The sequence below is a fragment of the Centruroides vittatus genome, unplaced genomic scaffold (assembly GCF_030686945.1).
Source record: "Centruroides vittatus isolate TY-2023 unplaced genomic scaffold, ASM3068694v2 scaffold_944, whole genome shotgun sequence".
Lineage (NCBI taxonomy): Eukaryota > Metazoa > Arthropoda > Arachnida > Scorpiones > Buthidae > Centruroides > Centruroides vittatus.
The window spans coordinates 1,066,192-1,172,714 of NW_027122722.1; the positions used below are offsets into that span (position 1 = coordinate 1,066,192).

At 29.4% G+C, this 106,523-nt stretch overlaps 1 protein-coding gene across 1 annotated transcript; it reads left to right on the forward strand.

Annotated features, from left to right (window-relative positions):
* Nucleotides 1–3,320: 3,320 nt before the first annotated feature.
* LOC136990487 (thyrotropin-releasing hormone receptor-like) lies at nucleotides 3,321–94,188 on the forward strand. The gene is made up of 3 exons (XM_067288872.1): nucleotides 3,321–3,385; nucleotides 76,780–77,807; nucleotides 93,177–94,188. Exons 2-3 carry the CDS (start codon nucleotides 76,965–76,967, stop codon nucleotides 93,516–93,518), a joined length of 1,185 nt encoding a protein of 394 aa, XP_067144973.1. The 5' UTR covers nucleotides 3,321–3,385; nucleotides 76,780–76,964; the 3' UTR covers nucleotides 93,519–94,188.
* Nucleotides 94,189–106,523: the final 12,335 nt, after the last annotated feature.

Here is a 106,523-nt window from a genome sequence, read left to right on the forward strand (position 1 = left end):
CCTTGATTAAAACTGCTTTAAATGACCGAATTATTCGTTATTAATTGGCAATTAATGGATATAACTAAGTACGAAATTAATAACCGAATCAGAGAAAAATGAATTATAATTATTAACCCGGAAGCAGGCCAAATGCCGAAATTTATCAGATCGGTAATGCGGGGTTCGTAAAGGTTAAATCAATCTTCATCTTTATATCGATAATTATTAACAAATTAATTTGAGCTAAAGTAAGAAAACAGTGGAATAATTCCTACTTCCCATATTTAAACACGAATAAAGTAGATCTACAGAGCAGGATTCATACAGCAAAAGAAAATTAAATTCTCGAATTTCTTTAAACTTTTAATTAAAAATTTCATAATTTTAGTTTTTTTTATCAACAGGAAATTTTTAAAAAGTTCAAAATTATGGCAGCGAATAAAGACGAAGCAATTTATTTATTACGCGCGTAATACTTTATAACAAATGTTAGATTTAATCAAATAGAAGACAAAAGAAAAATCTGGAGAGTCGAGAAGCCAAGCGTATAAGTCAATATTTTATTTATTTATTTTTTCTGTTTTTGACAGTTATAGTTAAAGTAGATTCCTTCATTACACCGTTACATCGTATAATTTCGTAGCGGTGAAATAAAACAGATGTTTTCCAACTTTGTGTTTTTACTGGAAACGTTATGTGAGTACACGAATCTATTTGTTACCAGAGAACAGCTGGCAGTTATCCCTCATAACTTAAACTAATCCCGTACGCGCCGGATTTAAAGTTTTGCACTTTATAAAATTCTACACGTTTCCAGAAACCAACCGAGCGTATCAATATTCATTCTAAACCGAATGACGTAGCTTATTACCTCATTCGCTATTCGCTGGATATTATGCAAATTAGCCGAACACCCAATCACTCGTTAGTGATAATGCTCCATCTGTAGATCGAGAATTATCACTAGCGAACTTTTTACGAAAGTTTGTTTATTTCGGGTGACTTCCTCTAATGACAAAGTTTATGTTCATCGTTAAACACTTAATTATGGCAAAGAAGCGTTTTATGAGGTAGAACATTAAATTACTTCGACCAAATTGTACGGAACATTCGATCGAGTTATTCGAAACCCGTTAAAAAGTACGAACCGGCATTTAAAGTTAATCTCGAAAAGTAGGTCATACCAATATTTCAGTCCCTTACTCGTATATAAGATGCAAATTATTGCAATAATGCGCATCAATAACTCACTTACACCGTATAAGGATGGCTTTATCGATCCGAAATTCTCAGAAAATTCCGGGAAACGTACGAACAAATCGTATGTTATAGCTGCATCCGTGTGCTTAATTATGCCAGTTTAACTGCATTCAAAGGATTTAATTTCGTAGACATCATCGTAAATTAACAATAACGATATTTACTAACCGAATACTTCTCTTCGTTTTATCCTTTAATCCTATTGGGACTCAATATCCGAATTGGTACCGCCGTTGCCAGCTAGACCAGCAATTGTCCTACTTGTCGGATAAAAGAGTTTTTACCTATTTGCCCAGCCATTGATGTAACCGAAAAATGATATTTGGTCTACCCGTCACCGTATTCGAAATGACCTTTTAAATAACCGAGACGAAAAAGTTCGTAGTTTTTTATTTTGTAAAAAATAAAACAGACGGTTAAGCAATAAAATGAGCTGAATAACCTACAGAAATAATACATCTTCGTTATTCTTTATTCTCTACACAATATAAAAGAGGCTGTTTCGTTCGTTTCAGCAATTAATGGTAAGAATCTGTGAGATTTTATTGATATATACAAAGGATCCCCAACGGGTCGATGTAGAGCCCCTCGGGGTCAATGTAACTCGAAGGGCCAATTCAGTAGCACGCTATAGCCTCATGGAGCCAGGCAAATTTGAATTAGGGGCCCCGTGTACAGTTGTTGACTTCTGCCTTTTGGTGGGGCCCCAGACAATTCCCCTTTTTGCCCATAAGATAACATGCCACTGAGTCCACTGAAGGTCGATGGAAAAATCAAATCCAGTACTAGTACTTTTCCGAGAATTTCACATAATTTTCAAATACAGTAAGAATAATAATAATCACGTAGGAAATTCATTAACTGATTTAATAATTTACTTGATATATTACGCAAAATCTTGGGAAATTATAAACATTTTAAGGGGTCGATTGAAACGAATATTTTCTATATGGGGGTCAAATGAAAGAAGAAAATTGGGAACCCCGATATATACAGTGATTTCTTGGTATAATGAATAATTCAATTGGTCTTTTAATATTTTTTACATATACAACGAACTCGATTTATGATTTGTCTCAGTCTTTCGAGAGTTCATTGTATCGCCTTCAATTTTATAAATGACTTCTTAACGATATAAATATTCGATAAATCATTATGAAAAACATTAATAAACATAAATAAAGTAACTAAGAAGCTTAAAGAGCACCATAAACCAAAAGTCAGAAGGAAATCGTTTAAAGAATATAATGTAACAGAAAATCTACAGCTTACATTTAAAATTATTTCTCACCGTCGATAAGTCTAGAAGACAAATAGTCCATTTTAAAATGATTAAATATATTGCAAACAAGATATCAAACAAAATATATAAATAACTCATTATAACTAATGCGCTTAATGGGACACGTTAACCAATGCTATAGTCCCGCTTTATATTGACAATAATAAACTACTGTATATCGTCGTCCCCCTGCAACGGTTACGTGAATTTACGCTAAACTTTGTGGCATAATTAGCAGTAAAGCGTTAAAAATGAGAGAGGAGCAATACCGAGAAATTAGCATTTGCACTTAACTAACAATCGGTAAACGAAGTAATGAATCATTAGCGGATGCTTGCAAATCGCCAAGAACCTTTCATCTACAATTCAAAGCATTCGACCAGACATCAAAGAATTTCACTCTTCTTCTCCTTTCCTACTATCTTAACAGAGAAAGCGAACTCCAACAAAATCGATTGTAATCTAACAGGGATTGACTCGCTCTCTACCATCCTCAAAACGTTCAAAAATTACACTTTCCACCTTCGAATTCGAACGAATGTAATCAAATTTAACGAGATTGTCAAGAATTAGCATCGACTCTAATCTCGTTCCAGTTGGTATATGTCGGAAAGTATAGAAGGGGGCATATGGATCTTTAAAGAAAGAACTTCCGACGTCACGAATGTTAGAAAGTATTTTAGTTGTAAACGTAATGTTTCTATAAAAGAAAACAGTTTATACTTCTGTGACGTCATCAGGCGTTAACCAATCAGCCAGAGGTTTTATCGGAGCCGTGCAGTCATGAACATCAGTCCGGCCATTACATAGAAGCTGGGCCCGAGCGAACGAGGAGACTGCTTCTCAAATTCTCTCTCTACTGTAAGTACTTTTCACTTTTAGCAACATTCTCTAATATACGGGAAAAGTAATGCATTTTTTTCTTTTCGCGAAACACTTTAAAGAGCGTTTTACTAAAGTTTCTTCGCCAAAGTCTCTGGTATATCCACCGAATTCGACTTAAACGTATTTATAACGTTCAAAACATTTAAAATGTTAAACATGATATCTCCTTGTTTACTTCCACAGCTGGAAATGTTATTAATTTGAACTAAGTTCTTCCGCGAATTAATAGCGATAACGAGTTTCAGAAAAAGAAAAATTGGATTGAAATTGAATTTTCTGATTTGCATCATTACGTTTGATGAATTTAACTTAAGCGCAGAATTTCCTACTGGACTATCATAAACAGATATCAAAGTATATAAACTTATTTCGGCAAGGAAAACGAGTTAATCTTTTACGTCACGGTTATTGTTTTCCTACATCGCATCGATAATTGATACTCACGACAGGACGAAGCGTAGGAAGAATGGAAAATAGCATTCAGTAAAAGCTACGTTATATAACAGGATATTAACTTTAGGGAATTGCAAATTCCCAGTAGCTGATATCTAGTTATAGAACAGGGATCGAATTCTCAAGTTGTTGATAGAAAAGGGATCGAATTCACCAGTTCCTTTAATAGGTTCCGCAGCTACTACACTCGGTCAGAGATTCTGTTTTGCATGTCGCAAAAACGAATTGAAGTGGGAATCATGCTACTATCAAGGCTTCTTAATCCTACAGGAGAGGTAGAAAATGATGAAAATATTTTTTAAAAAATACACAAGTGTTGCCAGTTAGGAAAATAATTTTCAGTCTTGACTAAATTTGTCGAAACTGAAAATTACCCGATTCTTTATCCAGTTGTAAAATTGAAGGATAAAAATCATCATTGCCTAAGAATTTCTTCCAGAAAAAATATGAAAATGGAATTTTTATACTCGATATTTTTTTTTAATTCGTAAAAAAAAAACAGATTTTAACTATGGCAACATTTCTAATTTAAGTAAAATGTTCTTACGTAATTTTATTTAATAATTCCTATTTAAATTTAATATAATTGACTCCACAATAACAATAATCGCTCGCCATTATTATTATTATAGTAGCATCAACACGATAATGTTATTAGTTAAATAAGAATCCCTCAAATTGGGTTTGGAGCTTCCTGCAAAGCATCTTATATTAATTTTATTGCATAATTAACAGCTTAGACAAATTTCTAGAGTATCAAAGGAAAGTTGTTTTAGATATATTTTATAGGTAATAAAGGTTATTTTTCTCCAACAACGTCGTCGTCGTCGTCATGTTTTAATGGTTATTCGTTATGGTAATTACGCCTTAACTTTAAATCTTTAATTAATTCGTCCATTAAAACTTTATTGTTAGATAAGCAAAGACTTCGACATATATTTTTGCAGACCGAAGTCAAAAGTTGTCTATGGTCAACATTTTATTCTTAAATTACGAAGCGGGACGATGTATAGAGACTACAACACAATGCATTATTTTAGGGATTAAAAGTAATATTCTGTAGTAACGAAATGAATTAAGATGTCGAATATCAATCATGTTGTCCTCTGGGATTAGTTCTTAATGAATTTATTATATTTTTACAAACATGGCGCGGGAGTAATCCTATGCTCGAATATCGCCATACATAATTAAATTTAGCCAATTATCCGAGATGAATAACGTTAATTGTACTCGATTAAATTTGTAAAGGAAGTGGTCCTACGTGTACAGTTTCGAATTTAAAATGGCGGCATCGGCGGGGATTAAGAGTTTAAGTAGATTAACACCTGCAGAACTTTCCAGCGATTTATAAAATTCTCAAAAAATTATGATCCAATCGATTTGTAATAATGATTTTATGCCAAAATTTAAACTGAATACAGCAAATTTCGTTAGGATCCCTCGCCTATCAAATATCACATTCATTATTCTACCAGCGAATCGTTGTTTATTTTGATCTTATAGACGTTACAGAACGAAACTTTATGGATTAATTTTGCATGCCACAATTAACTTTACTACAAATTAATTAAAATGTTGCAAAGCTCGTAAACCGTGTAAAAGCAACAAATATGTTCGCACCACTTTATAAATTACAGGCCCAAATTTGATTTTCTACGAATAACATTCTTTAGATTTTTCGGAAGAAATTCGCTCGTCGCATCTTATTCCTAAACGAGAAAACTTCTCGAATTACTCCTAACTTATTCTTGTAAATCGAAAATATTTTCTTTTAATGTAAAATTAACTGTTACGATTGTTATTGAACTCTTAAAAGATTGAGTGAGACGAATCTTCCACTCGAAAACATTATGTGCATCGCGTTACGTCTCATATATAACAAAAGGTTTTGATATATAATAGCTTTAAACAATCCATTATAAAGTTTCGGCTTTCATCGCTGTGAGTTAAGGACCGTCGAGAAGTTTTTTTTCTTTTTGCCATTTTACTAGTGGAGCTTACAAACTGCTCTTTTAAGATGTGCTAAAAGTCAAGAATTGCACGTAACTAGACATATTCGCTCGGAAATGGGGGCAAATTACATTATGCAAAATAGTCTTGATGGATTATTAAGATTTTAACTACGTTGGTTGTCTGTCTTTATTATATCAATGCCGGACACGAAGCGTGTAATGTGTTGCAGTTAATTACGTCTCTTGGTAACGTTCTCCTACCAAGAGACTTTATTTTCCTGTGGTTTGTGTCGAGGGATTTTACGTATCGATTCCGATTAGGGCTTTGAGTCTGGTAGAAGCTCTTATTCTTCCAGAAGATTATCTTCTTGTGTCGCTTCCAATATCTTTACTTCTGAAGATTAAGGGCACTGAATCTCATACAGATCTTCTATCTAAAGCCTTCGTTAATAAAATATATAATGAAATTTTTACTATTCAAGACATTATTCTCCCAGTTTGATTATTTTCTATTTTAATTAGTTTAAGTTTAAATTAATAAATATTAGTTAAAAATAACGCGTAAAATTTTTAATTTTCCATCTGAAAGCCACAAAAATAACGTTAAAGGTTAAATTGTCCTCGCACTCAGTTTGAAGACTTTATATTAAATAGATTTTTATTTTAAAAAAAAACCTTCATTTTTTTAAAAATATGAGATAATTTATCATTAACAATCCAGAGGTTTTTTTTTTCAGTACAGAAATGAAATTCATGAGCTACAGTAAATGGGCTATTCTTTGACAATCAGCAACAGATGTCGAGAAACAAATTATTGTTTACAAAATAAAAAATAAAAATTAAATTGATTTTCTCTTTCAAAGCAATCGAATTAAATACACTTCATTTGGAAGTTGATAAAAAAGAAACAGATAAAAATCGTCCTTTAAAAGGTTAACGGCATCGTATTTCGTTCTATTTCCTGCGACGTATTCAGATTGTTTCAGATTAACCCTCAGAAAAAATAAATAATAATTTAAAAAAATAAAGGTTAAGAGGTTATTATCGTGTGAAAAAAGTGTCAAGAAGTAGAGATTGATCGAGTAATTTTCTTATTTTAAAAGTTTTTAAAATGAAAATCCGGAAAGAATGCGTTAAGATAAAAGATAAGTTGATGGATAGGCCTGTTGTCTGTGTCTTTACACCTCTTTACCCAGACTGTATAGAATTCTGTTCGTTACTTTAATATTTCTGCTTGGTATAAAACGTCTGGAAAGAGTTGAAACTTAAAAAGTAAAAGTTTGTTCTAACATTAAATTCTACTTATTCTTGACGATAATGAAAAAAACATTCGATATCAGGCGAATGAATTGATAGTAAGCAATTTTCAAGTTGAAGAGGAAGAGCGTGTAATCAAAAGCGAAATTGAGTTTGTGGTAGTGACAGTAATATAATCCACCTTCTAAATCCGTTATAAGACAGATGTGTGGCTAAACCCAGCATGTATATTTGGTGTAGGCGCAAAAAATACACAAAAGGGATTTTTGCTCTTAAGTCAAATCGCAAATTTCCTCTCTGCTCCACGTGGATGTAGCTTATATCATCGAGACGATGTAACGGATGTATCGATCCCGATTTCTTTTATTGTTTGTCAATATTCGACAGATGTCCAGTAATGTTGCTTCACCAGAGAAAATAACAGAAGGACTTCGACTTTATTAACCGAAAACTTCTTCCAACCAATCGGATATAAAGTTTTATCTTCCGTTATTCGGAGCACGTCACACAGATCAAAATAAAAAAGTGCTATACCAAAATATTAGCATAATCGTAATTTTAATATGGATATAAATATAATTTTCTGCGGAAGAGAATCGTTTTGAAAGAAAAAAAAACACGAATAAAATTTAAAAAATGGCAAATGGAGTGAAAATAAATACAGAATATAAAAAAATAAATCGCATATAAACTGAATAGAAGAAAACCAAACGATGAGCTTACAGAGTCGTAAAAATATAGAGAAATGACAACAAATATGCATATATAAAAATTCGAGTAGAAGATAAATGATAGAATGATAAAATAAGTAAAGAAAAAGAAAAAAAACAAAACACAATGATCTACATTACGACATAATAAATTGTATTTTTATTATAACTTCAAAACAGATGGCGTGTACTTAGGATGCGAACAAACAATCGGCAAGTAGTAATGCAAATTTTAAACAACCAAACTAAACAAATCTTTTGAAAATTCACAAATTAGAATTGATGGAGATTTCCTTCTGTGATTGAACTTTTTTCGAGCGAGTAAAAAAAAAGAAGAAGAAGAAAAAAGTTAACAATGAGAGTATCCCATAGACAAACGAGACGATATAACAAGCATCTTTTACTAATAAAAAATGGAAAAGTACTATCAAAATAGAGCGGTTGCTTCGGATATCGATTCCTCCTCGCATTTAAAATCCGAATTGAAACGACAATGGAAGCAGAATGTATAGAGAGATCGACCGCATTCTTCCGCTATTCTGACGAAAACAATCAGGTAACAGCAACTTTCAGACAAAACCTCTAAAGGAAATTTGAAGAGGAACACTTCTTAATCCAATAAGGGAAGATACAATAAATAGTATAAAGTACAAAAGTTTCTCATCCCCGATAACGTATTACTCATATATAATTTATAAATCATACCTCTATATAAATTACCTAATTTATGCCCTCCATCAAAAATTAATTAGTCGCAATTTTTTTGCCACTTTTAAATTAATTTTAGTAAATTTATCGCTTTAAATTTTTTTAGTGTTCGACGAATTTAATTATTTTTAAAATTCTCCTCATTAATCGATAAATTAATAAGGTAGAATAATTTTTCCAACCTCTTCCGAATTTGATTTTTATTTAATAAACATTCGATTTTTCTTTTGAATTTTCGTACGGAGCATTAGAAATAATCTTGATTTCTAATAAAATTTATCGTCCAAAAAACAAAAAAATAAGATAAAAAATTTTTTATTCGAATAATAAAATAATTTGAATCAAGTAGTACAAACGACACGCATAATAAACAAAGCTATAAATAAGAAATTGGATCTTTGTTATGTAGCATAGTTGTTAATTCTTGAAGAAAATGGAAAGAGGTGGAGAGAGTTTCTTTCGCTGATTTAAGATGAGATGAAAAGAATTTGAACATTATTTTATTCTTTTCTCCATAATTCGATTTACATCTCCCCTTTTTACGTGTCGTCGTCTCGAGATAATGTCGATATAAAAATTGCTCGGGAGTTTAATAGAAGGTTAGAAGACTCGGTGGAGAACGGTGTTATGAGATCTGGACGTGTTTATTTGGATATGCAGCTACGGAAGTGGCACCATTTTTTTTTTTTTTTTTTTTTTTTTTTGGCATCGATCGAATGTGTACCGGGTCAATATTCGCGGTTACATTAAGGATTTCGTACCTATTTCTAACCAACTTTCATTACAGATCTCAATTTACAAATAAAAAATGTTTGTTTATAGTAAACCATTGTATAACATTTATATATGATAAATGTGGAATCACTGCGTTAATTAAGTTAATCCAAATTTAGTGTACTCCACTTTTACTTTTATAATTAGCCGAGCGCGTAGCCGTTGGAGTAAATAAATACTCTAGTTTATTAAAAACTACAAGCGTGTACTGTCCTAATTATTTTGATGGAAAATACAAATTTAATTAAATTGAGCATTAGCTATTCTAGAAGTACAAGGAGGAGTTAATAATTTTCCCACTGAAAAAAAAAAAAAAAAAAAAAAATTTCTTACAGGATTATTCGAGGTTATCTCCGAAAGATTACTTCGACTTTACATAGCTTTTACATATAGATTTATAACGCTATTTGTTCTAAAGCTTTCATTCTCCGAAATGCTCTTGAATGGTAGAACGGGGAATACAGAAGAGTGACAAAAACCACTCGAAGAGATTCAGATTTCGCGGAGAGTAAACACACAATATCGTATAAACGAAGAAAGAAGTTCGAGAATAAAAAAAAAAATATTAAAAAACAAAGAAGCATATTCTATAAATATTGGAAAGAATCCAAAAATATATTGGAAAAGTGCAACCAAAATCGTGAAATCTGATTCTGAGTGCGAATTGCTTTCTCTTTTATTTATCCAATATTTTTTTCCTTCTGTCAAATCCTTTCACCTCTCTTTTATTTTTTACCAAACCAAATTATGTTTTTCAGCCATTAGAGTCTTTATTTATTTCTGTGCATATAATTTTTGTTTAAAATTAAATAATTTTGTGATAAATTTCGGATACGAAATTAATTTATATGCTGATGCGCTCGATGATAAATATCATAAAACCGCCTCTGGTGGCAAAACTGGAAATTAATATTTCAGTTTTAAAGCACACGTGGCGATATTCACTTAAAGTTTACATTCTAACTGTAAACTTTAAAAACTATTATTTATTTTATTCTATAAAATAGTAAAATAATTATTATTTCTTCGACAAATACGTTCGCTCTTATATTTTTAAATAATTTATTAAATAAAAATCAAAAACTCATTAGCGGAAATAATTTTTAATAGTTTCATATCATACTCCCACGCTCCAACCTGATGGATCTGGAGGAAATAACCGTCTTTGAGAAAATAAATTGCCAATAATAATACGTGTTATGTAAACTTTGATTAATTTCGGGTGAATTTTTTGCTGAAATATTAATATATTTTAACTTTAGAATGACAGAATATAATTAAAACATCGCCCAAAACCTTTCATCCAACGCGACAAATTAATTAATTAAACTACTTTAATAACAAAGAACCAATTATAATTAATTTTTCGCTAATAACGTATTATCGAGTAAACACGTAATTAATAAAGCATATACAATTATTCTTTCGGGAATTCGTGACGTTGCTTATTCTAATTTATTTTGTCTTTGTTTTTACAATAATTTCTTATAAATAAATCTCGGGTAATTAATAAATTATGACCACAAACAGCCGAGGAATTTCGTATATTATAGTAAATGTGATTTAAGTTGTCATTATTGTCAATCTTCATTTCTCTGGCAGCACTTTCCTTGGCTCTCGATAACCGAGCCACTCCAGAAATCGTGCTGTAGGTCGAAACTTAATTTATAAAATTCTAAATCTAATCCAAAATCCACTTTGTCAACATCTATTCTACTATTCTGAAGAAAGTTACTTTCGAATAAAAACGCTATAGGGCTACTGTCGATATTACTTTTGGGAAGTACTGCCTAACGATATGGTCGTTGACGTGTTTCTCCTTTCAAACAGAAATAAAAAATGATACTTTATTTAATTTTTAATTAATTTTAATTTAATAAACTTTTATTCTAAACTAGTTTTATTTTTAAAATATAAATACAAAATTATTTTGAGCTTAGATTATTCATCAAAAATCATCTAAATAATGGAAGAGTGAGGATAAGCAAATCTTCACCTTTCATTCCAATCATTCAAAGGCAATCTAAAAGTTTGCCTTTGAATGTCCTGAAATTTTAATTTCTCTATAGTTCTTTCTTATTTTTATTATCTTTCAGTTCAAATTCCACGACCAACGTCTTAAATTTATAGGCTTTTTATTGCTTTCTGCAACTTTTTTGCGTGGTTTACTTCTCACGCTTTGCCCTCAAAAATAGTTTTGTAATAATAAAAATCAATCTTGTACGGCTCTAAACTGACGAATCCAGTGACAAATACAAATTTCCTCATTATCTGATTCTCTTCTCATGCGACTCCCTCAAAGAAAGACTATAAACGTGACCTCATTCCACTTTTTATAGTTATAAAATCATTGCTGTTGAATCGAGCCATTTAAGTAAGAAAATCTATCTTTTTTGCAATAAACCTTGCCACAATCGTCGGTACTATTGTAGTTGTAAGCTGACTTTCTCCACAGATCTTTCCAGTCTGTGTGGCATGGCTTGACCCATATAGATTTGAGAAGTTTATCCACCTGGAAAATATTTATTACCCAACAAACCACTGTTCGAAATACGCTACTGCAAGAAAAAGACGATATTTAAATATTTTTCCACTAAGAGAAACCTATAAATATTGTTACGATTCAGACAAGAGAAGAAAAAACTCAATTAAAGAATGGAAACAAACAGAACTGGTCAAAATAAATAACCAAGCAAGATAAATAGTAGCAGTGACTCATAGACTTGCTGAAGTTTGAGACAGACAGTTGAAAGACTATTAATCATTTTACTTCACTAAAAACAATAAAAATGGCTAAGAATACCATAAAACCTTGAAAATTTAACAGACTTTTAGCTAGATCCTAAATTCTGTTGCTCTATTACTATGTTTTTTCTTTTTTTTTTTTTTTACCTCGTAACAGAGTAAAAGCCAGCAACGAGTTGCATATGTTTCCAGGCAAAAATATTTAAAATTGTGTGTGGCGCCATCTGTTATAAAATGTTTTTAAGTAAAAATCTTGTATTATTAATTATTATAAAATGGAAAAAGGCTTAATTTTGAGAGTGTAGATCAGTTTTTATAAAAAATTGTAAATGCTAATAACGAGCAAAATTTTCATTAAATCCGACCCCACTCGAGTTACGATACGACTCCTTATATCTCCCTAGCCCCTCGACCTTTAACCACCAAAATTTAATAACATCGGTTTCCCTAATAGACAAACCTCCTGGCAAAATTTGAGAAAATTTCGACAAAAGGCGCACGAGTTATTAAGCTTCAAAATGGGTAATCAAACTCGTGCCCCCCACATACACACACCCACACATAGGCCACAGAAAAAAACCCCAAATAGTTTTGCATTTCTTTACGTTTCGAGATACCGAGTCCAAAAATGCAAAAAATCTCCGGGTTCATTTTTTGACCGATCGCCATACTGCCGGGAAAGTAATTTGCTGTTCAGACTTAATAGTATAAATCCATACAAAATCCGGATTATAGTTTTGACGTAGACCGAGTTTTAATCTATCGTTTTTGCAGAAATGCCTTACTAAGAACTCTTCTTACGTTCCATAATTCATGGAGCATGTTATGAATGTTTCAGACGCATTAAACTGATTACTATCAATAATGATAGGGATCACGTAACTTATTTACTTTATATTAATCCTGTCACTCAAGTGACAGGATAGATTTATCAGAATTCTTGTCAGTTGATTATTAAAGTTACGGAATTCGAATCGGGACCAAAATGTAATCCATCATTTTTAATTTTTAAAAGAATAAAGATTGAGTAAATTAAGCTTATATAATATCATTTAGCGTTTTTAAATTAGGGTTTTAATCGCTATGTACTTCATTAAATATTAAATAAACCCAAGAAGTTCTTGGACATACTTAATCGGGTTTCGAGTGGGAGGAAGAAAATTTAAAAAATTTTTTTAAAAGTGTATCGAGTGTAGGAATAAAGTCACGCTTTCGACATTACCACAAATTTTTTTCTCCTATTTTGCATTCTTTTTAGCAAAGGAAATTTTTGTCAGGCATCTGTTTTTCCAGATAAAGTCTGTCCATCTGACAACAGTGATTTATCATCCACACATCAGCCGTGATTTATCATCATCGACTCAATAAATCTGCGTTAGAAAAATTGCAACACGTCCGCACTTCGACTTTTATAAATGTTTTTGGAATATCTTAAAAGGCTCTCTTCTCTCTTTAATAATCCAAATATCATACAGTTCGCTCTTTTACAATTTTTTTTTATTTTTTATTTTTTTTAAAGATAACGTATCTTTTACATTTTTGCATTTTAAACTGAACGTTGAATTTCGTATTCGATTTATCATTCGCCAGCTAAAGAAACGGTTTCGTAATCAATCACATGACCCATTAGTTAAGTGTCAGTCAACTGACTGGTTACAATTAGTTTTCTCCTAGTCGGAATTTCGACTATTTTACTATTGTGAAACCAATTCTCGACCTTTTCTTGTTTTAATAATAATAATAAAATTCTGATAGTAAAACGAATTTCAGTTGAATTTTTACAATATTTCTCACAATTTATATTGAATATTTCTCAACTTTCTGGATTTTTAAAGGTGTATTAAAGACTATTATACAAGTTACTATTACTATTTATCACTTAAATATCCATAAATATTTTGTCTACGCGATTTTTGCCCGTGTCCTACTAACCTGTAGGAAATTTTCAGTGTGATATGTTATAAGGTAGAGAATCAGACAAGCCGACAGAGACTCGCGATTACATTTTGTGGAATCGTCGAAGTGACAAATTGAAGACGAAGTTCGACATTAAAAGTTTAAATGACTTCGAATGCGTTAATGTTGTTGTAACAATTCTAAGAGAATAGTCATGTTAGAGAATTCGCGTTAATGTTCTTAGATTGCGGTTAAATTAGGCGAAATATGGCAAAGTAGAAGTGGAAGAAAATTGCGTGTAAACGATTCTCGACCTCCATCATTCTCATTTAAACACGTTTAACACGATTAATATGTATTAATGTGTCGTTTCCGAGCCGTCTTAAGGCAAATGTCAAACCTAACAAAAAAATAAGACATTTTACAAATATTGACAAAGCCTAAAATTTTGCTGGACTTTGAAAAATATTTATTTACTACAACTTTTCTGTATTAATTTATCTTTCTTAACCAATTTCTTTCCTTATATAAACACGGTTTTTTGTTTTTTGATATCTTACTTATCAGTTAATTTCCCCTAAAAAAGTTTTTATTCGACAATCTTCTAGATTAAATCTTCTTAAATAATTAACTATAAAATTACATTTTATAGTTAATTATTAACGAAGATTAATCTGTGAAAGTTTGTAACCCAGTCTTTTTACATAAGAATGTAAAGGAAAAATAATATTTTCGCGTTAAGATAGGAGATAAACGCCTTCATTCGTTTTTATCAGATAATTTTATGAAATTTCTCGTAGTGTTCACTAATTATATGTTTCTAAAGTAGCTTAATTTTATATTTTCATTTCTCAATTGTCAACACACGCAGAGAAGCAAAGGATGGATCTATATATAAATGGAAAGAAAAATTAAATCAACCAAAATGTACAAAAAATAAACACTCATTTACAATTTTCATTCTGATTAAACAACAACAAAATAAGAAAGTAATTATATGTTTTACATTTACCATAAGAATATTTCAATATGTAAACGTACGTGTAAATGCTCTGAATGGAACAATTTATTGGAAAATATTTAGTTAAAAATACAGTGTGCCAGAATATTGTTTATGAACTTTCTTCTTTGTTGATTTTAAATCCATGATTTTACTTACTGGGTTTATATATTATGAAAAAATATGGAGAAGTTTCCAAAATGATACCGCTTAAGATTTATTTAAATGTCTTACTCGAAACACAATGTCTTTATTTTTCACTCATCAATTAGTTCATATATTCACCACTAGATATTACTTACATTCGGTGATAACAAAACAATCAGTGATCAGCACGTATTATGCAACTGTCCCCAATTATAATGTAAGGAAATACAATATACTGACACCATTTCAACATTTAAAATTGTTTATAATTTAATTGTGCATGACTCACATTTTCGAGTAAATGTTACAAAAATGTTTATTAAGAAGTCTTTTGAGATTGTTGTATTTATCTCTTCGGTTGCCTGCCTTTAAATCTTTGTAACAATGTTTTTTTTTAATTAAAAAAAAACGCTTTTACTATCTTAATGTTAAAATTTTGTACGGCACCATCTGTTAACAGACGTTATTAAAAATAACTTATATTGTTAATTATTATAAAAAAGTAAGAAAGACTTAATTATGAGGGTAGAGGCGAGTTTTTAAAAGTATTGTAAATGCCAATAACCAGCAAAATTTTCATCAAGTCCGACTCACTGGAGATACGATACGTAACCCTCCTCGACCTTTAACCACCTTAACTGAGTAGCATCGATGCCCCCTTATATACGAGTTACCGTGCCAAATTTCGTTTTCTAGTGTTTTCCTCACCCTAAGATATGAAACGAAATAGATTTATCTCACGCACACGAAAAATTTTTCCTATTTTTCACTTTTTTTGGGTTCAAGGGGTTTGAAAACGTGAAGATTTTCAAAAACCCGGAGGGTCAAATCTGACACGGTTCCAATACTTTCCCGTGTTCTATATATATACTGTAAGAGCCAAGAAAGTAAAAGTAGATGGTTTCAAACTAAAATAGTGTTTCAATTTGTACTTAACGAAGTATGCACACATTATTTGAGACCCCCATATAAGAACTACTCACGTATTTTGAATTTATGTTCATTATATCGATCAACTCGTCCGCCTATGACGAGTCGAACTTTTCCATCACAAATTTAATTTAACCACTAACCACAAGTACGGTTGATTAATAATTATAATGACATCCGAAATATAAAAATATTTCAGTATTTAAAGCGTAATAAAGAATATAACAGAAATTAAATCGTAATTTTGATACATAAGGATAGATTTATTGCTTTGCACCATTTTATTGATTAAAAAAAATTATTTAAAACTTAAATATAAAATAAATGAAAAACAGTAGTAAGATATAGATAACATTTTTATTATTTAATATTTTTTAATATTTGACAATGTGATAAACTATACTTAAAACTTATAGATTTGATTCAAATTGCCGTATAAAAATAATTAGGAGCAAAGTAACGTATGCAAATCTTGTCAAATTTTCCGTTATATGTTAAGGATATAGTCGAAAAATCAATGTTTGTATACCGTATTCACTCGCATATAAGACAAGATTTTATTCATTTATCACAGTTTCAAATTCCTAGGTCGCGAGCGAAAGATTCTTTGCCTTTTTGCAGATAATTTTTTAACCGTGTAACCGCATTTTTTACCCTCTTGTATTTAAAAACGTAAGTATTTTATCTGGGTCGTTTGAATCGTTCTTATATATTGTCAGGAGTGAAGACGAATAGCAACAGGAATAGGAAAGCTTTGGAATTCAATTCCGATTTGAAATACCAAAATCACACGGGAGCCCGATATGTTTTAATCCAATCCCACGTGAAAACAGATGATTATTCGGAAATCAAAATTCGGAGAAACTCATAAGTGTAATCGACGGAGAGTGGACTGGACTGTTAAGAATTGGCAAAAAAAGGTTTCCGATTGTCCGTCCAACTTTACATGAACAAATTATATTGTCGATTTTACAAGATTTTTCCTTAAAGTTTAAAATGACAGTAATTTTTGCGGGACAATGTGTGCATTTACGTACATTTGATATTTTACTTGTGATTAAACGAAAGAAAAATAGAATTGTATTAATAAATCTAATTTTCTTTATTTTGATCTTTGAACTCACACCTCGTACTATATGCGAGATCTTTTTATATGCGTGTAAATACGGTATTTAATCACCGATTGATTACAAAACAGACCATTGTATTCAATAATATTTGATAACATTTCGAGAAAGTTTCTAAAATTCTCAGTCGAGCAAGTCTCTTCGTTCAGTCTCTCGACGTTATTCATCTGCGCTTCACAGTCAAACACATAAATAGGACACTAATTACAATTAGAACCTATTTATACGCTTACCGCAAAGCTCCTATTGACGTCATTTAATTAAGTTAAATCACTATGCCTATTAGTCAAAACAAAGTTGAATTTGGGGATTTTTCGCTGACGATTATTACTTCTTTATATATATATATATATATATAAGAAAGAATAAATCGATGGTAGAGAAAAGCAACAAAAAGAGAGGAAATATTAAGAAAAACTTAGAATGAAATCGTGGAAAATCTTACGCTGAGGGTCGTAATCGAAGTGACAAAAATTATACAAAAGAATTCTCTCTCTAGATAATTGAATAAATTCTGTGTGCAAAATGATGCAAGAACACGGCCTGAGGCGTATTATGATTATTATTAAAATTGTTATCGTTTCCAATACAGTGAATTCCAAATGAAACCAATCCAATATCCTTCGTCGAGCATCCTTTGATTAAAGTTATCTGTTTCTGTATCGTTTCTTCCGGATGACGAACCAACAATTGACAAACAAACGGTTTTACTTTTCCTCAAAATTTCGTTTCGAGAGAACTTAGACTTTTGATAAAGTTGAAAATTCATCCATAATATAAAAAATGATCAGAGTTTGTGTTGCTTTAGACAGAGGCATAAATGTTTTTTCCACATTACAATAATGTGAGAAAAAAACGTAATAATAATAAGTTAAAGAATAATTCCTTCTTTCTTTTTTATGTATCGGTGAACACGAGGATCAACAATAAGTGATCAGTGAAGTGAATGCTTCATTAAAACAATATATAAATCTAACGGATAGATTTTTCTCCTTATTTTCTCATAATCGCAATATATTTAGTTTTTTTCAGCATCGGCAAAAAATATGATTAGTGAATTGTCTATTTTTTCCCCTCATTTTAATTTTGTCATATTTTGATGAAATGTTGATTTTCAGAATTTCCAGTACGTTATCGTTCGTGGGTTTCTTTGTAAGAAAGTTTAGAATCTGTTATGAAATTTACTTAAATATAAACGTAAAAATTAAAAAGTATCTCGACAGATTCTGAAATTTCAATCCACCGATTGCATCCAATTGATGACTATTTTCGGATGAAAACAATCAAGAAATTTTTCAAAAAGTGGGCGAAACCTCCTCTAATTAATATAACATCATATCATTGTTGTTTCTATTATTTAAACTTTTGATACATAATTTTTATACGGAAAATCGAAAATGAAACCACAGTTTTTAATGCCGAAATATAACAGTGTACAGTACCTGTACATTTAAATACCATAGAATTCGGGCACAATTAAAGTAATTATTTCAAATTTCGTTTCTTCCTACTTTATTTTTTTAGCTTTCGTTTTTCAACCGTTACTATCTCGATATAACGCCCTCCCATTTAACGCCACCCTCGTAAAAAGCCAAATAAATATTAGAGAATCGTTCGGTACAGTACGTCCGAATCACTAAATACAGGATTTTCATTACAAATGACATTGAAAGCTACGTAGTTTGGTAGACCTCCTTAGTTCTCATTCTGAGGTACAATATTTGGATTTAGCACCACACTCGATTTGGCGCTGATTTCAAAGGAGCTAAATCGAGGTTTGCATGTATTTTCGAAATGTTTTCTCTCGCTCTCTTCTTTTAATACTTTTCTTTAAATCCGATCGAATATTATATTATGATTCCATTTCCTTATTAATAATTTAGACTACTTAAACAGGTGTTAAGATATCGAATTACCCTCTTTTCGTATATCTTAAATCCTTCTTACGACTATTTCAGTAATTTAATGCACACAAAAAATGTTTATTAGGATTTTCCTTCATTACGAAAATCACAAAGAAAAATTGTTGTTGTCTGATCAATATTCGATTATCTTCGTAACAGTATGGAGATAATCGAATATTGATCAGACAAGTTATCTACACATTCCGTCTCCTCAATCTGTGCATTCTCTTTTATTATAACAGTTGTTTTAAGTGAAAATTCATACATTTTCGAAATTATCTAATTCCAATGCCAAGTCATGACTTTTCATTTACGTCGATCCTATTAAAAATTATCTGAATTATCCTAATTACGGAACTTGTTGCCTTATTTTTACTTAAATCCTGATTTATATTTTTACAAATCATTTATAAATATGACTTTTTAACTTTTCACTCTTTCCGTCCTGCGGACACTAAAAGAGCCTTTTAATCATACCATACCTGTCGTGGGTTCCGCTAGGCCCACAATAGAGACATCCTAATGGCGTGGGAAGGGGTCCATCCAGGATTCGAACCCGGACCCTCCCAGACCCATCAGCCTACCTCTTTAGGAGTTAATGCGATAATGAGTTCTAACAAATCCATTTTGTATACATTTGAATTGTTCCAGACTTTCTTAAATATTCAAACTTCCGTTTAAAGCCAACATTTGTCTGTCTCTGAAACTGGCACTGAATAAAGTATAGAGATGAAATGATGTGTCTTAAAAAATAACTATACTGCACTACATCTGGTAATGCGGTCTACACACAAATTTGACTTTTAGCGTTTGGAAGTCACGTGGTTCGACTCCCTTTTTAACGCAAAATCGTGCGTTTAATAATTTTTATCTATCGAAAAATTCTCTATTTAACGTTTACGAGTAGATCCGTTGACGAGTACACACTGCTTCACACGGATAAACATTTACAAGAACGCTATATCGCGGTTCGAATGTATTTCATTTTATTTTATCAAATTATCCAAAAACTTTTACAATGTCGGACATTAATATAAGAAATTCGAATAAATAGCCTTATTAAAAGTAAAATATGGATATATTATTCATGATAACATTAAATATATTTAAAATTACTGTTGGTATATTTACTTCTATATGCACGGTAACTCGTAAATACTCCAACACGTCCCAAAACATTTTTGAAATAATCTTTTCGCTTTATTAAAAAATATCAAACGTTTGCAGTACTTTTTTGTTTCGGGAAAGCAAATTTTCCTATATTACACGTACCGTACATAAATTGTAGGATATTATTTCGCAATATAAAACAATTGCCTAGCAGTATTTCTACAGTGATTCTTATACGAAATTCATGATAATTTTTGCAAATATTTTATTCGATAGGGCGCAGGCATTTTTAAGATACGAAACTTTCGATACAAAACACAAACTGCGAAAAATTTTTAAGGAGTTTAAGCGCACAGAAAACCCCGAAAAAAGAAATAAAAATAATAACGCAATGTATTATTGGAAAAATGATTTTATGCAGATGGAGTCGAGTTTATGTATCCAATGCTAAAGCACTCTTTTTTTTAGAGCATAGCGACTGGTATAGGCGATATAGGAACAAAGTACGAAGATACGCATCATTTATATCTGTCAGTAGGTGCGATAGTCAGCACAGTTTCTTCGATATCGTCACGTCCGTTATGTTATCATTAGCAAAAAGCAATTTGCTCCGCAGAGCAGATCGAAAGTCGATGTAAGCAGAGATGTTTCTGCAGCGATTACTCAAAATAATTCCACTTCTTTAACTTCCAGCCGAATTAAGTGGATGCATTTATTTACACTATACGATTCTGCCATCGCTCCTTTAAAAATTTCTGTTTGTCGACGAGGTAATTCATTCAAGGTAATGCCTTTTTCTTTTCCTTCCCGGGGTTGATAAATGTTGGCGTAATTCAGATGGGTCAGATTAAAGTATTTGAGTGGAACGAATCATCCAAGATCAAAGTTAAGTATTATTACTCGCGGAAGATTTGTCATCTACAAACAGAATTAAGCTACAGAAAAAAATGAGTCTTTACACTTAAAACAGTTTGAAATACTTGGAATGAAGTCGTACAAACGGAAGCGCTAACAGAAACATCTTCGCCGACATCGATTTTGTACAAAAAAAAATCCAAAAACAGAAAAATAAATTAAGTTTTTCGTTCCGAAAAAAATAAAAAAGAATTTAAAGACAGCTCTTCAGAAACAAAACATCATTCGGTAAGCTTTGAAAGTAAAAGGAAAAAAATTATAATTAACTGAGGTAAAAAGCTCACTCGTTGGTTTAATTTCGATAATAAAATTATGCAAAAGAAGTATCGAATATAGAAATATCCAAGCAAAATTTTTGTGCACCTTTCTGGTACTTAATCCTTTCTTAATGTACTTAACGAATATTTTAAAGGCCAACCTCAAATTATTCATTAAGCCATCGAATACATTAAATTTTTCGAAGTTAAAATTTTTATAAGGAAATTTATTCGAAAAAACATCCCACAAGACGAGAAAAACGGAAAAGACTGAAATTCGATAAATCTTAGTTTCAATTACTAATGCATAAAAATTTAAATGAAAGTTACCAAGAAATTCTTTGATTTATTAAATCCCTTCATTTAAAACGTCGATAAAATCATAAAATCTCTAAATATTATTTTAATTACAGAAACAAATTCCAAAAAAAGTAAAGGGTCAGTTACTATCAAATTCCTTTTACAGTCGGGAAAACAATAATTAGAAAAAGAATATTTATAATTATATCCAATTAAAACGAGCGTAAAAGCTGACATAAAGGAAAAGCGTTACAATTTTTTTTTTATCGGTTTTACATAATTTTTCATTCAAACAAACGTATGAATTTCACACTACTCTGGTATTAAAAGTCGCGTAACCGTGAGACGACGTCATTGTTTCTCTTAATGTATTTTTTATCACGAGTAATAAATAACTACAGAAGTATTTAGTTGAATGCTCCACTTTGTAGTCGCGTAATTTATTTTTGAAAACAGAAATGACTTTTTCCTAATACAATTTCGGGTGATTTCCGTCCGGTCGTCTTTATCAAAAAATTTTGCACGGTTAGCGCTTTCTACGGCTGATGCAATTACGGGGTTTATCGGCATTACTACTCGGTAATGATAGAATTTCGTACAGTGATATAATTTTAAATTATTTTCTCAACGCGCTTACATCATTTTCTCATTGTAAATTCCGTCTTACGACGTAATTTTCGGGTAATTCTTTTTTCGAATCTGTAACTGCAACACCTTAAAAACGAGTATAAAATTTATTCAAATTCTTATGTGAAAAAGGTAAATCAATCTTAAGAATTTCTATAAATTTTATTAAAAACATAGGGCTGTTATGACTATAAATATCCGAGAAAAAGATAAAAATCTGCACGTATGTGTCATAAAATAATTCGAAAATAAACGTTAAAAAATTGTTCTAAACTTACATTAACTACGTTAGTTCCTGGTAGATTAAATTGAAAATTCTTTTATATAATATCATCGACTCAACGTGTAGGCCTAGCCTTTGAAAAATTCTTTAACAATAATACATTGTAAAAATCCTTTTATAATAATACATCTCGAAAATTTCTTGTTATTATAATTCGTATCGATCTATACAAAGATATAATCGGTTTTCATACCTCTGTATAAAATCTACTTTTTTAATATAACTATATATTGGACGTGATTACTTTCGGACATAAAATATTTTAAAAAATCGTAATGCATAGAACATAGCACTTTATATTCATTATATTGTGAAAACTTGATAAATAATGCAACAATTGTCCTACACGATACAGAAAGATACCACGTGGAGCAAATATCACACTAACTATAAAATAAACAACACTGTAGATTATTCACGAACGATATCAAAATATAATCACACTAAAAAAACACATAATTTAGAATTATAGAGCTAAATAAAATGCGACCTTTATGATAAATTAAGTATAGAGTTCACGTTCTATTGGTTAATCAATTAATCAATGTCAATTCACTAGCATCCAATTATTGGACGTGAAATTTTTTAATACGCCGTGTTTAAATACGATCACAAGTTTGGGAAATGAAAGTTAATTTAAGCGTAACAATACAAAATAAGTAGCAGTTTCTATTGTAATTAAAATATAGAGAAATAGAATACCGTATTTTACGGACTATAAGACGCATTTTAATTTTTAAGCAACTTTTTTTAAAAAAATACCTATAAGACGCACCCTGAATTTTGGAGGCAATTTTTCGAAGAAAAAAGTGCGTCTTATAGTCCGTAAAATACGGTAATATGAAATAAAATTACTCGTATGTTCTCTCGATAGCCTGGGGGATAAATTTGGAATGTCAAGTGGATCCGAAAAGAGAAATGCATTATTTGTTGGTTAATATGAAAACATCAGGAAACGTTCTTTTTGTGTCTTTATGACAGTTTTCTGTTACGAAATAGGATTTTATAAAAATGAAAACGTTGCGCCTTCTTCACAATAACCCGTTACATTTCTCGTAAAAAATAAAGGATATTGCGATTTAAGATTGTGTGATTTTTTATTTTCTTTTATGTAAATTTAATATTTCTTTAATACGACGGGAAAAAATTCCGTATTGTTATTAACTTTCTTATCGAACTTTATATTAAATTTTTCAAAGATTTTGAAAAAAGAATGCGAAAGTACATAAGTTATCGCGAGGAATTTAATCAGTACGGTAAATATTATGAGTGACACCGGCAAAGTTGCTAATTATTCTCGGTAAACTGAATAAATGTTTTTCCCCTTCTGGGCGTTTTATGAAATATGCATACATTTGCTTTTATAGCAAAACTTAATTTGAATAAATTTCTTGTTTTTCTTTGTTGGTTTCCTCTTGGAGGGTTACCGAAGCGTTTCTGATAGATTACGTGCATACTTTATCTAAATAGCAAATGTTAACCCGTGTAGCATTTAAACAAAGGGGAAAAATACAACGTGGAAATGCTCTAGTAGTAAATCATTAATAGATAATAATGTCTCTTGATACCTAAAAGAGATTAGCTAAAGTACAGTATCTATTGGCGCTAAATCCAGCAAATTGAAGTAGGCCTATCTCAAACAAGGTGCCTAGTAAGTGACACTCCCGACACATTGGTTTTGCTATTTGCGTGACTCTAGACTACCCAGAACGAGGTTTACACATAAGTTTGAGTCTTAGATTCTTATAATGTACTTCGCAGTAATTCACAGATAGAGTTCTCTATTTAATACTTATGGGCGATGTCTGTTCGTATGTATGATACATGCTATATCGAGAGTTGTTTATAGTTATTCCGAACGTCAAAACAAGAATGAATTACGATTATCTTTTATAATCTAATTTCGAATATATTTTAAAATTTCGATAAATAGTTATAATTTAATAGTTTAAAATGTGTAAAAATAGTTTAAAAATTTAAGAAACAAACACTAGATAAAGTCTTCACATTTCGTCCACGTTGTACTGTACTGTACATCCCAGGAATTGAATAGTTCTACGGCAGAGTCGCTTTTTATGAAGTCCAGTCATCCGCCTGAATACGTAAAAATTTTTTTAAAAATTACCCTAGGCGACGGCACAATCACAAAGAGAATGTTTTTAAAAGTGGCCGTCGTCGAGGGTAAATTTTTTAAAATTTTACATATTCAGGCGGATGAGTGGACTTCATAAAAAAGTCGACTCCCCCGTAGATCTATTCAATTCCTGAGATGTACAGTACAACATGGACAAAATGTGAAGACACTTTATTCATGTAATGTTTTTGTTTATTCTCGCTCTAATTATTATATTTTTAAAGAATTTTTTCACAATTTCCACTATATATATGCAAATACTATTCCTTCCAATGAAAATCAGCCATCAACTTTTGTATATTTAGTTGAGTTTACCAAAGAAATCATATTTGCAATTAATAATTTTGGAAATTAGTTTAAACAAATCAGGCAATACGTGCTGAAATACAGGATGTAAACAAAAAAAATTCACCAGGCTAATTCAGCCTGGTGCAATGTTTTCGTCTACCTCTCTATAAAGCGTAAGATTTGTGAAAATGATAAAAGTAGATACAGACATCGAAATCTGTCAACTATTCAAGTCAAATGAAAATCAAAGTTAATAATACGTGTACTCTACTATTTTTCTTTCATATAAGTCACGCGAGAAAAAAAACTGAATGTAAGTGGCTAGGTTCGATAATATCATTAGTGAAAGATTGAGTTTATCCTCCAATTAGGGAATATTTCCCACAGAGAACGTAAGCACTACAACGAAAAAAATTTGGAAAAAGAAAAGGATTACGAATATCATCAAAGGAAGAAATAATTTAAATTACAATTACTCGAACATTTTTCATCCTCCGAATCTTCAACTGTATCTGTAGTAATAACGATGCACACTGCACTCTATTTAAATTCTACTTTGTTTTTTTTGGTTTTTTTTTCATAAATTTTCAAATTAATGTTCGGTTTATAATCATAAAACCCGATTTACCATTTACAGATCTGAAAAAAATATCATTTGTTCGAAAATTTTGAATTTTTTAAACGTAATTATATATAACAGTATAATTATTTCATCACCCGCAATTAGATTTATTGTTGGCAGTTGAATAGTTAATAACCATATTCGAGAATCGTATCGAGTATTATACTCATTGTAAGATAAAAATAAATATCCAAAATTAAAACTTGTTTTCTGCATAAAAATTACATTTTTTCTTCTCCTGCATATAGTTAATTAGAGATTTGCAATCTGATAATTTATTAAATGCTTCAGAATTTTTTTTCTAATTTTTATTATTTATTTCAGTTGTAACTAGCTAGGAATCACTAGAACAGCTCACAGTTTACCCAACAACTCTCATATTTACCCAATACAGATTGTGCATAAATAATATAAAAGTTAATTTTACAATAACTTATATTTATAAATTTCCTTACACAAATTTGAATCTAAAAATATTTATTTTGTTTCATTATTCTATACACAATTATATTTAAAGTAATACACTTAAAACATTCTTTCTCATCATTAGTGAAAGCGTAATTAAATAGAATAAAGTGCATTTAACTGTCTAATTAGATTTCTCTTCTTCTTCAAGAATTAAGCTTTTCTTGTATTTTAATTATAATTTTTTCAATAAATATATTCTTTTTCACTTTTTTGAAGACCATTTATTTATTTTTATACCAAAAGTGAATATATTCGTGAATTCTCGATGCATTGTTAACATATTTGAAAGTTTATTTATAATAATTTTTTTATTTATTTACCCAAGTAAAGTTACCTTTACTTCTACAGATTATGAATTAATAGCGAGGTTGAGGCCGAAGTTTTAAACGCGGAAACGTGTACGTCGGACGTTCAGCGTCGCTTTCCTGTAAGCCTAGAAGTTTGACATTGGTGTTTGAAAAGTCAGTGGAATCGTGCTCGACATTCCGAACGCCATTGTCAAACTTCTAGACTTATAGGAAAGCGGCGCTGAACGTCCACGTTCAGCGTACACGTTTTCACGTTTAAAACTTCGGCCTCAACCTCGCTAATAGTGTAAAGGATTAAACTGATGAGTAAGAGAAGGCAACACGTGGGTAATCTGCAAAGCGAAGTGCCTTTTTTGGAGGACTTTCTATGGGAAACTGGCCCCTATTAAGTGTTATACACTTGAAGAACTCCACGTGGTTATACGTCACCGGTATACTGGACCTCTTTTGATACCGAAAACAAAACCATGGTTTTAAGAGGAATGAAGAAAGTCAGAATATACTACCAACTCTCGAGAAATTCGTAACCACGAGAAAGCACTGTATTACAATACAAAATAAACCAGCAACTTTCCCGGCAACATTTAAAATTTTGATAGCGCCATCTATTATCATATTTTATTTTCAAAACTTTTTATATTTTTAACTATTATAAAATGGCAAAAGGCTTAATTTTCACGGCAGATGGGCTTTATATAAAATTGTAAATGCTAATAACAAGTATAATCGTCATTAAGTCCGACCCTACTGGAGATACACACCAAAATTTAATTGCATCGATTCGATAATACACAAACCTCCCTGCAAAATTTCAGAAAATTTCGACAAAAGGCACAGGAGTTATTAAGCTTCAAAGAGGTGAAGTAGTGTAAACGGGATTAGAGAGGATTTGTGTATGGATAGAGAGATGGAGAGGGTTCGTGCAGATCGTCAGACGCCATAAACAGAATATAGATAGATAGAGGGTGAACAAAATCGTGCCCCCCTCACACGTAATAACATCCATACATACTAAAATTTCCCCCGAATTTGTTTGTATTTCTCGACGTTTCAAGGTATTCTAAGCCCAAAAATGTAAAAATCTGGGGGACCATTTTTTGACCAATGGCCATACTTTCCCTCTGTTATATAGAACAGCCGGGAAAGTAAAAATGCACGGTCGATACAAAACGAAATTATCAGAATTAATTTACTGTTTCATCATAACCAGTGGTCATGCCTCTATAATAAAACAGGAAAATAAACGTATTAACTTCACGTAAAAATGATCATCTTGCGGAATATGTTTAATAGGAATTATACGAATTTTGTACGGTTCTATATCGCAAGTATTACTGTATTAATGAATTTTTCCGCTTAGCATAGTTTTTTGCTGCCTGTGCATAAATTACGACTATAAATATTTATAGATTTCGAGATAATTGCTATTTAAAACTACGTATAAACAAAATGTTAATATCCAGTAAGTTCGACACTAAGTGCATTTATGTAACTTATTACTTGAAGAGAGTTTAACACTTGATTTTGCATAGTTTCTCAGGCTACATAGTTTCAATAAAAGGCAGGTAAATATAATTGCAATGAAACCAATGAATCAATAACCATAATATACTAAATATAAAAAATAAAGCAATGTAATGACATTTATAGATATTACTTCTAATATTGTTTTTCTCCTTGAGTAATTCTTGCGGCATGTAGTATCTTGTTATCTTTTTCCCGATATCTATTTCATAATTCATTATTCGGCAGGTTTTTCTTGAGTTTATCGGAATCATCCATATAATGTGTCGAAAACATTCAGTAGTTCGTGTAAACCAAACAAACTATCGTACAACTACAGTACAGTACATACTGCACATTCATATTACTATGTACTGTACAGTATATACAATACATAGTAATATGAATGCGCATATTTCAACACAAGTATTTAAAAAAATCTTCATTTATTTATTTATTTTAAAGTATTTCATATTTGCAGCTTTGCAAGTTGGAGCTCTTTTTCAATCATCTGGATACTTTATGAAAATAAAATCATTTATTTTGATATTTTCCCAAAAATGAAATTCTCAATTGCTAATTTTCTGGAAGGATCCTTGTCAAGGTCTGCGTCAATACCTTCTGTTTTAACGTTGTCGGCGATTCCATTAATTATACAACTGATTAGAGCCGGTGCGATTGTTGAATGTTTATCTAGAGAAATATTCGAGTGACGTGAGAATGCCTCAAGCTGACAACATTAGCTGTCTCCCATTCACAAGGGTTTGCAAGATCATAACATTCCCTTTCGGGTAAATGACTGCTAACGGATTAATCATTGATTAGAACTGCTTTATTTAAAATTTGGCCTTTAATCGCGTTTTATTCTTTACCGTTCTAAATTTTAAAGCATCGATTGACTAGTCGACTGTCCGGAGAATATGTAAAGTCTAAAAGTTTTCCAGTGATTATTTTGAAAATTCGCTAAACCGAACAGTGTTTAAAATCGAAATCGAGCTACTATTGGTTGTTTTGAAAAAATATATAACCAATAAGTTTACATCTCGAGAGATGTCTTCCAGTATATATCACATAAAATTGAAAATAAAAATATTTAAATGAAAGTTTTTCGTTATCGAAATATCCACGTTGGCGAAACTTCGATTTGACTTTTCGATATAACTTCGATTCGAAAATTTCAAGATATTTTCATAATAATTGCTTTTTTCAAAGCACTATTCCGATCGAGTTGGGTATTGTACTGGTATTTTTATACATTACAAGTATAGATATTTATACAGCCGTATAAATCACCATTGCAAGTATCACAGAATACCTTCGTATAGGTAGGCATTATTCTTGACAAAGACAGATAAATACGTATAATTGTTACCGCAGCGATCGAGATCACCACCGTGTAGGCATTTATCAGTTAATAACAGAATGAGGCTTGGTAAGAAAAAATAATACTAATAAATTAATCAGAAAATGCTCCGAGATTTATATACTTTCCAAGAAAATAAGTTAAAATTAATTTTAATGAACAACACAGTACAATATTTATCTATACATTATAACAATTATCTGCACAATCAAAGCTTGTTATATATACTGCACATTATTTAAAATAAGCAATTAGAAATTGTATTATAAACAAAATTAAGTAATTTTAACAGTAAAATTAAAATACAGATATGGAAATGACTCTTCCAAATAATTATATTCCCTGCAAATCATATAATATTTATGTTTAAATCAAAACTTTTAATTATTTACACTTAAATTTGTGTGTAATAGACTTATCATAAAAATAAGTGTTAGACTGGAAATTTGTTTACTCTCACTCCTCGGAGATAGTGTCGTTAACGGTAACGTAACATAAATATTAATCAAAATTTATATAAATGCTTAGTGTCTTCTGAATTTAGATAAATTATTAAAATTCCAAAGTCGTAGAAACCAAGAGGAATTTTGATTGTTTTCCAAGTTACATTTCTCACATTTAATTGTTACATTAAACATAGATCTATCAATCACGAAAATGTGAAGCGAAAATAGAAAAGTATACCATAATATTTTACTGGTTTATAGTTTAAATCGACTCAAATCCCAAAAAATTAGTGTAGATTTTTCAGTCTGTAGATTCGATATGCTAAGAAATTATTGTAAAAAGTTACTGATTATTTATTAATTATACAGAAAATAAATTTGTTGATATGTCATATTTTTTTCCATTCCTTTCCAGATAGCACAATACGGTACAATTCAATCAGCCAAATTCTAGTATAAGTGGACCCTATTAATTAATCTGATTGGCTGCAAGAGTAGGGATTGAGATGCCATAAGAGATTTCTAAATTGATTTAATTAGTTATCACCTAATTATTAAGCAGAACAAGTTTATTGATGATTCCGATCAGAATAAGGAATATTCGAATTTGGACGTTTACATATTTTATCATTAATTACAGAGACTTAGATAATACGAACTTGATTTTATTTTATACAATACATTAGAAGAATAAAGAGAAATTTTGAAAGTAAGAAACAAAATAACTTATTTTAATATAATTTAAAAATTTTTAAAGAAAATAATGCAAAATCCGAGTGTTGACCTTTAATAGTTTCGAATGTCAATGCAGTTCAGTTTTCATGTCTTGTCGAAGGCCGTTGCGTGTGCACATCACAATATTCACTTTAGTCTAACAATTTTCATTTGTCTTTTAAGAATGGCAAGAATACTGCTAGACGATACTTCTGCATACATATATATAAAGAATAAAATACTTAATAACACTTAAACACTTAAATCTGAGTTTAATATTACTTAATAGACAAATATCTATTCAAATTTCGTGAAAAATATGCCAATGCCGTATTATAAATGCATGGTGTAAAATTTTTATAGGCTAATTAAAAATACAGCAAGATATCTTTCTGATTTTCTAAGTTACTGTAAAAACTTTCAGATTAAAGAAGACTTTTATTCTCATTTTATACAGAAATATAGCCATATAAAAAGATTTAAAAAACGAGACTATATAAATGAAGTTTTGTATGTTATAAGTAAGATAAGTAAAAATTGTTTAATGCTCTTCGAAAGAATCGAGGGAAAAGGAAAATAAAGAGTGTATATATATATATATAATGCAGAAGAAAAAAAAACGAGATGTGAGAAAAGAAAGTATTACGTTCCAAGTCGATCCAGCAAAGAAAATAAGCTTAGACAAAAATACATTCTTTCTTTAGTTAAGTGTTTCATCTAAACAAACATTTTATTCTGACAGAATACAATGTTTATTTAAAAGAAACTAGAGATAAGATAGAAAAGTTATGTGGAATATTTCATTTTAGCACCGGAATTCTGAAAATTAAATAATTTTCTATTTTATTTGCTTTCGCGTCATACTTTTACGAAAGATATCCCTGACTGAATACATTTTAAATATTCGACTTTAGTACATTTGAGAAAAATACGCCAAAATGTATTTTTTACTTTTATTTTTAATACAATCTACAATTAAATTTACTATTCATTGATAACCTGATGTATGGAACCAGTACATCACCATCTTAAATTGCTTTAAAAACGCCGAAATTATTCCATTTTGTCCTTCAAATATTGTTCTAATCTACATGTTAGTACGGTCACACCACGTGTTAATGGGCATTAATAAATCATTCATTCGTGAAGCGCGAATACTTATTACATGGTGCGTGCCACTTAAAGAACTCGATTCCTTATCGCCGTCCCGTGAATAAGAATTCACTTTAATCACGTGACAATTATTGGAATCTCGATGACGATAAGCATAAGCCAATTTAAATTTGGCCAAGCATGACTGGAAGGTGGAAGTTTGATAAATTTGATAATTATTATGTTGACTATGACAACTTTACTACGATATTGTAAATTTAATAACAGTAGTTAAATATCGAATTTCATCGATCCACAATTACGTGAAGATGGGTACGTAGAACGAAAGAGAAATTTTATGATATCTACGATTTAGGTTCTAGAAAACCTTTCATAATTTCTTAATGCGTAAGAATTCAAAGGAGTTTTGTGTTGGCGATATCTTAGGAAAACGCTGTTACAATATATGAAAAAATCAATTAAAATTCTGCGAAATACGAAACCGTAAATCTCGTAAAAAATTAATCGAAGTTTAGAGTAATTTTTACTGTTGAAAATTAATTACAAAAAATAATTACAAAAAATTACAAAATAATTATAAATTACAATTAATAATTACAAAAAATATATATAAAAAGTTTTCATTAAATGTAAAACTTAAAGGTCAAGGTTGTTAAACTTAAAATTCATGGAAAAATATAACTTATGTATCATATTTTTACAATAAATATTTAAAAAATATATTTATAATTTTTCATGAATAAAAATAATATTAATTGCACAGTTAATCAGTAAATGTTGCTAAATATATTCAGAAAATAAACATAAAAATTTCAGTTGTGTAAATTAAAATTGTTAATAAAGATAAATTTATATTTTACTGATCATTTAAAAATTTAAAATGGAAACTTCTGTATAATTTACTGTACTTACTTTTAATTTACTATAATTTACTGTAATTTGTATTTAATTTACTATACTGTGTTTACAATAATTTGTTCAGGTTTAATTTATTTCTAAAATAATTTACCATTGTAATTTACCACATTTGTACTTATCTATATGAATTACGTAATGATAAGTACAATAAATCCTTTACAACTCTTAAGAGTCCTCTGAACTAGAGTATATTTATATTTAAATTTAAAATTAAATTTTAAAAAATTATAAGCTAGTTTATGGTTACAAAAATTCGTGAAGTTCAATAAATTAATTAATTTTGTATTAAATAACCGAAAAACATAATTATGCAAATTATATAGATGCAAACATGTACTATATTGCTATCTCCTAAATTGAATAACAACTTAAGTTTAATTTTGAATTTCAAACATTGCGTAGGAAGGAAGAAATATTATTGATATATTTATTTTTATTCGAAATTTAAAAATCCTAATCATTTAAAAATTTAAAAAAAATTCTTTTGAGACATTGTTTGAAAATTTTACTGAGTATGAGGTTCATATTTTGAAAATATTGATCCAAACCATTTGGTGACTTCTTTTTGGCAAAGATTTCTAAAAAATGACTGAAAGCCTTCTTCTTGATAAAAGTATATTATATAATATTCTTCTTTTCCATTATATAAGTATCCATATAATGAACGTATGAATTTATCATACATAGTGCTTATAATATACTCACTATGTATGAAAACTTTTAGTAATTATAAATTTATTCTGATAACGATGACTTCTTTGGCATATATTACAGTTTATAATCCTGGTTATGTTGTTGCTTTTCAGTACTAGAATTGCTAACTTTCTTATAGAAAAAAGAAGGACATATATAACAAGTTATAAATACTTGTTGATTAATTATAAATTATAAAACAATAAATAGGGTTTAAAATTCAATGTTAGAATTATTATTAACTGTTTCACGCCACCCTAATCTGATTAATAGCAGTGTCTTTCCTTTCTGTTACTGTAGTGAGAGATAAAGATGACGTTTCGACAATTTATTTTTTATTGTAATCTGCCGTTAATTCCACATAATTAAACAAAAACAAATAATTAAAACTGTACTCGAAAAGACGGGAGGACAATACAGTTAAAAAAGGACTGTTTTCCATTTAACCGTATTTTAGTAATTAATGGAGTACTTGTCTGTATTACTATATTCCATGAGGATTTCTAGGTGGAAATTGTATAGAATCGACGATTACTGTGGAAATTTGTAATAATTCATTACATGAATTATTACAAATTTCGATCATTATTATTTTCTATTTTTTTTTAAATAATTATAAAGCGCCATGAAATTTAAACTGCGTAAGACTAAAACTATCAAAAACTGCATGAATTTTATGTACTCACGTGTCTTCACGATATGGTTCACATACAATTCGGAATAACCGCCATTTTTTATATCCCAATATCGAACCGTCGGTAAGTTACAGTCGTCGTCAAGATGTCATTAATTACGCGCAGCGCCTCCTTAATATTTTTTACATTTTTTAAAATAATAACAAAAAACATTATAATAATTTAAATTTGTATTATCAATAAATTCTCGAGTTATTTTGAATAAATTGTAATTTAGAAAATATTAATATGCTGTAAGGTATTGAAAATTCAGATAGAAATATAATTGTACAGTACATATAAATCGCTGTAATTAGATACTTAAGAAATTAATTATCTACAATGTAAGCTAAGAGAATCTATTATGTAAGATTTAAACACTCAATATTCTTTCCTCTTAAGAAAACTATTAAAAGTTTTCGACATTCTTGCTTTGGCAAATTCTCGGAATAAACTTTGAAACCCTTAGAAGAGTTCGAGTGTTTATTGCAGGTATCACAGCTGTGCAGATTAAATTGCAAATGAAGTAATATTCGTTTTAATCATACTTTTACATGCACGAATTGCTTCGGAATTAAAAATTTTACAGACGAAATGTTTCATTGTTATTGTAAAATCAGCAGCAGTTTTCTTTCGTGTTAGGTATATTCTTGTTTTGTAAAAAAAAAATCAAATTATCACTCCTAAAATTTGACTCGATTTTCCTGCAATGATGCGCCGAATAATGAAAATTTTTTTTAAAGTTTATAAAATTCTTTTACACATAATTCAATTCTAATTTGTAGAAACTGCAGAATTTTAATTTGAAATAATAGTTAAGTAAGTCGAAAGTCTTATATCGTGGAATAATCTCAAAGTTTAAACAGAAGAAAAGCTTATAGAATCGAAGAAAATGCGTAGAATTTTAGTAAAATGCGCCAATATAACTTCTTCCTTTACTCTGTTGAATATATGACAGCCGAGTAATAAAGGCCTTATGTTGCCACGCAACCGAGGATGGATTCGATGTTTTCGTGTTCGGAACACTTCTAGTAATCATAAGTAGCTGAGAGATGTCGAAAATGCCAATTCGAAAATCGAAAAATCATTGATAATGGATCTATATTCGATCGGTATGAAGTTCATATGAAGTTTTTTAGAAAGTATAATAGAAATGCCAATTAAAATTCATGGAAAAAATATATATAGGAATTGGCTTTATAGACATTTTACTTCATCCAAGAGGGAAAAATTTAATAAAATTTCGGGCACTTTTTCGAAACTTTTAATAATGTAGTGTGTCGGAATTAAACAACCGCCGGTGAAAGTCGATATCAAATAGCAAATATTCGTGATTAAAATTGTTATGCAGGAATTTTATACTTTAATTGGACACCTCGTTAATTTGGGATATAGAGAAAGACAGATAGAAAGAGATCAGTAAAATAATCAGCCTGCACGCCAATCTACATAACAGCTAAATTATAAAGTTAGAACTTTCATTCGTTTACACGTTATTTATGCCAAAAACGAGCCATTATTAATATTTTACTTTTTAAGATTTTTTTTTATCATGTCAACATATAAATAAGGCTGGCCGACTCGAGATAAAATTTTATCAATGGATAGTAAAAGTGAAAGCTGTCAAACGGGTGATAAGAGATAGAAGTTGTATTTGACATCCATCAAGTCAAATTGGCTTTCAGATTTATTTCTTTGCTTTTACTTATCGAAGCTTCGAATTGTTATCAAGATGGGAAGAAGAAAGAACGTCTAAACTCTGCACTACTAATGGTGCAAAATACGATTGTTTAGGTCGAAATTGGTTTTGCAAAGCGGCTTTCGTTGTTTTTTTAATGTCTAAATGTATTTTTATATATTTTTAAAGTACTTATAACTTTTAATAATTATCAATGTTAATCATAAACAATAATTCAAGATATTTTTCAAATATAGTTGTAAAGATTTGTGAACATTTATAGCAGTGGTTCTTAATATTTTCCGCTGTTTGCATCTCCTAAATTTTTAAAATGAACTCTCGAACTCCCCTTGAAATTTCGTTTTTTTTTTCTTTTTTTAAATTATTTAACAAAGTAGAGTCGTCCCATTCTCTCAGGTTGTTTTACTTTTACTTTAGATATAGTCTAATGCAATTAAGAAAGAAAATTTATCTGAACCTATTCGTCATCATTTAAGTTGCATTTTAGTGCAAAACTTAGTTTTAACGAAAACATGAAAAAATATATAAAAAGTTCAATAAAAGAAGTTTTGTCCATTTTGCAAAGTACTGAAAATCGCACACTCCCAGTTAAGAATCATTGTTTATTAGCATTTATGGAATCAAACTTATTAATAATATACAGCAGAAACCTGCAAATAATGGTAATTATAAATATTCTACCATGGTAATTATTAATTTCTACCTAATTTAAAAATCCTATAATTTTATGATCCCACATAATAATAACAATAAACAAAATTTGATATAGGTAATTATAACTGCTATAAAATTATAATTAATAATAGTGACTGTGTAGTAAATGTTATACATAACCGATAGTAGTTACAAACTCTATCAGTGCTATATCCTTCATTAATTGCAGATAATAATCACGCAGAGGATCCACAATAGAATTATCGATAATATCAATATATTAATCACAGATGCCAAAATAAATGGAAATAATTCCTCCTGTGGATATTTTAATTTTTAATTTTTTGTTCCGTCATCGGCTGCTTGTGATAGAAGTTGTATTTTTGTAAATAATTCAATTTATAAATTTTATATTTTTATAAATTGGCAAACTTCATTGACAAATGTCGTACAGTACGTTCCAAATTCAACATAATCATCTCGGTTGTTGAGATTGTTCAAATCAATTTAATTCTTAATAACCGTCATGTAAATTTGATTAAAATTCAAGTAGTTACGCTTTGCCATGCTTCTGCATTCTACTCATCTCCATGGACTTCAATTAAGATTCCGAAAGCGCACTTCAAAATTGGGCTGCCTGGGGTGAAGTAGGTGCGAGCTGCGAATTGAGTTGCTAGCATTTCTCTCAAAGTGAAGCTTGTGTACCAAATGATTATATCTCGTTCGATTTACCTAAGTTCACAAATAAAGTACTTAGATTTTTAATGATTTGGAAAGTTTTATAGAGTAATGAATCCCTTTACGTAACAGTTAAATCCTTGTTTAATTTATTAATTTTCTTATACTTTTAATAATAAAAGTTCATAAAAAATATATTTAGAAAATTTAAGAGTTTAGTAGAATTCAATAACATATATTTGTTTTTTAGTGTGTCGATGTCAATCTGACAGTATGTTTATTTTCAACTTTTTAAATGTAAATAAAGGAAACTTTTAGCCTAAAAATTCAATTTTAATTTTAATTAATCAAATACACATTTATTTATTTAATTATAAGATATATTATCCTTTACTAAGTAAGAAAAGAGAGACGAAAACGTGAGTACTGTTAATTAATATTTTTAAAGTTTAAAAGCATACAATCAAGTTTATGTGTGAATTTTATGGAGCTGTTGCATGGTATAATTGTTAATTTACGTCGGTTCTCTATACTTTTAAGCGAGTTAATTTACATAAAATGACACCATTATCTTAAATTTCATTGACTCGGAATTAATGCAATAATAAAAAAGAAACAACTGTCACGCGTCGATAACGAAGTAAACACATCGTGCAAGATCTCTTTTAAACTGTCAATATTTTAAAAAGGAAATAACAGAAATTCCCATTCGCAGTCTTCTTTTACAATCATTTCTAAACTTCAATTCAATTAAAGAAGAAGAGAATCCAATTTTCTCGGTTTCCGAAGTGATCTACCTTTGGATATTCTCGTCACGTTATTGCCACTAGTAGACACGCCTTCGACGCTAAGAATGGGAAAGGCTCTATAGGGCAAATACGCCCATTATTCTTAATTACAACTTCATACTTTTCCAGAATATTACAGAAAATTGACCACTTTATTTTTATTCGATTAGGCCGTTACATCAAAGAGTCTAGAAATTACCCACCATATTACATAAACGAGTGTTTGTTAATCGAATTAAGCTTTTTATTGCTCCATTCGTTTCATTAACAATATCTCCTATTTTAACGAAAAGAAAGAAGAAACTGTTCTGGTAAGCAGAAAGAACAATTCGTGACACTTTAATTGATACTTTTCGTTTAATCTTTAATATTTTTGGTAAACAAATATATGGAGATTGTTAAAGACCAGTCGGTTGAATTTTAATTAATGTTATTTAAAATAGCCAGTTATCCATTAATAGAGATCGTAACCGTGTTTAGAGGTGGGTATTTTAGACCACCCATTTACAGGGGGGTGGTTTAGATTCTTATACAAAGAGCCTACCGACTTTATTACATCTCTGTAGACAGTCAATCGTTAATGTAATTTCTCAGCTCTTGGGGCATATTTTAGTTCAAATTTGATAAAATCTTTAAAAACAATATGCTTTGTAATCATCGTTACTGTATAATTGTCACAGTTAATGTCTAATTACGTAAAATAACTTTCAATTTTGATAGTGTGCTACTTGATCTTTCGAACCGATTTACATTTTCTACAACAATTAACTTGTAAACACGTAAGAATTTTGAAAGAAAAATAAAATAGAATATAAAAATATATAGAAACCACATAATATATAGACGGAAGAAAAGTATTTTTTAATTTTATAAATGATCTTCGATGAAAAATTAATGTAGGAATTTCCGTCAAGGTTAACCAAGACAAAAGTAATAAAGAATGGAAGAAAATGACGTTTAGAAATTGCTTCGAATGCATTTGATATCATTTTTATGTATGTAATAAATATCGAGAGTGCATTTTAATCTTCGTAGACGAATAATATATCAAAGTCCAGGCAGTGGAAGCGGCTACAGGAATATACTGCATCACTCACGTACTGTCCCCGAACTGCTGTCGGAATACACAACAGTGAATTATATTCGAGACTCGAATATGTTTGAATATACCGAGCTCTCAACACGCTTTCAGTTTCTGAACTGATTGATATATGAACCTGCCCAAACTCGAAATAGGTCTATTCTACTATTGTTCAGAACAGGGATTCTTAACCATTTTTTGTTCCATGTACTCCTTTTCCAGTCAGGTGAAGGTCACGAACTCCTCGGAATAATGTTTTTAAATGCATAAAATAAAATTACAAAAATAACCAATTAACAATTACACAAAATTTCGAAGTACTAACGAGCGTAAGCGATTTTTCCACAAGTGCAACAACTGTAATGTAATATGAAAACGTCTATGGCTTCTGTTATTGAAGCAGATCTAGCTAACACTACAGTAATTTATAGCATAATATCATAATTTCGTAAGTGAAATGATGCCTAGTTAGGAGTAGAGGATAGTGAAAATTAAGATAATAAGTTGATTTTTTACTTTTCCAAGCCTATTGACCTCGAAAATTTTCTACGCACCCTGATTAAGAACCTGTTTAGACAGTATCATAACTTCGAACGTTTGATTAATTCAATAATTGAGATAGAAGGTCGATTAATTTCGTTCTTCAACAAACTTTACTTCTCTAAAATATCCTCCGAAAAAACTTTCTTTAGAAGTGAAATCGAAAGCGAAATAACTCCGTAAATCTTTCAGAAAGTTTAGTTCTATTATGAGTTACTGAAATTGCATAAAATAAACGACTTCAGTTTATTTTCTGAAGTGATAACCATTTTAAAATATCCAAGCAATTTCCTATATCAGCATCATCCAAGTAAATGTATTTTGGATAATGGTTCGATTATGATAAGTTGTGGTTCAATCTGTTTTTGAAGCTAAATTATATCGAGTTTAGAAAATGGCTACGTTTATCCCCAGATCAGTATCGATGGGTTCATCCTTTTTTTCTTTTTTTTTTTCTTTGATAAAGACGATTCTCCAGAGATGAGATAAAAATATTATTTCAATCCTTCTCGACATCTCTACCGTATCACGTCTTTAAAATCATCATCCGAGAAATGGATCGATGTAACTTTTTTATTATAAAGTTAAACAAATATCTGTCCATTATTTTCACTTCTAGTTTTCTTTTTCACTTCCCTTTACCTGCAATTAATTGTCGAGAAAGTGTGAAAAGTACACATATAATTACTATAATATCTACAATGTTTTAATATTTTTTATATGAAAATATAAAATTATTTGTAATTTTTATAAGGTATTTTATTAGCAGATTTTCTAATCTACAGATAAATACTATAATTAACGCATTATCAAAAATATATTACGTATACAGTCGAACCTCCGAACAACGGCCAATGACGAGACATGAAAAATGGCCGTTCGTATGTACTGTACGGTATTTTGTTTGTTCGTAAAACTTCTCAAAATCATGGCCACTGTTTACAGGTTTTCGCTGTTGGGAGGTGTCCGTTATTGGAGGTTCGACCGTATTTAAATTGTCCATAGCAATTTAAGCTTAGAAAAACGATATTATAAACAGTAATTTGCATAAGAATTCACCATATATGAAGTACAAAATAATATGTTCTTTTATTCATTTCTCAATTCTGTGTAGAGTTTATAAATTTGCGACGTGTTTACTCGCTTGTCAGATAAAGAAACATTAAATCAAATATAGTTTTTTGAGGAGTTTATGGATTATTTCGTGTCTTTTACTCTAAAATATATCATTTTACAAGCGTGAGAGCTATTGTCATTTTTTGTAAAAATATTATTTTATTTCTATTGAATATATTTAAGAAATTGTATATAATAGAATAAAATGTTAAAAATAGAAATATACGTTTAGAATACTTTAGTAGTTAGAATGATTTTATGTCTGATATGTTTAAAAGACGAATAGAAATTTGTATTATTGAAAAAGAATTTTATTCATTACTCATACTGGCAAATCTTGATTTTCTCGTGTTGAATAGAAAGTCGATTTTCATTGCATATAATAGGTGATATTTCATATTTTTTAAGAATAAATTTATTGTATTTTTCACTGAAATAACTTTATCTTTTTCAAGTTAACATTGACCTGATTTTGTTTCTTAGAATTCAGATAACAAATCGGACAATCAAAAACATTGCAAACACACAAAAAAGCACGCAAACACACCCACACGTTTTCAATTCTTGGCAATTATCACTATAGAAGAACGTATTTTTACATTTTGCATTTTTACTTTGGTGTTAAACCATATATTAATTTTTATCGCTATCCTTTAACCATTCTCTTTGTTTATAACAGTATCAAACAATTAATTACCTATTTACATACTTTAAAAAATATTTTAAAATATTATTAAAATATTCAATTTTTAAAGAAAAGTAAAAGTTATTCACCTTCTCTTCGCTTTAGTTTCCGTTAATGAAAATTCAATAGGTTCACATACGGAACTCACATAAAATACAAAGATTAGAATTTTAAATTCTTGGTATATATTTATATAAACTCTAAATTTATTGAAAAGTTTTCCATTCGAATATTTTATGTAGGAAAAATACAAATTACAAATTTGCATTTTTTTTTTCAACTTATAAAATTTTTAAAATTAAAATTACACTGGAAAATTCGTGTTTTCATTATTTAGGTATTTATTTCTTCGTAGGAAGAAGTGAAGTATCTGAAAAATTTTGGTAAAAAAATGTAAATTTATTTATTATTTTAGATTTATTTTTAGTTCAAGTCATATATTTGTTTATGGTGATTTATCTGATCTTTGTAGCATCTCGGGTTTCCATAGGAAACAGCAAAACTTTGTATGAACTTTTTACATTTTCTCAACATTCTTTTCTTCTTCAGATTGAAGAAGAAATATTACTTGATATTTCAGCTCTTATTGCAGCTTTTTCTACAGACTCGATTTTAAAATAAATTAAAATTATTTTAATACGTAGGCCTATAGCCTACATTTAAATAAATAGCGAAAATTTCTTGAAAAATTTTTATTTTATCTTTTCAGAATATTAATCAATAATTTAGATAAATTTATTTAAAATGTGTATTTAAACCACAAAACTTAAATGAAGATAATTAGGAAAAATTATGGGAAAATATCCGAAAACGAAGGGAACTTTTTTGAGTCCACTTGTCGTGTAATAGATCACTTTAAAAGAATTTATTTAGAATTTGTTTCAAAGTTTCAGACTTTGAACGACTATTTTTTAAAAAGTGACACGGATATTCTTTAGTTACATTAAATTTTAAAAAACTGATTGAAGAAACCATGATGTTACACTGATTGGATTGGCTTGATGAGTAAGGAAACGCAACACATGGGCGATCTGTCAAGGAGGGGTGCCTTTTGGGAGAACTTTCCACGGGAATCGGTCGTTATTTAAGTGTTATACACGCGAAGAAAACATGAAAAACTTCACGCGGGCAGCCTGTTGGTCACGCTCGAACTTACCACCAAACTACTAATGTTCAGTGGTTTTATCGAATGGGAGATGGTACATTGAATTGAACATGAAACCATAATTAAAACCTGAAATTAGGATAAATTGAAATTTTTAAAATAAAAATAAACGCAATTGTATGATGTGTTGCATACCAAAGAATTTACCCCCTTTTGGGGACCTGTGCTTTAAGTTTGCCATCTGTTCCATAAGTGGTCCACTGCAATTTTAAAGTTTTGTTTATGTGATTTAACAAATGGAAATAGGTGTATTTTCGTTTCCACCTGCTTTTCTAAACTGTTTCATTTAAAATCTCTCAACGAGAAACATCAGAAACATTTGGCAAGAGCATCACATTTACGAGGTCTCAAAAATTGTTAAAAATTATGTATTCCATTGTATTTCTTTATTGGTTTTTTGCAAAATTTTATTTAAAAATTGTAATACAATTTTTTTAACATTATTTTTTGTTTTTAATATACTAGAAGCTACAAAACGATAATTGGCTCGAGTTTTCCTCGAACTTTCTCAGGCCATGATTTTATTATGTTACAAACTGTTTTAATGTGGCTTATGTGACAAGTATTCAACATATTCGCTTTTTATGCACACAACAGATTTTCGTGCAAAGACAAATTGCTATGTCGGTAAGAAGTTTACACTTAATTTTGCTCTTTTACAATCTTACGTTTATTGCATTTATGCGTGGTGTAGATCGAATCTGATGTTGAGAAAATCAATCGAATTATATTCAACAGCAATTTTCCAAGTTTTGAATTTTGAAATATTTAATAAAAACTCTATGTAACTTTAGTCATTTTTCTCAAATGCATTCCAAATAATATTATTTGGAAATTCGAACTTCTGGGGAATTCGTCGATAACAACAACAAAAAAGTCTTTTTGACGTTTGTAATTTTCTGTAGGTTTAAATGCAATTTTAAGTTTATAAACGAATTTCAACTTTGTTATTGCAGAAAAGACAAAAGTACTAGATATAACGTTTGTTTTCTCTTAAAGTTTGCCAAAAGAATAATAAATTTTTAAAATATTTTTATTCCTATCACTAGATAATATTCTTATCAATCATTTAAAAAATTACAGTAATTTATTTATGGACTAATGCCAGATACTTCTTTGTATAAAGAAACTTTGGCGTTGAATAAACCACCAAACTTCCATTTTACGTCACTATTTATTTTCCCTGAAATTGGAAATAAATCGGATGTAGCGCTAAATTGAAATACCTTAAACAATAAGCATTATGTATAATAACGGGGTTTATTCGCGAGTTTCAGTTTGAGGGTTTAAAACTCACGTAATTTGAAATAACGATGTCATTTGTAATGTAAAATCGTACATTTTAGTTAGTTATCAACACTGAAGGTTCTCTCTTTAATATTCATTCACGTTTATTCTTCGGCTCTTTACGGAGCGGCGTTATATCGAAGTGTGGCTGTATCCCTTAACGCTGAATGCATTATTTTTTTGCTAACATTGTAGAAAAAACGTAATAAACCAATGTTGAAAAAGGAAGTCAAAGATGAATTTTCTTTTATTGTTCCAATTTAATCTGCCCATAATAAGATCTTTATTGTGCTAGAGTAACCGTATGATTTCTATAAAAGTTAGTTAACCCAAACTTCAATTTTCACTTCTGTATTAAATTCCTTGCTTTCGGGGTTATCAAAGTTTTAGTAGAGTAAACGGATCTGAAAGTATTACTAGTCGCACTAAACAGAACTCGATCGTAACTCTAGACATGTCAGAAAATACTTTTATCATTCTGTTGACGATTAAAATTCCTAATATGTGATAGCATTATTAGATTTAACAGGATCTATAAATTTATATGTGAGTCTTTTCCAAGTTCTCTACGTACGAATGTATGCGTTGAGAGGTTATTTTAATTTTCGAATATGTGTAAATAAATGAATTTTTGATGAAGTTTCATTATTTGGTTCATTTTAATAAAAGGAATTCATAGTAAAATGTTGCTGGTTGGTGTTTACCACAATTTAACACAGAGCTGATTTTATCTCTATTTTATGTATTTACTTGTTAAACAAACATAGGCCTATTTCTTTTTTTTTTAAAATATAAAATCAAATTTAAACAGCAACTTCTTTATTCGAGTCACCTTGTACATAATTTATAGAGAGGGCAAGTGTATTGCCTTTATTATATTACTTACAGAAAAAGTAACCTACGTGACATTCATTTTCAGTCGCGATTCTGTCGATCGGGATTTAATTTGTTAGTTAATTAGAATATATAAATTTTCTGTCGACTAGATGTTGGCCTTCTAGTTTAATTTTTTTTAAATAACTCAGCTGTAAAAGTCACATTTAACCGTACCATTAAATGAGATAAGATGTAAGGAAGAAATTAGAAGATCTCGAGGAGATCGTTCTTGTTCATGCAGAAAAAAATAGAAAAAATCACATTCATTTAATACGCAAGTAAATAAAAAATAACTATAATAAGTGCATAAAATGTATGATTTCATGATGCTTTAATGTGATGAAGTTTCGTGTAATCTCCTACATTTTAATGGCTATCATATGATTTCTGAGATTTGTTGTTGTCTTATAGATTATGCTGTTTATGGCAATATTGAAATGGCATAACTAAATTTATTTATTTAATTTTTAAACTTAAAAACAGAGAATTACTTTTGCAGGAGAACAAATATTCTGACATTTTTTTTACTTTTATAATGACAGAGAAAAAAAATGCACTTCTTGTTTGCAGTTCTTTTACAAAATGTTAAACACGCATGATTTTAACCATTTTCAGTCAATCGAAAGGCTTCATAATTAGATGATCAAAGTTTCATCGAGTATGTCGACATATCAATTATATATTTTCTAATTAAATCGAAGACGATAAATGGAAAAAAATTCTTTTCGATTCTGCAATCGAAATGAATGTTAACGATAAACAAACTTTCCATCTCGATAGTCTATTTATATTAAATAATAATAAATAACACACTTTATCCAAATAGCAATGCAACGCTTAAAATAAAGTTCATGAATATTTTTCTAAAAAGATATTTCTGCTTGACGCAAAGGTACTTAGAAAATTGAAGTTATTCGACGAAGAAGAAATCCTTAGAGATGATAGAAGTGAATCTAATCCAACATATACGTAATGCCTTTGGGAGGCAAATAACATCATCTTCTTCCAATGATTTCTGGATCCGAAACAGAATTTCTCTAGGATATTCACTCTTGATGACGACTTCGTATCCATCATTTTGGAAATGCGAGAAACATTATCATTGACAACAATCATACTCCTATTCCCTTATTATAGTCTAAGTACACACGTTTGTTAATATTTTATCGCTGTAGTCATCTATAACGGTTTACACTTTCCATTTTTATGTTGATGAGTCATATTTTTACATAAATTATTTACATAATTGTACGTAAATATTATTACGCGATTAAAAAAAGTACTCAAATATTTTTAGTGTCGATTTATGTAATTTATTTATCAGTCGTTTAATATATCAAATCGATAGTTACTATACTAAAGTAATGAATAATCTCTCGTCTACACACTTATTATATTTTTGTTGGAAAAATAAAAACAATTGAAACAATAGCATCTTATATATACTAACTTTTTAGAATATGTTTTCGTAGAATAAAAATTCCAGATGAATGTAAACTCTATAACCTACTCTATTTAACAAAATACTAGTAATAGTTAATCATATTTTTAACTAATAATATTTAATCTTAACGATTATTGGATAAGATGTACTTTTCTTAACGACTATTGGTCGAAAATGTAATTATCTTAATGACTGTTGGCTGCAAAATACGGTATTATTAATGAATATTGGCAAAAATGTAGTTTTCAAACGGCCATAAAAGAACAATTAAATTTATTCAAAAAATTTAACGCGTAAAAAGAACAATTAAATTTATTCAAAAAAGTTTTTAGTTAATAGTAGAAAATCAAATTATAAAAATATCGAAAATTGAAACAGTCATATTAAATATTTAGTATCACAAACTTAAAAAAATAAATATATATAATTGTATTATAAAATACAATAGAAAATTCTGTAAATTGAATAGAAAAATTCTAAAAATAAACTGAATATTGAATTACAACAATAGTCTTTGAAAGAAGGAGGAAATTAAATTTAGATCGAAAGTATATCTGCAAATTAATAAAGTCTGCAAAGATCAATAAAATTAAAGCGAAACTTAGCATTTTCACTCTTTTAACTGACATTTAGGCAACTTTATTTAGTCAACACTTCACGATGCTCTCTATCTTGACACGTATTGATAGAAACGTCGCTTGTGTCCAAATCATAACAGCAATCATATTTCTCTGAAAACAATTGAAACCATAATTATATTTTGTCATTTTATTCAATTTATGTTGACAAGTTTACTTCGAATCACTAAAAATATCAATTAAACTTGTTACAATTTCTTTTTGCTTCTGCCTTTTTAATAAACTCGAGAAATTTTCCTATTAGAAATAATTTATTTCAGTTTTTTATCAACAATGTTACGAGATTTTAATTCAATTGAAAATTGAAACAAATTTCTGATTGAATGAAAAATTATTCTCTGAATATTTTGCCTGTTTGTTGGAAATAAAAAGACAATTATTTATTTATTTATTTAAGTGTATTATTTTATTTCAGGTTTTTTAATACGAAAAATTTAAGTTCAAATATATTAACTTAAATTATCGATTAAATATGAATTTATGTAATTAATTTAAGTATAAAATTCTATAATTTTATGAGAGGAAATTATGACACTGGAAATACAAGTAGTTAAAGGGATGTTTCCACGTTCAATAGACTGGTAATAGCTTTATAAATTCTTTACATAAAGTTATAGAATAAAAATTTGGTATTAAGTGTGAAGAAAAATATATACAGTACTATTGTATGCGACTATCAATTGAATGCGAATATAAATGTATTCCATTCCCACACGTGGCAAATGCATGTTAACACGTCTCATGTGTGCCCATGCATAAGAAGTATACTCATTCTGATGTCTGTTTTGTATGGAGACTTTTGAATTGCCCAATATAAAATTTAACTCGGTACAGTTTTTTCTTATAACTAAATTTTATTTGATAAAGTGCGTGTGTTAATCCAGATGCATTGTCTTGTGTCGATACGAAAGTGCAACGGTGTGACAATTTCTTTTGACAATTTTTAAATCATACTCAGCAAACCATTAACATTTCTTATATTATTATCCAAAATTACATTAGTTAATAGTCAGATTTATACATTTTTAATAAATCGTAATATTCAGCATTCTGGTTTCATAACTAAAGTATGAGATCTTTATTTATTATGAAACACGAGGCAAATCGTCTAGGGATTTAACATCGACAAAGGATGCTTAATCCGCTCAAAGTTTATTAATAATTATTAAGTCAATCGTTTGAATTATAAAGATCGGCTTTAAAGTAATTTCAATTTTCCTCCAGGAAATACATAAATATAAATTATCGCCAACATCATTTCGTAGATCTTATAAATCATTAAAACAATTACATTTAAAACCAATTTCCTTTCAAGAAGTGAAAACTTTATCAAAGTATTATAAGTATTAACTATATCAGCGATACTCGAATTAATTAAGTAGGATTAGAAGATTTCCTAAGGGCTAAGTAAGTAAGGTATATCAATTTTCTAATCTGATATGAAATTGGAAAGAGGCAAAATAATGAATTTTACACTTAATTCCGCTTTAAAGACTGAAAATAAATCTCTAGAAGGGTGACAGATTCGTTAAATTTTCTCGGAAGGAAGCGAACCACCGGTCATTTATTAAGTTTTAACGAAGTGCGCTTCCTAACAGTAACGTCGGTCGTATCGGTTATTTCCCCCTTCTATCTAATACCCCGGGCTATAAATTCGCTTTAAAATAATAAATTAAAAAAATTACTACTTCTATGTATTATAATTATAGTATTAAGAAGTTTTGTAAAATAGCCCGAGGTCGTGCAAAGAATAATGAAGGTATTAAGTAAGGATAGTTGGAATTCCTAACGGACTTCATTAAAGTTCTTTTCCTTCTGTGATGTCTTCTGGATTTTCACATTTTTTGCTGCTTCTTGTAGAAAATTACAAATGAATTTTATTTTCTGCTTCGGTTCTGATAGCAATTTTCATTAGAAACATGCGAAAATATCTTACTTTTCTATTTTATATACAAACATCTATTAAATCGGTAAAACATATAATATATCTTTTTTTTAAAAAAAAATTCCTAAATATAATAATATTTTAACTATTTAGGTTTAAATAATTACACAAAAGTCATTATAAGAGGATACCGACATAAGTGAGAACGAAGATGATGATGAACACGACCGAATGAATTAACCAACAAGCCAATGGAAAAAGTGCCATCTCTTACGTAGGCAAAGGCACGCACGTTAAATTAATTAATAGCATATTCAGTACGTCCGTATGTCTGTCTCTGTCATTTTTAACAAAAAGAAACGTGTTATTTCCTCCTTTCTTATTTCATTTAAACATTTTGAATGGTCTGTATGTGTGAGTGTAGTGTAGTGTAGTGTATAGAGCAAAGTTTTATAAAATATTATTACATTTCTCTTATAAGAATCCTTGAGTAGATTGTTATCGATTTAGAAACAGATGGAGAAATGATTAATAAGAAACGACACGGCATTCGTTTGAAATTATTAAATTCCTGATCTTTCCAATTTCCTGTGTATACTTATGGAAAATTTGAATTTGTCTTCGTTTAATATTTAAAAAATAAATAAAAAATTTAATGATAAATCCGTTAAAAACAATCATTTCGAATTCTATTTATTTCTTCTAATTATTTACGGTCGAAAGAGATGGAAATAAATACGATTTTCTCGTTACGAAGACCGGTGGATACATAATTTACATAAATAGAAGTAATACAATTTTAAAAGTCACGACTCTCTCCGTAATAAATTAATTCGATTATACCAAGAGGTGAAGAGAATTCTTTACATAAAAATCCTTCATGCGGGTATTTTTTACAGTATTTTTTCGCCTAATTAATAACGTGTAGAACGGTGTATTTTAACACTCGCTCGTCGTCATGTACAAGCAGGAGGGCGAGTGAAGAGCTTAAAATTACACCCATACAAAGCCGAACAATAAACTTGATGATGGTTTTCCAAAGGAGAGTTTTCACGAGATGACGGCCTGTCTGAAAGAAGAAAATGCTGTTGATGCTCTTCATTCTTAGCAACTCCTATATCTTCTTCCATGATACTCGGTCGCTGTCAACTGTCTTATTTCCTTCGTCGTGGGGCGTGAGAGCACGTCCAATACTTAACGTGACCTTCAGAGTTTGGCAAGTACAAACCCATTTTTGAAAGGCATTAAAGAAAAAAATCCTAAAAAATGAGCTAAGATCAATCGTTTTCTCATTGGTTAACATAGATTCTGCAGACTGAAATAGAACAGAAAAACGCAAAAAAAAAAAAGAAAAACGAACGTTTCTAGTTTTCTTTTGCGTAAAACAACGACTGGAAGTATAAATAAACGACCCCGGATGTAAAAAAAAACCTTCAAAATTTTAATGATAAATAGTAAAATATGATAAATGATGCGAATTTATAAAATTAGACGTCACAATTTGAGATTTTATCGATCAATTCTAGCTTCTTTTAGGACAACCGAAATCATTTTAAAGAGCAGAAAGTCAGGTTATAAAATTGTCCGAAGACTTCTTTTAATCTCTACTGGAGCGTGTAATTTGAAGAATTCGAATAAAATAAATTCTGAGAACTTCATTCACGCTTAAGTGGAGAAAACTGAAGTAATTCGTACTTTACTGTCGGCAATTATCGAATATTTATCGACTTATAGAAAGGTAAAATTAAAATTTATAGAATTGCGATATTAAAATTTACGTGAAAAAATGTAAAATTCAAATTTTATAATCGATATTTACAGCAGAATCCAAAAAGTTTTTGGAAAATATTAGAAATACGCCAGAAAATCCGATAATTTGGGTAAAGTTTTCTAACGATATCAATCCATTTGTGTTGGATATTAAAGAATTTTTAAACTCCCGCAGTTATGTGTTAAAAGCAGCAAATTTTATACTAAAAAATATTTAAATTATCATGTTTATAAAGTAAAATTTCTTTATTTATGTTTACCATAGGTATTCCCTTGACAATATGATGTATGGAAGACCGGGACTGATTTCGGCTTAGTATTTTTTTTTTTTTTTTCAATTTCCTCACTGTATCTAAAATATTGGAATTTTCAGCAATGAATCTGTATATCTTCGGACATATATCATATTTTTTCCGATGAAATGTCTTTATATTATTAACCTAAAAATTTGAATATTTGGAACGCTTTCAAACGTAACAATTTGCTCCACAGTGGGGTAAATCGTTACAGACTGAAGACTACTTTTACACCAAATTGTTTATAAAAATTTAGACCTAGAGAAAATAATAAGGGAGGAAAAACACTGTATTGTTGGAATGCCATGAAATTGACTTTATGCATATCTGCAGATGTTCTGAGAGATCATTTGCAGATCTTTCTTTCCTTAACATCCTTTGCTGTTTTCTCTGCTGCTTCATCTGTTAAACTTTTATGAGTTTTTCACTTATGTTCGTACCATTCTCTAAACTGAAACCTAAAAACAATGACGTGTCAAAAGTGTGGAGTGAGTTACAATACAACAACCTGCCCCCGAGAGTTCTTTTGCCTTTAACCTATTCCTGCTCGTAAACTAAGCAAACAACCGATCGGTAACAGCCTGAAATTAAAGCTGATAGTAACATAAACATGTATTGTATTGTAGAATAACTGCAACATACTTTCAGACATCCAAGCCAATTCACAAGTGAAACACAACTAAAACAATTAGTTTTAAAATATAAAACGGCAAAAACCCTTACAACATTGGCTCACTTGCCATTACAAATTCCAAACTTAGTAGAATACGCTTATGAACAGGCTGTCTGTGGATTGGAAAGTGCTGCATTTAGCAGGCGAAGTTAAAAACCCCTGTAACAACTAGCCACAATTTTCCTTATTTGTCAACACTGTTTCGTTATAACCTTACAAATGTAGTAGAATAGAAAATTTAAAAAATTATTACAAAAATTTATACTTTAATTTTAAAGATAGAAAGTTATAAATTTTGATATCTGACACAGCGAAGCAGTAGTACAATACGTTTAGTTCATAACTTTATAACCGTTTAAAGTTGCAGAGTTGAAGATGAAACGTACAAAACTTTTTAAAATCTAAATTAGCATAAAATTCTGCCTACATAAGTCTTCACATATCTTTATTGAGATGAAAACAGAAAGAAGATTCATTAATAACTAGAGCATCAGTTACGGTAAGTTCTATACGAATGGGTAGATACGTCACATCGGAGTGATACAATTAGATATGGTCGTTAATTCAATTTTCTCTATTCTTTCCTATTCTACTAATGGACCAACGATACGTCATTTTTCTGCCAAGTTCCACGTTCCAGTTTCATTTATTGCTTGTCACATATTCACACATCAGTATACAGTTTATGTACAACCCTGTCACTTGCTCGAGAAACTTCGCACGCTTCAGAAAACTCGTGATTACTTAAGATAAAAGTAATTTTAGCAGATAAACATATAAAGTTTTATATTCAGTCTGTATTTAGGCTAAAACATAATTACTTCTCATTCAAATTATATTTAGCTTCGAAGGAAAAGAAAAACACGTTTAATTCTATACCATCTGAAAATAAATTTTATTAACCCAGTGGTTTCTGGTTACAATTTTACCTTTTCTACAACAGAAATGATTAAAATATAAAAATCTGGAATAATTACTCCATCAAAAAACGGAAATTAAATGAAAAAAGTACGGAATAAATCGAATCGATAGTTGGAGTCGAGTTACATTCAACAGCACCAAAGAAACCTGTTTTGATTAATTTCTTGTTTTCCAATTATTTAGCGGAACCAATTAACATCAAAACTAAATTAATTTGCTTAAATTAGTGAAATTTGTTTTAATTCCGGAAGTTTACGGAGGTTCCAAAAGAGTAAAAGTACATTATTCCATCGTCAAAACTTTGATAAAGTCTGGTAATCTTGAATTAACGTACGAAACTTTCCCGTTCATTTCTTCCCCCTTTAAAGTAATAATAATTGGCAAACTTTTCTGTCTTTAAATGCGTTATATCGATTATTATTCGAAAAGAACGTATTGTTGGCAAAACTTTCCATTTTAATGGAAGTTTTCGATTTACTACAATTTCTGTTTCAAGTAGTTTGCTGTATTAGATTATTTTGGGGCCATCGAGATTCACATAAATCTCACTTTTTCTATTATTTACTACAACGGTTTCTAAAAATAATAGAAAAATAAAAATATGTAAGTTTTCCTCGAAAATTTTATAAAAATTTAGTACTTAACGTACTTATACATTAAAGTTTTTCTTTTTTATAAAGTAAGAACTTTGTATTTATGCAAATAAATGTTTTAAATCATTCTGTTAACAAATAAGTATACAATAACCTATATAAGCCTTATAAGAAATTATTTAAATTATATATTTGGAACTAGGACTTAGAAAAATGTATCTAGCGTGACTATCCAACGTCCTTCTAATACAATAATTATAGTAAAAAGGTGTTGATTCGAATGCCATTCGATGCTGTACACATTGTTCTTTCCTTCAGTGGAGTATGTAATGTGTACACGATTTATATATTTCGAGTATTTATTATTTAATTAAACATACAATAAATTACCAATTAAACGATTGTAAATTAGCAGTACACATTAGCAGCGGTCGATCGAGACTCGTATCTTATTATTAATTCGAAAACATTCGTGTTACGCGGTGTTTAACTCAGAAAATTTGGTGACAAAACTGATCAGGCGCTGGATAGACAAACAAACTTTTCTAAGTACTTATCAGATTAAAGTATAAGCTCAAAGTAAATTGGTTGTGCTCAATCGCTTATATTGAAAAGTGTCATCGATTATTGGAGTAAGTAAAAACATATAAACTTATGGAAAAAGTAAAAGTTATATTAATTTTCTTATCTATGTCTCACACAAAATCAATTTTTACTAATATTAAAGTATTACCTAAAGTATTAAAGTTTTACTTTTCTTCGGAGCTAGCTTTTCCTCTTCGTCTATAATTCCTTCGATATAAATTCCTCCATCCCGTATTTAATAATTCCATTTTTTTTTCTTTTTTCGAGAGAAGTTTTGTCACGTTTCTCGCAATCTCTTCTCTTCTGTTGCCACTCACGACTTTTATTATCACAGTTGAAACCTGTGCCATATTTCTCATGTCCTACAACAAATATGACAAGCGCATTATCGAACACTACTACATACAATTCCGATTTTTTGTTTTTTTTTTAATTTTGTTTTAAAGAGTTACTAAATTTTATAACATTAAAAATTGCATTTTTGCACTAAAAGTGTAATAATAATTTATTAACTTACTCTCAACTGAAATTTGGTTGAATGTTAGCTAAAGACAAGAGAAAACTCTCTTGTCCTTAGCTAACACCCAACCAAAATAATAAATAGCTTCCAATAATAAAAAACAAATCAAAGACAGTGTTAGCTGTCTTTGATTTGTTTTTATTATTGAAAGCTTCGAGAGATTTTATTCGAAACTTTAGTTGTTATTTTATTATTTTTATTACATCTTTTACTTTATTTAAACAAAGAAATATTTAAAAATGAACCGGTACAATTTGCTACAGAAGCAATAAATGAGCAATGAGATAAAATATCGATTTCTATGTTGGCGTTGGTTTTATCACTAGCAATACTTTGTGTGCTGACAGGTGATTTCCTGCACCTGCTCCTCATTATTCCTATGCTTAAATCTTTGCTATCTGTATCGATGGACGAGTGTAAATCTTCTCTAGTTTCGTCTGTCTCGCATATGTATCGAGAAGAAAATGAGACACTTAATTCTTTCTTCTTAGTATTTAATACGAGAAGGGATAGAAAATATTTTCTTTTCAATTCAATTAAATTAATATTTTTAATCGTTTCTAGTCAAGCTAAAATATCCAATCGTGACAAATTGCATTTAATTAACGAATGCATTCGTAATAATATATAATGTAATTCTTGTATATTTCTTACTATAAAGCTTAGAATTTTATATTTTTCTATCACTAAAAAGAACTTTTTATCTTTGTAGCACACAATTTTTTTCACTTGGAACTCGCTCTTTCTTTAGGAGATTACAGACATTATCGCCTTATGTCACTTTACATATGTATTAAATTCACACAGGATCAGCTTTTTTCTGAACAATTTACTAAAAATATTCATCCGTCTTGTTTATCTTTGTTTATAAATCGGAAAAGTTCAATCTTGCAAAGGGGCATTATTATCAGACTCGATTTTTACCGGAAGAAACTTAAGAAAACAAGACTAGCAGTTGCTATGACGACTCTCTTTCGCGACAGTTGCATTTTCCATGACATTTCCATACCAACTGTTAAACACCCCCGCAATATGAATGTGTTGCTCCGAGTAGTGACGTTTACTCACGTATTTAGTTAGCTGGACGATAACAGTTCGATAAAGTTGACATAGCGTTCCAGTTCTAAATAGTTATGAGAAGTTATTCCAGAAAATAAAACTATTCACAATTAAAATATAAATAATGATATTAAATAATTTTTGAAAAACCTATAATCGAAATTTCATACTACTTTGAGTTAAAACAAACATCAACTATAATTTACTGCTAAAATCTACTGAAAACTACTGAAAATAACTGTAAATATAAACTCCTCAAAATTGGATAACTATTAAACAGGCCCGCCCATTGACCTTTTTGATTTCTACGCTTGAGAACTTTAGGAACTTGAGAAGTTTTACTAAACCTTATATTTTGCATAAATTATACAAATAATTTAATAAATCGTTAAATTTCATTGTCTAATGTCTTTCGTGACTGAAAATGTCATTTTTCTTGATAGAAAATACAAAAAGTTTATAACTTCCTATTATTTCTAATGCAGAAGTCTAGTCTATCTTATACAGTATGTTGTATGTATTTGTATGAGGATTATAATAGGGTGTCTTAGCACTTTTCTACAGACTAAATATCAAATGATATATTATTTTACAAACGTAATTTGTTGCCAACACGAAAATAAAACGATTTAAAACTTTAGTTGCACGTGAAAATTCAATAAATACAATTGTTCATAGTGACGGAAAAATATATTTCCATGCTTCATAATAACAAATATATAAATTATATTTATAAATATATCTTATTGGACTGTAGTTTTCAAATTGCAGACCTATCGATTCCCACTGTCGTTTGTTCTACTGTCCGTCCGTTGTCCGTCCGTCTTTCTTTAATCTCGAAAATTAGATGAAAATCGAGACCAGATATGGAAAGTTTACGGACTGGAGACCCCGATTAACTATATACAAAATTCCGGTTTGAACCGGAAGTTATGTGATTTTTAAAAACATTAAAATATGATGAGAAATTGCAGCCCGTCAATGTGACGATGTCACAATAATTTATATTCCAATATCAGTATATATTTTTTTTCTGATTCTACAGTCATACAAATAAATCCAAGATTTTATAAAAATTTGAGCTTTCGTATACGATATTTATCATTATTCATTATCATTTTCGAACATTTTAGATCATTAATCAGGATTTTTTTCTTATATAGAAGACAACTTCTATAATTTATGTTACGTCATATTTCTTCAGCGTCATTCGATAAGTTAATATTTGCGAGGATTCCAAAATTCGTCTGCGATATTCAATTTTTATTCGAGTCTAATTTCATGATTTAGACTTTTAGAGTGTTTACTTCTCAAATTTTTCACTCGTACGTCTCGGCTGTGTTTGACACGTGTCTCCTTTCTTCCTTTGTGAAGAAACAAAAGACGATGTTTATACGTAACAAAAAAATGTCATAAATTGTTTATCTCGTGCAATAAACAAATACGTCACGCGTTTGGCGACAATATTTCGTCGGATGCAGAAATTCTGTCGCGATCATAAAACTATATTGTTTTGTTACGTTCTTTTAAGTCAAAGAAAAATAGAAAACCGGAAGAAAAATTTGGGATTTGAATACGTTTACTTAAAGAAATTATCAGTATTTTTACTTTGTTATTCCGCTTAAAAATGAAGCATAATTGTAAAAATTTATCCTTAAGAATAAGATTAAACGATTTCTATTATAAAAAAATAATAATAATGCATTTTATAAATGCGTAATTATTAATACAATTTTTATTTTAACTCCAGAAAATGCAATTGTTCGTTTGATAATACCATTTTAGGTATGAAAAAAGGAGTATAAAAACGTAAACAGACACGAACGAGACTAATTTCTAGACATATTTAAACGTATCGAACGCAATTAATGACTACTTTACTCTGTGAAAGTAGAGAAGATCAAGTTTTACCCCGTTATTTAACCATTAGTTTAAGGAAGACATTGATTACTAGATAGAGCGATGCCGTTCTGAATAATTTATTGTCTGACGATGGGATATAATAATCTGTCACAATGGAAAAACATCTCGGTAATGATAACTTATGACGTCGAAGGAAGTAAATCTTGCATCTTCCACGCAGATACATCGATAGAGAATGTGGAAATTATTCCAAGCAATCTTTCGAATAAATAGGCTATTTTCTAAATCTATTTATTTTGATAAGAGCAAACAATTCGAAATTAATTGAACAAAATATTTTCCGTTTCATTTCAAATCTAATAAAAGAAGGTAATTAGCTTCATTTTGTTTACTATAATCCAAGAAAATGGATTTATCGGCTTTCCAGTTTTACTATTTTATTTAAATTGTTGACAGATCGCTAAATAATTGAATTAAGTTAAGCAAAAATAGTATTTAAATCACAATTTTTGATATAAATTATGGTAAATTGCACTTTTAATTACTGCAAATACTGCGTAATCTCCGCAGCAACGTCATAGTAAATGGCCTCAACGTCTTTCTACGTATTTAAATACAATGCCGGAACGAATTTTCTGCATCCCTTGTCAGATTGGGAATTTGAAAAGAAAGTATTTGCAATACATCAATATAAATTGTTGACATTTTTTTCTATTTTCCAGCAATTACCGATGACAGAAAAACGTCTATAAACATCAATTATGACGGAGGCTAAGACAATGTGATCAATTAATTTTTACTTTCGTGTTTACAGATAAAAATAACAAAGTATCGATAAAATTTGGAGATATTACTTTCTAATTTCTGACATTATTGAATAATCAGTGACGTTAGAAAACAGGAAAAAAAGAAGAAAAAAGTCTCCAACTTCTATTGACATATTGGAAATACTTTCTCCTTAACGTTTTCAATTTGTCGAGCGATGTAAAAGTTTCTAGAGCCGTGTCCGAATTTTTAGAAAATCAAGTACAAACTTTGGTAGATTTATCCAAGATTAAATTTAATTGGAGTCAGGAAGCGCTTAACCTACGTATCAGGAGGGGAAAAGGGAGACAACTAGCAAACACACTAATAACACGTTAGATATCGACTGATACCTTTTTACTGTAGAGTTTTTGTTGTTCACAAAATCATATTTTCCACGATTATATTTCAGAAAAATAAGAGAAGATACAATTTTATGAATAAATAGTTAAGGGAGAATATACTAAAATATAGTTTCGCATAACTTTCATACTTATAACGATTTAAATATTGTTATAATCTTTATAAGATGTTTTAAAAATTTCATATTGGGAAAATCTCCATGAATTAAAAGTAGTGAAGCTATATTTTGATGTTTTCTAAAGCTTGGAATTCTTAAAACGTTCCTCTGCTAAGAGGATTTTAAGTATAGAAAATCTAAATTTTTCCTAGGGCCTCACGCTTTTAGAGGCCTCAAAGGAGCCCAGATGTGTACCCTACTCAGCTAGAGAAATCACGAATTTTAGTTTCTTGATAACTGAAATTTTAGATCTTATACAACATCAAGAATCTTGTAGAATGAATTTTATATTACGTATTTACATATTTTAAAAACGGGCATCGATAATCTACTCTTTTCTTGGGCCTGGCACAATTTAAAATTGTCACTGAAGACATAAACAGCTTCCGGTACTTTGATAATTTCAATTTATTCGATAGTATTTAGTCTAGTATTTATACAATTATTAAACGAGTTGAGAATATTAAATTATATTTAGTTTCCTTTGTAAATAATTTTCAGAATAAAATAAAACAGAATAAATAACCGAATTAAAATCGAAGCGTTGCGAGGTGTTAATTGCAAGGTGCAAACAACAGTATTAAATCTACGATAGAGATAATTTAATTTTCAGCTTGTTTTCAGTTTTATTTTCGTTATTCTTGTATATTTTATTAATAAAAATGTTAATGTTTCTCTTATCTTTCTTCCCAAACAGAATTAAAATCGTCTCCTTTCAATATCATTTATATCGGAAGAGTCGAAATTCGATTGAATCTTGTTAAGTACAGTACAAGCAGATAACATGAAAAACTCGCTGTTTATATTGATTCGGAAATATCCTTCGGGGAGTCTTATGCAAAATATCGCCTCATATTCGCGTTAACGTTTCAAGAAATCATAATACTTCTGACACGAGCGAAACACTGGCGAAAACACTATCTGAAAATAAACATCTGTTTTTAAAACACGTAAACTATTTTAACTTCTTTCGGGCATATAAATGGTTTTCTATACGGATAAAATTGAATATAACAAATTTAACCCCTGACCTTTGTAAAATTGTAATTTTCAACCTTTCTAGTGGCACGTCAACGAGTCACAACCAACTTATCTACGCGTAAACACAAAGTGACGTTGCAAATCTACACTGTTTAAAATAAAATATATACAAATAATATCACGAAGTAGCGCTATAAATTATTTTTTTGAAATTTTTCTCATAGAAATTTTATGAGAACTTTTCGGTATAGAATATAGACTACTTTATTTTTTTTATAATATATTATCTATACAAAAAAAAATAGACCGGTTTCCATGAATATTTGAAGAATTTGAAATTTTGTCCTAACAAAAATTTTAATTTAAACACGTTAATAGAAGGGATCGAATTTCCCACATAACAGAATTTCTATGAAAATCGATGGTTTTGTTGTTATATGTATAGCAATCGAATACATTTTCTCAATAGATATCATTTATAATTGATAAATATGACAATAATGATATCTATCCGATGATGATCCGCTTTATTAATCGATACATTAGCAAACTTATATCAGAAACGAAGATAATTTAGAATTATGTAACCGATAAATTACGATATTTGCTTATCTTTGTGTATTCATTAACTAATATTATTAATTTATATCTTTATATATTATTTCTACAATTTAGATATTGATTAATCAATGCTGTTTCGAATGACTTTATTTCTTATTTTATTGCATCAAAAATCGTTTGTAGAAATACTTGTAAAGTATGAAGCTGGAAAATGGGTTTTCAAGTATATAAATTAAATGAAAAGTATTCGGCTAATTAAATATTTCATACAATTTGTTTTCGAGTATGTACGTTTTTTGAAAAGATCCACATTTTTCAAACGACGAAAGAAATAATTTTTTGTCAATTTTTATGCATATTTTTTCTAAAATCCTTATCACATATCATAATAATAAAAAAAGTCGATCGATCAAATTACTTTTTGCTGTTACGTAAAACGAAGTTTGTTAGTATTGTTACGTGTATATCCGCCCTAGCCAATAAGCGAAGCGAAAGACCTTCGACTTTTACTGATTCGAATGTCTTTCTAATTGCACGACTAAAAATGTTTTTTTTTTAAATATTATTTTTGTGAGATTTTTTACTAGAGAATACACGATTTTCTTTATTTAATTGCAAAATTATTTTCACGTTTTAAAATTAGAATTACAATTAACTTGCTTAATTTATGTGACAAAAATATTTTACCGAATAAAATTAATAACAGCGAGAATATACTTTTATTAAGCAATAAATTTGCGACAATTTTCCATCCTAACTTGTCCACATTCTTTATTTTACTTAATTTTTTTAATATTATAATTATGTTTCATTCTGGCAAAAGATTTTATTTAAAAAAACAATAATAAAAGTAGCTCATTCAATATTAATTACCTAACGTAAAATGGTAAAAAGTTGACAAAATTAAACGCTCCAAGCAAGGATAAAAAGTGTTTTTCTTTTTAATTAATAGGAATTAAGAAAGAAAATTCAATAAAATATCTTATCAGATAAGCATGAAGAAGATTTTCTTATCTTTTCTACAAAAAATCCTATTTTTTTGCAGCGTGTAAGAGGTAAAATGACTTTGGAAAGCAGCAGGATTTGTCACTTTCTGGTATGTCACTTTTGCTGGTTTTCGGGATAACAAGGCGAGGATAATCTATTGATAGTTGACACGAGTCTAGTAAAATATTTTCTTCTTTAGGCCGAGCTAAAAGTAGATTTAAAACTAGTCTCTACATCTACTAGTCTACATAAAAGCATGATAAAAATTTTATAAAAATAGAAATTAGAATATTTCGAAGAAAGCTTCTGGTAATACCCTACTCATTTTAATATGAAATATTTACAATCGCTCTTAAAATGCCGTATAAAATTTATATTTGAAATATTTATGTAGGGCGGCCATTATCCTGGCAAAATTTAGACATATCAGTAAAAAACGAAAAAAAAAAATTATATTTTATGAACACCAAAAATACCTACAAACTTGGGGATTAAAGTTCAGTTTCAGTTTTTCAGGAAAATGAAAGGAAATGAAAATATTAGAACTTATAGAATTAAAGAAAAAATTAATGCAGTTACAGTTTATATTCATTATTACGAAGTTAATGATTAAATAATAATCAAATATAAGCCATAATATACTGTATAAGGTATAAATGTCTCGAGACTTATTGTATTTTTTCATCTTTTTTGATGTGTTTTATTGTGGTTTAGAATCTATATTTTACACATAATTTTTTTAAATTTTAGTTTCAAAATTATTGTAGAATAATATTAAATAAAGAAATTCTATATTTTAATTGTTATCAAGCTAGTGTAAGCAAAATAAAGTTAAGGAAAATTCCTTTAAACATAAATCGTCGCTAGTTTTATACGTACGATATCGAGCCTCAGAAATTACTTGAAATTGATGTTTTTTAACGATAAATGATTGGATAACTAAATGTAGGCGGAGAAAATTTATTTTTTTCAAAGGTTATTGTTTAGAAGGATTCAATTCTGATACAGATTACACGTTTGCTGATATTTCTCGTAGTAGCTCTCATATCGTTTCCTGTTCGATATTCTCTCAACGTTATTGTGTTTATGTAACACATGTAATACACACGTGTGTCACATCTATAAACAATGTAGACTTTAATTATATCCTTACTGTTATCAAATTTTTCACATTTTTAGATACTTCGGAAAATTTCATCCATAATTTAATTACAGTTTTATGCAAATAAATGCAAAGAGAAAGTCAGTAGCATATGTTTTGACTTTTCTCTAACCTACAGAATTTATTCTTTGATCAATAAACTTTGATTTTAATAATGCTACAACTTGTTTAAGTTTAATGCATTGAATGATATAATTATCTAATAATTTTATAGAATACTTTTCTAAATTGCTACAAAAGTTTCTTCATTCCTGTTTACACAAGTTGCAACAATCGCATCAAACATTTTGCAACTGCATCAATATTAAAACATTTTTAACTGTAAAAGAACATATACTGTATATAAACAATAATTTCTTAAATTATGCACTTATTTTAACCGATTTCCAAATTTAATCCCCGGCAACGTGTCACCGTTTAATTGAAGAGAATAATTGATTAAGCAAATTAATTTATATATCGTATTTACTTAAGCACGCTAAATAGGCTATTGTGTAATCTAATTAACAAAGATTATTTAAATTTACTAATATTAAACACAATAAGAATGTGACGAGCGTCTCTTTAAGAGGAAGAAGACTGCACTAATCCAAACTGAACTTTTTATTTGACGTTGTCGATCGGAGTTGAAATGCCCCGTCTTTCTTTAATGTCAGATGTCAAGGGATATTAGTTTTCATCATCCTTCTTCATCCGTTTTGTTTCTTACGACAGGACATCTCCTGCGCTGTCACTTCTAAACCTTCTTCTCTTCCCCAGAGGTTATACCAAAATAGACAACTCTATCGGAACTGTTCCTCCACGTCTTCCACCCCTTTTTTTGGCTAAAGGTAGCTTTGTAAATCTGATAAAACTCGACTAAAGTGGTCAAGATTTTTGAAATCACCCAATTTCGTTGTTTACGTTGAAGTAAATTCCTCCTAATATTAAGGTTTGCATCCTCCTTTACGGAGGTTTGCACCACTTCTTATAAAACGTCATTTTCAGTGTTTAAACTTTATTTTGGAATTTTACTTCGTTTATTTTAAGATGCCAAATAAGGTAAAAAGTTATTATGTGTAAAGTTGTCGTGTAACTTAACATAAAGAAGAGCAATGTTTGCAGAGATGAGAGTTCTTGAAATACTCGACACGCTTTTTCTGATGTTATTGCTCTGAATGTCGGTATCAAAACAGAAAAAAAGAAATTATAAACTCACGATTTTTCACAAAAAATTGTAGAATTTAACGTGGCTTTCGTTGATATATAATTTTAAAATCTAAGCTTCTAGTTTATAGGAAATGCGAAAATGAAGATAGTCGAGAAATAACCAGAATTGATTTCTCCGCTTAAATAAATGATAGAATTTTCGCAATTTATGCTAATTGTAATGTTCCAAGTTTGAATTTTACTAATTGTCATGTTTCGGATGTACAAATTAAACTAATTCTTAGCATCAGAACTCAATCGATTGTCAAACATATGAATTTGGACAAATTATGCTTGGAGAACGTTATAAACGCGTGACGATTTCTTTCCTTAAATATAACTTTAATTAATAGCTGTTTTCTATTTCATACATTAATATTCACTCTTTGCTTATCTCACATTTGTTATATACAGGATGGTCCAAAATTCTGTTATTTGCGAGAAATTTAACCACTTTTGCTACTAAACCACTAATTTGTGAAAGATGCCAGAGTCGTAAATTGTCTATTGAACAAGAAGGATCTCTCATTTTACATAATTTCTATAGCCTTTAGTTTTGTACTTAGATAAGATATAATTTAGTCCTTACAGAAGTTAACACTCTCTGTATATCTCATTCTTGATACTTGATATATTGCTCGAGAATAATTAAATAATGGGAACTGTGCAGGCTTAACTCTCATATTCTATCAGGTATTCGAAACCTTTTAAAAATTACTTCTCGTTTAGTTTTAATAATTAAAGATGTAAAACAGAGTTTAACTCTTCAAGTTGAAAAAAATCGAAAGTTAAACAGAGACTAAAGTCACAACTTCCATCCAATTATCCTTTATTATCAAAATAATGAGCATATCTAATCGCTAGTCTTTGCTTTATTCTTTCTAATAAATCAAGCGATTAAATCGATTAACTGATAACTAAATCGATATTTGCATATTTTTCGATAATTTATAAGGATAATGCCATAACTAATAACCATTAACTTAAGTTATTATCACAGCAGGAAGTTTTTAACACCTCCGACAGACACAAAGTTGAAGAATTTTCTTAATTTTTACTTTATTATTTATTATTTTTTAATTGAATAAATTGATTTTAACTTAAATGACACAAAATTTAAACAATATTTCGAGCTTAGATTGAGAAATGGACAGGAAGATTTAAGTAAAGAAGAGTTTAAGAATTTCTAATTTGCGAAAAGCTCCAATTTAACTGATTTAATTAAATCGAAATTTTTAGTTTTTCATTAAGTTCTTCGATTTTATTTTATTATTATTTTTTTTTTTGAAAAAATCTTGAAACTATCTTCTTAATGAGAACTGACTTCTTTATGTGTATACGTTCATTTGTCGTTTTCGGGTTATAAAACATGGCTTTCGATTGTCATTTTAATGAGATTCTTGATGTTTCGACTTTAAAACCCGCCCGAACTTTGATTGTAAAATTCTTATTGTTTTCAAATTTCCGAAAGTTCATTTCTAATTGAAGTGAAATTTTCGATTTTTTATGTAGTTAAATTTACGAGAAAACATTTAATAAGGAAGACTATTTCGAGAAATTTGACTCGTTCAGTTTTTTTCCCCGTCTTCTTTACGACGAATCTGTTACATTTTACTTAAAAGATAATTCATCACTTAACGTTAAGGTATTATTTTCGATTTTTTCGGTAAATTTAAACGTTACTTTTGTCTGTATAAAGAATTTTTAGAGATGCTATCCAAAAAAAAGAAAAAAAATGAATTTACTTAAACGGCGAAGAGCCAAGTTTTGAATTGCACGCTTCAGATACATCTTTTATATAATAGAAAAATTGTAAAATAAGCGAGATTTTCACGTAAAAAAACCTATTATATGTACTCCTTCATCCAAAAAATTACCCGAAAAATTGAAAGATATTTATTTAAAAATTTATAAATTTTTCGGCATAATTAAGAACTTGTTCAAATCTGCAAAAATAAGAATTTTCCTTAAAATCTTATATGATTTCCTAAATTTTATCGAGGCAGAAACTTGGTTTTTCTAATATTTACGAGATAAGATATAAAAATTAAAAAAGAAATTAAAGCAAATTTACAAGAAGTGGATGAGAGTGGGCCTCCAAAAGCGTACGAAAAATTCGCGACATGAAAGCTGGGGTAGAGAGAGAGAGATTAAAAAAAGAGATTTAATAGTGTGATGGACATTTATCTAGAGTGGAAATCAAAGTATTGTCGTTACACCTGTAATGTTGGAAGTAATCCGATTGTGTTCCTGTTCCAATGACTTCTTCAGTCACCTGCAGGCTCCAAAAAAGTCGTCTGGGAAATACTTAATTGAAAGTGTCACCGCTTTCGCGCTTCACTGCCTCCACTTCCTTCCTTCGATATTTCCATTACTTCTCCTAGAAAAATAATTATAAAAGTAACTGAGCCGTAACCCCGCACCGAAAAATATTAATATGATGAAACGCAAATTTAATTTTTTTTTATTAGATAAGCGTGACGTTTGATAAATTTCAAAAAAGTGACTAATTTTTAGTTTGTTTTCTAAGGATTGTTTTTGTATCCGGTGATGCGCACGGGGGATTTCAGCTTATATACTTTGACAACAATATAAAAGTTTGAATTTTATCAATTAAACTGCGACGAAAACAATGTTTAATTATAAAAAATGATATGACTTTTATTTATATTTAGTCTAGGAACAGAATGGCATTCGATTCGGAGGTGTTGTGGAAGTACAGATCAATAAAAGGCAATGCCTTCGCGACAGAAAGTCATCATCAGTCTCTGTCATCGTCTCCACCTCGAGTGGTCCTTTAATTAATATTTATTTTTAATCCCTACCCCAAATATCGCTTTAATTTAATCCAACACGTCCTTACACAAGGTCACGCACTTCTACATATTTATGTATCTACGAGAAAGGATGAAAAATCGAGGAAGGACATAAGTCGAAATTAATTACCAAAACGAAGATTGATTAAGAAGTGGCAGATGATATTAATAGCTTCTGTTTCCTTTACCAGAGCTTAATTTAACTCCTGGAAATAAATTTTGATCTAATCTCTTTATTTGGAAACTTCAAACGGAGTTAAGATACTGGTTAAATAGTTTCATTCGGATTGGTGCTGGAGTAAACTAAAGAATTCTCAAAAAATAATTGTGTTCTATTCGTTTATACACAAATAAAGAATAATTATTGACACTTAGAGAAATTCTCTTGTAGAAAAATACATTGAAAAGATAATAGCGGAGGGAATAAAAAGAAGAGATTTTTTGTAAACACACACAAAAAGAATTCCGGGATGTTGTTCGAGTGAATAGAATTTGTTGTACTTCTGTAGAAACCTTTTGCATTATGTGCTTTCAGGGTACAGAGTGAGCAGAATGAGATTACGTAAAGAGAAGTAACCTTAACTTTTCATAGAATTGATAAAAGTTAATTTCTTTTCTAGATGCAATTAAATTCTTCACTTGCTAAAAATTACTTTTGATTTTTTTAATCTAAAAAAAAAAACGTCCATAATCCTCTGACATAAATTTCTTCTTCGCTCCGATCTGACGATGAAATTGTCATTGGATTTGGAATTTATTCTCTCTTTCACTTCTTTTCTTGATGCTGTTCTTTCGTTTCTTCTTAATTTTCGGTGCAATTTTTTCAAATTTTTTCTGACAAATAACGTTATCAATTTTTTCTCTCTACAAACAAAGAGAGCTTTTTTGATCTTTGCCAGATTGAAGAAAATATTTTTCCAATGTTTCTTCAGTAAATACAAAGAATATTTGAAGATTTTTATTTCTATTTTTTTACCGAATAAATATTTTGACTCGAAATTTATGGTTTAAATTAAGAGAAAAACTTCGAAATATTATAAATATTTTTAAGTTATATATTTTTTGTATTTTTAACATAAAAATATAACAAAAATGCACCTGTTTACATATTTATAGATATAAAAATACCAAAAAATCCTTTGAAAGTTTCTTAATTTTTAATCTCAATAAATTTAAATTTTATAATGAAAAATTTAACCTTTCTTAAATAACTTTTTACATAAAAATTAATATTTATTTAAAGAATTGTTTTTTTTGTTTCTCTTGTTTTATTAAGAAGGAAATTTCTTAATAAAAAAAAACATAAAAATTTCGATTGTTAACGTAAACATCTGGAGGAAATTTTCGATAATTCGAAAATTGACTTCATCCGGTACATAACGAGTGTAAATATAAAAAGAAAAAGAAAAAAATATCCATAGTCACTTGGTTGATGGACAAGAAAAATAAACTCGTTACAAGAAATATCAACATAAAAAATTGATGAAAGGGAATAAGTACGTGTCTATATAAGTCGTAAATTGTTTCATCTTTCTTTAGTGTTATATTAAGGTATTCGTTGCAGTGATTGGACCCGTTTTGTCTATCTTAAGTGCAGTATCTCTAACTACAGACACTAGGAAAATGTCACGATCGTTAAGAGTTCATTCGTCTGTTGATTGCTTTCATTTACAGAAGTTAATGATACGAAAAATGATGATTGCACCTTTCACAAAATCACAACAAATCTGGTTATAAGTGATTTATTTATGCCAAAGTGAATACGATTGTTTGGTACACAAACATAGGTGATAGCCTGCAATTTTACTTATTATTTAATGAATGATTTTCTTTTTTTATTCATAAATAATTTACTCGATAGCCTGTTAAAGTCATTCCAGAAGAGGGGAGCGATTGCTCGTAGAAGCGAATTTGGAAGGGAAGTTTCTCGAGTGGTATACAAATAACGAGTTTTAGTGCCTATTGTTGTATTGCTGCGTGCATTATTTCTGTTCGGAAAGAAATGCTCGTTGCTAAGCTATCATCTTGGATGGATGATGAGATTTGATCAAATTTCTTTATATTTTGTTTATAGTAAATACTTTAAACATATAAGACCGGCTTCTCTCCATTGTGTGTAACGACGTATTCTTTTATGGAAGAAGAATTTATTGAAGAACTTAAGCTTTTCATGCTAATCTTATAGAGACTAATATGAGACTATTTAAATATTTAAGTCGTTTTGTAGCAATGCAAACAAGGTTTACACGACACATAAACAGTGGTATGGTATAAACAGAAAGTTATATCCCTATATTGGAATTTGGAATAAAGATTCGTTATTAAGAATTTAAATATTTCATACTAAAAAATTAAAAAATTATTATTTGTAGCCCAATTTTAATAATATTTTGAGGTCAATTCGCGCGTATCGAGCATCATTCCCAATGGGCAAACTTTCCCGAATTGTAAATACTAATACATACATTAATATTCAAAAAAGTCAAAATTAGAAACTCCATAAAAGCCTTATGACATTTGTAAATTAAAAAGAAAAAGGAAAAGCTTTCAGGAAAAAGTGAAATTACTTTTTCATTTTCATATACAGAACTCGAGTATGACTTTAGCAGTTAGAATTTTTCTTCCGTACGATTTATTCCAGATCAAGTTCTAAATGTTCTTTTTTAGAAAAGGAATGTGTTAAAAACAATTATGATACGTAATATTTCTACTTTCTGGCATTAAAACTAGCATCTGGAAGACATTAAACACTTCAATTCATCATCGTTGTACGGAGATTAAACGTAGTCTTCCAAACGTGACTGCCAGGCTATAAGTTATGCTCTATATTTAATGATGATGTTTATAGTCTGATGAAAGATTTAACTTTGAAATTTCCTTTTTGTTCCTTCGATCCTTAGAAAAAATACTCACAAAATATGAAGAAGAAAGTGAAATAAAACTGAATAAGAAACTTCCTTTTTAAACAGTAAATAAAGTTCTAAAGTGTAATTTTTGACTGTCTTGAATAAGTTTTAATCGAGTTTAGTTAAACTAATTATTTTTTTAATTAACTTAAATGCATTTTTAAATACACTATTAAAGCGTGACTAGAGATCAAAGCACTGTTTTTATTAAATCTTTTAAAGTAAACTTTTAACATTCTCTAAAATAAGGTCTATATTATGTACTGTACGACATAAATTGTACTTTGGTTAAAATATATATATATATATATATAACAATTTTGAAAAGAAAAATTTCTAAATATTTAAATAAAAGATATAGAATTTTATAAGTAAAGAGCAGATCAAAGATGGAAAGAAGTTGGATCTTGATACATCAAGATATAAGTTATTGGATTATACAAATACTTTTATAAAACTTTCGTTTTACTTTTTAGGTATATTAAATAAAGTATTAAAGATGTTTAAAAGCTTTTAAATTATAGTTTTGACCACGTTTCTTGCATGAATACAATAATTTTTAAATATTCATGCAAGAAACGAATTACACCCGATCCCATTGACGAAATTCTTGTTTATAATTTATATAAAAATATAATTGAATTAGTCGTATCTGTTTGCTTTAACATTGGAAGCGTTAGATGAGGGAAGGAGGAAAGTAATTGTTTTAATAAATGTTCTCCTTTGATAGCATTAATGTGACGAAAGTTAGCATAAACTTTGGTTTCTGTCGAATGAGCTTTCATCGTTTAAAATCTTAGATTTATGGCTTCTATAAAACGACAAAAGTAAATTACAGTCGAGCCAGAAAACAGAGATGTAATCTCTTTGTACTGTTTTACAGATTACAGCCTCGGGAAAAAAACGAAAATTAAATAATAAATTTCTATAGAAACAAAATTTATTTTTATTATTCTCTTATCTCCAAATTTTTATGATATCTTAGAGGATAAGAAAATGCGATTATTTTGTTGAAAAAATTCGACAGATATAATTAAATTCGATTATTCCTTCTTAAACCGATGATGATAATTAAATATAGAAACAGAGGAATAATTTAAGAAGAATCTCGCAATTTTCTCGTTTTTAACTAGTTTTTAAACTTTTTTCTTCAAGTTTTCCGGTTTAAATATTTTTAGAAATATTGAACGGATAGTAAATTTGATTGAATTATGCATTATCAGTTGTTGGTAAGCTCGCTAATTGACCTTGATGTTACGACACATGGCAACCACTTTACCATACCTCTTCACAATTTTTCGCTTTAAACAAATATTCATTAGTTAAGTAATTCTTAGAATGAGATTATAAAATAATTTCAAAATTTCACTTTTCTTCACCAGAGGTTGGAAAAAAATTCGATAAATATGCGAAAATTGAATTACTCAACTTTGCTCTGCGCGTTATACGACGTTGTTTACGTGTTATAAAGTAACGCAGTGGCTGTAACACTCTGAAACTGACTTTAATACAAAATTCCCTTTTAACCTGTGAAAATCGATACAGGTTTAAAAAGTAATTTGTGATGCGGTCGAAATATTTACCAATAAAGATTGTTTGCTTACCTTTAGAGGTCGGCTTTAAATTTTTATTAAAACTTAATATAAAAAAACCCCACCCCTTTCTGCAAGCTGTTTATGGAATGTAATCTCCGGGGATTGGCTGCAACACTCGACGAGAAATCTAATCTTTGATCAATATTTTGAAATCCAATCATGGAACAGAAGTGTGTTCAACGTGCTTATAATCGCTTCAAATAGCTGAAGAGCAACGGTTGCCTGGCAAAGTCTACAATAATGAGATCAAGGCAAGGGTTTGCGAAACTTCCAACACAACGAATTTCTACCTGTTATTATTATTACGATCCTTTTACTACGTTTTATGACAATGATACAAGGCCAAAACCGTATTGTATTTATTAATAATAGCCCGGGAGTGTTAAAAATAGAAGATTCTTTCGCGTCCAGTTGTAAATCTGAATTACTACAAGTGATGATGCTCTTGGGATATTGCAGTTCCAGATATTTATTGTATGATGACATAGAAATAAAGAGATATGAGAATGTCGTAAAATGACATTTCCAGTTATTTATACACTCTTCTGCTCTTATATAATCAAATAACAGCTTGTTATAACCGTAACTCATATGTTACCAAACCAATAATTACCTATAGGAGCTATAATACATTAACGATACAAACTCGCATAATTAATAGAAACTTTATTAAAATTACATTCACAATTATTATATTAACAATTATGCATAATTTATAAAGTTTTATTACATGAAGGGGATGGCTGGAAAACTAGTGCCGTGCGATATTCCACAGTTGAGCTAGGTATGGCTAATGGTTAATGATTGTATTCGCCAATAAAGAGTTGAAAGTCAAAGTCAATAAATCAGCTTTCATTTTACTTTAAATACAAGAGTTCTGATTGGTTAACTTCAATTTTGTTGGTGAACACAGCCATAATTATTGAGTTAAATTTCTTGATTATGGATTAAAATTACATTGACTGTATGGCTATTGGGGGAGACGGGACAATGAAAATCAAATTTCTCGTTGTCGGGTTTTGAGTGGATATAAAAAAAAATAAAGGGTATTTGTTGTGTACAGTTTTCCTTTCTATTCCTAAATATGATATAAACAAAAATACGTTGGGAGGGGAACAATTTGTCCGTTCAAAAATATTGGGAATGATAAGTCCTCTCTGTTTTATATAGAGTATAATCCTTTAAATGTATGTTCCTTTAAAATTAATAGCATGTTCGAAGTATTCTGAACGGTAGCCTGGTATTTTTATCATATCAATCACTTTATATTTCAATAAATTTACTAGAATAAAACATTCTCCCTACTTATACGTGCAGAGAAATGTCGAGTAAATTGTACATTTTAAGAACTTCACAGAAACTTTATCAAAGTTTACAACGTAGAGAAAATTCTTAAGAAGGATACTTCGAAGTTCCTTAAAAATTAATCTATTCAATGTAAAGGAATTCCTCCACAAGTAACCAATGAACGACACCACTAAACACTAGTGATGGGCTCGCGTTCGTTCGTTGGGGTGACAACGTAGTTTTTCAGATCTTCTTTGCCTGTCTAACACCTAAATAGGTGCCAGTTTCCCACAGAAGTTCTTCCGAATTGAATTCCCTATTGGCAGATCTCCCACGTGTTGCATAAATCCAATCGGAATTCCATATTGCAAATTTGAGCAAATTCTTAAAAAATTCTCTAAAAATGTATTTTTATATTGTGATATATTTATTCAATAAAGGAATACATCTCTCGAATTCTCTCTATTTACGGAAGATTTCTCAATTTATAAAGAGATAAAACTCTTCTTAAGTGAAGTAATGCGTAGACGTGTCAAATTTACTTTTAAGAAAAAATTCTCATTAAAACAGATTGTATGTACTCATTGTTTTTAATGAGGATTTGCTTTCGGAAGAGGACTTGTAATCATTAATGTTAGTCGCATTTACCATGGACAATTAATTGTCTAACAATTCACAAAGTAATCAAAATGGATTACGAGACGTGAATTCCTTATACACAGAATTCAATAAAAAATATTTTCTAAATATATTTTTTATTCTTTACATATTATAATGCATGAATGCGTGTGTATAAAATATGCTATTATGTAAAAAATTTGATATAAAATTATTATTTTCAATATTCTAACCGTACAAAGCTACATAAGACACAGTTTTATACACTTTTTACAAAATAAATATTGTCGATAAGAGCAGGTATATGCACTGATAGTTTGTTATTCGGGGATACTTTGCAATATATAACAAGCATCTAACAAACAGGCAGAAAGTAACAATACGGAAGGAACTTTCCGTCGAATCGCTATTATAATAAGTATATATATATATATTGGTTTGTTTCCTATCTTGTTTATTATAAAATAACTAAAATGTTTAGTTAAAATTCTAATCTCGTTAATTCTTGAGTTATTTTATTACTAATTTTTTCCAAAAAATGGGATAGGATTGATGAAATAAGACAACGCAACACGTGGGCAAAGGACTTTCTATGAGAAAATGACTCCTATTGACACGCGTAGAAAAAACTCGGAAAATTCCACGTAGCCAGTAAGTTGGTGAGGCGCGAACCCGCGACCAACTTCCAGAGTTTATCGCTTTTATCCACTCGAATACTGGTAAAACCTCCAAAAAATAAATCCCATTTGAAAATTTTCTATTTTATCCAATTGTGAAATAACAAAATTACATTTGATAACTTTTCTATAGAGATTTTTAGATTGATATTTTTAGAATTTCAATAGAATAAAAAAAATCCAAGAAAAAGGTCAACAAGAAGCATTTGGCGTGTTTAAACTAAGTCAAGAAAAATTGAATGCCTAAAATGATAAAAATAATAATAATAATGGTAAAGAGAGGAAAGTTTTGTGATTTTATACCAGATACAGATCATTAAACAAGAAAATTCGATAGAAAGAGGGAGGAAAATAAACCGGAAAAATCAGTGACGTCCCAGTTACAATTTATTCGAATATTTTTCCAAAACATTTCATTAAGTATTATATTAACAAATGTCTACTTATGATTTATTACACGATAAATATTTTAAAATTTATTTTATTCGAATATAACGTTACAATTTCTAAATGACGTACTGTACCTTGTAAAATATCCAGTCTAAATTTCCGACTCGATGATCTTGACGCGTCGCTCATCACCAGCGACGCGTCAAGGTCATTCAAGGTTATTTATGTTTGACTTATTAAACTTTAAAAAAGAGCAATTTGTGTTCGTTGTTGTAATATAATGCTAAACAATTTGATAAATGAATTTTATATTGAAATTAATTTAAAGTTAGGAATTTCTGACGATATTTGTATAGTAGGAAAGATGGTGGAGGCGATAATGGCGCCAGCCTATTTCTCTTGGTAACCCGGGATTGAATCCCAGGAATTTTTCATGACGGTCTATCCCGAATATTTCGGGCCCCATCTATCACCATCGTGGGCCTGTCCAAACCCACAATGGGCCTGGAAAATAGACCCTTTTAGTGCCCACAGTACGGCAAGAGTCAAAAATTAAAAAACCAGGTATAACTTTGGAAACACTAAAATTATGATATTTGTATTTAATTGCAAATGACTCTAACAATAAAATTAAAATTTATATGCAATTATTTAGTATATTTTATTTATTTTCTTGGCATTAAAACTATTCTAATTGTTCATTTAGCGTGTTTAATCTGAATAATTCAACTTGTAAAACTGATTTACATCTCGGCAATCCCCTTTAATGAGTGGATTTGGAATTTAGAAAGCGATCGATAATATTTTCTCCAACAATTATAATTAAAATAATAATAATAATAATAATAGTAAAAAAACGCAATAAAGAGGGGAGATATCATCAATCATCGCCATTATATTTTATCGTTCTTATGTCATTACGACCAACACGTGTCACTAATAAATTAAATTCAGATGAAAAAGAAGGAAGTGAATAAAAAACACCCACCTTAAACTTCCTGACATTACAAGTTACCATAATTTAAAATTTTGTGGAAATTCTTAAATTGGTTTCTTTACAAAATATTCCCGAATTAAACGTGTAGGAGCTCTAAATTATTTATTTAGATTATAACCAAAATATTCTAAGAACCTAAATTTAACATTTCAAGTAAATTACCCCTATTCAACGCCTTCTGAAAAGATATTTAGCAGTCAAAATGCAACAGAATTTAGTATGGTGACCTTTCGAAACATGTGGAAGACATCTCCGTAAAAAGATCTAGTACCAAAACTTGCCAGTGTGGCATTTTTGGCGCCGAAAGCAACATATAAAACAGTTTTATTTGTGGAGACACATAAAAATTGTGATTTATCGAGAACGTGTTGCAAATTCGGACTCCTCGAACGACAGTAGCACACTGCATGTAAGAAGCATCACAGTGGATCAATTACTGCCATTGCCTTTAGATTTTACCAGTATATCTGGGGGCTCTAGAGACAACATTGAGCAGTACCACCTGCATTGCTAAGGTCTCTAGTACGTGCCTTGTTCGAATAAAATGTTTGTTGATCGCAGCGCCAAAACTGCCATACCGGCGAGTTTTGGTACTAAACTTTTACAGATATGTCTTCCCCGCGTCACGGAATGTCACCATGCCGAATTCGGTTGCATTTGGACTGCTAGATATCGCTGTACACAGCTTTGAACAGGGGAGCTTTAATTACGATCATCCTGGTATTTCGATTATTCCAAGAATATTTCAATATAGAACTTAAATTTAATATTCAAAATATTACGAGTAATTTAAAATAGGCACATTATATTACCGTAAATTAGCTAATAATAAATTAAAATAATTTAATTTTACACCTATTTAAATACTCCGAACAGGCTATAATTTATTACTTCGAACAATAACCAAGAAGATTTATTCACGACACTTCCGTTTATCCGGAATGATAACAAATCATTAGTTAAATTACAATATTATCCCGTTATCCGGAGTTAAAACAGATTAATTCTGTGGTCAGTTGAAGTTTACAGTTTGTAAATTTTGAGTTATCGCTGCGGTCAGCATTAACAGAGCAGCATATTGATGCGTAGGATTGAAAATTACGAAAAAAGCGGATTTTTATTAAAATAAAACTAAATGAACACTCCGAAACTGCGTAAATCAATATAGGTACAAGTCGGCTCGACTTCTTGATAATCGATATGTAATTTTAATTAAAATTATGGCGGCTCGTAAACCTTTAAAACCGTTTCGACCAGGTAGCAGTTTAGAGCATTTCCCATCTGTTTAAATGGATAAATAATGAAGACGATGGCACCGTCCAAGTGCTGATTGCACTTTAATATATTGAAGCCGATAAGTTATTTATATTCGAGACTTAAAGTCGTGTTAGAAACAAATTGCAAATGGTTATGTGGCACATTAATATTCAAGTATTAAACTATTATACGTTTAAAACTTTAAGTATGTTTTAAAGCAATATGGCTTCCGTCTAATTTCGCATTTTACAATTCTGTAAATCGAATTTTATATGTTCTTGGAATTGAGAAAGATTTTTATAGTAATTTAAAGTGAAAATACTGAGTGAGTTTCTCGCCTACGGATCAACAATCCATTAGGAATTAGCCAAAATAAGAATTTGTCACCGGACTTACATCAAATGCTTCGTCGAACAAATTCGTGACTGGAATAATAATTTGTCAATCCCTCTGGTAGGAGGAAAGTTGTTGCTGCATCAATATTCTTAGGATTTTCTATACACAACAAGCATTAGTCTATGTCTAAAACAACATCAATTAAACCTTTTATCGAAGACAAATCCAGTTTATAATCTTTCTCGTGATAAAAGATTCACTTAAAATGGGCAAAATGTTTAATTTTACTTCCCCACACACGCGATTTAAGTTTAAAAACGATAAAAGTTCCTATCAAAGATGGCAGATTTTCATTTTAATTATAATCAAACGAGCAGTTTTAAGAGCTAAAATGCCAAAGAAATTATAAAAATTTCATTGTATATTTTTGTAGGAAAGAACCGAAGAAACTAGAAAAAGGTTTTAGTTTCTTGTTACACGTTAAACACTGTAATTTGAAAGATTGAAGGCGAAAGTGAAATGACGTCAGAGTGAAAGTTTAGTCAATGTCGATAAATGCAGAAATTAGAAAACAAGTAGATTCTGTGAGAGTGCCATTACGAAAATTATAGCTACGAAAAGCAGCCAGTTTAGAAAATGGATTCGTGTTATGACGTAACAATTCGCTTTAACAATACGCAAGAAAAGTTCCGATCAAAAGGAAAGGTTACGAAGCTACTGATGCTGACTCCACATTATTAATTAAGCCTACTTCCCGTGTTACAAACCGAACATGCGTAGCCATCAGTACAGAAACTTAAAGAATTTCTGGAAACGAAGCGAAAGAAATTATGCGATTCATACAAATAAAGTGTAGAAAGTAACGATTCAGCAGATTTTCTACCTCGTTTAACAAGCTTTTAATCTTTAATGGGAGAAGAAGTAGAATTTTTGGAATAGTTCTGCATCATTTTATAGTGTTTTTAATACTTGCTCATTGCCGTTGTAGAAGTAAGATGCGCGTAGATTAATTAATTACGTATATAAATGCATTTCCGTCGACTTAATCGTGAGTTTATCAGTTTGTTAACGTCTTGTTAGCGCCTTTCTAGTACAAAAAAGCATTAATTGACGCTTTCTCTTTTCTTTAGGTCTGTCTTATCTAAGTGTATATTGTACGTCGGACGTCGTCCTTGTTTCCATGGCAACGAAACCGTCATTCTGGGCAACGAGCCAGTCAACTCTCCACTCGCCGACTTGACGCCCAACTTGTCACTCGCTTCGTTTTCCTTCGACAACAAAACGTCACACATGTTGGATATCGGCGAAGAGTAGGATGAATTCTCACACTCGAGGCATCGTCTGCGAGGACTATAACGACACCTACGTCAACCAAACCGATTGCGCCAATGCCAATTACTCGGGCGCTATCAACGATACCGGCTCGGAAATCGCATACTTAGACCCCCATTACTACTCTATGAACTATAGGGTAGTGGGTACCATCTTTCAGAGCATCATTTTCGTGGTGGGCGTGCTGGGCAACATCATGGTGGTGATAGTGGTGATGCGAACTCGAACTATGCGTACGCCCACTAATTGTTACCTGGTGAGTCTATCCATTGCGGATTTTCTGGTACTGATCTCTTCCGTGCCTAACGAGATCTTGGCATATTACTTGCTGGGTGACGAATGGATATGGGGTAGGGCCGGATGCGCCATATTCATATTTTCTCAATACCTTGGTATCAACGTCTCTTCTCTATCCATCACCGCATTTACTATAGAAAGATACATAGCTATCTGTCATCCCATGAAGGCCCAAACGGTTTGTACCGTAAAACGTGCCAAAAAGATCATTATTATTGTTTGGTGTTTTGCCTTTATGTACTGTTCGCCTTGGCTCTTCTTGACCAAAACCAAGCCGCTGTATTACAAGGGGCACACGAATAAGGAAACGTGCGACTTCGCAATAAGGCGTAAAGATTACTTGACCTACTTCTTCGCAGATCTCGTCATCTTTTATATAATACCCTTGGTCATATCCTGTGTACTCTACGGCTTCATTGCCAAGATACTTTTTTCCAACGACATACCCAAATCTTCGGGAAAAACCAATGGAGTCCTTAATGTTTCCGATTCGAAAAAATCTAGCACAGTGGGAAATGCTAGAGTTCAGGTGAGTTTCCAAACACTTTTTACCTTCCTCCTTATCTATAATTATTCGAAATTTGCACTTTTATAAAGGAAACGTGTAAAAAAAAAACACTAGAAATCTGTATCGATTTTGAGCATTATAATTGATAAAAATCGAAGTTAGAGGCGTGAAAAGATAATTTCTTTGAAAAATTTTTCAATAAATTTTAGATAATTACACTTTACTTTTATCTAATTATCAATTAATCACCTCATAGAGTGACGCAGCTTCTAACATTTTTTATCGTTACGTATTTAAAAAACACCCTCTTCTGTTTGTAGTAGCGCGTCACAGTTTTCTAATTCAACTCAATAAATTCGTAAATAGATAATTCGGTATGTAAAACAAATTTATAACTACATCTGCAACCGTATACAACTAATAACAGGATGATAATGTCTGATTAAATTTACGATTTTAATTTAGTTTTAACGTTTAAACGGCAGAATTCGTGTCTGGAAAGTTTTAATTGTCATTTCTGTTGTCAAAAATTTTTAAAGTGGCTGTTAACGCACACGAATTCAACCAAAATGTACAGTTTTACAGACACTTTATGTATACAAAATGTAAAAAAAGTAATTGCTTATAGACAATTCTTGATAAAGAAATTTTCAACTTGCATTTTAAAGTTAAAAAGCATCGTTTAATATCATTTTTATCGATTAAAGTTTCATGAAATCTTCACGATATAAATTTCTTTTTTCATTATTTCTCAGACGAATTCTCTTCTCAATCCAACAGCAAATAATCGATTTTGATGTATGAAAAATTCCTGATGTTTGCATCTATTTATATAAAAAAAAACCTTTTCCTTCTTCAAAAATAAATTTTGTGATAAAAGTTTAAATATTAGCGGTTAACAAAAAAAAAAAAAAAAATTGAAGTAGTCACGTTTATTTTATAGCTAATAACGAGAAAATTTATGTTTTATTGCTGATAAAAAATTTATTAGTTGAAAAATTAATGTAAAAAGACTCCTAGTTACACTGGGTTTTCTGTATTTCTTTTCATTTTCTTCCTTTTTGTAACGTGAAATGGGAGAAATTTACTTAATTTCAGGGGGATTTGAGCTTAAAAATTTGAAATAAAAATTATTTTATTATTTTTAATTAATTAACATTTCATAAATTTATATATTTTCTTCTCTAATTTTATAAAATACATAAGTCATGTGAATATACTCTAATTAGAAGACATAAATTTCACAAGAAATATGCATAATTTATTGGCATTTAAGAAAAATATACCTATAAGAAATTTATTGCCTTAAAATATAATAAATTTATATTTATTTCTAACTAAAAATATTAAAAATAAATATTTATAATTGTTTAATCGTAATGCTATATATCGATAACATTGATCTTCGATGAAATTATAATTAATTTATATAATCATAATTAAACTTAAATATAATAATGTAAGTGAGGAAATGTAGATTAAATTTTCGTTATTTTACAATTTTCGGATAACTTTTATATACGTTTTAAAAAATTTATAATTAATTTTTTAATTAGCTGCTGTCAATAACCCAGCGATCACAATATGATTTTTAATTAATTTCTCTAACAATATATTAAATTGTATTTTGTTGTATAAAGTTTAATGAAATTGTAATATTTTTACGATTTTTTTAAATTTATGCTTTTAATCCATTAAATTGCATATATTTTATATAAATTTATATTTTGTATTCGTTATAAACTTAAAATTTTATCTAATATAATTAACTTCGCTTGTTTATCTACACGAGTAACATAAAGAGAAGCTTTAATAAACAATTTAAGAGCCTTATAATTAAAAAATTTCAACTTTAAATTAATTAACGAAAGAAATAACAAATCACGAGTTAAAATGCCTTTACAAGAATGAAATTTCCTACAGGAAAATTAAAATTTTTTACTCTATTCCGTCAATGGTTTCCTTAGAGTAGACATTATTTGATATAAGAATATCTGTGACGAAGATTTTAATTAAATTATTTAAGTAATCAGTAATTAATAATGGCCATTATCCGTGGTGATAGGTTAGAGTGTAACAAGATTATCTTCCAGCTATTTAAGGATTTAATCATTGTTAAATTGACTTAAACTTACTCAGGAGACAATCAATTATTGTCAAAGCGATTTAAATATTGTACAAAGAGACTGACGTAATGAAATTTCGTTGTTTTATTCAACAATATAATCATAATTATTATAGACTTTGTGCTGGAAAAAAATGCAAAGATTGTTAGCTAAATTGTCATCGTGAATTGAAATGCTTTCAATCATTAAAGCCAATATTGTAAGGTAAACAAATTCTGCATGATGTTTGAAAGTCACCTCCAACTTTTGAAAGTTTTGTTCTCCTATTATATATGCCCGAGTTGCATGAAACTAGTATTAAATTAAAGAAAAATTCGATTTTATGTTTCCGTAAGCACTCCAATTGGCTATTGTGTGTGAACTGTTCTGTGACGTTCTTAATGTTTTTATTTCAAAGAGCTTCCATATTGTCTGCTGTCTGCCACAAATCCCGTGTCATCGGCTATATAAAAAAATTGTCAACTTTTGGTGGCAATTTTTTTATTATCTTTGGATTTTTTCACGTTGATTCCTCCATCAACTTTGAACTTCAACATCGAGCTTCGGACCTCACAACAAGAATCAATTTTGGTTCTGCCTTGTATAGTTAGAGTTCTGGTACTGTACTGTACATAAAAATTAAATCATAACGGCACAAAATAGCCATCTTTCCCTCTAGGTATCTCCCTCTAATGTTTATAAAGTTTATCTAGTCTTCAGCTTAATTTTTTCCTTATAAGAAGCGAGCATTTGTATGTCAAATATGAAATAATCAGTCATCATAAAAGTACTGAATCTCGACTCGATATTTTCACAAAACCATGTTTAAGAATAGAATAAACAATTTTAAATGCTAATATTCACTTTTCTAAATGATGATAGCTTCATCCGATTTTGTAAAGTGCAAATAGATTCGATAAAAAAACATCCCAAATGGCTATTAAAGTAGGGAATCGGCGGGCGTATCGATAAAACTAGAACGTGAAATCGTTTATGCAAATTAATTTTTAGAAAATATCAGTAAAATTTTTTATATTTTAATTTCTTCTTACAGTTTATTTCTCTTTAAAAAATGAAAAAAAAAATGGTAGAAATATTTTAGAAATGCTCACTAAGCGTGTAAGCGGCAAGGATCTTGCGTGATATTGTTACAAATTATTATGGACTTTAATCGTAAATATATGTATATATTATAACGAATGATATAAATATAGTAAAACCTCAATTATCTGGGCACTGATTATCCGGTTTCCCACCTCGTGTAGTACAGTACATACAGTACATAACGGAGTGTTTAGATAGAAACAAATGACTATTTTAAACAAAAATCAATTATCTGGATATTCCGAATGGCCGGAGGTCCTAATTAATTCCAGATAATTGGGGTTTTATCGTATATATTGCTTAATAATCGCCTAAATTGTAGTTATTTATTAACATTATAAGAAAAATAAGATGAAAATGTAATCAATCAGGGAATAACTCGTAATAAAAATTGTCATTTTGCTTCGCTTTTGTAAAATTTATTACCGAAATTACTGAATTCGAAAGTGATTTTGAATGAAATTATTCAAATTTTAACAATTTTCGTTGGTATAATATTAAATTAAACCCATCAATAATTTAAATTACTTAACAAAAACCAATTTCAAGTTTTCTCAATGGTCTGGCCATAGCAATATTTTGTTTTTAGATAAATTTAAACCGATTTTTGAAGATTAAAAAAAAAAAAAAAAAAAAAAAAGTTTCACTTTGTAAATATGCAAAATTTTAATCTACAGAAATTTAAAATTTAAATATTCGAGCCACTTTAAAATGGTTACTTCAACATTAAATCGAGAAAATGATTTAATTTTATAACTTTTTTACGAGAATCTTTTTGAAAATAAATAAAAGGATATTATAATAAACATTGAAAAAGGTCAAGCTCTGGTCTACTAATAACTTTATCCTTGAAGTAACCTAATTATCATTAATTGCCTACGATTGACCACGTGACCGTAACTGCACCTCGGTTTGTTCTCGGCCACAACTTGATAAGTTAAAAAAAAAAAAAAAAAAAAATAGAAGTTTTACATATTAAATAAGTAGAAATTATTCAAAATTACGATGCAAAATTATGATAGATGAGAGTTATAAATTGGTTATGATAAATACTGACAATTTTTTCTGTATTTTATTTTTAAAACATTGTATTTTTTTAAATCTCACACTGCTATTTTATGAAATAAAATAGAGTAAGACGCTTATTGTAATTAATAAATCAGTTATCCATTAAATTAAGTTTGTTTATCTCGGATAAGATAAACATTTCGTTATCACTTCAAAGACTATAATATTTATACTTAAATTATATATCTTATACACGTTTAAACTTCATAATAAACGATATTTTATTCATTTAACTTAAATAAATCGAAACCTTTATGATGAACTATCAATACATTAGGAAACCTTTAAGATCTTATATAATGTAAATGTTCAATAATTAGTTTCATTTAAAAGCATTAAAACTAACACTTTAAACAGTTTTAAAGGTTCAATTTAGTTATTTTAAGAACTGTCATCGTCACATAAAGTTGTATAATGTGTAAAGAAGAAAGAATTCTTGCAGAAGGTTACATAAGCTTTGAAAAGTAAGTAATTCCCCTGCAAATATTAGACAGACCGATAATCGAAACTAATTAATATGATAAGGAAATAAATAAATAACGCCCCGATCATAAAAGACATATTGTAAGATGTCTTCTTCCCCTCTAGAGCTACTTCAATATTCGCGCCTCCCTCTTCAGATTCGTATGAACAAAAATATTTCAATGTTACTAGGAATATGACGACAAAACAATAAAGTTTTGTATAAATGAACAGTAATGGTAGCTGGTAAAATATCTGATATATAAATACATATAATGCTTAAGAATATATGCATTATGCATACGTACTGTGCAGTACTGTACTGTGCATTACAGCTAAAGAAAAATCTGAATATGAAACGTTGATAGGCCTACTTACAACGAATAGTGACGGATTTAAGATATTGGAGGCTTTTCTCGTTGCTTAATAATAGGGCCTTTTATTTAAAAAAAAAACATAGATAATCCTAAACTATACTCTTTTCAATCGAGCTCTTCTTACTGCTTACAGATAACTACAAACTCTCTTAAGGAATATCTGTAAATATAAGTATTATTATAAATAATCAGAATGACGGTATTATAAACTATATAAGTTATAATTATTTATATGATTTTAGTGCCTCGGTATCTTACCTCTAGTCATACGATACGAATGCACAATACATCCTATTATATAAAGGATGCCTGTACTATGTATATTATAAAGAATATTTGCATCCTAATTAATATAATTTTATCATAAAATATATCTGCACAAAAAACTAACAGAACCTGTACGGCGTACAACGCGATCACTCATTTCTTTCGAGTAATTTATCATCAATGATCGATCGTAAACGTTTTTATATAATATTATTATTTTCCGTACGACATAATTAATTTAATTCTATTATTTTAGAGGGGGAATTAATTCGATTTTCTTTCGTATAACAAAAACTATTATTTGTCCACATTTACTTAATATAATTAAATGCATCGATAACTTTTCGAGTATTATCATCAATATAATCAAATTCGTCAGATTAACTATAAGTGGTTTCGAATGTTTTTCTTCCCCTTAATAACCGGATGAAGATTTCTAAAAAAGTATTATCGAATGAAAATGGGGGAGGAACTATTTTAATGCGGCCCTTTTAATTATTGACGCAATTAAAAGAGCAATTTTGGATTTCGGAATTTTCTCCAATAGGTGAAAAAAAGAATTTAATTTTGTCACGTTATTAAAGGGAAGATTAAAAGTTGAAAAACGTGATATCGATAGCCTAAATCGAAAATGACAAAAACATCAGGCAAAGAATGGAAGAGAATTCCGTTAATACCTTTTAAACTATAGAAAATTAATCCCGGAACACAAAGAATGATTGGAAAAATGTGAATTTTTCACTCGAATTCGTCTGTAAAAATCATTTTATTCCCATTAATTCGATGCTTTTGAAGTTCCTCTTTTAAACATCATCGGATTCGGAGTAATTGCTTCTGATCGTAATAGTTGTACGAGTTTGACTTAATTAAAATTAGACAGAAAAATTACTCGTAAAAAAGCGGTTTTATGTTAGAAAAATATTAAAATTGTTACTAATTTTAAAGGGGCGATATGAATTTAAGTTCGATCAAGCGCGATGAAAAGGGAAATCTCTTAGCATCTTTTCAAATACTCTGTCGATACAACTAACCGAATGAGGTTTATCTCCCGAATTGTAAGAAGAAAAGTGGAAGAGAGATTGTAAGCAATAAACAGTGTTTGTGATGAGGTTTTGAATATAAATAGTTAATTTCTGTTGTGAATTGCAAGGAGAACGTCATCTCGATTCCCCTCGCAATAGAAAACACAACAAATATTCTCGAAATCGTGATTTATTTTAATAATATAATAAGGATTATTTATTAAATTTATTTAATTTTTGAAATATGAAAAGTTTTAAATATAAAACATTAAAGATTTTTATTACAGTAATATAATGTCGCGGTCCGAGTAAAAGTTTTTAAAAATTAGATATTAAATTGATACGAGATATTTATTCATGCCCAAGATTATAAATTATCATTAAACACATTACTTTTGTTCAAATTTACTGAATAAAATCTTCTTTAAGTACCATTTATAGGCCAGATCATTCTTCAAAATTGCATCATAGACTGAATTTTTAAAAGAAACATTCTGGTTTTTTCTATTATTTTATCTTAAAAATGTACAAATGAAAGTATTTCGCTCCGATCATTCATCAAATCTTCTATCTAATATTTATTGATGCTGGAAGAAATCTAGAATCTTGTTAAATGGCTTACTGGAGCGGTAACAGTATTTGAAGTTCGTAACATGTATTTATTTTCGGATAATGGCCCATATTTCTGAGCTATATTTGATACAGCAATCACACAATTAACTATTAATCATCCGAACCCGTAACACCATCTTCCAGCAAACAATTGCAACGGAAAGTACTCCAGACTGTAAATGTTTAATAAGATAACAATCGGATATTTTATAAATTAACTACAGGAAGTCGTTTCGTATCTTTTTATTGTAAATTATCTACAAGAATTTGTTTGTGGTCGAGTGGATTGAAGTAAACTACGAAGCAAATATTTACTTTCATGCAGCACTCAACAATAGCGAGACGAATCGCGACATTTATGGTCGTAAACATTGAGCAAAATTTATGTCTGGAATTTTGTGTCTTTTGAGAATTTTAATTATAATTCCCCCTCTGCATCGATGTCTAAATCATAGCAAAGTGCTGAAAGTGGTTAAGGATCCATAAGAATGAATTTGCTGAGAGTTGCAGAATTGTTACTTAAATATAAACCATTTATTTATTTATATTTCTTATTAGGATATAGTAAATTATGATTTTTATTTATAATATTTCTAAAGTTTTAAAAATCTTGCTTATGTAATTGTTTATGTTTGTGTCATTATTATCCAATTTATCTTCCGTTATGCAGTTGTGTATGGTGAAAAAGAAGAGAAGAAAAGTGGAGTTACTTTTTTTATAAAAATATAAATAAAAAATTCTCACTTTATAAAAGAAAGGTAGAATTATCTTTTTCCTTTCTGGCCCTCCTAACTTACCGCTAGCCGTTATTTTTCTACAAAACAATAAAAGGAATGAAACCATTAGAGGAATACCGTTTACTCAACATAAAATAAGTTAATTTCTTAATATTTTTCACCATTTTAAATAAATTACAACATATTCTTTCACAAACGTTTTAGAATTTTATAATGCAATTAAATTTTAATATATATTAATAATTTGACAATTACAAATTTAATTTTCTATCTGTATTTTACTTTTGTTTCGTGTTTTAGAAGTAAAAAACGATAATAATTTGTAAAGAACATCAGTTGATCCGGAAATAAAATTATTATTTTTTCGTATTCTCGAATGAAACTTGCATTTATAGGAAGTGAATCAAAGTATTTAAGATATAAAAAATATTTTTCCGAACAATTCCTTAAAATTAAAAAAAAAAATTATCGAAGATTATTTACGTTTGTGGTCCATTTTGTTTTACTTTATATTAGTAATTTTCACCTCGATAGCATTATTTTTTAATTTTTATTTTTAATGTGCGAAGCTTAAACAATAATATCGAGAAATAAACTCGATATAATTCTTATATAAGCGATTAAATCACGAATCTTTGTATTTGTCACGTATCTATGATACCTACAAGAAGTGCAGCGCATGTACTGTACAGCACAGTACCTAACTTTCTCTTTGAAGTAAATATAATAACTTTTATATTTGTCAGAAAATTGAAGTAATGAAAATATATATATATATATATATTCCATTTACTTCCCTTTGACGTATGGTCGATCGAATAGTAACGATTTCAATCATTAAAAATAATTAAAGGTTATCTCGGAATGCCAAGTTAAATTTAATCATATTTATCTCTTAAACGTTAAAAATATTCGAATTAATTAAATTTCTTCCAGAATTTTTCGAAAATAAACTCATTTATTCGTTTTTTTAGAATGGTTTATTATTGTAAATGTAAAGCGTAGAGTGTGATTTAAATGATGGAAACGGTTAAACTGAATAAAACGTTTTTATATATTTACAAAGTGAAAATATTTTCGATCGATTAACTTCTTCATAAAAAGTAAAACCTCAACATCAATCAATAATATTAGTTTCGAGCATAATTTCTTCGCGAAGAATCAACAAAAGAATGTTTGCCAGCTTCAACCTCCATCCAAAAATGAAGAAGAAAAAAAAAATTTCATAAAATGTCGATCAATTCATCTAAAAATCAAGCTTAAAATTTAGATAGAAAACATTTTTAATAAAAAATTTCAAAATTTCTCAATAATATATTCAAAAATAGATTCTTGTATCGAAGAATTCAACATTTCAATCAATTTTGGTGCAAGACGTTTCCTTCATTGATTAATATCGAAGTTGAAAAAATATTTTTAATATAATTTATCAAAATTTGATTATACAGTTTCATTAATCGAATCTTACGCTCGGAGACTGTCGTGGAACAGGTTGAAAATATTTTATCTGGAATTCTTGATAACTCCATTCACTTGACTCCTGAAAAAGCATCTTCCTGTTTTTCTGGTTCAGATGTTACCACTGACTACAATCGTTCTTTCTGATAGGAATTTTTTGCTTTAATATCCGATACGACTGTTTGCAAAAGTCTGTTTGATGTTTTGTATCTTCTTCTACTTCAAAGTACAAAGTACTGTATACACTTTTTGTTAAACCGAATTAACCGATGTCTAGTTTTATTTTTTTCACCGTATCTTTTTATTTTTCTTAATAATATTTTGTAATTTTATTATCTAATTTTGGTTTAGTTTTATAGCAAATTATTTTTATTAAAAAACTGTTATTATTTGAAATTTTTAAAAATATTTTTTCGATCATTTTTGAAATCCTAAATAATATTTTAAAGTAATGCCTTTTCTGCTAAAACTTTATAAAATTGTCTTTAATTAACTGAGTTACGTGTGTGTGTGTGTTTTCTTATTATAAATTATCATTTTATTAAGACTCAGTTACTAGCTTAGACCTCAATTTATCGATTAATAGAAAATAAAACTAACAGAAAACGTAAATTTTCTGCTTTATTAAAGACTTTTTTGGTTCGGTAATTAAGCAAAAGTTATAGACTTTTTCTTTCCAAATTCGCTGATTAGTCAAATAGAGCCACTCCTACGTTATAAGCGTGTTGATTGGCCGATCGTCAATTTGTTAACCAATCAAATGAAAAATACAGTTTAAATTTTAACAATTCGCAATACGTTAACAAACATGCCACGTGGTTAAAAGCAATTACTTCGGCATTGTTATATTTAGGAAAGTAAAATTTCCAACGCTTTTTAAAAATTTTATTTAATTAATTTATTTGTGTAAATGAATAAATAAAGTTAAAACAATTTAAGATTTGCTTGTTAATGAATCACGCGAAAGTTTACGATAGAAAGGGGTGTAAAAAGATCGTATTCATCCAATAAAATCTGACATTATAATTATGTTAAGTTGACAGAATTGCGTAGAGAAAGCTTCTAAATCTAATTTATAATTAAATTTGTTTGACTGGATGTAAATAAGATCTGTGGAATCTTGTAAAGTTTCGAATAGAAATGAGATTGTCGTGAATGCAGTTGTTAGTGATTAGACGACAATAAATTAGAAACGCAATTAGTGGAATTGTTGTCACCAAATTCAATTTATTTAGATGAAGAGCATAAGTCTCTGTAGATCAAAACATCTTAAAAATATTTAAAGAAAGACGTTTTCCCAATTTGTTATCAGAAAATGGCTGGTAAGAAAGAACATCACGAAATTTCTAGTAAATGATCGCTTAATAAGTACAGTGTGTTTGAGTTACGAAAATTATTGAGAGAAAATGATTGAAGATGTAAGTAGAAAGATAAATCATGGGAAATATAATCGATAATTTCTCTACACTTTAACAAAATTTATCACTAACTTTTATAAATTTATTAATCTTCGCTTTTGTTTAAACATTCTGCTTAAGAAAGGTGTTATTAATTGAAATCTATCGGAAATCACGTTTTCTTATGGCTTTATAATTATCAAAATATTTTTTGCTTATTCCGAATAAAAGACTACACAAAAAAGGCAAAAGACTCCAAAATGTATGTAGCAATCTTTGTATAAGTGTACAAACAAAAAATCCAGAAACGAATTGCGTAATATTCCCGGCTGTTATCAGTTTTTATTATTTTTTAAAAATAACTTTTATATTATTAAGCAAAAGAAATAAAATTGTGTATGGCGCCATCTGTTATGAGATTTTACTATAAAAATTTTTTATATTTTTAATTACTATAAATGGCAAATGGCTTAATTTTGAGGGTAAGGATGAATTTTATTTTAAAAAATGTAAATGTTAACGAAGATTTTATTCGTTATTAAGTCCTACCTCACTCTAGTTATATGACTCCCTTCTATCTCCCCACCCTATCGACCTTTCACCACCAAAATTTAATATCATCAATGTCCCTTATACACAAGCTACCATACCAAATTTAATTTTTTGAATCTTTACTCCATCCTGAGATATTACAAAATAGACATCAATATCAACACACACATATCCGTAGAAATTTTTGCCTTTGTATTGACTTTTGGGTTCAAGAGATCTCCAAACATGAACATTTGCAAAAAACTCGGAGAGTACATTTGACAAAATTCCCATACTTTCCCTTGTTATGCATACATAACAGCCGGTAAAGTAAAAGCTAGCAAAGGCTCTTACTGGAATTTCCCAGAACTCGAAGTGGAGGTAAATGAGACCATTAGGGCGGCTGCAGAGGAGAGGACAAAGGGAGCATTTGCCTTCTCCTGGAATCGAGTAAAATATTCCACAAATTATAATCTTAAAAATGATTGAGATAGGTAACCTTACACCCCCGACCATGGGGCGCTTTGATGCAATACTGTATTCTATAATGTACTTGTAAAAAAAAAGTCTAAAAAATTAATAAAAATTTATTGATGCAATTATTTGTTTCCAAGCTTTGCTCCTTCCCTGGAAATTTTTCTGCAGACGCCCATGAGGAGTTTCGATAATTTTCGTTAATATTACGATATAAAATTTAAGTAATAACAAAAGCTTACAAAGAGTAATTTTGTCAAATTATAATAAAAATCTCCATTTAAAATAATATTTAAGTTAATTCACTATGACAATCTCAATTATATGTGGAGCCATCTTGTTACGAGATGTTATTAAGAAATAATTTTTATATATAAATTATTATAAAAAGGCAAACAGACTTAATTTTGACGGTATAGATGAGTTTTTAAAAATATTTTAAATGCCAATAACGTGTAAAATTTGTATTAAGTCCGACTCCACTCGAAATACGACATGCGACTCTCTCTATCTCCCACCACCCTCGAGTTCCGTACCCCAAAATTTAAAAGCATCGATGTCCCTTATATGCGAGTTACCGTGCCAGATTTCGCTTCTTAATCTTTACCCTATTCTAAGATATTATATGAAATAGACAACAATACAAATACATACAGTACATATCGCGGAATGTTTTCCCCGTGTGTTCGGACGTTTCTGAGTTCAGGAAGTCTCAAAGCGTCGAGACTTGCAAGAAACCCGGAGGGTGAAATTTGACACGCTTACAATACTTTCCCGTGTTATGTTATAACAGTTGGGAAAGTAATAATGTAACACGTATGAAAGAATATTGTAAATATAACAGGAATATATGATAGACACAATGTAACACAAAGGAAAGCGAAAGCAATATAGTTAATGTATGTCTCTCAGTTATATTGTACCCCTATTCAACGCAGTCTGGAGAGATATTTAGCAGTCCAAATGTAATCAAATTCGATATGGTAACATTTCGGGACACGAGAAGACATTTCCGTAAAATATCTAGTACCAAAATTGTGGTGTGGGCACTTTTGGCGCTGCAAATAATAAAAATGTAGTTTTATTTGTGGGGACACTTAAAAACTGTGTGGTTTATCGAGGATGCGTTACAAATTCGGCAGTCTCGAAAGACACAATCACACTGTATGTGAGAGGAATCACGGAGAATCAATTACTGCCATTGCCTTCAGATTTTACACCTTCAGAATGGGCACCACTATATCTAGGAACTCTAGGGACTATATTGAGCACTATCACCTGCATTGCTAAGATCTCTATATAATGCGTGTGTCTTGTACGAATGAAATGTTTGTTGCTTGCAGCGCCAAAAAATGCCATAGTGGCGAGTTTCGGTACTAATTTGTTAGGAAATTCTTCCTCGTGTCCCGAAATGTTACCATACCGAATTTGGTTACATTTTGATAACTAGATATCTCTCTACACAGCGTCGAACAGTGGTATTTTAATTACAATCATCCGGTATAACTGATGTGTAACTTGAGTAAAAAAGTCGAAAACGTAACACGAATTAAGCCATATTAATTTATATAATGCATAATAACTATTGTGTAAAAATTTCGGCGAAATAACAGAGCTCAATAACATTTTTATAATCATATGATACACAGGGAGGTTGAAAAATTAGCTAACCATTGTAAAAATTAAATTGAGGTCTTATTTAAATATTTTATTACTTACAAACTGCAAAAATCGTTCAGAAATGATATTCTTTATTCGGTACAGAAGTTATAAAGATACACAAATTGCTGATTTTCGCGCATACAACACGGTTAACCGAGTTTGGGCTACTCTATATAACAATGAAAGTAGGAGGAAATGTAAGATAAATGGTAATACTATAAAACCATTTTATAATTTGTAAAATCCTCCGCTAGAAATTTATAATAACGAACTACATTTTCTTTCATTCAACATATTATTATTTTTTTTTTTGTATGTCATTTTTCTTTAGAAATTTTCCCCTTAACATTCTCGTAACAAATTTATCAGCAAAGTATCATTATTTTCTAATGTAGCAGTACAAAACATTAGGAATTAGTTTCTTTTTTTACGTGGAACAGAAGAAAGTTCTAAGAAGGGAAATATGTTGTAACTTATTCATTATAGGAGAAGAAAATTATTAAAATTCTTGATCGTGCCAGGAAACGTCAGAAGGAAGAATGTAATTAAAGTGGTCAGTACATACCTCCCCAATTAATTATCATCATCCTTCGGTTTCGACTGTAAAGCTGAAAGATACTGAAAGACTGAAGGTCAGAAAATTGGCAAGATTAGAAGACTTCCTGTTATTTCCGAGTGTAGTCATTAAGTATAGGAAAGACAGACTTTTAATTTACTTTTAACTCTTAGCTACTTCTAATAGGCGTGTAAGAAAAGTCATTTGACCCTGGCACAATCCAAAAAAATTTGTAAATATTTACATTTTACTTAATAATTTTCTACAAATTAATTTATTTAAAAAATACGTCTGTTTGTATAAGAAGTTTAATAAACGTTGCGGATTTTCTTAGATGTGTTTACATTTTTTCCTCTATATTTTTAGAGCTATATTAGATGTTCGAAAATGTCATACGCGTTTGGACTACAAAATAAGAAAAAACAGAAAATATATAAATAAAAAACAACAGCTAACGTCACTCCTAGTCTTTCATTTACATTCTAATTTATCCAATAACGTTTCTATCGAGTGAAGTACTAATAAAGGAAACCGGTAGAATATGCCCAATATTATACGCTATACAGATATTAGCCTAAGTCATTTTTCTGCTTGTTTGTCTTCGTTTCAGACAGAATATTATTACGCCATACAAACACATCACAATCACGCTATTGTTACCTCATACCGCCTGTCGTTATTACGTCATAGACGTTTTTATCAATCAAATTCGATTATATTCGTTTTATATTGTTTTCTCCGCATTATCGACTTTTAACGCACTCGAATTTTTTTTTCCGAGAACATTTCTTTTATATTTTATTTTAATTTATTTATTATAAAACAATATAAAATTTCATATCCAGGTTTATCCTGACAATTTCTCTATTTATTAATAATAACTTCAATATTAATTAATCATATTTAAGAATATTTTCTTTAAATAAATGGAAGAAAAGTTAATGATAATCCAAAAGAATTATTCCTAATTTAATTAGAATTAAATAAATATCAAATATTTAAAATTAATATCGCTTAATTAAGTGATGCAATCAACGATAAAAATTAAAATAAATTGCATTGTATTACTTCTATTTGTGTAAACATTTTTATCTTTGGCTAAAGTAAATCTAATTTCGCTGATTACAATTAGTTTACTGCTAATTTCTAGTTAAATATTTGAATAACTTATAACTAGTTTGAATGGTTTGTTAATCATATTTAAATAAGTTCAAAATTTCCTATCCGTTCTGTTAATTATAACGTTTAGAATTAGAGAATAAGTTCAAGAAATTTAAAATTTATTCGTCTTTAATTCTATAGACTTATAGATTCATAATCATTATAATTCTCCGTTGAGAATTAATGTATATAAATTCGGAATTATATATATATATATTAATACATGAGTGATTATGAAAACATTAATTAGCGATAAATATTATTATATAATTTTTGGATAAATTTGACTCTTTCAAATTCAATATAAATTATGCAAGCAATTTTGTGTGTGCAGACGTTTAAAATAAATCTGTATAAATATTTTAGTGCCAAACTCATATATTTTTCTTTGTTCCAGGTTGTAAAGATGTTGGTTGTGGTGGTGGCCGTGTTCGCAACGTTGTGGCTGCCCTATAGAGTGCTGTTAGTTTACAACTCCCTGGCCAAGGAGCGTTATATGGAGCTATGGTATCTAATGTTTAGCAAAACCATGGTGTTTATCAACAGTGCTATTAATCCAATCCTTTACAATGCCATGTCCATCAAATTCAGAAGGGCATTCAAGAGAATGCTTTCCTGTTCCAAGAAGGGAACGTCCGAGGGGCCCTTTAGCAGTTCTACAAGAAACACCCGAAGCATCGTAACGAATACAACAAGAATTACCTCTTGCAAAATTGAGCAGATGCAACACGTCCTCTAGGGCTTTCCACGGTTGCAATATTCATTCCAACTTAATCTATTTATTGGGTTCTTAATTACATTTAAAAAAATCCAATATTATCAAAATAATAGCATTTAAAGTATTTTAAAACGTGCCAAAAACGAGCGAAGACAATTAGAAAAAGAAAACACATTTAAGAAAAAATATATATATATAATATATTCTCGGATTTTATAAAAATAATTTTTATAATACTTAAACCTCTAAAAAATTGTTAAATACTCAAAATAATATTCAAATTTGATGGTGTTTAGAACCGTTAAAAACGCTAAAGTTAATAATATATTTGAAAAAGTTACGTTTTTGGGTCATGGGGGATACAAAGCAAAGAAGGAATGAAGGCGTCATTCATTATAATATATTTATTTTTCTTGATAAGCATATAAAACTTTGTGATCTTCGAGTTTAAATATTGTGTTGCATTAATATATTTTTCTGTGAAGTATAATATGTGATCATATAAAAAAATCTTTTCGTGATTTTGTGAGTGTATCAGTAAAGATAATAAAAGATACATATCAGTGATATGTTAGATTATTTTATCGAAAGAGTTTATGGAGGAGCATCCTCAGTCGAAGTTAAGGATGTTTGTTTAATTTGATGTTAATTAGAATGCATTAATGTATACGGTATATACAAAGTTGTTTCATGTAAATAAAAAAATTTAAGAAATTATCTCGAGTTTTTTTATTAACAAATATAATAAATAATGTTTTAAAATTCGCGAAATTTTTCTTACAAGATAACATTTTTCTATATTTGCACCTATAGAAACTGTATTGAAAAACTTACAGTCGATAAAGTGTATGAGGAAAAAATGTTAACAAAACTTTTTTTTTAATATTATACACTTTGCAGCAATTTTATAGTTTTATATACTTCTAGTGTTCTTATATTCTTTTCTTCTTTTTTAAAGTATAAATTCAATTTTATAAAGTAGTAACTGGTTTATATATCTATTGACACTTATAGCCACTTTACGGACTTTCTCGGGTTATAAAAATATTGCATAAATAATATATGGCATATAAATAATTGCTGAACCTTTTAAAATAATGTAAAATTATTTAGAAAAAAACTAAAATAGTTTAAATACAATATAAAGAACACAAGGATATCAATAAAAAGATATGTCGTGCTCTGCGAAATACGTGAGATATAAAGTAAAAATGTTATTTAAAAATTGATTAGTTGTTTTTACTTCTTTAACCAATAGCGATTGAGAAACCTACTTCGTTTAAATCTCTATTACGTGATGTCTCATATATATCACAAAGAACGTATTATGTTTTTGCTAATTTTACATTCCTAAAATATTCAATTTTAGTATTTTATAACAATAAAACGTGAATAAAATTAAAAAATATTAAAAGATCAAAAAGGATTACGCAAAATTGATAATCGGTAAGTAAATCTTAGCTGCGTTTAAGCGTCGAAGACAGTAAATTTAAATAAAATCTGTTAGATGCTTTGTTGCTAAAACAATGGCATATTCTTTCATTAACTTAAATATTTCTGTGTTTGGTAGTTTGGAGACAACATTCCAAGTGAGAATTCATAAAAAAATCTGGACGAAAACGGTAGTTACATCTGGAAAGACGTCGTTTATCGATTCATCGGTGAGGTAAAATGCAAAAATATTTTCTTGCAAAAGAATAAAAATAAGAAAGAACATTAATTCTCTAAGGAACGAAGAATCAATTAAGATGGATGACAAATGTAATCTAATGGATCTTAGGATTAATAGAAAAACTCGTTTGTAATCTTTCAAAAATCTTAATATAAAATCTAAAAAAAAGACTATTTTAACGACATTTATAAACAGTTTAACTTAAATGATCTTTATTTATAATTGATAAAATTATTCTGCGTATATTTAATCCATTAGTTTTTTTTCTTCCTGATCAAATTTACTAGTAATTTAATATTAATAATTAAAAACTGCTCGAGTATTTATAATACTCAAAATAATTATTAAAATTTAATTTACAATATAAAAAATTATAATTTATAATAAAATAAACTGTCAAAATACATTTAAAAAATGTTAGAATTTCTGGATTAATCTCTCCTTTTCAACCCAGGGGTTGGTAGGCCGCACGTTACTCTCTTAACATCTTTCCGCTTGTTCACACAATAAGATATCTTTTCGTTGACGTCATACAAGTATTTTGTATTAACACAATTAGAAATTAATGTAGAAATTTTCCACATCCTTCCATCGCATTAATAAATGTAGGCCTGTATGTTGCATACATTCTTATATTATTTGATGCAATTGAAAAATATGACCATTTCTAAATTAATTTCTAATTATATTGAAATTTTATAAGAATAAAATAAATAAAGATTATAAACAGAAACATTATTAATTTTATTACTATCTGGGAAACGTTTGATGCTCTTCGACATCAATCGATTTTTGCAGCTCTTGTCTTTCTCACTAGTTCTTTGTTTTAAGCCATTTTTGTAAGATTTTAGGACTGGTCGCACCGTTTCATTATTTCCGACAGTATTATTATTAAATTTATTCTTCTGTTACGGAATATATTTCGTCAATAATGTCGGAGAAAGCAGTGGCGTAGCTAGGGGGGGTGCGGTAGGTGCGGTCCGCATCGGGCCCCTGGAAAGCGACAGGCTTATAGGGGCCCCAAAATCAGGAAAAAAGACACTAAAATTTTTTTCGGGGGCCCACAAATCTGGTTCCGCACCGGGCCCGGAGAACCCTAGCTACGCCACTGGGAAAAAGATCAAATTTATGTACAGATTAGCAGTAATACGATGACTCTCACATTTTCTTACTAGTGTATCGGATGAATCCACTCATCTCGATTTCATTAAAAAATAATTCAGTCTAATTTTAATATTGATCAAGTATAGCCTATCTTTCACGAAATTTAGTTATATTTTTAAATTAATTATAATTAAATTTTATGTGGGTTAAACTTATACAAGTTTAGCTTAACTGTATTCAAATGTCTTTATCCGCTTCCCTTTTCTATTACATTAAAATAATCCCTTTAAAAATTATTCTTTGAATAATTTGGGTTTTTGTGAAATTCGGCGTAAAAATCGGGTTTAGAAGTCGAAAAATCATTAAATTGCTCAGTATAAAAAATTAATTAAAAAGTTTATATAAAATTTCTCAATTAAATGAATATAAAACGAATATCTTTACGAAGTTATAATGGGGTCGACATCGTTGACGTCACGTATCGTTTTGCGAATTTACTAGAAGTAAATGCAATTATATACTGTTTTTCCGATTGATTTTCGAGTTTCGATTTAACATTAACAGAATATCGAATGTCCGAATCGAACTACAAACATCAAATTGCTGTTTGCACATTGTAAGAAACGTTTGGTTAAAGGAACAACACACATCCGACGTCATTATCAATATTTATTTGAAACGTCAACAAAAACATGTCGAGCTTACGGAAAATGCAATATTTATATCAGTTATTTTAAGAAAAACATTTATAATTCTATAAAAGTGGGAAATTCTTAATTTTCTACAAGAAAATCGAAACGTTTAGAGGATTTTTAATCTAGAGAATGATACTGTGATGTAGTCTAGAGGAGATTTTCCACTGTTGATCCGATAATTTCTCAGGATTTCGATGAGATATTAAAGTAATCTCGAGAAAACTTCCGAACTCAGATGAAACTTTATATTAGGAATTGAAATAACACAGCATCAGAATCGTCGATGAATAGCTAAAATAGAGAAAAACACGCTTAATTTTGACTTTAGAAATTAACTTTTGTGTACAACTGGGATGCAGCAATCAGAGATTTGTAAACAAAAATTTGTTTTGCCATAGCGCAAACTGATAGACTCCATTTGTCTAGAGGAACAACAACACTAAACGAAGTTACCGAAAAGAAAATAGGAATAAGTTGTATAGGTAGTGGAAAAAAATCGGTAGAAAGGAAATATTACATTTGTTGTAAGAGGTGATTTTCTTTACTACAATTAATTTAACGCGGCTTCTAACAAATTCAAACCGTGACTAAAGTAGGCTTTTTAATAAAATTTAGCCATTGTTTATAAGATTTCAGATTAATTTATTAAAATTTTTATGTTCTTATGATTTGAAATTCGGATTATTTTTAAAATAATTTACGTAAATAATAATGATGCAAGACGGGTCATTCAGGGATTAAAGCTTTTATAGAAAGCTGAAGGAATTATTCCCCTGTTCCTGATAAATTAATTCTAGAGTTTGCAATGCTTTACAGAATAATTCGTATTTAATTCTCTCTCGAGACATTTATATTAGCAATGGTCTTTATTAATAACTCAAAATTGGACAGGATATCTATAAAAGTGACAACTGCCAACGAATAAATTAGTCTTGTCTCGTGGAAGAAATTGTCTTTGTAGAAGAATATGTAAAAGGGCGATTTTATCGTAAATTTTTCCAATATAAATTCGAAAAGACATTGTCATTTTATCAAAATGGCAATCGGAATCAATACGGGAAACTTTTCGTAGAAATTTAGCCGGAGGGTGTGTAACGAAAATATCAAGGTAGCAGTATTATCAAGGTGGCAAGTCACGCAGGTTTATGTGACAGGACATTGTGAAAAATAAGGAAACAAGAAGAAGAAACTTCTGCAATTGAAGTATTCGAAATAATCTTTTAAACTGATCTGATTTTGTAATTCGATAATAAATGAAAGAGATTATTTTCTATTTTTTCACTTGTACAATGAAATTTCATTTATATTATTCGATATTTCTCTTTTATGCAGTTCTTCCGTAGGAAATTAAATTGAAGAATCGAGAGTAGTTCTTTATATAGTTAACTAATAAAACTTTTAACATCTATTCCACGTGAAGAACTAAAAATTACAAGTTCCACACGTGCGTAACTGTATAAAGAAACCCTCGTGTCGTCACTAGTTCTTTTATAGTAATCAATCTAACGGAAGAACTTATCCGAAACTTTTTATGACATACACTTCCATTCCAGATAAATTTATTTGAAATTATGGAAGTTTCTATATAAAATATTACATCACATGTAGAGCATAATACTAGATACGATCTTATTTTGTAGATAAATCTGTTAAATCTTCAAAGATTTTTGCAATAAACTGCATGGAATCATTTCTGTGTATAAAGTTAAAACAGTTCTGATTTGGAATAAAACAAAAATAAGGCCACACGAAAAAGTTTTATCTCTCTTCGAGAAAATATCAGAAAATTCAAGAATAAGACACATTTTATATGCAATGCAAAGAATCTAATTGTTGATATTCCGAATTTCTTTTGATCAACAGTCGAATGTCATGTAATTGTGTTTACTAAGGGCACTTCATTAACAGAAAACGCATTCAAAAAGAAACAAAACACTTCTTTTGTTTCTCTTTCTGCATCGTGTTTACGAAAGGGAAGTTTTTAAAACAAATATTTGATATTTTAATGTATTTAAATAAAAAAAGACACCATTTATAGTCTGATATTAAATTCTATAACAATGCATATAAAATGCAAATTAGAACATAAGTAAATATTAATAAAATTTAAGCAAGACGTTTAAAAACTAAAGTGCTCGGCCTAAATATATACACCTTTGCAAAATATCGTTAAGCAGACTAGGAATGTTAAAACACCTATAACTAATTGTCAATAACACAACTAAAATGGCAAACAAGTTAAGTATCATAAAAAATATCAAATTTATTTTTCCTGATATTTTGAGCCCATAATAATTGATAATTTTTTCAATTTTCCTACTGTTCTAATTAAAAAGCACATATTAAAATGAAGCACATATATTAAATTTATTACAATAAATGTGATGTAAAGTCGAACTAGCTATTACAGAACACACGGAACAATTATTAACACGAAATATTAGTGTTAATAATTAGTTAGGCGTCGGTTTTTATTTCGTTGGACATCCTCCGAACATGATTTGTAAGGTCCTCACACCCAACGCTTTCTCAACCTGCAGAATTTAAACGTTCGACTGATGTAAAGGAATGGTTACCCGCGCTTACTTTTCTCACGAGAATTCCCCACAAATTTTCCATAGGATTGGAATTCGGGAACATCTGGCCGATCCACAATATCAATATCGTTATTCCGAAACCACTGGCGGACACTGCCGCTAGAATGGACGCTCGCATAATCTTGCCGAAATGCAAAGGGTGTTATTGTTGAAGAAATGGTAGGAGATGACTGACAAGCATCCATTGAGACGTTCATTGTCGACGAAACAAAGGCTAAAGGTAATTTTACTGCAGCGCTAAACACTCGCAAACCATCACACTATCTCCACAAAACACAAAATAAATCGTGCCAATATCCGTTCAATCCATTCTGATCGTCAATGTTGAATTCTTTTTTTAATCATCGCTGAAAATAATCTTCAATGACAGACAGAAATTAATAACACAATGCTCTGCAAATTTAGATATAAATTATAAATCATTACCAACTTACGGTTTTTGGTCGAACGATCACTCCTGTACGTGATCGTTCGACCAAATTCCATACACTGTTTGTGTACTTACGTCTTTAAGTTTCGGACAGGTCTTCATTTTGGCTGATACACCGATGTAGAACTCGATGTACAGTTTGTGCGGAGACTTAAAGATCTCAATCCTTCCGAACGTCCAGCTTGGTGTAGAATTTGAAGCCATTCCGACAATTCTTCGTTCATTTCTGGATTTTTGCTCGGAATTTTTAAGTAATTGCGGATTACACTTGTGATCTATTCCAGCAGTTTGGCAGTATATCAATAATCTTTGTTTTCATCACGCGAAGTGTCAATTTCATCCTTTTCCTGCTCTGTTAGTTGATTTCCACGTGGCATTTCTGGATGCAACAGTTTTATTAATATCACCAACAAATTCGACAGAAAACCAAAATTTCTTTTAGATGTTATGGGGATCTGCTTTTGAGACGGTACTTTCTTAGAATTACATGAAATTCAGCGTAACTGCTACTGTAAACAAATATAAAATTTATATCACTGAATAATGCAAATGTAGTAGGAAACTCCAAGGGGTGTCTATATTTATGTCCAGCACTGTATTAGTAAGAAGAATAATACATATAAATTTTATTAAACCATTTTGTTAGTTCTAATTTACATTTAAAGTAAAAATGACTTATATATTTTACTTGATGTCAATAAATAAGTACTGTATACAGCATGAATAAAATATACGCGATATCAGATCTATAATAATTAATAAATAGTAACTATTACAGCATTTTTTTATTTTAGGCTTTTTCTGCCTTGTGATTACCGAGAGACTTTAGTGAAGCTTATAGTAAGAACCCACAACAGCCGGACCCGTTATGAGGGAGGGCCCGACATATCCGCGAGAGATCCCTCGTGAATAATTCTGGGGCTCTTCACGCTTTCGGATTAGATCCCTGCACTATAATATACTACTGTACTGTACAACCTTTTAATGTATCATCTGATATTTTGAGCCCATAATAATCGATCACTTTTACTTTCCCAATTTCTCCATTGTTCTAATTAAAAACCATGTATTAAAATGAAGCACCAGTATTGATTTTATTACAATAAATGTGGTGTAAAGTCGAATTAGCCATTACAGAACGAATAGAACAGATGAAAAACACTAGTATTATTATATTTAGACGTGGATAAATTAATGTTGTGTTGGCTGGAGATGGATATATATATTTCATATGGAGGATGGCCAACGAAAAAATTCCTGAATTAGATTTCTTCTTCCTGCAATTTTTCATAACGATTCAGGATAAAGTCAATCTTATTCGTCGCTTGGCCCACTTAATTTTTTACGATTTTTTATGTTACATTTTCAAATTGGTCTAGATTATAACAGTAAAGATTCCGCTAAATTTTTTCTGTAATTTTTCTAACAATTTACTGAAATTAGACTTATTTAAACACTTAATTTTCTTGTTATCGCTAAATCAAGTAATTTGCGAGTTGGAAACGTTTCATTAAGTCTATCATAGGCGTTTTCCGGTAGTAGACTCAGACTATATCCTGTTCGTGTCGCCAAACTTCTCCCTATAAACAAGGTCTAATCTCTCTACATCCCCATAATAATAAATAACTTATTAATTATTACTTTCTCCAATAAAATGCAAATTCCAACGATGCTGCAAATTTATTTTATATTGCAGCATCGTTGAAAAACTCGAGTATCAATATATAGAGATTTTATAATTTTTGAAGGTTCTAAGATGTTTCTTTCGAAGGATCTACTCGATTTTAGCTTAAATTATTTTATCTTTAAGCTAGAAAAATGGAGTAAACAAGTTTTTACGAAGAGAATTTTTACAGAAATGAAAATGCGTTTTGACAGTAAAGATCCGGTTTTATCTTTCAAGCTCATCCTCAGGGATAGAAAGTATAAAAGTTTACCACATCTTATTTTATCAGAATTAACAAAGAGACTGGAGAATTCCTAAAGGTATATACTTGAGATAAAATTTTAGTTTGGAGCTATGGAAAGCTGGTGGAATCAATTTTTTACAAGTACAGAAATACCTTTATTTCTACTTATACAAAATAGAAATGGATTGATGAATGGTGTTCTCGGTAAAGTACACACATCTCATATCCTTCTAAATGTTAATTTTTTTCTCAAAATGCGATGATCAAATATAAAATGTAGAAGTTTTTAGTCATCTAAGTCAACCCCCCTCTTTTCCTTAATGGATCCATTGACGAAAAGAGAGACTCTTTTTGTCAATGGATCCATTAAGGAAAAGAGGGTTTTTGTTTTTTTTAGTTAAATTCTGCCATATTAATTCAGAGAATATAAATTTATAAAAATTCAAATAAATATTTACTTACTAACCAAGTAGATTAATACAGAAATTCGACCCTTTACTGATGCTTGCAGAATTGTTCAAAGATGACACTCCAGAATGGATATTTTTTTTTAAAAAAAATAAAATTTTTATGTACTCTTAAATATAATTAGATTTCAGCAGTGTTTGAATTTAAAAACCATATATTTGTGCTTTCGACAGCACCGAGTCTATCAGATTCTTCAAGACATCACATGATGGTATCATGCAATATTAATGAATTGGACGTGACTTTATTTCCTAAGCGACCAGGATGAAACAAACCACGTATAAACAAAAATAATAAAGGATTTAACTATCGCAACGAATTATAACTATCGGTAAGACGAAGGACGGAGATGGTAAATTGAATATAAGCAGCACCATAAAGTTGTTCAAGATATAGAAAAACGTTGAAATATAGATTACAGTTGAAAAATAAGATAAAGATAAATATATTGGCTGGAAAATCTATTTTAAAAAATATAATAAATCGAAAAGTATATCGAGATGATAGGAAAAATCATGCTGGAAACTTCAAAAAAAATCCAACATCCAGTGATTTCTTTGACGAGACAAAATCCGGATTTTTTTTTTCTCAATCAAACTATTTATAAACCGAGTAAAATAATGAATATTTTATATTAAATTTTTTAAATCAAAATTCATTTTTGAAAACATTAAATTAAAAAAAGAAATTAAATTTTTTAGAAACTAATCCCTGATTTCTTTTATTTTGTCATAAAGGAACAACTAATCCTGATTTTTTGTTCGAAATTTTTTCTAAATTTTATTTTTGACTACGTATTTTTAAAAATTACGTAAAATTTAAAAATTTCACAAAGGTTAACAAATATATTTATCACTTTTGACGTGCGCATTATGTGAAGATTTTACTTTCGGACGTGTTTTCCAGTGTTTTTATGTAACTTATATATATAAAAAAACTAAAAATATTTAAAAATAATCTCTGTGTTTATGTTTACAAAATATTCTTCTGTGAATATAAATATGTATAAAAATAATATTTCCCCCTCCTTTTCTTTACAATTGACTTCATTCTTCTTCATTCTATATACAGGGTGTTGTATTTATTAAAGACTTTATGAGTGATTTCTTAAGTAATTTAGTACTTGGCGAAGAGATTTTGCAGTTAAGAATACTTAACTGTTCTTAACTAATTCTTATAAAATCATGTATAGTCAAACCTCTAAACAATGGCCACTGAAAGGAAAAAACAAACAAAAACAAATAAGTGTGGTTATTTTGTGAGCATTTTTGTTTTAAAAAAGCTTGTGAAGAAATGTCTGTTATTACAAGCGGTTCGACTGTATTTAAATTTAAATGTTTCGAAGAATTAAAGAATAAAATCAATTCTTTTATATAAAATATCAAAATTTGACAGAGAAATTTAATTATGAATTTAAAAAATTATTTTAAATGGCACCATGTTTTTATTGTGAAGTTCAGACGAAGATACCATTAACATAGCGCCATCTGGAGGTGTGCATCTAAACTTGTAGGAAATATACTAAAAGTTCTATACAATTAATTTGGAACAGAGTTCACAAATGTATCAAATTAGTAAAGTTTAATAAATACGCTCAATTTGATAAATTTTCATTTAGACTTCGTTAAGACATAAAATTTTGCTGGAAGAATTCTTAAGAGATGCGAATTTCTGTACTTATTAAATTAAGTATTGTAATTTGTAAAGTAGAAAGGCAAATATTGTAAATGAATTTTAGAATATTTAATGTGATAATTAGGAGAAACTTAGTTGTATAATTTATTAATTTAAAATTCTACATCGAAACTTCCTAGTAAAAATATTCGAATAAAGTTGTCGTGGCTATAATTCGGCTATGGGAGGGCGGCGGATAATCTCTGGTAAGAGGGCGTTTTTGTGGCACTGGAGCACGAAGTGTGCTTGCCATCGATGTTGAGCTTGTGAGACCTTTGTATTTAACAATAAAGTTGTTATGTTGTTAAAGGATTAGATTAATAAAATGTAAAAAATATACGGTTCAATCTCTAATAACTAAAACACGTACAGGCCATTTTTTCACTAACGTTTCTTTCCGAAAGGTATACAAAATAACCTCCAAACAACGACCAATTTTTATGTTCCTGTCAGTGGCCGTTGTTCGGAGGTTTCACTGTATTATTTTAAAATAATGTATCAGAATTACGTATAAAAATGAGCGAAATTAAATAGCATATTCAATAAGCATATTCAATGTTCAATAGTTGCACAGGATGAAATCTCCATACAAACACAGACCACTTGAAGAGTTGTACTGTACTTGTGATGCTTATGTGGGGACATAACTTGGTACGTGTTAACATACATCTTTAGGTGTATTCAGTTAAATATTACCCCCAAAGATCATAGTCTGTGATTTATGACTGCGTAATAAACTAAATTCTTTGTTACGTATGGAGATTTCTGATTCATTCTTCGTAATGCTTTTTATTAGAAAGTTAACGTCACGATACATATTTTTGGAGCGATTCGATACCGGAAGCGGAAATAATTACCGTTTTTGTTTTTTCTTCGTGTTGAGTGGGATCGCTAGTAGTTTCTGACACGTTCAGTGCAATATTTATTTACAAACCAGCCTAAATATAACGTGGAATGCGAGTTGTAGGTGACCAATTCCAATTTTTTACGTGTAATTTGCACTTTATTAGACGAACGTGACTAAACTTTAAAATTAGATTTTTTGATTGGAGTAGGAAACACCAAGGAAAATGTAGGTCCACAAGGCAATATATACTTTTAATTTACTTTTTCCTACCTGATCAAACGAAAGTTGCTTCGTTTATTTTGCAACCTCTCGCAACTACTTTAAAAATCTTATTTATTAATTGAAGGTGGGCACGTCTTTTCTAACTAAATGAGATGAAAAGTCACGTATTCTCGGATACTAAACTGTGTATTCTCGAAGAAATATGATTAAAATTTATCAAAATGTTTCGGTTAAGTTTTCCATTTTAGAAATGAAATGATGATAAATTTGAACACGTGACAAAAACATTTTCTCGAATTTATTCTTAAACATTTTTAATGCGAAGAAAATAAGAATAAAATTCGAAACGGGTTAATTATTAAATATTTTTTAAAACAAATTAATTTTTTTATTAACTTTCTTTCGACGTCGTTAATAAAGATGCGAGATCAATCTGTAGGTAGGTTCTCTGCGTCTTTATATTCGTAAATATTCTTACATACTGTCATAAGTAAATAAAGAAGAAAATGTATTCAAAATTATTCATTAAATTTATTTAAAAATCTGATAAAAATTAATTACAATTGAGAATTTTCTGACAAATGAAAGAAATAAACTTAAAAGGAAGCGTTCCGTTTCTTGTGATTTTAATGGTAGAGAAACGTTGTAGAAACTTATTTTAACTGCCTTTTCCACTTATTTCTAGTTTCTTTTTCTATAATTTAAGTAAAAGTAATTGGGTTTACACTCGAATTGATAAAAAGTCAAGAATAGAATGTAAAAATGTGACAGCAAAATATAAAATAAAAGGTAAGTTTGCATCACTCTTATGGAAGGTAAGTCTGAATTAATTAAATTATTTTAAAAATAATTAAAACATTAGAGTTTTGGACGTTCGAGAAGACAATGACATTAGGATAAGCTTATTCGTTTTTCTAATTGAGACAGGTGACGGATGATAAGGGATTTTTTTTAAGTCACCATAATCCCTAAGAAAAAATGGCGTGGTTAGATCAGATATTTATTTTATTACACCGTAGATAAATAAAGAAAATTAAGAGACTAAAAACAATTTTTTCATTCTGTATCTTGAGTTTAAGAGTCGAGTTTTTGCTTTGATGGAAGCACCAAACTTATCTACAAAGGTAAATTATCAATAAATTGTGTCTACGGCACATAAATAAATGTTTGGTAGACATAATTGGTAAAAAATAAGTCTTTAATTAGGAAACAGAAAAAGATATATGTCATAAGAAATCATAACTCATGACACTTAGGAAGCGAAATGTCGTTGCTAAATAACAAATGGTAAATTATGTTCTATTGCAGCGCGTAACTTCCGCTTGTGTTTAATATATTCAATTATATCTTAAGCTCTAATTTTTTTTATTGTATTTTATGCACTTTAAGGAATTTCTCTCATAATGT

Coding starts and splice junctions, on each gene's coding strand:
- LOC136990487 (XM_067288872.1), top strand. CDS start 76,965: ATGAATTCTCACACTCGAGGCATCGTCTGCGAGGACTATAACGACACC. Junction 77,808..93,176: donor TGGGAAATGCTAGAGTTCAG/GTGAGTTTCCAA, acceptor TCTTTGTTCCAG/GTTGTAAAGATGTTGGTTGT.